This window comes from Ranitomeya imitator, chromosome 3 (genome assembly GCF_032444005.1).
Source record: "Ranitomeya imitator isolate aRanImi1 chromosome 3, aRanImi1.pri, whole genome shotgun sequence".
Lineage (NCBI taxonomy): Eukaryota > Metazoa > Chordata > Amphibia > Anura > Dendrobatidae > Ranitomeya > Ranitomeya imitator.
In genome coordinates, this window is record NC_091284.1 from 229,464,640 (window position 1) to 229,608,818 (window position 144,179).

The window sequence follows — 144,179 nt, forward strand, 5'->3', positions numbered from 1 at the left end:
AGAACCGCTAGGATCCGTTGAAGAGTTCCAGAGTTATTACCTCATAAAGGGACACTGGTCAGAATTGCAAAAAACGGCCAGGTCATTAAGGTCAAAATAGGCTGGGTCATGAAGGGGTTAAGTCTTTTTAACCTGTTCCATACGTGGCTGGGCAATAAAGTACGTGGCTGGGCAATATATTACGTGACTGGGCAGTATACGAGTCTATGCTGTATACGTCGCTGTGCAATGTACTACGTGGCTGGGCAATATACTACGTGACTGGGCAATATACGTGACTGGGCAATATACTAAGTGACTGGGCAATATACTATGTGGCTGGGCAATATACTACGTGGCCTGTGCAATATACTACGTGGACATGCATATTCTAGAATACCCGATGAGTTAGAATCGAGCCACCATCTAGTATAATATAAGCATCATCAATGGAATATCTGTGGAGATTTGAAAGTGATTACAATTGGGAATGCAAGGAGGTTTCACAAAATATTTATGGGACAGTAGAAATACAGTAGATCATTATGTTCGTCGTGATTGGGGAAGGAGAAACATCTATGCTCCAGGTAGAGACAATGTTCAGCATAGTCCTTTAGTTGCTCCAACAAAAATCTTTCTTCGTCCACTACATATAAAATTAGAATTGATTAAAAACTTTGTGAAAGCCATGGCAACGACAAACTCACAAGGGTTCCAGTACATTTCAGAAATTCTCCAGCATTTCACATTTCACCAGCAAAACTGAAGGGGTACAGTGCCTTGCGAAAGTATTCGGCCCCCTGGAACTTTTCAACCTTTTCCCACATAACATGCTTCAAACATAAAGATACCAAATGTACATTTTTGGTTAAGAATCAACAACAAGTGGAACACAATTGTGAAGTTGAACGAAATGTATTGGTTATTTTAAATTTTTGTGGAAATTAAAAAACTGAAAAGTGGGGCGTGCAATATTATTCGGCCCCTTTACCTTAATACTTTGTTGCGCCACCTTTTGCTGCGATTACAGCTGCAAGTCGCTTGGGGTATGTCTCTATCAGTTTTGTACATCGAGAGACTGATATTCTTCAGCTCTTTCCACAGATTCTTGATTAGATTGAGGTCTGGACTTTGACTTGGCCATTCTAACACCTGGATACGTTTATTTGTGAACCATTCCATTGTAGATTTTGCTTTATGTTCGGGATCATTGTCTTTTTGGAAGACAAATCTCTGTCCCAGTCTCAGGTCTTTTGCAGACTCCAACAGGTTTTCTTCAAGAATGGTCCAGTATTTGGCTCCATCCATCTTCCCATCAATTTTAACCATCTTCCCTGTCCCTGCTGAAGAAAAGCAGGCCCAAACCATGATGCTGCCACCACCATGTTTGACAGTGGGGATGGTGTATTCAGGGTGATGTGCTGTGTTGCCTTTACGCCAAACATATTGTTTGGCATTGTTGCCAAAAGGTTCAATTTTGGTTTCATCTGAACAAAGCACCTTCTTCCACATGTTTGGTGTGTCTCCCAGGTAGCTTGTTGCAAACTTTAAATTACACTTTTTATGGATATCTTTGAGAAATGGCTGTCTTCTTGCCACGCTTCCATAAAGGCCAGATTTGTGCAGTGTACAACTGATTGTCCTATGGACAGACTGTCCCACCTCAGCTGTAGATCTCTGCAGTTCATCCAGATCAGTCTTCTCCTTGTTTGACATGAACGTTTAGAGGGACGGCCGGGTCTTGGTAGATTTGCAGTGGTATTATACTCCTTCCATTTTAATATGATCGCTTGCACAGTGCTCCTTGGGATGTTTAAAGCTTTGGAAATCATTTTGCATCCAAACACGGCTTCAAACTTTTCCACAACAGTATCATGCACCTGCCTGATGTGTTCCTTGATCTTCATGATGCTCTCTGTGCTTCAAACAGAACCCTGAGACTGTCATAGAGCAGGTGCATTTATATGGAGACTTGATTATGGATTATAGGTGGATTATATTTATCATCATTAGGCATTTAGGACAACATGGGATCATTCAGAGATCCACAATGAACTACTTGAGTTTGCTGCACTTAAAGTAAAGGGGCCGAATAATATGGCACACACCACTTTTCAGTTTTTAAATTTCCACAAAAATTTAAAATAACCAATACATTTCGTTCAACTTCACAATTGTGTTCCAGTTGTTGTTGATTCTTCACCAAAAATTTACATTTGGTATCTTTATGTTTGAAGCATGATATGTGGGAAAAGGTTGAAAAGTTCCAGGGGCCGAACACTTTCGCAAGGCACTGTATTTGTTGGTCCCCAGATCAGAGAGCTTATTGGAGATTATGTATTTGAAGGAATTCTAAATGATAAGGAATTGAGATCTTGGAAAAGCTACAAGTGGATCTGTGAAAACTTTTTAGGAAAACAAAAATATCTAGAATATGTTGAAGGTGTTGAGGAACTGCTAAATGCATACCAGTGTCTTGGATGTCGCATGTCTCTGAAAATGCACGTTTTGCATTCACACTTAGATTTCTTCCCTCAAAATCTTGGGGATGTAAGTGATGAACAAAGCGAGCGGTTTCACCAAGACATTAAAGTAATGGAACACCACTACCAGGGTTTTTGGAATGACTCAATGATGGCAGATTACTGTTGGATGTTATATAGGGGCAGTCCTGAAAAATCGCATCAACAAAAGTCTGATGTCAAGAACTTTTAGTTCTGTTCATATTTTGGTTTCTATTTTGCATGTGAAATTTGTAATGCAACTGCAAGGCAGATGCACGCAACCTTCAACAGGGGGCGCAGGTAAGGGGAAAAGGCTGCACTCACCGTGTAGCACCACAGTGCAAAGCGCGGAGCGCCACTAGGAGGCGGCAGAGTAGTCAGATAGGCCGGTCAGTAAAAAGCAGGAAAACAAAGTACCAGAGGTCACAGCAATGCACGTGGTCAGAGACAAGCCAGAAATCGGAATGAGAAGGGAGTGCGGGATCCAAACCGTGACACAGGAGATGTAGTCGGAGAACGAGCCAAAGAGTCAAAGCCAGACAGGAAATGTAGTAACAGGGGCGGAAAGCAGGAGGCAGGGTTCAGAATTCAAGCCGAGTCATACACTGTAGGGAACCATCAAACACAAACTAAGTCAGCGATAGGGAACGGGTCAGGCACAAATACGGGTAGTCAGAGGCAGAACAATCCCTAGGGTATACGGGTCAGCTGCTCAAGCCACAGACTGGAACTATCACTGACAAATGCTACCAGAAATGGAACCAAGAAATAGCCACCCATGAACCAAAGAGAAGCAGAAAAGGTTAACCCCACCATAACCAGGGTGGGGAAAGAAAATCAAGAAGCAAACCTCAACCTGGATCATGACACAATTATTTTAGTTCAATAAAAACTGTTTTGTAAGGTGAAGCATTTTTTTTTCTGATATGTAGATTACTATTTTCTTATTGTCGCAATATATTTCCTATAACTTATCATAATGATGATGCTCCATGGAAACTACACGTTACAGAAAAACTATATACACTTTTTAAATCAAAGCAAAAAGATGATTCCGAAAAGTACAAAGTCACCTGCGATCATTGCCAAAAATATTTTTTTTGTAGTCATTGCAGAAACTCCACTCACCAACGGGCTTCGGGACCAAGACAATTGGGCTCGACCAACCACTCTTGGATTCCTCAATGACCCCAAGTTTTAACATAAGCTTCAAATCCTTGGAGATCACTTATCGACGGGCCTCCAGAATCCGATAAGGCTTTATGTTGACGTGCACATATGGCTCCGTCAGAACTTCGTGTTCAACGACCTTCGTGCACCCTGGCAATTCTGAGAACAGGTCCCTGTACCTCTGGAGCAATTCCCGGCACTGCTGCTTCTGGGCCTTCGACAGCATCTCCGCTATGGGGCCTTCTCCAACCTCGCTGTCTGCCTTGCACAGCAAGCAAGGAGTTTTAGCCGGTTCTTAGTCTTGCCATGGCTTCATGAGGTTAACATGGTAGATCTGATATCTTTTCTGTCTTAATGGCTGGTGAATCTTATAGGTTACCTCTCCCAGCTTCTCCACCACTTCTTGCGGCCCTTGCAATTTGGCCAAAAGCTTGCTCTCCACTGTAGGAATTAGCAGAAGAATTCGGTCTCCTGGATGGAACTGCCTCACTCTGGCTGACCAGTTGTAGACCCTGGCCTAAGCTTCTTGTGACAGGAGAAGTCCTTCTATGATGGGCATTACCTTCGCAATCCCCTGTTGCATCAGTGCCACGTGCTCAATGACGCTTCTGTGGGGCGTGACTTTGGCTTCCCAGGTTTTCTTGGCTACATCCAGGAGACCTCACAGATGTCAGCCATACAAAAGTTCAAAGGGCGAGAACCCCGTAGAAGCCTGTGGAACCTCACAGATGGATAACAACAGATACGGTAAGAGACAGTCCCAGTCTCTACCGTCTTTCTCTATAGCTTTCCTCAGCATACTCTTCAGTGTTTTATTAAATCTCTCGACAAGGCCATCTTTATGGGGATGGTGCACTGAAGTCCTCAACTGGGAGACTTGCAGGACGTTGCATAACTCCCTTATCACCTTACTCATGAAAGGTGTTCCCTGGTCGGTCAGGATCTCCTTCGATAAACCTGTTCGGAAAAACACCTGGACCAATTCACGGCTATATTCTTTGCGGAGGAGTTCCTCAGGGGAGTTGCCTCAGTATAGCGGCATAGTCCAGGATGACCAATATATACCGATGAGCTGATTTAACCAGGGGACCTACCAAGTCCATAGCAATTCTCTCGAATGGCACTTCAATAATGGGCAATGGCACGAGGGGACTCCAAAAGTGAGAGGTGGGGGCGGTTAACTGACAGGTGGGGCAGGACCTGCAATAATTTAATATTTCCTAGTGACACCCAGGCCAATAGAATCTCTGCACAATCCGTTCCTGCCTTTCTTTTTAACTCCCAGATATCCACCAAAATGTGTGAAAGGGCCATGTCCAACACGTTCCGTCTATAGGGGCCAGGCACTGTTAACTGCTCCACCAACTCTCTATTTTCGTGACTCGGTACAACTCCCCACTCAGTATAAAATAGGGAAACCTTGTGTCAGCCCCCGGCTCCTGTGGAACCCCATTAATGACAGTGATATTGTTAAAGGCTTCAGAGTTGGGTCACTATGTTGGGCAGTCCCAAAATTCACACTGGTCACCCCTAACTCCGGAATGTCGGACACAGGGGACACTTACTCTTCATCCCTCGCAAAGACACAAAAGGGAAACCCATCTTCCTCTAGGTGTGGTGATACCTTATAAGGATCCACCGCTTCCCTATTAGCGTCAATGAACTCAGAACCCTATCCCCACAGATCCCAAAATAAACAAAAGTCCCGACCTATAATTATAGGGTGCAACAAGTCCCGAACGACGCTGACCTCATGGAACTCAGTACCGTGGGCCGTTTCAATGTCCACTCTGGCCATAGGATAGTCCTTAGCATCACCATGAATACACCGCACACCGATCTTTTTCCTAGGATCAGTTGAAGCGGAAGGGTGGCCGTTAGAAGGGTCTCTAGACTCCCGGAGTCTAGCAGTGTCATTATCTCTCGCCCGTTCACCTTCACAGGACACGCTTGAGGCCCCTCACTGGGTGGACAGTTCAAACTGCAGGCAGGATACATATATGAACATCGGCATCATATGCTGCAATCCATTTGTTCAGGGGACAACGGGCAACTATATGGCCTGGGCCATGGCATCTCCAGCAAACATCACCCGTAGGGACCTTGGGCACCACCTACCCAGCTCCTTTGGACCTTGCGAGCCCCACCCCCTTTTGGGCCTCTGCCCCCTGTAGGGACCCCCATTATGGAGTGTGCTGCTTTTCCATGGAAATTTTCATCCCCTGGTATCTCTCGACCAGTCCATCGTCATTCCGGGGATTACCCTGGGCAACCCAAGTCTGTATTGGCCTCGGCAGGGAGTGCACGAACCGGTCCATCACCAGCCGTTCTACCATTTGAGCAGGCATAGGGGACTCTGGCTGCAGCCACTTCTGTACCAGGTGCAACAGGTCAAACATTTGGGAGCACGGTGGTTTGTCCCAGTGATACTCCCAACGGTGAACCACAAGTGTGCAAGAATCTCGGTTTTTAGCTTGCTATACTCTTTGGCGTCCTGCAAAACTAAATCATAGTAGGCTTTCTGTAGTTCCCCCGTCAAGTACGGCGTCAGTACCTCTGCCCACTGCTCTGGCGGGAGTCTCTCCCTCTTGGCGACCCTTTCAAACACCGACAGGAAGGCCTCAACATAAACCCTGGGAGTCATTTTCTGCGAAGCCCATCTTACCGCCTTCCGGACGAGGGCATCATCAGCCGGACCTGGTGTTGGAGCACTTGTCCTGCCCTGGATGGCGGTTGCCAGAAGCTGCATCTGCTGCCTTTCATCCTGCTGGCTCTGCTGTAACAACAGCCTGTTGGGTTTATTGCTTCATAAACCCAGAAGCAAAAACAGAAAGTAAACAGCCTTAGTTCAGGCAAAAACAAAGCAGTGTCCATAGCAGGGCTCTGCTGCGCCAGGCCTGAGGGCACACAGGCTGGAGTAATGTCCAGCACTCGGTCTGGAGCAACACACACAGGAGGCCTTCTCCCTCTCAACACACAGACCTTGTGCCAAACAGCCTCCATTATATATGTTGTAACTACACCCAGAGGTGAAGTATGTGGGTAGCCTGACCTGCCCATCTCTCATAGCTACCAGCAACCCGGACCCAGTTGCAACAAACGAACCTCTTAGTGCTTTCAGGCACTAGAGAAAATACTCCGGGTTACAGAGACAAGTCATCTTTGTGACACATACCTCCCATCGACTATGCGACCATTAGCCACCCTACAATATACAGTGATCAGATATTCAAATACAATAGTGGTAGGACATAATATATAAGCAGATGGATCATGCCAATTACAGGGTTGATATTCGACCTTGTATGTGTTGAGCTGTGAGGTGTTTGGTCTGTTCCAGAGATCTCAAAAATGTACACGATGCACGCCTATGACGTATAGTATCTCCATAACGTTTTATGCAATTATGTGCAAATCTACCTTTAAATAAAAACAAACAATGTGTAATATATATGATATAATACCCTTTTACAGAAATACCATCATATCTATTTTCTAATTCAGTCCAGAGGGACCCTGCCTCCGTGTGCGCAGAATTCATCTGGACTCTTTTTTACAATAGCTTATGGAGATCGCCCCCTTGTGGAGGCAAATGAACCTGTTCCCACCCTGCAAATGTAAGTAAGTCTGGATTCCCTGCATGCTTTTCCTGCAATGTGTTCAACTAGATGCCTGGAACCTTTATCTGTAATGGATCTGGAATGCTCACGCAACCGAACAAACAACGGGCGGATGGTGTTACCAATGTAAAAGAAACTGCATGGACAAAAGATAACGTACACTACCAAGCAATTCCTGCACAAGATGAAATCCTGGACATAGTAAGGCTAGGTTCACATTGCGTTAAGTACATACCGTTAAACGGATCCGTTAAACGCATGTACAGAAAAGAGCCAAAATTCTTGAAAATTTGGCTTCACGTTAACGCACGTGACTGCGTTTATGTCATTCTGATGTCCGTTCGTGAAGCATCCGTTTTTCTGCGTTTGGCACTGTCAATAAAGTTGTTTTTTTTTTTCCTTTTGTCAGCGTCGGGTGTGGATGCATACACATTCTTCATTTTGAAAGCATTGAGTGAACTTCTGCTAGCAAGACGTTTGTGTCTGAGCTCGTTAGATTTCACTTGATGCAGTTGCGACTTCGGCAGAGAAAGCGTATTTCTCAAAGGAGATATTGGATCCATGAAGTGAATTTCTTATGGAATAAATATGGTGCCTTTCACACCCTGTATGTTCAGCTTCGGGATCATCCCTTCAAATTCCAACGTTATCTACGGATGTCCATTGAGACCTTTGATGTTCTGCTCTCGTATGTGAAGGATGAGATACATCATCAGCGCAGCACTTTCCGTGAAAGCATTTGTGCGGAGCAACGTTTAGTGGTGACTCTGAGGTAATTATTTTTTTGAACATTCTTCTATTGACAAAGACAAGATGTAATGTATCGTGGGGCATAATTATGTACATTTAGGCAATTGTATTATTCCATTTTAACTAGCCTTTTTGTTAGTTGTCCTTTAAAATCCTAATTATAGATATATATATATATATATATATATATATGTATATATATATATATATTTTTTTTTTCTTTGTGATTGCCAACAGATATCTGGCTACCGGAGAATCTTTTGCGTCACTGCATTTTCAATTTAGACTTGGGAAGTCAACCATTTGCCAACTGGTTTGGGAAACTTGTGATACCATTTGGAACAACTTGCAACCACTTGTGCTACCAACCCCGACAACAGAAATGTGGCTAGCGATTTCCCAACATTTCGAGGATGTGGCTAATTTCCCCAACTGCATTGGTGCCGTGGACGGCAAGCACATTCGTATTCAGAAACCAGCACATAGTGGATCCCTATACTACAAGAAATACTTTTCTATTGTATTAATGGCTATTGCGGATGCTAGATATCGTTTTGTTGCTGTGGATATTGGTGCGTATGGCCGGACGAACGATTCCAGAGTCTTCAGAGACTCCAACATGGGGAGATGTTTGTACAGCAACAACTTTAATATACCCTCAGCACGACCTCTTCCGGGGACCGAAGGCCCAAGTTTGCCCTATGTTTTAGTTGGGGATGAGGCGTTCCAACTCGGACAAAATCTCCTAAAGCCGTACTCAAGCCGTACTCTAAACTCCACAAGACGCATTTTTAATTATCGCTTGAGCCGGGCAAGACGTTATTTGGAGTGTGCCTTTGGTATTTTGACCTTAAAATGGCGAATCTTACTAACTTGCATGCAAGTGCAACCTGAAAATGTGGACCGTGTAGTGAAGGCATGCATCTGTCTGCACAATTTTGTTTCCAGACATGAACCCCAGGTGGTTGACCCCGATGACTGTGATGCGAACCTCATCAGCATAGATTCGACTGCTGTTCGGTCTACAATTGAAATTATGAGGATTCGTGATCAATTTGCTAATTACTTCACACATGAAGGCCTTGTTCCATGGCAAGACACACGTGTGAAAATGTTGAAGCCTGATGTTATTGGTGAAATGTGTGGGGCAATTTTTGTTTGTTTGAGTTTCCATAACCTTATTTATCTAGTGTAAAAAGTTAAAGTCATACAAGAATGAAATTTTAACGTAACAGTTTACTATAAATCTTAGAGAATATTCCAACCTCAGTGTTGGTAGACATTTTAAACATATGATATCCCATAGGGATGAACAAAAACATACACAAAAAAATTGGGTGAAATGAAATTAAACACAAAAAATGTAAACGCTGTAATTGCAACAGGTTGGTGACAGTGAACAGTACTTATAGACTGTGATATTGCGCGGGCGTATTGTCTGCCCAACTGTACGATGGACTGCTACATTGCCTCTGCTGTTCCATGCTCGGTTCACCCCGGTCTCTGTATTGTGGGTTGTAGGCCGGCATGTCCATGCTTCTTGTTCTCGAGGAAGTGGGTTCCTGGGGGCCCAAAAATTCCTCAACTAGGTCATTAAGTCTTTGCCTACACATAATGTTTCTGTGTGCTGGGATATTTTGAACTACAGGCACATAGGACAAAAGCAGGAGCTTCCACTCATTGGCTGCATATATAGACTCACGGGATTGCAAGTCCGTAATTTCCCGCCTCAGGTCTCTGTGTTCACTGCGACACATATCCTCTACCCGTTGGAGTCCATCGACAATTATGGCATCAGCTTCATCTTTTTGGGATGCTCGCTTGCGTCCGCGCTGTGCTTGCAAACGGGCACTGACACCAGAAGCCACAGTACTTCTCTCCACAGATCGTGGCTCGCTCATGCCAGACATCTTTAGCGCCCGTCTGCTGGCTTGGTTCCAGTGGAGATGGCTCCGGTTCCTCTGCCTCTCTAGGCGCAGCGGTACTGCATATCGTTCTATAACAAAAAAAAGTTAATTATTTTAATTTAAACTATTTTGTCTCGCACACCTAAATCTTTTTACTTACGAGCGCTGTGACAAAGTTTTTTGTAGAAAGAGCAATTGCTCATAATGCACATAAGGGGTGACCCGTTTGCCACCAGATCCACTGGGTGTGTTTTGGCTGTTGTGGAAGTCACGTACAAAGCGATCCCTAATCGATCTCCAACGGGTATGGACAGCATCGGCTTTAAAGTAAAAAAAAAAATGAGATAAATAGTTGATAGATAGATAGTAGATAGATAGTGGATAGATAGATAGTTGATAGATAGTAGATAAATAGATACATAGTAGATAGATAGTAGATAAATAGTGGATATGTTTGATTAGTAGGTTTTTAGTAGATTTAAAAAAAAAAAAAAATATTACAAAAAATCTTTGACTGTTTGCAATCTTACATTTTGCAAGTTAACTTCAACAATATTTACCAATTTTTTTCTTAGAGGATGCCGACTTCTCCATATATCGTGGGTCAAAATGGCATATGATTTTATCCCACAACTTCCTGTTTTTCACACTGTTGTGGTGGGAGCTGTCGCTTTGGTCCCATATGGATGGATTGGCTTCCACTAGAGTGATCAGCGTCTCGTTATGTATGTCCAAGGGCTCTTCGTCAACCACAATCCTTTTTTTTTGGGTGGGTGGCTGGGACTATGTAAACACAAAACGTTATATTGAAAGGTTAAATTTCATTAGCATTTCACTGGATGGATAGATAGTTGATAGATAGTAGATGTCACGATGCAGAAATAGGAAAACAGGAGATGAGGAATCTGGGCCCTGAACTGCCCCTCAGGCTAGGGGAAGCCCTGTCTTTCCTTAACTTGGGGGTACCCTTGAAGGTAGGGAGGCCCAAGTCGCCGACCTGTCCCTGTCTCCTGTTAAACCCTGAACTAAACCCCCAACCCCCACCCCAGGAGGTGAACAGAGAAAACAGCACCACAAAGCAAATAAACAATATTGAGGGGAACACGAAACCAAAAGGTGAATGCACAAACTACAAAGGGACAAAGAAACAATAACACCACACTTAGTTTTCTCTGCTGCAATGCACCGCACAGCAGAGTAAGGCACCGGGAATGAGTATTTAGCTGAAGAACAACAGCACTCAGCAAGCTCCTTTTCCAGCAAGGTTGGTATCCAAAGGACCTGTATAACCAACAGTCAGCTGAAGCACCAGGTGACCTTATAAAGGATGGTGGGAGTGGTCACAAACATCAGCTGACCCAGCTGCAATGCAATAACACCAGTGGCCACCAGGGGGAGTAAACTGCATTAACCCCCAATGACCAGAAAGGAAAAGTTTATATCTGAGAGAAACCAGATCTGCCACAGATCCAAACATGGATCGTGACAGTAGATAGATAGTTTATAGATATAGTAGATAGATAGTAGATAAATAGTGGATACATAGATAGTAGATAACTAGTGGTAATATAGATAGTAGATAGATAGTGGATAGATAGTAGATAAATAGTGGATATGTTTGATTAGTATGTTTTTAGTAGCTTTATTAGCTTTTTTAATACTAAAAAAAAATAGTAAATTTTTTTAATGCAAAAAAAAAGAAAAAAAAAAGGGGAAACTTTTTTTTGGGTCAAAAAGGAACATTAATAGCGTGATATTTACCGCTGGGAGGTGTGGCGACGACAGGCGGCGTGGCTGTTTTTTTTTTTCTTGTGTCCTGCTTGTTCAACAACCTATGGTGTAGTTAAAAAAAAAAAAAAACAACTATTCTTGTATCAATAAATTTATGCATGAAAAACACAAAATGTGTGTCATGTACCTTTGTCGCTTTAGCCTTTTTCTTGGGGGGGGGGGGCCTATTAGGTTCGTGCTCCGAAGACTCCAATTTGCAATAAAAACATGATTATACACGTGCTTACCTCAATACACTGGAGTGACACACAACATTATTGTGGCTTTTTAAAGTGCAAGCCTACCTTTTGGGAGGAGAACACCGCAGACACGCTGCTGCTTGCCTCACTATCCGACATCTGTGTGCAAACAAAACAATACATTTTTAGTACACACACATCCGACGTGCACTACACACTCCCATGATGTATACAGAGATATATAATATAATAATACATAGAATTGTACTTACATTGCCTCTGGTCTCTTGCAAGACACTCACAATGTGCTGCAGGCATCTTGAAAATGTGTTGTAGTGTCACTCCTCCTAAAAATGGCTGAAATCATATTTCTTGTCACATGACCACCCTCAAACGCAATTCAAACGTATGGTTTTATTTGGAAATTTTGCATGATTTGTGTCTGGCTGCGTTTGCAATAGCCTTCAATGGCAGAATTAACGCTTCCGTTAGTCTTGCGTTAGCTTGACCGGACCCGAAAACGCTGCAAGCCGCGTTCCAAGGTCCGTCATAAAAAAAAAGTAATGTGACACGATGCGTCAGACAATGCAAGTCTATGGGTGCGTAAGGCTGCTTTCACACATCAGGTTTTTGGTTTCAGGCACAATCCGGCAGTTTCAGGCACAATCTGGATCAGTTTTTTTCTTACGCCTGATCCGTTTCGTCCCCATAGAGTTGTATTACTGCCGGATTGTGCCTGAAGGACATGCGTTTCATCCGTTTTGTGCCGGATCCGTCCCTTCAGGCTTTTTTGCCGGACACAAAAAACGTCTCCTGCAATGTTTTTTGTGTCCGGCGAAAAAGCCTGAAGGGACGTTTCCGGCAATAAACGCATGGAACTGATGTGTGAAAGAACATTTCCGGCGACCGAATCCGTTTTTTTACACACTGAGCATAATAATAATAATATTATTATAATTACAGTTTGCACACATTATCATCACTGTCCCTGATGGGGCTCACAATCTAGAATCCCTATCAGTATGTCTTTGGAATGTGGGAGGAAACCGGAGTACCCGGAGGAAACCCACGCAAACACGGAGAGAACATACAAACTCTTTGCAGATGTTGTCCTGGGTGGGATTAGAACCCAGGACCCCAGCGCTGCAATGCTAACCACTGCGCCACCGTGCTGCCCGTGATGCTCAGAAGCTTTCTTTTTGATTCTGGCATGGCTCTCTCTCTGATTCTGGCATGTCTCTCTCTCTCTGATTCTGGCATGGCTCTCTCTCTCTGATTCTGGCATGGCTCTCTCTCTCTGATTCTGGCATGGCTCTCTCTCTCTGATTCTGGCATGGCTCTCTCTCTCTGATTCTGGCATGGCTCTCTCTCTCTCTCTGATTCTGGCATGGCTCTCTCTCTCTGATTCTGGCATGGCTCTCTCTCTGATTCTGGCATAGGTCTCTCTCTCTCTCTGATTCTGGCATGGCTCTCTCGCTCTCTGATTCTGGCATGGCTCTCTCTCGCTCTCTGATTCAGGCATGGCTCTCTCTCTCTGATTCTGGCATGTCTCTCTCTCTTATTCTGGCATGGCTCTCTCTCTGATTTTGGCATGGCTCTCTGTCTCTCTGATTCTGGCATGGCTCTCTCTCGCTCTCTGATTCTGGCATGGCTCTCTGATTCTGGCATGGCTCTCTCTCTCTGATTCTGGCATGGCTCTCTCTCTCTGATTCTGGCATGGCTCTCTCTCTCTCTGATTCTGGCATGGCTCTCTCTCTGATTCTGGCATGGCTCTCTCTCTGATTCTGGCATGGCTCTCTCTCTCTGATTCTGGCATGGCTCTCTCTCTCTCTCTGATTCTGGCATGGCTCTCTCTCTGATTCTGGCATGGCTCTCTCTGATTCTGGCATGGCTCTCTCTCTCTCTGATTCTGGCATGGCTCTCTCTCTCTCTGATTCTGGCATGGCTCTCTCTCTCTGATTCTGGCATGGCTCTCTCTCTGATTCTGGCATGGCTCTCTCTCTCTGATTCTGGCATGGCTCTCTCTCTCTCTCTGATTCTGGCATGGCTCTCTCTCTCTCTCTGATTCTGGCATGGCTCTCTCTCTCTCTCTCATGGCTCTCTCTCTGATTCTGGCATGGCTCTCTCTCTCTGATTCTGGCATGGCTCTCTCTCTCTCTGATTCTGGCATGGCTCTCTCTCTCTCTGATTCTGGCATGGCTCTCTCTCTGATTCTGGCATGGCTCTCTCTCTGATTCTGGCATGGCTCTCTCTCTGATTCTGGCATGGCTCTCTCTCTGATTCTGGCATGGCTCTCTCTCTGATTCTGGCATGTCTCTCTCTCTGATTCTGGCATGGCTCTCTCTCTGATTCTGGCATGGCTCTCTCTCTGATTCTGGCATGGCTCTCTCTCTGATTCTGGCATGGCTCTCTCTCTGATTCTGGCATGGCTCTCTCTGATTCTGGCATGGCTCTCTCTCTGATTCTGGCATGGCTCTCTCTGATTCTGGCATGGCTCTCTGATTCTGGCATGGCTCTCTCTCTCGCTCTCTGATTCTGGCATGTCTCTCTCTCTGATTCTGGCATGGCTCTCTCTCTCTCTGATTCTGGCATGGCTCTCTCTCTGATTCTGGCATGGCTCTCTCTCTCTCTGATTCTGGCATGGCTCTCTCTCTCTCTCTGATTCTGGCATGGCTCTCTCTCTGATTCTGGCATGGCTCTCTCTCTCTGATTCTGGCATGGCTCTCTCTCTCTCTCTCTGATTCTGGCATGGCTCTCTCTCTCTGATTCTGGCATGGCTCTCTCTCTCTCTGATTCTGGCATGGCTCTCTCTCTCTCTGATTCTGGCATGGCTCTCTCTCTCTCTGATTCTGGCATGGCTCTCTCTCTCTCTGATTCTGGCATGGCTCTCTCTCGGATTCTGGCATGGCTCTCTCTCTGATTCTGGCATGGGTCTCTCTCTGATTCTGGCATGGGTCTCTCTCTGATTCTGGCATGGCTCTCTCTCTCTGATTCTGGCATAGGTCTCTCTCTGATTCTGGCATGGCTCTCTCTCTCTCTGATTCTGGCATGGCTCTCTCTCTGATTCTGGCATGGCTCTCTCTCTCTGATTCTGGCATGGCTCTCTCTCTGATTCTGGCATGGCTCTCTCGCTCTCTGATTCTGGCATGGCTCTCTCACTGATTCTGGCATGGGTCTCTCTGATTCTGGCATGGCTCTCTCTCTCTCTCTGATTCTGGCATGGCTCTCTCTCTCTGATTCTGGCATGGCTCTCTCTCTCTCTGATTCTGGCATGGCTCTCTCTGATTCTGGCATGGCTCTCTCTGATTCTGGCATGGCTCTCTCTCTGATTCTGGCATGGCTCTCTCTGATTCTGGCATGGCTCTCTCTCTGATTCTGGCATGGCTCTCTCTCTGATTCTGGCATGGCTCTCTCTCTGATTCTGGCATGGCTCTCTCTCTGATTCTGGCATGGCTCTCTCTCTCTCTGATTCTGGCATGTCTCTCTCTCTCTGATTCTGGCATGGCTCTCTCTCTGATTCTGGCATGGCTCTCTCTCTCTGATTCTGGCATGGCTCTCTCTGATTCTGGCATGGCTCTCTCTCTCTGATTCTGGCATGGCTCTCTCTCTCTCTGATTCTGGCATGGCTCTCTCTCTGATTCTGGCATGGCTCTCGCTCTCGCTCTCTGATTCTGGCATGTCTCTCTCTCTGATTCTGGCATGGCTCTCTCTCTCTCTGATTCTGGCATGTCTCTCTCTTATTCTGGCATGGCTCTCTCTCTCTGATTTTGGCATGGCTCTGTCTCTCTGATTCTGGCATGGGTCTCTCTCTCTGATTCTGGCCTCTCCCTCTCTGATTCTGGCCTCTCTCTCTCTGATTCTGGCCTCTCTCTCTCTCTCTCTCTCCTCACCAGAAGCTCAAAAACCATGCGCAGTACATAGAGCCGGATCCAGCTAAAAAACGGATCCGGTTCATCAGTTTGCATCCGTTTTTTCACTATTTACACCGGATCCATTTTTTAGCAAATTTGCCGGATTGTGCCTGAAACCAAAAACCTGATGTGTGAAAGCAGCCTTACAATGTCCGTTACATTGCGTTTTCACTACTTAAAAACGTGTCCGTTAGACGGACTCACCTAGCGCAATGTGAACCTAGCCATAGTAATGTGCCCGACTTTGAGTATCTTATCGGTTAAATAGAATGGGTAAAAGGAGCACTGACCAGATTTGAAGTTACCTTTTGGTTTGTACCCATCCAGCCAGGTGCTCCGTGTGGAATCTATCCGATTTCGCACTAACTGGTCCTTCAAGTTAGTACTTCTTAGACTAGCAATTAAGCGTCTACAGGACACTATTTCTGTCAAATCTGCGTCTTTACTCAAAATGTGCCAGTTTTTGTTTATAGATGCCCTGATGTGACTGTCCATTGGGCCAAATTGAAAAAAAAAAAACAAACCTTAAGTATCCCTGCTGCAATTTGTCAAAAGGATGCTGTATAATGTGCCCTAAAATGTATTTTTTTTTTAGTAATAGACAATTTATTATGGCACATTCGCATGGTTTCAGTAGACGATATAGCACTGCATTCTCCTAATCAATTAATTTAGTCTTTACGTGTGGCTGATTTAATTTTATTATTATTTCCTTGGCAGTTGTTAAAATTACACATTTCTAAATATACAAAATAAAACTGATTTTCAAATAAATAAAATTAAAATCTTAAAAAAAAATAATTTTTTTCTTATTTTGAGATATCATGGTCACTGTTCATACCTAATAGATCTCTTTGGGGTGAAGCTGCCGCTCTGTTCATTGCCTTATCTAGGGACATAGATGGATACTCCCTTTTTTCTAATTTGCCATTAAGTCTTACAAAAATTCAATATATTATAGGGTATAGAATAACTGCTTACTACTAGAAAAAAACTCTCTAAAATATAACTTTTATTAAATTGACAAAACAAAGAATATAGACGGCACCAGGCTCAAAATGCACCCAATCTTTGACGCAAAGCAGCACAATGTCTGCGCAGGATTCGTGTAGCAAGCACAGATAAAGCAGACTACGGCGGTGCTCCACATAGAAAAATCAAGTCCATTCCATATAGTAAAAAACTTTTATTAAGTTATTAATAAAAAACCTAATTGTCTACTGAATGCAGTGTGCGCAAAGAAAACACGAAAAAGTGTAAAAAAAATAGGGATTTTTGTGTGTACTCACCGTAAAATCCTTTTCTCCGAGCCACTTATTGGGGGACATAGGACCATGGGGTGTTATGCTGCTGTCACTAGGAGGCTGACACTAAGCTGAGACAAAAAAAGGTTAGCTCCTCCCCTGCAGCATACACCCATATGCTGGCTTCCAGAGACCCAGTTCAGTGCAAAAGCAGTAGAATAATAACAAAAATAGCAAGTAACATTAGAGTATAACATGTCCAAAAAACAGTCAAAAACTGAAAAAGGTAACAAGTTGAACAGGCTAACAGCGTGGGTGCTGTGTCCCCCAATGAGTGGCTCGGAGAAAAGGATTTTACGGTGAGTACACACAAAAATCCCTATTTCTCCTTCGCCACATTGGGGGACACAGGACCATGGGACGTCCCAAAGCAGTCCCTGGGAGGGAAACAATACAACCAAATAACTCCGTTATGAATCCGATTTCCTGAAAGGAGCCGTTCTTGAAATGTACCTCCTCAGGGCCCGTACCACGTCCAGGGTGTGAAGGGCTCTTTCGACCCTGTGTTTTAGCTGCGGGCAAAAAGAAGGGAGAATGATGTCCTCATTAAGGTGAAAAGTTGAGACCACCTTAGGAAGAAAGGCCGGAGATGGGCGAAGGACCACCTTGTCCTGGTGGAAGGCAAGAAAAGGAGCCCGGCAGGATAAAGCGGCCAATTCTGATACCCATCGGATGGACGTCACAGCTACAAGGAAGGCAACCTTCCAGGAGAGGACAGAAAGCGGAACGTCCTGAAGAGGCTCAAACGAAGGTTCCTGAAGAACCCCCAGGACCAAGTTGAGATCCCAGGTCTCCAACTGCATTCTGTAGGGGGGTACCACATGGGAAACCCCCTGAATGAAAGTCTTGACTTGAAGGTTGGCAGCGTATTCCTACGTTGGAATAACACGGATAACGCTGAGATCTGACCTTTGAGGGAACTCAGCGCCAAGCCGGAATCCAAACCGGACTGAAGGAAATCCAAGATGCAAGGGATAGAGAAAACGAGCGGAGGGCGACCTCGAAGTCTGCACCACGAGAAGGTTTTCCAGGTGCGGTGGTAGATGGAAGCGGAAGATGCCTTGCGAGCGCTTATCATGGTGGGAATGACCTGCTGAGAGAAACCAGCTCGAGTTAGAATCCAGGTTTCAACAGCCACGTCGTTAAACGTAGGGCCCCTGAGCTCTGGTGGCAGATCGGCCCTTGGCAAAGCAGATCTGGGCGGTCTGGTAACCGCCAGGGGACGTCGGCTACGAGCTGAACTAGCTCCGCGTACCAAGCGCGACGAGGCCAATCCGGAGCGACCAGAATGACCGGAACCCCCTCCGTCTTGATTTTCCGGATCACCTTCGGCAGTAAGGGAAGCGGAGGAAACACGTATGGGAGTTGGAACAGATGCCACGGGGATATCAGCGCGTCCATTCCGATAGCCTGGGGATCCTGAGAACGTGCAATGAAATTGTGAACCTTGGCATTCAATCTGGACGCCATCAGATCCATGTCCGGGGTCCCCCAGCGAAGGCAGATCTGCCGAAAAACCTCTGGATGGAGTTCCCACTCCCCCGAGGCAAGGCCCTGACGGCTCAGAAAGTCCGCCGCCCAGTTTTCGACGCCCGGAATGTGCACCGCGGAAATGGTGGAATGGTTGGCTTCGGCCCAACGAAGAATGTGGGAGACTTCCTGCATCGCCGCCCTGCTGCGGGTACCCCCTTGGTGGTTTATGTATGCCACCGCTGTGACATTATCCGATTGGACTCGGATTGGGTGACCCACGAGCAGGGAGTGAAAGCGTCTCAGGGCAAGTCTGATCGCACAAATCTCCAGGATGTTTATAGGGAGCCTCAACTCCCGCACTGTCCAACGACCCTGGGCAGAGTGGTGAAGAAACACCGCACCCCAGCCGAGGAGACTGGCGTCGGTAGTTACCACTAACCAGCGGATCGGGAGAAAAGACTTCCCCTGGAGGAGAGATGGACCCAGGGTCCACCATACAAGGGATTGTTTGATCCGCGGAGACAAAGGGCAAGGACGATCGAGGGATACCAGTTGTCCAGCAGAGCCTGTTGTAGGGGGCGGAGATGGAGTTGAGCAAAGGGGACCGCTTCTATTGCGGCTACCATTTTGCCCAGGATCCTCATGGCGAACCGAATGGTTCCAGAATGCTGTAGATAAGCCCCTGATGCCAGTGGGCTTAGCTCACCTTCCATTTTGGGGGTGACAGGTTCCCTTTAATAAACCTGGAGGCTCATCTACTACCCACTAGGTCACAATTGAATAGCGCTCCCAGGGCTGAGACCTAAACTTTAAGGGTACTCACAGAGAGGCCAAGCTCTAGCCACTTCTGGAGGAACTCCAGTATAGATGTAACAGGAACCTCCCCCTAGCTGTCCCTGAAAAGGATAGGAACTTTCTCCAAGTCTTCCCGTAGAGCTTAGTGGTCACCGGCTTCCTGCTACTAAGAAGGGTAGAAATTAATTTAGCTGAGAAACCTTTCCCTTCTAAAATCGACCTTTCAAATTCCAGGCTGTTAAATGTAGCCCGGACATCTGAGGATGTAGAAAAGGCCGCAGGGATAGAAGATCCTGATCCTCTGAAAGACCCACGGATCCGACACTGACATTGTCCTCAGCCAGTAGAACCAAGGTCTCGTCCGCCAAAAGAAAGCCATGAGGATAACCTTCAGTCTTCTCGGATCTTTCTCAAAACAGCCAAGATGAGACATACTGGAGGAAAGGTGTAGCGTAGTCCTGAGGTCCATTCCATCCTGAAGGAATCCACCATGTGAGGGTTGCCCCCTGGATTCAGGGAGCAAAACTTTCGGATCTTCCAGTTTTTGGAGGCGAAAAGATCTATGCGGGGCTGACCCCACATGTCCACGATATGATTGAACACGCTCTTCTTCAGGGTCCATTCTCCCTGACTTAGCCGATTGTGACTCAGGAACTCTGCCCTGAGATTTTCTGCCCCTTCGATATGCAGGGCTGACAATGAGAGGAAATACTTTTCTGCACGTGCAAATACCTGTTCTGCCACAGACATTAGCGGACTGGAACAAGTACCTACCTGGTGATTTATATAGGCCACCGTACTCCGGTTGTCAGAGAGTACTCTCACATGGTGGCCCCACAGGAAGACAAGTATGTCCACTGCCAAGAGTTCCCAGTTGTTTGAGGAGAGTAATCTCTCCCCTTGCGAACAGGTCCCCTGTAGCCAGCGGCCGTCCAGGTGGGCTCCCCACCCCCAGGGACTGGAATCCATTGTGATTACCCTGGATACTTCGTTTACCCAAGGAACTCCTCTGGGTGTTGAGTCGATCTTTAGCCACCAGAGGGAATCAACCTCTGTCTCAGGAAGGCTCACTTTCCTTCCAATCGCCCCTGCAGGAGTGTCTCGTTCTCCAAAATGAACCACTGAAGGACTCGTGTGTGGAACTGCGCCCATTTGACTGCCAGTATACAAATGGTCAGGGAACATAAAGACATCGCTTCCCTGAGGGACATTCTTGGATTTGCCATGGGCGATAAGATGAGTTTTGATAGATACTTTCCTTTTCCTCTGGAAGACAGCATTCCTGTTTTATTGAATCTATCACTAGACCCCGAAAGACCAGAGATGTTACCGGTTAGAGCCTGTTTTTTTCTGATTCAGATGCCATCTTTGTGGTCAAACACTTTAGTGACTCTTTGACTCGTTCTTGACACTGGAGAAAGGAAGCCCCCACGATCATGAAGTTGTCCAGGTATGGTATGACCAGAATATCCTTTTTCCGGAGATGAGCGGTCACCTCCGAAATTAGTTTTGTGAATATCCATGGAAGCTATTGCTAGCCCAAAGGGGAGAGCCCTGTATTGGAAGTGTCTGATTCCTGACTATCTGTACCACTACCCTGAGAAACTTCCGATATTGTTTGTTTGTGAATTGGTACACGATAATAGGCATCCTTGGCCAATCTATTGGCCAAGTACCTGAGGAAGTGGACAGGACATCCACGAAATGCGTAGTTTTATAGCCCCGAATAAAGTATGCAACTCTTCTTAACGGATTCCCTTGCCTGATTTGAGGAGCGCGGAATTGTCAGCATCTTGAATATCCTATCCAGAATTTCTTGAAGATCCTTCGCAGCCCTCCTATCATACTTAGTATATGTGTTGTGCATACTCACAACGTATAAGGCCTCATTCACACTTCAGTATTTTGGCGTCAGTTTGAATCCGCCGTTTTCTTTAAATAGCGGATCCGCCATTTTTTTTTTGGCGGATCCACTATTTTCCCATAGACTTGCATTAGCGACGGATTGTGGCGGATGGTCGTCCGTTCCATCCGCCATGTGACGGATCCGTTGAGATTTGGCCGGACGTCATCTAGACATAGACGGACATTATAACTTTTTTTGTCTCCGCCTAAATGGCGGTTCACGACGGATCCGTCGGGTCCGCCATTCCATAGAATGGCCGCCCATGGGCGACGGATCTGTCGCGACCGTCATTTCGGCTGTCAGTCGCCCCAATCCACTTTTTCAATTGGGCATGCTCAAAAAAGTAGATACTTTTCCAAGACAACCCCCAAGTAACGGATCCGTCAAAAAAACGGATCCGTTAGAACCGTTTTCTTAACAATTGTGACGGATCCGTCACTATGTCGGAGCAGACTGACGCCAAACAACTGAAGTGTGAAAGAAGCCTAACAAGTGAGAATTTTACCTTACAGCAAACATTGCTATTTTGGTAACTGCGTTATTGCACCCCTCTCTCTACCATTTCTATATAACCTGGAAATAGAACCTTCACTGCTGTCCTCACTGACCATCTTGAATGAGGGGACGACTGAAAATTTGTTCAACGCCTTCATATTTAAATATATATAAAATATGTTATTCTTCAGAATTTCTATTAGTCTATGCCCGATGAAGAGACCTGAGTAGTTTCGAAAGCTTGCAATTTGTTACCATCTTTTCAGTTAGCCATTAAAAGGTATCAACCCCTGAGGACTCTCAATTCTAAATATTTTTCCCTCTACCTGGGAAGACGAGTCACTGGGGTGGGCTTTCTTGGACTCCTGTGAAGATTATCCGAAAAAGAAACCTCTTTGGCTGCTCTGTCAGCTTGTCCTTGTCTCCGAGTGATCTCCTGCGACCATAGTGACCTCTCCGAAAGGAGCGCCGGGAAACCCTTTTTTATCCCCTGCCTTAAGAATTTCGTCAAGGGCAGGACCAAACCGGAATTTATCACAGGGGAACAAAGCTTGGTCTTTGCCTGTATGTCCCCTGGCCAACAATTCAGCCAGACCGCTCTGGGACCTGCATTTGACAGTGCAGCAGACCTCACTGCCAATCTCACTGAGTTCGCTGAGGCATCCGCTAGAAATGCTGCTGCTCCTTTGATGGTTGGAATTGATGCCAAGATCGTATCTCTAGGTACTTGCTGTTCAAGCTGGTCCTCTAGGTTATCCAGCCAGACCTTCAGAGATCTGGCCACACGTGGCTGCGATTGCCGGCCTTTGAGCCCCCGCCGAGGTCTTCCAGGCAGCGGTCAATCCTGTCCAGCATCTCCTTTAGCGACCCAAAGTCTTCAAATGGCAAAGAAAATTTCCTTGAAATTTTGGATACCACTACGTCCAGTCTTGGGGCTTTATCCCAAGAGGAGGAATCTCCCTCTTCACAGGGATACTTTTGTTTTAAACGAAGCTAGACTTTGCTTTCTATCCGGCTTCTCCCATTCCCTTCTAATGAGATTTGACAACTGCTCATTTATCGGGAAGTTCCTACGCTTCGTCTGCTCAAGGCCTCTGAACTTGACATCCTAAGCAGATTTTAGTTTTATGGTCCACCAGACCCATAGTACAGCTTACAGCCTTCATTAGCTTATCCGTTCCCTCTACGGGGAAGCAGTGATCTTGCATCATATCGACGAGGCAGCAGACTGGTCAGATGCCCACGGGTACTCCTCCAACCAGTACAGAGCTCAGGTGTTGAAGGGGATTCTATGGATCGCCTCTCCCCCGCCCCCCCCCCCCCCCCATCCTCTGCCAGGACCAGAGCACTAAGACTTCTGTAGATTCGCTTTAATTAAGGTCCTCAAGCTGGCAGCAAAACCAGGGGACTTCTGAGATAGTCTGCCCTATACAGGCCTGGCATAATTTTTCATCCATGTCCTCAATAACGGCTGTCCACAGAGGGGGCAAACCCTATGGTTTGTTTTAGTCTTACACTTTCTAGGGACCTCCCATGCCACCCCGCAAGTAGTCAGCGCACAGGCGAGAAAATGAGAGAAAACAGCCAGCTGTACTGAATCAGGAGGCTGTATGATGTCAGAAAGATCTCCCCCGGAGACTACAGACTCTTCTATCATGGTACTGTGACAGCTACTGGCTCCTGCGGTACCCATCTGCTGCCTGAGTAGCCCTCAGTGCTGCTGCACGGATGAGGCTGCTGGGATGTATGCTTGCCATGGGGACATGACAGGCGCCTCTTTTCTGACCTCTGAAGCAACTCCTGCTGAAGCGGTGACTACAGCTGCTGAGCATCCATTGTCAGTATCTGACATGTAGCCATTACCAGCTCTCCGGTGGTCCCTTACATACTCACGTGGGACCACTGGCCGGCGTGCACTGCACTGGTCCACCCCTACCCCCAGAAGCTGTCTGTCAAAGCACAACTTCCAGTAAGCGCTCTGTATACACCTGCCTGGACCCGGTCAGACTGCAGTGTCTTCCTGTCATGCTGCCGACAGACAGGTGAGGACCGCGTCAGCTCTCTGAACCTGACGTGCCAGGGAAGCACCTCCACATCAGTGTTCAGCCCCAGATCAATCAAGGAGGGCACCACTTCAGGACCTCTATGGCCTTACCGGCAATGGCCGCAGCAGCCAAGTGTCTGCCATCCTCTTGTAATCACCTAGAGCGCCAATGAACTCAGGGCTGTGTGGTTTACTGGCAATAGGGCCTTCTAACCAGCTCACGCTCGCTCAGGAAGGGTACCTCAAAGGGACCTCCAAGGTGCTACCAGCACCTGGTGACAGCTGCAGCAGACCCCTGCCTGCTAAACCCAGGCCATTTCAGGCATCTTCTTCATAGATTTCGGGTCTGAATCTTAACTGACGGTTTCCCATCAATTACAGGAAACCAACTGATGCAAAGAGAGGAGCCGCCTTTATATATTGAAGGTTTCCTGTCCTTGAAGAGAGGATCCCCTTACTCATGGTGCTGTCATGGGTGCCCCAAAAAAAAAAATCAGACTACAACTTAAAGCCTTCTAGAAACCGCTTTCTGAATGATAAACAGAGCCAAAAGTAGTGTGATACCAACTGCATGTTCATGATTTATTTTCATTATAACCAGCTTCTTTACAATAAGGAGAAAATTGAGACGCAACAGATCACTTTCAACTTTTATAAGATGGTTTCCAACAATTAAAAATACAAATTGCTTATATTATGTATCCTGACAAATTTTAAATACACATCTTTTGTCAGTACCTTCAAAAAAGTCAATTCATAAAAGGTTAATCATGATTTTAAGATACCTGCATGATCAGGAAGGTGAAACTACCAAGAATCTCAGCAGTATATTTGGGCAACACTGCACACCAGTTTAAACTGGGTTGTCCAGTAGTGGACAACCCATTTAATAAAAGTAATCAATTCAGGATACCAAACAAAGTAGCTGGATACTGAATGCCTGCCGTTTTGACATTTAACCATTGTGACACGCTGTTCCCAGACAATGTGACATTGATGAGTCACATACCAGCCTTTGTTATATTTAATAGTATGTCCACTGGCTAAATATCGATAAGCTGCAGCTGCTCATTGGCTGCATCCGAAACAGCAACGTTACATCACTCTAAGAACAACTGCACCAACATGACTGGAATGGTGCTGCTGAAGAATGGGAGTATTTGCATTTCATATGGTGTATGTAATTGATTTCACTGGTAATGTTTACTAGTGGAAAACTCTTAACACTTGCAGGAGTTTGGTTTCTCCATGAAGGCTTAAATTGTCTGACAAAATAAAATAGCAAAAGAAGGGAACACCCATGTCATTGTATAAAATGGTGGGATGGGAAGCTTCCCATTAGTTAACAGGAGGGAAATATCGATATACAAATGAAACTACTGAACAGCAGAGAATATTTTAATTTCCAGATTACCATTCAGACCACTAAGAATCTAATGAATGTAAAAAACAAAAAAGAAAACAAAATGGCAAAGGGAAAATATATATCAGCAATGCAGACTTATTAAAAATGTGCATGGCTTTATTTCAAACAGGTGATGGGAGCAACCAACTATTAACCCCAAAAATGGCAAAAAGTATCACCTTTTGCTGGATAAAATAGAAAAGCGCATATGTAACTCTTAAACCAGAAATTAAAGACAGAATTGGAGGTGAAAAAGTCAAGCAGTAGCCTAAATTATGTTCTAAACCAAGTCTGTCTTGCTTTATTGTTTTTTTTTTATAACTTGTTTTTTTTTTTTTTTTAATAAAATCTCCCCCAACAATCACCCTTACCCCCCCAACCCAACAATTTAGTCTTCTGTACTCTGCGCTTCTTCATCAGATGCCTCTTCACCAGACTTCTCCTGCTGAGGACTGGCAGGTTTCTTCTCTGGGGGTGGCGTTTCTGGTTCATCATCTTCCTCTTCTTCCTCCTCTGCTTTGGGTGAAGGAGATTTTTCCTTTGATGCCTTTGCCGCAGCTGCAGGGCGGCTCTTTCCTTTGGCCTTTGCTGGACTGGGTGTTACTAAAAAATATATTAGTGAAAAATAAATGCTCTGCAGAAGTTGCTCTAGAAAGGGACAGTAATGGACAGTTAGGAGTGCCATTTCTTCAGAATCTGGGGCCTTTATGAGCTACTTTTAAAAGCATCTGAACCACATTGTAAGAAGTTTGACATAACATTTTGGCCCTACACTGGAAGGACTCGGAGGTCCCAACACAAACATGCCCTCAAAAGATTTGATCTCGTTTACCCACTAGCAACCAGGACAGAATTTTCAAATTTGCAATGTCACTTTATTTGGCAACAACTCTGGAATGTTTCAACATCTGAGTCAAAAGAAATAAAAAAAATTAGTGACACTGTTAGTGGTAAATTTAGGCCAATTGATATTATTACAAAGTAAATTATAATTTGCAATTTGTAAACTTTAAATGCTTCCCTCCCGTCACCCATATGTTAGCACCATTTCTAAAATATAGAAGGCCTACAATTTAAAAACAACTTTGTAAATTTCCCTTGAAAATTAAATATTTAAATATATATATATATATATATATATATATATATATATATATATATATATATATATATATATATATATATATATATATATACATACACAATTTTGGGGAACCTACATAGTAGAAAAATCGCAGAAGTGACAGCACCCCTCAACATATTTAACACAACTGCGCCTGTGCGGCCGCCCTGCCTATGACTCCCAGCCCCGCACTGTGCATAATGCATAACACACTGCGGGGCTGGGATTCCCAAGGTGGGTGGCCGCACAGGCGCAGTCTGCAAGCCTGGCTGTGACGTCAGACGGCCAGAGCTCACTGCGCCTGCACCAGACAGTACTACACAGCGCAGGCGCTGGATTTCATGCGAAAACAGTGCGGAGGGGGCGGCGCCCCTGAAGATTTGAGTGACGGCAGTGTGGCGTTTCAAGCAGGGGGGTGAGGACCTGCCGCCCTGGCTAAAGACAAGTATTTTGGAGAAGCTATAAAACGCTTTATTTTGTGAATAAATGCACCAAAAACTAAAAGAGCCATCTTGTTAGACTGCTGTACAAGGTGGCTCTTTTAGTTTATAACGGCTGGAGGGGGCGACAGTGGCCCTTTAAAACTGCCATCGGGTAGTTGATGAAACCTTCAGGTGCTTTTCAGAAATTAACACAAAGTAGAATGAGAGATTTTTTATGACAAAAACATTGTCAACATCTTAACAGACCACAATAACTTGCAGACCCAAAAGCTATTAGTCTTGGATTGCCATGGTAGCCATCAAGACCACACAAACAAGATCTCAGGATGCCACTGGGGTAAAACAGGGAGCTCCCAAGCTTTGGTAACTATTTAGATGCAGTTATCACTATTGACAGCAGCATCTAATGGGTTAAGTGGCCATGGTTGATGTCAACGCCAATGGTGGCTGATGCAGCAGGGTGTCTGTAGTGCACAGCTGACAGGTGCAGAGTATTCACCCAGTGAAGGGAAGCGGTCACCAGAAAAAACACTAGTCGGCTGTCAGTCATTGCCGTAGTATACAGAGAGCTGGGACTGACTGCAACAGCGCCGTGACAAACCTGAGGCTATGTGCACACGTTCAGGATTTCTTGCAGAAATTTCCTGAGAAAAACCTGAAATTTTCTGCAAGAAATCTGCATGCGTTTTTACCGTGTTTTTTTTGCGGATTTTTCCCAATACATTATATAGTGGGAAATCCGCAAAATTAATGAACATGCTGCGTTTACCGCGATGCATTTTTTTAGCGGAAAAAAAACGCAACATGTGCACAAAAGTTGCGGAATTCATTCTAAATGATGGGATGCATAATGTATGCTGTTTTATAGCATTTTTATAGCGAAAAAACAGCAAAAAATCAGCAACGTGTGCACACAGCCTGAACGTTGCATGGAGGTCTAAAATTAATTTCCGACCGGGAGTGGAAGTCAAAGCACAGGCTAGATTCAGAATGCCGTCAACCTACAGAATAACCCCATATATGCAGATTAAACTATGGTGTCACGTGACAGCTTGGAAGTACTATGACTTATGAGTGAACGCATTGTGAAAATTTAGAGTAACTGTCGTTTTAATTTTTATTTCATAAAATCAATAGTACACATGAAAATAAGCAGCTTTGTAATATCTCAGATTTGCTTTGTTAAAATTGATCATTTATCATCATGAAGACAGACTTTCCCCATTTCCAAGATATGAGATGGCAGTTGCAGATAGAATTTTATGTGGACGGAGACTCTAGAGGCAAAGCTGGTCCCTTCAAGCTACATGTAGCAGCTGCCATCTAGCTCAGTAACGAGAAAGTCTGTCTATATCAAATACAGATTTTACATCAATTGAGAATTTTGATAACCAATGTCAGATTTGCTTCCTTCTCTACCAAAATTGTTACAACATTGCTCATCTTCTCATGTACTAGTAAATGATGAATTAAAATGAGGTCTACTCTAAGCTTCACACCATATCCAGCAGTAGCAACAATTCACTGCATATAGCTAAAAGGAAATCTGTTAGGATTTCCTAAACAACTATATTTGCATGGAGCTTGTCAAAGTAAAGTCCAGCAATAGCTTTACATCACAAACACGCTCCTGAGAAATCAGTATTTGAATATGCAAATAACTATGGAAGATCTGAACCCTCTCCGTCATCACCCACCCAGCACCATCTTCTACTGCTTGACTGACAGCTCCATTGCCTTAAGTCACATAGCATGGATGCTGTAGCAGCACTGGGCAAGGAATACAGCTGTAGTGACAGGCTTCAGACTTACTGTCGCAATTTGCATATCAATTCAATCATTTATTTCTCAGGACTGGCTATGTAATGTTGTTGGACTTGTTTTTTGGAAGTGATATATGCAAATATAAATAGTTTGGGGTGTAAAGTCCTACTAAATAAAGTCGATTACAATTCAAAAGAAAACAAAAACTAACACCTATCTTGGCTACCCATTAACAAGTTACTAATGCAGGAAAATCTGCTGTGCCTATTGGGGAAAGTACAGCTGGGCAAAATTTTGTTCTGACTAAGGAATGTGTGGGGAAAACATTAATGACATCCAAGATCAAACTCAATTGCATTACTTTCCTTTTTTGCACAGCAATCATCTGCTGTTTAACCAAGCTGCTTCGACCCCACCAACTATATTTTTATGGTGCCGTCCTGGTTGATATTATACCAACAGTAATTTCTTACCTGTAGCCTTTAGCCTAGGCTTCGGTACCTTCTTCTCCCTCTTTTCAGGCTTAGATTTTTTCACAACTTTTTTCTTCTTCTTTGATCGTCCATAATCGCTGTCATCATCATCTTCCACCATGAAGTCTTCATCACTGCCAGAATCCTCTGAAAATGAAATTAAGTAGTTGTAAAAAATTGTGTTCCATATTAAACAGGTTGTCCACTACTGAACAACCTTTTAAGAAAAGGTGTTCTAAGTTTGGACATTTTCCCCTATCCAGTGAGGTGCGTCTTGTGGTATAGTGCGTCTTATAGTCCGAAAAATACAATACACCCCCATAAGGCATCTTTCTACCTATGCACAGTGTACACTGAAAGCTGTCAAGGGGTGAAGGGATTCTACAGGGCTCTGCAGAGAACAGAAGTGCAGCAGATCAAGAGATTATCAAATCTGCAGAAAGCAGTCCAGTAAGGGACACCATTGGAATTAAGAGTCTATATCCTTATTATACAGCTCTCAGATGAGGTAGCAAAAACCTGGTGACCCTTTACAATGCAATGCAGTTTATTGCCTGCGTGGATGGCTCAGCATCATGTTTTTAACATATATAACCCAGTTTTAAACAAAGATGTTGCGTGTCAAGAACAGTTCTTGTTTTAAAATAACTAGACATTTTAGTTTTGCGTTGTAAAACTCACTTTCCAAAAACTGTGCTTCATCTTCATCTTCCGGTTCCTCCTCCTCACTCCCAGCATCTCCCATTATCATCTCCCTTTGCTTAGAGACTGCCTTAGGCCTGTCCCACGCGTCCAGATAATTCCGATACCGGAAAAATCGGTACCGGAATTATCCGTGTCCGTGTGCTCACGTGGCACATCAGTGTGGCACACGTGCGGCATCCATGTGCCGCCCGTGTGCCAACTGGGTACCACACGCACCGTGCAGGAGACAGGGCTACAGTTAAGCGCTGTCCCCTGCATCTGGTGCTGAAGCCGCCATTCATTTCTTATGGGAGGTGGAGCCGCATATTCATCACTGTAACGGGCGGCACCACGTGACCGCTCATACAGGAGAAGCTGCGGCGAGGAGAGGAAGCAGCAAGGGAGCCGGGTAAGTATTTTATTAACAGCGGGGGGGCGCACAGGGGGTGGGAGGGGGTTGGGGACAGGGATCTTTTTTTTTTTAAACACCAAAAAACAAAAAGATTTTTCATATCTTCTCTCCAGCGAACGCTGCTGGAGAGAAGAAATGAATGGCGGCTTCAGCACCACGCTGGGCGGACAGCGCTTACTGTAGCGCTGTCTCCTGCACGGCACACAGACTGCACACGGACAGCATCCGTGTGCGGTACGTGTTTTACACGGACCCATTGACTTTAATGGGTCTGTGTAATACGTGCGCTCCCACGAACACTGACATGTCTCCGCGTTTTTCAAACGGACACACGGTCCGTGAAAACACGCTGACATGTGCAGAGACACATTGATTTTAATGTGTCTACGTGAGTCAGTGTCTCCGGTACGTGAGGAAACTGTCACCTCACGTACAGGAGCCACTGAGGTGTGAAACCGGCCTTAGATGCAGCTTGTCTTTGTTGACACACATTTTTACGCTGTTCCTTTTCATCATCACTGTCAGCTGAAACTGAAGAGAAAGAATGAAACGGTGAGCAGGAAGAATTTTTCTTCCCAGGAGAAATGGAAAATTAGTCTCATGAAAGTTTATGCCTTCCAAAGGAAAGCCAAGTTTCACCTCACTGGGTGTGCTATTGGGAGACATGGCAGGAATGGACTGAATAGATGCCTTTTCGACCAGTCTATAAGTTTGAACATACAGAAAAATAAATTATATATATATATATATATATATATATATATATATATATATATATATATATATATATATATATATATATATATATATATATATATATATATATATATATATGTATATAGTCATAAAATTAGGATTATTGAGTACTATAAACATGTTCCTCACAGAGTTTTTAACCCCTTAGTGACAGCCAAATTTTTGAACTCTGACCAATGTCACTTTATGTGGTAATAACTCTGGAACACTTCAAGAAATCCCAGTGGTTTTTCGTGACACATACTTTATGATAATGGTAAATGTAGGTCGATGTTTTGTGTTTATTTATAAAATATATCAGAAGTTTAAGAAAAATATAAAAAAAATTTCAGCAATTTTCAAACTTTGAATGAGCCCTTTAATCCAGATAGTCATATCACAGCAAAACATTAGTAAATAACATTTTCCTATGTCTGCTTTATATCATTTGTAAAATGGTATTTTACTAGCATTTTAGGAGGTTTAAACGTAGCAGTAATTTTTCATTTTTTAAAGCAAATTTACAAAAAAAAAATTTTAGGGACTTATCCATGTTTGAAGTGACTTTAGGGGTCCCATATACTGAAAACCCCCCAAAAGATAGCATTTTAAAAACAGCACTCCCTGACATATTGAAAACTGCTGTCAGGTAGTTTATTAACCCTTCAAGTGATTTTCAGGAATTAATGCAAAGTGGCATGACAAATGAAAAAGTATATTTTTATCACTTAAATGCCTCTAACTTCTGAACAGGTTACAACAGCCGTCAGACTAAGGCTGCTATTTGGTCGTGAATGGCAATGGCAAACATCAGGACCACACAATCATGATCTGAGGGCACCAATTAGGATAAGGAGGAGGACCCCCACACTTAAGTATTTACAATAATGTAGTCACTATTGATAGCAGCATCTAAGGGGTTAAACAGATTTGGATGGTGCAAACACTGATCGTGGCTGATGCAGCAAGTTATCAGCTATAGTGTACAGCCGACAGCTGTTGGATTGTCACATGTAAGGGGAGGCTAGACTCATGTCAGTTAAAAGACATTGGCGGTCATTAAGGAGTTAAACACAAATACAGCTATGTACACAGATCAACCCTGGCCATTTTTTGCAATTCTGACCAGTGTCCCTTTATGAGGTAATAACTCAGGAACGCTTCAATGGATCCTAGCGGTTCTGAGATTGTTTTTTCGTGACATATTGGGCTTCATGTTAGTGGTAAATTTAGGTCAATAAATTCTGTGTTTATTTGTGATAAAAACGGAAATTTGGCGAAAATTTTGAAAATTTCGCAATTTTCACATTTTGAATTTTTATTCTGTTAAACCAGAGAGTTATGTGACACAAAATAGTTAATAAATAACATTTCCCACATGTCTACATCAGCACAATTTTGGAAACCAAATTATTTTTCGCTAGGAAGTTATAAGGGTTAAAATTTGACCAGCGATTTCTCATTTTTACAACGAAATTTACAAAACCATTTTTTTTTAGGGACCACCTCACATTTGAAGTCAGTTTGAGGGGTCTATATGGCTAAAAATACCCAAAAGTGACACCATTCTAAAAACTGCACCCCTCAAGGTGCACAAAACCACATTCAAGAAGTTTATTAACCCTTCAGGTGCTTCACAGCAGCAGAAGCAACATGGAAGGAAAAAATGAACATTTAACTTTTTAGTCACAAAAATGATCTTTTAGCAACAATTTTTTTATTTTCCCAATGGTAAAAGGAGAAACTGAACCACATAAGTTGTTGTCCAATTTGTCCTGAGTACGCTGATACCTCATATGTGGGGGTAAACCACTGTTTGGGCACACGGCAGGGCTTGGAAGGGAAGGAGCGCCATTTGACTTTTTGAATGAAAATTGGCTGCACTCTTTAGCAGACACCATGTCACGTTTGGAGAGCCCCCGTGTGCCTAAAAATTGGAGCTCCCCCACAATTGACCCTATTTTGGAAACTAGACGCCCCAAGGAACTTATCTAGATGCATTGTAAGCACTTTAAACCCCTAGGTGCTTCACAAATTGATCCGTAAAAATGAAAAAGTACTTTTTTTCACAAAAAAATTCTTTTAGCCTCAATTTTTTCATTTTCACATGGGCAACAGGATAAAATGGATCCTAAAATTTGTTGGGCAATTTCTCCTGAGTACACCGATATCTCACATGTGGGGGTAAACCACTGTTTGGGCACATGGTAAGGCTCGGAAGGGAAGGAGCGCCATTTGACTTTTTGAATGAAAAATTATCTCCATCGTTAGCGGACACCATGTCGCGTTTGGAGAGCCCCTGTGTGCCTAAGCATTGGAGCTCCCCCACAAGTGACCCCATTTTGGAAACTAGACCCCCCCAAAGAACTTATCTAGATGCATACTGAGCACTTTAAACCCCCAGGTGCTTCACAGAAGTTTATAACGCGGAGCCATGAAAATAAAAAATAATTTTTCTTTCCTCAAAAATAATTTTTTAGCCTGGAATTTCCTATTTTGCCAAGGGTAATAGGAGAAATTGGACCACAAATGTTGTTGTCCAGTTTGTCCTGAGTACGCAGATACCCCATATGTGGGGGTAAACCACTGTTTGGGCGCACGGCAGGGCTCGGAAGGGAAGGCACGCCATTTGGCTTTTTAAATGGAAAATTAGCTCCAATCATTAGCGGACACCATGTCGCGTTTGGAGAGCCCATGTGTGCATAAACATTGGAGATCCCCCACAAATGACCCCATTTTGGAAACTAGACCCCCAAAGGAACTAATCTAGATCTGTGGTGAGCACTTTGAACCCTCAAGTGCTTCACAGAAGTTTATAACGCAGAGCCATGAAAATAAAAAAAAATATTTTTTCAAAAATGATTTTTTTGCCCGCAATTTTTTATTTTCCCAAGGGTAACAGGAGAAATTTGACCCCAAAAGTTGTTGTCCAGTTTCTCCTGAGTACGCTGATACCCCATATGTGGGAGTACACCACTGTTTGGGCACATGCCGGGGCTCGGAAGTGAAGTAGTGACGTTTTGAAATGCAGACTTTGATGGAATGTTCTGCGGGCGTCACGTTACGTTTGCAGAGCCCCTGATGTGGCTAAACAGTAGAAACCCCCCACAAGTGACCCCATTTTGGAAACTAGACCCCGAAAGGAACTAATCTAGATATGTGGTGAGCACTTTCAACCCCCAAGTGCTTCACAGAAGTTTATAATGCAGAGCCGTGAAAATAATAAATACGTTTTCTTTCCTCAAAAATAATTTTTTAGCCCAGAATTTTTTATTTTCCCAAGGGTTACAGGAGAAATTGGACCCCATAAGTTGTTGTCCAGTTTCTCCTGAGTACGCTGATACCCCATGTGTGGGGGTAAACCACTGTTTGGGCACACGTCGGGGCTCAGAACTCACAGAAGTTTATAACGCAGAGCCGTGAAAATAAAAAAAATCATTTTTCTTTCCTCAAAAATGATGTTTTAGCAAGCAATTTTTTATTTTCTCAAGGGTAACAGGAGAAATTGGACCCCAATAATTGTTGCGCAGTTTGTCCTGAGTATGCTGGTACCCCATATGTGGGGGTAAACCACTGTTTGGGCGCACGTCAGGGCTCGGAAGTGAGGGAGGACCATTTGACTTTTTGAATACAAGATTGGCTGGTATCAATGGTGGCGCGATGTTGCTTTTGGAGACCCCCTGATGTACCTAAACAGTGGAAACCCCTCAATTCTACCTCCAACACTAACCCCAACACACCCCTAACCCTAATCCCAACTGTAGCCATAACCCTAACCACAACCCTAACCCCAACACACCCCTAACCCCGACACACCCCTAACCCTAACCACAACCCTAATTCCAACCCAACCCTAACCCTAAGGCTATGTGCCCATGTTGCGGATTCGTGTGAGATTTTTCAGCACCATTTTTGAAAAATCCGCGGGTAAAAGGCACTGCGTTTTACCTGCGGATTTACCACGGATTTCCAGTGTTTTTTGTGCGGATTTCACCTGCGGATTCCTACTGAGGAACAGGTGTAAAACGCTGAGGAATCCGCACAAAGAATTGACATGCTGCGGAAAATACAACGCAGCGTTTCCGCGTGGTATTTTCCGCACCATGGGCACAGCGGATTTGGTTTTCCATATGTTTACATGGTACTGTAAACCTGATGGAACACTGCTGCGGATCCGCAGCCAAATCCACACCGTGTGCACATAGCCTAATTCTAAAGGTATGTGCACACGCTGCGGAAAACGCTGCGGATCCGCAGCAGTTTCCCATGATTTTACAGTTCAATGTAAACCTATGGGAAACAAAAATCGCTGTACACATGCTGCAGAAAAACTGCATGGAAACGCAGCGGATTACATTCCGCAGCATGTCACTTCTTTCTGCGGATTCCGCAGCGGTTTTACAACTGCTCCAATAGAAAATCGCAGTGAAATGCGCAGAAAAGCCGCGGTAAATCCGCGATAAATCCACAGCGGTTTAGCACTGCGGATTTATCAAATCCGCTGCGGAAAAATCACCAGAAGACCAGAATACGTGTGCACATACCGTACCCTAACCCTAACTCCAACCTTAGTGGGGAAAAAAAAATTCTTTATTTTATTATTGTCCCTACCTATGGGGGTGACAAAGGAGGGGGGGGGGGGTCATTTTGCTGTTTTTTTTTTTATTTTGATCACTGAGGTTTTATCACAGTTATCAAAATTCACATTGGAACGAATCTGCCGGTCGGCAGATTAGGCGGGTGCACTGCGCATGCGCCCGCCATTTTGGAAGATGGCGGCGCCCAGGAAAGAAGACGGATGGACCACGGGAGGCTCGGTAAGTATGATGGCGGGGGGGATAGCACGGGGGGGTGGATCGGAGCATGGGGGGGTGGATCGGAACACGGGGGGGTGGATTGGACTACAGGGGGGGTGGATTGGAGCACGGGGGGTGGATCGGAGCGCGGGGGGGGGGGGGGGGGGGGGGGGGGGAATCGGAGCACGGGGGAGCGGAGCACATGATATTGCAGCATCAGCCATGGCTGGATTGTAATATTTCACCAGTTTTTTAGGTGAAATATTACAAATCGCTCTGATTGGCAGTTTCACTTTAAAAAGCCAACCAGAGCGATCGGAACCCGGGGAAGGGGGGGGGGGGTGATTGGGTTGGTGGTGAAGCCACCCCCCCTGGGCTAAAGTACAACTCCTCCTGTCCCTGCAGGCCGGGTGAAATTACAGTTAACCCTTTCACCCGGCCTGCAGGAGCCCAATCCGACCATGACGCATATGCTGCGTCACAGGTCGGAATGGCACAGGTTTTCATGACGCATACGGTGCGTCAAAGGTCGGGAAGGGGTTAATGTTTATTTTCAGTTCTGTGTTAATGAAATGCTTGTGTTTTAAGGCGGGGGTTCATGTATGTGGCGCTCTGATTAGATATTCATAATGCAGACTGCTGACTTGTCACTGCTCTCTGTGATCTGCACCCTAGTTTGCATAATGAATACCATCACGTACTTGACCAAAAAAAAAAAAGTGCTTCTGCAGGCAGGTGCTGGCCGTGACACCTGCGCTGCAGCATAATCGCTTACTGTTACTGTGCATTTATTCCCTTTTGCAGATTTACTTGAGCGAGGCAAAAGAGAGAGAAAAAAAAAAGTTTTGAAAATAACGCCCACCACACCGTAGCAGACACCGCCATCTTGTGGAGAAGGAAAAAAAAAAAGAAGAAGAAGTTTTCCACCAAGATGGCGCCGCCCACGCATGTGCATTAGAAGCTGTCGGCGATCGCTCAGAGCTGCTACTGCGCAGGTGGTGCCATCTTGGTGGAGGACTTTTCTATTCTCCAGCAAGATGGCGCCGCTGGCACCTGCGCAACAGCAGCTATCGGACCTATATAGAAATCAATAGCTGTAAAAGCGCAGGCAACATTTTCAAAATGACTTTACCTAGCTCAAGTAAATCTGTAAAAGGGAATATGTGCACAGTACACATGCAATTATGTTGCAGTGCCGGTGCCACAGCCAGCACAAGCCTTTTTTTTATTCAGTATGTGATGGTATTCATTATGCAAACTAGGGGGCAGGTCAGAAAGGGATCAGTGGCCTGTCAGAGGTGCATTATCAGAGCACCACATACATGAACCCTCTGCCTTAGTACACAAGCATATCATTAACACAAAGCTAAAAATAAAGATTAAGAAACAGCCACAAGACCGATGTCATCAACCAAGGTAACATCCTGCAAGAAACAAGCCCTCGCATGGCCATTTTGATTGAAAAATAGTGATGAGTATACTCTTTGCTTGGGTTTCCCCAACCATGCTCGGGTAATCTCCGAGTATTTGTTAGTGCTCTGAGATTTTGTCGCCTCAGCTGCATGATTTACGGCTGCTGGACAGCCTGAATACATGTGGGAATTCCCTATCAAAAAGGCATTCCTCACATGTATTCAGCATGTCTAGCAGCCGTAAATCATGCAGCTGCAGTGAGGAAAACTAAATCTCCGATCACTAAAATACTCAGAGACCACACACAACGAGTATACTCGCTCATTACTAAAAAATAACAAAGTTAAGGCTGGGAAGACAAGGAGCAAAAAAAAAAAAAAGAAAAAAAAGAAAGAAAACTGGAAATACTCCTGGTCTTTAAGGGGTGAAAGGTACCCGACAGCAGGATATATATACACCTAGAAGAAATTTTTTTTTATAAATCAAGAAAAATTACCTTTACCTGATCGCTTCCTTCCTTTGGAAGCATGTCTCTTTTCAGGTGTTGCTTTTTTACTCTTTTTAGGACTCTCATAATCACTATCTGCTTTTCCATCCCCTGCTGCCAAGTCATCATCACTGCCAAAGTCTTCCTCTGGAACACAAATATATCAGGTAAGTAGGGCTGTTTATTCAGAAGCCAAACCACCGACTCTTCAATTTCCCTGACTCCAGGACTCAAGCACTGCCTCACGACAAAGCGCAGCCCAGATTGATCTCAACTAAAAGCCTAGATCCTTAAATCAGGAATAGAACATTTCATAACTTTCCCAAATTCTTATGAAAACATTTACAGCACACAATTCATTAAACTACTGTCCCCAATTATATATGTTACGTTTAGGAGTGTCCATTTTAACATGACTCAACCAACATGGAGACCCACGCCACAGCGATGCAAGCATGCAGGATGATTCCACTGGTCCATTAACTACTACTAAATTGGGCCAATTTACCAAATCGCGAGCCCCACACATCTACCATTAATGTTGGACGAAATGGGGGGTAAAGAGGGAAATCCATAATCCCAGCAATTCTCATTTGTCTAGAAACAAAAAAGCCAACTTACATTTTATCACCTTAAAGTGACAAAAATATTTCACATTTGGTGAAGTTCCCATATTACAGGTAATCATACAGCAGAATAGTTATTATCCATGTTTAATTTACATCAGCATCTCAGAGGTCATAAGTATGGTTTAATTAAGATTAAAGGAGTGTCTTTCTTTCAATTAAAGGACTTTTTCTGGGTGTCTTTTGGTTTTAGCCGGAGGGCAGGGGTGTCCGTATTCATGGCCCCTTCCTAGGCTATTAATATCAGCCCGAAGCTGTCTGCATAGTATTTGCTGGTTATTAGTTATGAAGGGAACTCACGTCATTTTTTTGGGGGGTCCCCCATTTTAATAGCCAGTAAAGGCCAAGTATACAGTTATGAGCCGATATTAACAGCCTGGGAAAATCCATGGGTATTACCCCCTTCCCAGGCTATAGACATCTGCCCCCAGTTGTCTGCTTTCCCTATGCTGGTTACTACACAGTGCGGCCTCTCTCCCTCCTACACATCTACGGGTGAGCTTCATTCAGCAATGTTAGGAATTTTGTTATCAGGTACAGGTGGACTTTCCATGTGATATACCTATGACCATCAGCTGGGAATGTCCCCTATGTATTGACTGGGAGCTAATGCTCATGTCCCTAGGTACCATTTGATATGTGCATGGGATTCACACCAAGATGTGTTTGGGCTCATGGGAGGTGGGGGTTCATCCAATCTGCATTGGATTGGCACTCTTGTCATGATAGATTGTACCATGGATTTTTACTTTTACATTTTTGACTAAAAATTGGCTAGTGTTTTTATGGTATAACATTATGCACTCCTTGTTTTTTCTTGGTTACAAAAATTGCCCACGCCATTTCCCCGAAAAATAATCTTATTAATTACATTTACAGTAATTTGCACACTGTACTAATTGTATTTGTCACTGACAAACCTATTCGATATGCATTTACTCTATGTAATCCATCTCTATCCTGTCGGCTCCTGCAGTGATTTTACAGAACATGGCAGATTTACTGGCTTTTCATATACATATGTTTTGATGAATATTTCCTTTGAAAACTGTGTGTAAATGACAGAATTACTGTATGTAAAAGCTCATGCTTAAATCGCATTGCGGTTGCTATCCGATTGCACTGCTTTCAGATGTAAATCGGATGCTAGGTGGCAGGCGGGGGGTGGGGGTGGGGGACAAAAAACAAACCACACACTAATTGTACTTGCATAAACTCATGACGCTCATCCGACTCTCCTGCATCAAAATTTAACTGATTTTAAAATCGCTATTGTGTCTCCAGCCTATAGGTACCGTCACACTAAGCGACGCTGCAGCGATACCGACAACGATCCGGATCGCTGCAGCGTCGCTGTTTGGTCGCTGGAGAGCTGTCACACAGACAGCTCTCCAGCGACCAACGATGCCGGTAACCAGGGTAAACATCGGGTTACTAAGCGCAGGGCTGCGCTTAGTTACCCGATGTTTACCCTGGTTACCAGCGAAGACATCGCTGAATCGGTGTCACACACGCCGATTCAGCGATGTCTGCGGGAGTCCAGCGACGAAACAAAGTTCTGGACTTTCTTCCCTGACCAGCGACAGCACAGCAGGGGCCTGATCGCTGCTGCCTGTCACACTGGACGATATCTCTAGCCAGGACGCTGCAACGTCACGGATCGCTAGCGATATCGTCTAGTGTGACGGCACCTTAATAGTGTTCTTCAGGGTTTCAACTACCACCAGCAGGTGAAATTCTGATGCGTGCGTGATAACCTTATTTCCGATTGCAGTTTTAAAAATGGCAATGAGTGAATAGTGATACTTAACAGCTGCTTTTTTTTTTTTTTTAAATAGGGTAGTATCCGCTTTTGTTGAGGGGGTAAAAAAAAAGAAGAAGAAGAAAAAAAAAAAAGAAAAGCCACAAGACAAAAAACCCCTCCGGTTGCACTTATTTTCTCATGGCAGCGATCCTGACAATTACAGCAGGGTGTAAGTTATGATTTGCAGTCCATGACTTCGCACTGTGTTGTACAAGCATGGTGGACATCAGGTAGCAGGGATCCTTTATAAAATATTTTATGCAATTCTCAGATCATCATAAGACCTTATTTCTTGAAATTTTAGAAAAGCTCACTAACACTTCAATATCAATCAAACTTGCAGATTTAGGGGAACCTATCTGATTCTCCAATGTCCGCCATTTTTTATTTATTGCCCAATTCCCTCCTAAACCTTGTTCATCTAAACAAGTGTTTAAAAAATTATATTCTCAGTCTCTTAGGCAAATTAGACCTTTGATTAGTCGATCGGGCGCTAGTTTCCCCAGTCCAGTTGTCCCTCTGCATGTTATCAAGTCCCTGTGGGCATGATATGACTTGCAAAAGCCAGTGTACAATTCCTGCCTTCAGAGGCACACTGCACATGACTGAAAGTACAGAAGACTACTCATGTACAGGATTCACAAGCCTGCAGTCCCTAAGGTCAGACCACCCCTTTAAACACCATTTGCCTGCAGATTAACGTTTTTGTTTTTTTTTTTTTGTTTTTTACACCACACAAGGTTTGCTTTAAAAAGGAGTGAGAAAATGGTTTTCAGATCATTCAATTAAACCTAAAATTTGTTGAGCATGTTTTATAGGGAAAAAAAACCCAAGCTATTAACCTTCAGGTTAACAGTAACTAACCAGCCCAGCCCCCACACTTAGTCACCACCACCCATTACTTTCAATGGGTGAAAACCGCTGAAAAAAAAAAAAAGTGACATGCTCTATTCTGTAAAAGCTTTGCACAAAATACTGAAAAAAAAAAAAAAAAAGCTGTGTGCATGAGATTTCTGAAATCTCAGACAAAGGCCTGTCCCACGCGTCCAGATAATTCCGGTACCGGACAAATCGGTACCGGAATTATCCGTGTCCGTGTGCTTACGTAGCACATCAGTGTGGCACAAGTGCGACTGAGGACCACACGGAGGTATTCATCCCTTCTTCCCAGCAGCGTTCGCTGGAGACAAGGAATGAATAATCTTTTTTTTTACTTTCCCCTTAAAAATAAAGTTTGTGCGTCCCCTCCCGCCTCCCATCCCCTGTGCGCTTTCCCCCCCGCTTGCCAGGAAATACTCACCGACACCCAGCTCCAGCGATGTCTCCTCTCAGCGGCTGCAGCCTGTGCTGTGTGAGCGGTCACGTGGTTCCACTCATTAAAGTGAGGAATATGCGCATATTCCTCACTTTAATGAGCGGGACCACATGACCGCTCACACAGCACAGGCTGCAGCCGCTGAGAGGAGACATCGCTGGAGCTGGGTGTCGGTGAGTATTTCCTGGCAAGCGGGGGGGGGGAAGCGCACAGGGGATGGGAGGCAAAAGGGGACGCACAAACCTTATTTTTAAGGGGAAAGAAAAAAAAAAAAAAAGATTATTCATTCCTTCTCTCCAGCAAACGCTGCTGGGAAGATGGGATGAATTCCGGCTTCAGCACCACAAGCGGGGGAGGGACAGCGCTTACAGTAGCGCTGTCTCCTGCACGGCACACGGACTGCACACGGACAGCATCCGTGTGCGGTACGTGTTTTACACGGACCCATTGACTTTAATGGGTCCGTGTGATTCGTGCGTTCCCACAAACACTGACATGTCTCCGTGTTTTTCAAACGGACACACGGTCCGTGAAAACACGCTGACATGTGCAGAGACACATTGATTTTAATGTGTCGACGTGAGTCAGTGTCTCCGATAGGTGAGGAAATGGTTACCGTGTGAAACCGGCCATAGATGGTACTGCAAAACGCAGCCAAGTTAGCATAAAAACACTGGGGAAAAAAAATGCACTAAAACACCTGTGAACATACCCTGAGGGTATGTGCACACGTAAGAATTTCTTGCTAAAAATTCCTGAAGAAAACCGGACATTTTCTGCAAGAAATCCGCATGCGTTTTTTTTTTTTTTGGAGCTTTCCCAATGCATTATATAGCGGGAAAAATGTGAAAAAAAACCCCGCAAAATTAATGAACATAATGCGTTTTTTACCACGATGCGTTTTTTTGCAGAAAAAAAAAAAACCCGCATCATGTGCACAAAAATTGCAGAATGCATTCTAAATGATAGGATGCACATGTATGCGTTTATGGGTTTTTATAGCGAAAAAAAACCGCAACGTGTGCACACAGCCTTACAGTGATTAGTCCAGTGCATCTTTAGTTCAGTGATCAATATGAAACATTTTTATTTTCCTTGCATCAGAAATTAAAGAAAGAAATTACCTGCAGAGTCGGCCTCATCTTTTTTTGTTTTCTTGACCTTCACCTTCACCTCTTTTTCATCAGATTCTTCACTGTTTAGAATGAGAATCATTTTTTTTTTTAATCTTAACTTGCACAAGAAAAAAAAAAAAAAACACGCTGGAGTTGTGCTTTAACCAGTTAATACAGTTTATTGGGACTAGGATATGTACAGTTAGAGACATCTCATTGAAGGGCAGCAAAAATATTTATATAGTTTACAATATAGAAAATTCCAAGCACTAATGCACATATAAACACCACCTGCTTTAGATTTGTTACTTAGGGACATTCTTACTAATAAATGTGCGCATTTACCTATCATCCTGTGAGTTTTTGGCAGGCTTCTTCTCCTTCACCTCTTTAGGAGATGACCGAGATTTCTTTGCAGGAGGAGCCGATTCTCTTCCATATTCCTCATCTATTAAATAACACAAAATTTGTTTTCCAAAGTTTGGAAAAGGATTAAAGCATATACAAACAAAACTAGGAAACAAAATAAAAATCACTGCAAAGCACGGTGGCGCAGTGGTTAGCACTGCAGCCTTGCAGCGCTGGAGTCCTGGGTTCTAATCCCACCCAGGACAACATCTGCAAAGAGTTTGTATGTTCTCTCCGTGTTTGCGTGGGTTTCCTCCGGGTACTCCAGTTTCCTCCCACATTCCAAAGACATACTGATAGGAAATTTAGATTGTGAGCCCCATTGGGGACAGTGATGATAATGTGTGCAAAACAGTAAAGCGCTGCGGAATATGTTAGCGCTATATAAAGATTATTATTATTCTCTCCCTCATGACTGTTGGATGGGTGTTGCATTTGAAGTGTCGGTAGTGTTATCAGAGAAACTGTAGAATTACTGGGTTATCACAGAAATATAGTAAATGTTCAGGACTAGGGTTGAGCGACTTACTCAAAACCCGACTATCTCAAAAGTCGAGTGAAATCGGCCGATTGCAAATCACTACAGCGAGAAGATGGCGATAAGCATCCACGCCCCTAAGACCTATGTCATCACTCTGCCCACGCTCCTTCATTGGCTGAAAAAATGGCGCCAAACGCGGCATACGAAAAGCGACTTTGGTGCGAAGATCGCCGACTGCATGGCCGATCCCACACTAGGATCGGGTCGGGTTTCATGAAACCCGACTTTGCCAAAAGTCGGCGACTTTTGAAATTTGTCTGATCCGTTTCGCTCAAGCCTATTCAGGACAACTCTGATGGCAATTCTCCACCACAGATAAAATGTAATAATACATTTCTAAAGTATAACCACCATAACGCATACCCCCACCCCCCCTTCTGATGCCAATGGATCAGTTTATCAGGTCAGTACTTTACTTTTTTTAATCCTCAAAATGGTCACAACAGCCTAGTGAACTGTTGCAAGTCGGAATCACACCACCTCCTGCCGCCGAATGAGAATAACATTGTAAAAAATCATGACTGGTCAATCCCACTCCAGTATAGAGGGCAGGGGAAATATTGTTCAAAATTATCTCAGATATTGCAGCAGCCAGTTTGAAGATTAAGAAAATGGAAAACAGACCCGACAGAAGATATTAAAATATTGTGTGTATTTTATACAAAAATTAGTCTACGCAGTTAACTCTTCTCTTTGCTTTATTTAGAAACAGGAAGTCTCTTTTTCATGCATAAATCATTCCTCTAAGGGTAGGTTCATATTGCGTTGGGGCAATCCGTTTAGCGCCTAGCGCTAGCAGATTGCGCTAACGCAATGTTGTTTTATGGGGTCGCGTTAAACGTCCCCGCTCTCGCAGATCTTCGATCTGCGAGAGCCGGGAACGGACCTCGGGCGCACCGCGGACGCTGCAAGCAGCGTCCGCGGCGCGCCACAAAACACCGGCACATCGCCAGTGCGTGCCGAAAATGGCACGCGCTAGTGATGCGCGTCCCCATTGCTGTTAATGGGTGCGCTAACGGACGCGTTGCACGGCGTTAATTTTGCCGTGCAACGCTGTCCGTTAGCGCGGTCACATTAACGCAATATGAACCAAGCCTAACTCCTGCCTAGATTTTCCAGTCCTCGGTTATAGGATGTTTCGCCCCCAGCAGATCACCCCCTGGGTACATCCTGTTCGTGACGCCAAGTTGAGTCGCCTGCCAGGGCAGTGAGGTACTCTGTACCGGGTCGTCACGGTGGCTGCGACCCGGTCTGTGGCCCTGGACACTCAAAAGGGAGAATTCTTTTAAGGGTTTGGTGAATAAAGTTTGTGTTCGTGATGCCACTTGTGGTATTCGATCAGTAAGGATCAACGCTGCTTAAAGGGGTCCTCTGGGGTGATGGTATGGCAGCTGGATGGTATAACTTCCCACAGGTGAAGTAAATGTACCCGGGGGCGAACTGCTAGGGGCAAATCATCAAAATCCCCCAGTCCTCCCCCTACCAGGTACTTTTGCAATAACTTATGACTCGCATAAGGAAAATGGACTTCCGGTATGTTTCTACATAGAGCTTAGAACTACTTTTAACACCCTTCACAACCTATGACTTATAGATACGTCAAAGGAAGTATCTCTCCCTATCATGTGGGCTCCGACGCTGAGCCCGCATCTTTTCCAGAACATGACAGCGATACACCAGTGGCTGTTAACAAGGCATATCCTGCTGCCATACTTGTACAACGGCATTTAACATTATTGTTCTGGAGGTGCGTCACAAACCCCACCCATCACGGGGCGACGATGGGTTGGCATAAAAAAAAAATTTTAAAAAATTCAGTCACAGGAACACTGAAATAAAATGCAGTAACAGTGATAAAAACAATCGTTATCTACCCCAAAATGGTATCCATAAAAAAAAAAAATAAAAAAAAAGCCTTCACTGAGCCCAAGATCCCGAAAAATGGAGACGCTGCAGGTCTCTGAAAAGAGTTTGTGTATATAAACACAAAAAATAAAGACAAAACAACAAGGTACACACATTTGTGGAATTGCACTTTTTTTTCCCCCAATTTTACAGCACTTGATTTTTTTTCTTGTTTTCCAGTACATTATATATGGTAAAATCAATGGTGTCGTTCAAAAAGGACAACTCGTCCAGCAAAAAACAAGCCCTCACATGGCCATATTGACAAAAATAAAAAAGCTATGGCTCTGGGAAGCAGCAACAAAACGAAACCACAAAATCCAAAGGTCGTTAAGAGGTTGAGTACACAGTGCTGCTATATAATTGTAATACATAAAGACTACAAATTTTGATGGGAGTACTTATTTAATGTGAGTAATGAATAGCTGCTATAACCATTTCCTGACGGGAGGTATTTTCATTTTTTGCTCCCCTTCTTCCCAGAGGTATAACGTTTTTATTTTCCGGTCAATATGGCCATGTGAGGGCTTGTTTGTTGCAGGACGAGTTGTACTTTTGAACAGCACCATTGGTTTTAACATTGGTAGAAAACAATTCCAAGTATGGTGAAATTGCAAAAAAAAAAAGAAGAAAAAAAAAAGCATCAATTTTTTTTTTTTTTTTTTAACCTTGTTCACTAAATTCTAAAATGGTCATTATGATTCTCCAGGTCATTACAAGATCATAGACACCAAACATGTCTAGGTTCTTTTTTATCCAAGCGGTGAAAAAAAAAATTCCATACTTTGTTAAAAAAAAAAGAAAAAAGAAAGATTGCTCCACGTTCTGATACTCGTAGTGTCTCCATTTTTTGCGATCTGGGAATTGTTACCATCCACCTCTCGTGTCTCCCCTTTTTCCTCAGTGTAAGCTTTGGAGCAGGGCCCTCATTCCTATTGGTATCTGTTTTGATCTGTGCTTATCGTTATGCTGTAAAGTCTATTATATGTACAAGTCCCCTCTATAATGTAAAGTGCTGCGGAATATGTTGGCGCTATATAAATAAAAAAATTATTAATTACCTGGGGCTGTGTGAGTACTTATTTTTGGGGCGCAGAGCTGAGGTTTTTAACGATACCATTTTGGTGCAGATACGATCTTTTGATCACCTGTTATTGCATTTTATGGCAATGTCGATGCGGCCAAAAAACCTAAATCTAGTGTTGACTTTCTCGCTATGCCATTTAGCAATCAGGTTTATCTTTTTATTGATCAGGCGATTCTAAATGCGGCGATACCAAATGTGTGTACGTTTGATTTTTATTATTGTTTTATTCTGGGGCAAAAGTGAGGGGGGTGATTTGAACCTTTAAATTTGTTTTTGTTTTTCACTTTCGGCATGCTTCAATAATCTCCATGGGAAACTAGAAGCTGCCATAACCCGATCGGCTCTGCTACATACAGGCAATGATCAGATCGCCTGTATATGGCAGAATTAAATCACTTGCTATGAGCGCCAACCACTGGGTGGCGCTCACAGCAATCTGGCAGTGACAACCATAGAGGTCTGCAGGAGACCTCCACTTGTTATGCCAACCCATCGGTGACCAGTGATCACGTTTCGGGGGTTACCGATAGGCGGATTTCCGGCATGGTTACAGGAAGCGCATGGTAAATGCCACTGTCAGGCTATGTGCACACGCTGTGGATTACTCTGCAGATTTTTCCGGACTGATTTTGGTAAATCAGCACTGCGGATTTCCTGTGGAATTACCGCGTTCGAGGATTTCACCTGCGGATTCCTATTATGGAGCAGGTGTAAACCGCTGCGGAATCCGCACAAAGAATTGAGATGCTGCGTAATGCACTGCGGATTTTGTTTTCCATAGGTTTATACGTTACTGTAAATGCATGGAAAAAACTGTTGCGAATCCGCAGCGGCCAATCCGCAGCATGTGCACATACCCTCAGAGTTTGTCAGTGGCGTTTAACGGGTTACGAGCCAAAGAGTCAAAGCCAGATGGGAAATGTAGTAACAGGGGCGGAAAGCAGGAGGCAGGGTTCAGAATTTTCAAGCCGAGTCATACACTGTAGGGAACCATCAAACACAAACTAAGTCAGGGATAGGGAACGGGTCAGGCACAAATACGGGTAGTCAGAGGCAGAACAATCCCTAGGGTATACGGGTCAGCTGCTCAAGCCACAGACTCGAACTATCACTGACAAATGCTACCAGAAATGGAACCAAGAAATAGCCACCCATGAACCAAAGAGAGGCAGAAAAGGTTAACCCCACCATAACCAGGGTGGGGAAAGAAAATCAAGAAGCAAACCTCAACCTGGATCATGACAAAATTATTTTAGTTCAATAAAAACTGTTTTGTAAGGTGAAGCATTTTTTTCTGATATGTAGATTTCTATTTTCTTATTGTCGCAACATATTTCCCAAAAACTTATCATAATGATGATGCTCCATGGAAACTATACATGTTACAGAAAACCTATATACATTTTTTAAATCAAAGCAAAAAGATGATTCAGAAAAGTACAAAGTCACCTGCGATGATTACCAAAAATGTTTTTTTTGTAGTCATTGCAGAAACTCCATTCACCATCGGGCTTCGGGACCAGGACCATCGGGCTCGACCAACCACTCTTGGATTCCTCAATGACCCCAAGTTTTAACATAAGCTCCAACTCCTTGGAGATCACTTCTCGACGGGCCTCCAGAATCCGATAAGGCTTTATGTTGACGTGCACATGTGGCTCCGTCAGAACTTCGTGTTCTACGACCTTCGTGCACCCTGGCAATTCTGAGAACAGGTCCCTGTACCTCTGGAGCAATTCCCGGCATTGCTGCATCTGGGCCTTCGACAGCATTTCCGCTATGGGGCCGTCTCCAACCTCGCTGTCTGCCTTGCACAGCAAGCAAGGAGTTTTAGCCGGCTCTTAGTCTTGCCATGGCTTGATGAGGTTGACATGGTAGATCTGATATGGTTTCTGTCTTAATGGCTGGTGAATCTTATAGGTTACCTCTCCCAGCTTCTCCACCACTTCATGCGGCCCTTGCAATTTGGCCAATAGCTTGCTCTCCACTGTAGGAATTAGCAGAATAACTCGGTCTCCTGGATGGAACGGCCTCACTCTGGCTGACCAGTTGTAGACCCTGGCCTAAGCTTCTTGTGACAGATGTCCTTCTATGATGGGCATTACCTTCGCAATCCCCTGCTGCATCAGTGCCACGTGCTCAATGACGCTTCTGTGGGGCGTGACTTTGGCTTCCCAGGTTTTCTTGGCTACATCCAGGAGACCTCACAGATGTCAGCCATACAAAGGTTCAAAGGGCGAGAACCCCGTAGAAGCCTGTGGAACCTCACAGATGGATAACAACAGATACGGTAAGAGACAGTCCCAGTCTCTACCGTCTTTCTCTATGGCTTTCCTCAGCATACTCTTCAGTGTTTTATTAAATCTCTCGACAAGGCCATCTCTCGACAAGGCCATCTTTATGGGGATGGTACACTGGAGTCCTCAAATGAGAGACTTGCAGGACATTGCATAACTCCCTTATCACCTTACTCATGAAAGGTGTTCCCTGGTCGGTCAGGATCTCCTTCGATAAACCTGTCCGGAAAAACACCTGGACCAATTCACGGCTATATTCTTTGCGGAGGAGTTCCTCAGGGGAGTTGCCTCAGTATAGCGGCATAGTCCAGGATGACCAATATATCGATGAGCTGATTTAACCAGGGGACCTACCAAGTCCATAGCAATTCTCTCGAATGGCACTTCAATAATGGGCAATGGCACGAGGGGACTCCGAAAGTGAGAGGTGGGGGCGGTTAACTGACAGGTGGGGCAGGACCTGCAATAATTTAATATTTCCTAGTGACACCCAGGCCAATAGAATCTCTGCACAATCCGTTCCTGCCTTTTTCTTTTACTCCCAGATATCCAACAAAATGTGTGAAAGGGCCATGTCCAACACGTTCCGTCTATAGGGGCCCGGCACTTAACTGCTCCACCAACTCCTCTATTTTCGTGACCCGGTACAACAACTCTCCACTCAGTATAAAATAGGGAAACCTTGTGTCAGCCCCCGAATCCTGTGGAACCCCATTAATGACAGTGACATTGTTAAAGTCTTCTTTCAGAGTTGGGTCACTATGTTGAGCAGTCCCAAAATTCACACTGGTCACCCCTAACTCCGGAATGTCAAGACACAGGGGACACTTAGGCTACTTTCACACTAGCGTTAACTGCAAACCGTCACAAAAACGTCTTTTTGCCAAAAAAAACGGATGCGTCAAAAAAGTGCAAAATGTATGCAACGCATACAGCATTTCGACGGATCCGTCTATTTGGGGATGTCTGGCCAATTAGCTAAAAAAATCCTGTTTCTGAGCATGCTCAGTAGAAAAAAACGTATTGCAGCGCTGCATTGCGTCGTACAACGTGTCTCGACGCATCCGTCGCTCATAGACTTTCATTGTAGCCAAAGACGCATGCCGATGGATGCGCCGAGACACGTTTTTTTGTCGGAGCCAAAAAACGTTGCAATCTACGTTTTTCCAGACGACGTGTCGCCTAATTTCGACGCATCCGTCGAAAGACGTATACCGACGTATGCAAATCCGTCGCAATGCGTCGCCAATACAAGTCTATGGGGAAAAACGCATCCAGCAAAATATTTTGCTGGATGCGTTTTTTCTGCAAAACGACGCATTTTAACGTATTGCAGTTAACGCTAGTGTGAAAGTAGCCTTACTCTTCATCCCTCGCAAAGACACAAAAGGGAAACCCATCTGCCTCTAGGTGTGGTGATACCTTATAAGGATCTACTGGTTCCCTATTAGCGTCAATGAACTCAGAACCCTATCCCCACAGATCCCAAAATAAATAAAAGTCCCGACCTATAATTATAGGGTGCAACAAGTCCCGAACGATGCTGACCTCATGGAACTCAGTACCGTGTGCCGTTTCAATGTCCACTCTGGCCATAGGATAGTCCTTAGCATCACCATGAAAGCACCGCACACCGATATTTTACCTAGGATCAGTTGAAGCGGAAGGGTGGCCATTAGAAGGGTCACTAGACTTCCGGAGTCTAGCAGTGTAATTATCTCTCGCCCGTTCACCTTCACAGGACACGCTTGAGGCCCCTCACTGGGTGGACAGTTCAAACTGCGGGCAGGATACATATATGAACATCGGCGTCATATGCTGCAATCCATTTGTTCAGGGAACAACGGGCCACTATATGGCCGCACCTCCAGCAAACATTATCACCCGTAGGGACCTTGGACACCACCTACCCCGCCCCTTTGGACCTTGCGAGCCCCACCCCCTTTTGGGCCTCTGCCCCCTGTAGGGACCCCCAGTATGGAGTGTGCTGCTTTCCCATGGAACCTTTCATCCCCTGGTATCTCTCGACCAGTCCATCTTCATTCTTGGGATTACCCTGGGCAACCCAAGTCTGTATTGGCCTCGGCAGGGAGTGCACGAACCGGTCCATCACCTACCATCTGAGCAGGCATAGGGGACTCTGGCTGCAGCCACTTCTGTACCAGGTGCAACAGGTCAAACATTTGGGAGCACGGTGGTTTGTCCCAGTGATACTCCAAACGGTGAACCAGCTGTGCCGAGAGTCATTGTTATCAACAAGTGTGCAAGAATCTCGGTTTTCAGCTTGCTATACTCTTTGGCGTCCTGCAAAACTAAATCATAGTAGGCTTTCTGTAGTTCCCCCGTCAAGTACGGCGTCAGTACCTCTGCCCACTGCTCTGGCGGGAGTCTCTCCCTCTTGGCGACCCTTTCAAACACCGACAGGAAGGCCTCAACACAAACCCTGGGAATCATTTTCGGCGAAGCCCATCTTACCGCCTTCCGGACAAGGGCATCATCAGCCAGACCTGGTGTTGGAGCACTCGTCCTGCCCTGGATGGCGGTTGCCAGAAGCTGCATCTGCTGCCCTTCATCCTGCTGGCTCTGCTGTAACAACAGCCTGTTGGGTTTATTGCTTCGTAAACCCAGAAGCAAAAACAGAAAGTAAACAGCCTTAGTTCAGGCAAAAACAAAGCACAGTGTCCATAGCAGGGCTCTGCTGCGCCAGGCCTGTGGGCACACAGGCTGGAGTAATGTCCAGCACTCGGTCTGGAGCCACACACACAGAAGGCCTTCTCCCTCTCAACACACAGACCTTGTGCCAAACAGCCTCCATTATATATGTTGTAACTACACCCAGAGGTGAAGTATGTGGGTAGCCTGACCTGCCCATCTCTCATAGCTACCAGCAACCCGGACCCAGTTGCAACAAACGAACCTCTTAGTGCTTTCAGGCACTAGAGAAAATACTCCGGGTTACAGAGACAAGTCATCTTTGTGACACATACCTCCCATCGACTATGCGACCATTAGCCACCCTACAATATACAGTGATCAGATATTCAAATACAATAGTGGTAGGACATAATATATAAGCAGATGGATCATGCCAGTTACAGGGTTGATATTCGACCTTGTATGTGTTGGGCTGCAGGGGGGCATGGGCTGTCAGCTGGCTCCTAGGTCCTTTACAGCATGTTACTCAATGTGACCCCCCTTTCGAAGTGGAGCGCGTGTGTAACAGAGCGAGGGACCATAAGGCCTTTCACTAGCCTTTATCTCCTTTGGGTCAGTCCTCTCCTGCCTTCTATGCTGAACCCAAATCCCTTCCCCGTGCCTCTAGCAGCTAAAAACTCCAACAACCAAGATGAGTCATAACTCTGTAAATGGACGGTTCCAGGGAGGCGGTTTTGGCGCCATCGGTTCCAGTAGGAACCATGCTACGCGTTGAGACTAAACACATCTTTGCTATCTGGTTTCTACTGACCATTTTATGTATCTCCCTGCCCTGGGGTGTTAGAACATATCTATACCCTGTGAGGCATTTGGTCTGTTCCAGAGATCTCACAACTGTACACGATGCACGCCTATGACGTATAGTATCTCCATAACGTTTTATGCAATTATGTGCAAATCTACCTATTTTTTTATTTATTTAAAAACAAACAATGTGTATTATATAATATAATACCCTTTTACAGAAATACCATCATATCAAGTTTTTAATTCAGTCCAGAGGGACCCTGCCTCCACGTGTGCAGAATTCATCTGGACTCTTTTTTACAATAGCTTATGGAGATCGCCCCTTTGTGGAGGCAAATGAACCTGATCCCATCCTGCAAATGTAAGCAAGTCTGGATTCCCTGCATGCTTTTCCTGCAATGTGCTCAACTAGATGCCTGGAACCTTTACCTGTAAGGCCTCTTTCACACTTCAGTTGTTTGGCGTCAGTCACTACCGACATAGTGACGGATTGACGGACCCGTCACAATTGTTGAGAAAACTGTTCTAACGGATCCGTTTTTTTTTTGACGGATCCGTTACTTGGGGGTTGTCTGTGAAAAGTATCTACTTTTTGGAGAATGCGCAATTGATAAAACGGATTGGGGCGACGGATCCGCCGAAAAAACGGTTGCGGCGGATCCGTCGCCCATAGGCGGCCATTCTATGGAATGGCGGACGCGACGAATCCGTCGCGATCCGCCATTTCGGCGTTGACAAAAAACATTTCAATGTCCGTCTATTTTTAAAAAACGTCCGCGAAATTTCGACGGATCCATCACATGGCGGATGGAACGGACGACCATCCGTCACAATCCGTCGCTAATACAAGTCTATGGAAAAATAACGGATCCGTTATTTGAGGAAAATGGCGGCTTTAGACTGACGCCAAACAACTGAAGCGTGAAAGAGGCCTAATGGATCTGGAATGCTCACGCAACCGAACAAACAACGGGCGGATGGTCTTACCAATGTAAAAGAAACAGCATGGACAAAACATAGCGTACACTACCAAGCAATTCCTGCACAAGATGAAATCCTGGACATAGTAAGTAATGTGCCTGACTGAGTATCTTATCGGTTAAATAGAATGGGTAAAAGGAGCACTGACCACATTTGAAGTTACCTTTTGGTTTGTACCCATCCAGCCAGGTGCTCCGTGTGGAATCTATCCGATTTTGCACTAACTGGTGCTACAAGTTAGTACTTCTTGTACTAGCAATTAAGGGTCTACAGGACACTATTTCTGTCAAATCTGCGTCATTACTCAAAATTTTCCAGTTTTTGTTTATAGATGCCCTGATGTGACTGTCCATTGGGCCAAATTGAAAACAAAAAAACAAATCTTAAGTATTCCTGCTGCAATTTGTCAAAAGGATGCTGTATAATGTGCCCTAAAATGTATTGTTTTTTACTAATAGACAATTTATTATGGCACATTTGCATGGTTTCAGTAGACGATATAGCACTGCATTCTCCTAATCAATTAATTTAGTCTTCACGTGTGGCTGATTTAATTTTATTATTATTTCTTTCCTTGGCAGTTCTTAAAATTATACATTTCTAAATATACAAAATAAAACTGATTTTCAAATAAATAAAATTAAAATCTTAAAAAAGAATATTTTTTTTCTTATTTGGAGATATCATGGTCACTGTTCATACCTAAGGCTACGTTCACATTAGCGTTGCGCGCCGGTGCGTCGGCGACGCAACGCACGACGCACCAAAAATGCGCGCAAAAACGCTGCGTTTTGCGACGCGTGCGTCGTTTTTTGACGAAAATCGGACGCACGAAAAATGCAACTTGTTGCATTTTCTTGCGTCCGACGCTAGCGTCGGAAACGACGCACGTGTCGAAAAACGCTACCAAAAAAACGCACGCGTCCCCTATGTTAAACATAGGGGCGCGTCGCCGCTGCGTCGCCGACGCAACAGCGACGCACATTAGCGGAACGCTAATGTGAACGCAGCCTAATAGATCTCTTTGGGGTGAAGCTGCCGCTCTGGTCATTGCCTTATCTAGGGACATAGATGGATACTCCCTTTTTTCTAATTTACCATTAAGTCTTACAAAAATTCAATATATTATAGGGTATAGAATAACTGCTTACTACTAGAAAAACACTCTAAAATATAACTTTTATTAACTTATTAATAAAAAAAACCTAATTGTCTACTGAATGAAGGTGACAGTGTGCGCAAAGAAAACACGAAAAAGTGTAAAAAATATAAATACAGACTGTACAGGGCTAACTACCACCCAAGGAAGTCTTTAATAGTGATAGACCTATAACCTCAGGATTAGAAGAATACTTCTAAGATACTTTTGTAACTAATACAACAATCTCTGCTAAGGTAGTAAAATGCAGAGTATAGCCCCTGAGATGGCGCCCCCGCTCGTACGTCGGCTGTCCCTTTACTCCTATCTGACCTTAAGATGTATAGCTAGAAAAAGAGGGCCAAATGGCCTGTATCCAATACAAATTTCCCTGATCTTAAGGTACTACAATGTGTATGGGGGTATTTATTTCTGGCATTGAGTGTGATTGAATTGCACATGTTTGAACTATCTCCATTTACTATATAAGGCTGGGTTCACATTGCAATAGTGGGTGTCCGCTGACGGAATCCGTGACATGGCGCAATTAACGCTATGCAACGGATCCGTTAGCGCACCCATTGACCGCAATGTATCGAACGCATCGCAAACGTATGCCATTTTTGGCATGCGTTAGTGATGTCCCGTTATTTTCTGACGGACCTCAAACGCTGCTTGCAGCGTTCGAGGTCCGTTTCTCGCTAGCGCAGATAGGGCATCTGCGCTAGCGGGATCGCTAAATGCAATCCCTTTTTGCACATTGCGTTAGCGCGTTCTGTTAGCGTATGCGCTACACGGATTGCACTAACGCAATGTGAACCTAGCCTAATAGCTTTTTCTATTTTTTGTACCATTGTATATACATATTGGATACAGGACATCTAGCCCTCTTTTTCTAACTATACATCTTCTTAGGGTCAGACAGGAGTAAAGGGACAGCCGACATACGAGCGGGGACATAGTCTCTCGTCATCTTAGGGTGCCAACCTCCGCATCTAGGTAGGTGTTCATTTGTTAAAATATCCAATACAATTTAGGTATATTTGTATCTATTTTAACAGTCTATTCAGTGTACCCACCAGACTTCTGCACAACTGGTGGTCCTAACCCCATTCATAAGGCAACAAATCCCACTTATTAAACCTGACAGGGCACACCTGTGAAAACCATTCCCGGTGACTACCTCTTGAAGCTCATCAAGAGAATGCCAATAGGTTCACATTGCGTTAGTGCAATCCGTTTAGCGCATACGCCAACAGAATGCGCTAACGCAATGTGCAAAAAGGGAACCATTCCCGGTGACTACCTCTTGAAGCTCATCAAGAGAATGCCAATAGTGTGCAAAGCCATCATCAAAGCAAAAGGTGGCTACTTTGAAGAACCTAGAATTTTTAGACAATTTCAGTTGTTTCACACTTTTTTGTTAAGTATATAATTCCACATGTGTTAATTCATAGTTTTAACGCCTTCAATGTGAATGTATAATTTTCATAATCTTGAAAATACAGAAAAATCTTTAAATGAGGCGTGTCCAAACTTTTGGTCTGTACTGTATTTTGTCCGTCCATGTCTGTATGCCTGGGTGAATGTGGACACCTCTGTCAGCAAGGCCTACATATGGGTTGGCCGGAACCAAGTGTGATTAGATGTAATTAAAAACCACATGGTGACGGGAGGAGTGCTCAGTCAGTAAGCTAAATAGAAATGACAGAAAAACGACTGGCACATCCAAACTAGTGTAAATAGGTGCATACCAGGAGCAGCTACCTCCATACACAATATACAAAAAAGGTTGCGCTCTATCGTACCAAAGCATGTCTAATATGAAATACATGAAATATGAATAGCAAAATGGCTTTTGAACATTAGGAAAATATTTGAGAGACGCTCTGCACAAAATTTGATCAAATAGTGTGAGCTCATCAACCATCGTCAAGGTGGTCTCATTAAAACTGATGGGTCCCTGACCTCCCTGTCCAAATGTGAACACTTACCGAAGGCCAATGTCCGTACTCCGATCACCATGTGGTTTCTAATTACATCTAATCACACTTGGTTCCAGGCAACGAATATGTAGGCCTTGCTGATAGAGGTGTCCACATTCACCCAGGCATACAGACATTGGCCTTCGGTAAGTGTTCACATTTGGACAGGGAGGTCAGGGACCCATCAGTTTTAATGAGACCACCTTGCCGATGGTTGATGGGCTCACACTATTTGATCAAATTTTGTGCAAAGCGTCTCAAATATTTTCCTAATGTTCAAAAGCCATTTTGCTATTAATATTTCATGTATTTCATATTAGACATGCTTTGGCACGATAGAGTGCAACCTTTTTTGTATAATTTAGTTGACAGGCCCATGTATGGTACACATTGATTTATATGGTGTATAGTCTGATTTAAATTAAGTCATTTATGAATTGCCCTCTTTCCCTGGGGATTGAACCAGTACTAGTACTGATAGTGACGATTCCATACATAGTACATAATTGGGCCTGATATATCCACAGGCGTGTTTAGGGACACTGACATTGAGCGGGGCCACCATTACCTTAAACATTAGGGTGCCAACCTCCGCTGCCATTTAGAGTGAAAAGAAAGGGACAACTAGGGAGTGGAAAGGTCTGTCATCCCTGTCCCTGTCTGGCATAATGTGATCAACCCTACTGTATTCTAAAAATACCCTTTGAGTATTTTTTGTTTTTTTGAGTATTATATGTGCAAATTGTCCTCTTCAGAGAGGAAGAGGACTAGAACTCTTGTGCCACCTATCGGAAGTATCAATTTTAGAAGTCAATGTCGATATTGACTTCTAGAGTTCTAGTCCTCTTCCTCTCTGAAGAGATAATTTGCATATTTCCCAGAAGAGCATTGCGGCTTTAAGTCTCCTCATCTCGGCATGCTTAACATATCACCCTACGCAAGGAGAAACGTTACTTCTTGGATCCCGAGTATTATATGTGTAATACTTATGAATCCATTATTTAAGAATATAAGATTAAAAGGTAATTTTTAGGGGTCTAACGTTTAGTCTGGTTGTCAAAATTATGAGGCCCTGCTTCTCTACTTATGAATTGGTTGTCTTTTAGTGCAAATTGCATAGGTTTGACATACATGAGTAGTGTAGAGTGCATCAGATTGGCATATGTGAGTAGTGCAGAGTGCATGAGGTTGGCAAATGAAAGTTGCGTTGAGTGCATCAATTTGGCATATGTAAGTTCTGTAGAGTGCATGAGGTTGGCATATGTGAGTTGTGTAGAGTTCATCAGATTGGGATATGTGAGTAATGTAGAGTGCATCAAGTTGGCATACGTGAGTAGTATCGATTGCATCAGGTTGGCCTACGTAAGATGTGTAGAGTGCATCAGGTTGGCATACATGATTTTTGTAGTGAACGTCAGGTTGGCATAAGTAAGTCGTGTAGTGTAAGTCAGGATGGCATACGCGAGTTGAGTAGTGTACATCAGGTTGGCATATGTGAGTTGTATAGCGTGCATCAAGTTGGCATATGTGAGGTGTGCAAGTCAAATGAATTTAGTAGTCCATGGATTTGTGGTGCCGTTTAAAGCATTTTTTTATACACAAGCCAGGCATGTAGGCAGGGGCGGGCAGACAGACAGCTTGGGGCCCCTGTGCAGGAAATGTGTCCGGGCCCCCCTCCTTTTAAGGAGACAAAGATATATATATATATATATATATATTTGTGAGTGTGTGTGTGTGTGTGTGTGTGTGTGTGTGTGTGTATACACACGCAGTGCTCAAAAAAATAAAAGGGAACAGTTAAACAGAATATAACTGAGTAAATCGAGCTTCTGTGAAGTCAAAACTGTCCACTTAGCAAGCAACACTATTTGACAATCAGTTTCACATGCTGTTGTGCAAATGGAATAGACAACAGATGGAAATTATTGGCAATTATCAAGACACTCAATAAAAGAGTGGTTCTGCAGGTGGGGACCACAGACCACATCTCAGTACCAATGCTTTCTGGCTGATGTTTCGGTCACTTTTGAATGTTGGTTGTGCTTTCACACTCGTGGTAGCATGAGAAAGACTCTACAACCCACACAAGTGGCTCAGGTAGTGCAGCTCATCCATGATGGCACATCAGTGCGAGCTGTGGTAAGGTTTGCTGTGTCTGTCAGCGTAGTGTCCAGAGGCTGGAGGCGCTACCAGGAGACAGGCCAGTACACCAGGAGACGTGGAGGGGGCCGAAGGAGGGCAACAACCCAGCAGCAGGACCACTACTTCAGGTCAAAGAAGGAACAGGATGAGCACTGCAAAATGAACTCCAGCAGGCCACAAATGTGCATGTGTTTGCACAAATGGTTAGAAACCATGAGGATGATGAGTGCCCGACGTCCACAGATGGGAGTTGTGCTCACAGCCCAACAGCGTGCAGGACACTTGGCATTTGCCACAGAACACTAGGATTGGCAAATTCGCCACTGGCACCCTGTGCTCTTCACAGATGAAAGCAGGTTCACACTGAGCACGTGACAGACGTGACAGAGTCTGGAGACGCCGTGGAGAGTGATCTGCTGCCTGCAACATCCTTCAGCATGACCGGTTTGGCACTGGGTCAGTAATGATGTGGGGTGGCATTTCTTTGGAGGGCCGCACAGCCCTCCATGTGCTCACCAGAGGTAGCCTGACTGCCAATAGGTACCAAGAGGAGATCCTCAGACCCCTTGTGAGACCATATGCCTGTGTGGTTGGCTCTGGGTTCCTCCTAATGCAGGACAATGCCAGACCTCATGTGTGCGCAGTTTTAATGTGACTACCAATATATCTGTCTGCAGAAAGATGGTGACGGTCTGATTTACTGTACCTGCGCAAATTCCAAGCAGGTGCAGTGAATCATTCGGCTGATCCCGGTGGCAGATACGCAACGTGTCTACAGGCAGAGGAAGCCGGTCACATTAAACGGGTTTTCTCACAAACAAAAGTTCATTTTAAAAATTGACTGTGTCTGACCATGCACAGAGCATACCACATCTCCTGGGCAGGGGAGGAAGCAAAAGACAATACTGACATTACAGCAGGGGATCACAGTGGATTCATTTTGTGAGGTAAAATATTTCACTGACTGTTTTTAAATAATATTTTACCTCACAAAATGTATCCTCTGCGATCTCCTGCGGTTCTGTCAGTATTGTCTTTTGCTTCCCCCCCTGACCAGCTGTGGTATGTTCTGTACGCGGTCAGGGCTGAAGTTAGCAGCAGGGACATCTTTAGCGAGATTATTTTCTCTGAGACCGAATACAACAGCTCAAAAGGGCTTTCTGTCAGCGCACTAAATTCAAATCCTAAGGAGGGGGTTCTGCACGTAGGGACCAACTTCGCTCTACCACAGGCCTTAAAGGGAACCGGTCACCTCAAAAATGGAAGGTGAGCTAAGCCCACCGGCATCAGAGGCTTATCTACAGCATTCTGGAATGCTGTAGCTAAGCCCCCGATGTATCCTAAAATATGAGAAAAAGAAGTTAGATTATACTCACCCAGGGGTGTTCCCGGTACGATGGGCGTCGCGGTCCGGGACCTCCCATCTTCTTACAATGACGTCCTGTTCTTGTATTCACACTGTGGCTCTGGCACAGGCGTACCCGGTCTGCCCTGTTGAGGGCAGAGCAAAGTACTGCAGTGCGCAGGCGTCGGGAAAGGTCAGAGAGGCCCGGCGCCTGCGCACTGCAGTACTTTGCTCTGCCCTCAACAGGGCAGACAAAGTACGCCTGCGCCGGAGCGTGAAGACAAGAGGACATCATCTGATGAAGATAGGAGGCGCTGGAACGGACCACGACGCCCATCGGACCGGACCGCAGCGGGGAACGCCCCTGGCTGAGTATAATATCTAACCTCTTTTTCTCATCTTTTAGGATACATCGGGGGCTTATCTACAGCATTCCAGAATGCTGTAGATAAGCCCCTGATGCCGGTGGGCTTAGCTCACCTTCCATTTTGGGGGTGACAGGTTCCCTTTAATAAACCTGGAGGCTCATCTACTACCCACTAGGTCACAATTGTATAGCGCTCCCAGGGCCGAGACCTAAACTTTAAAGGGAAGCGGTCACCCCGTTTTTTTCAGTATGAGATAAAAATACCGTTAAATAGGGCCTGAGATGTGCATTACAATAGTGTATTTTGTGTCTTCTGATTCCCCACCAATGCTGCCGAAATACCCTACCAAAGTCGCCGTTTTCGCCTGTCAATCACTCTGGTCTGGTCAAAAGGGCGTGGTAAAATGCCTGTTTCTCCCCCACCTCTTGCTTATCTTCCCGGCGTTGGCGTAGTGGTTCTCGCATGCGCAATAGCCGAAAAATAGCGCGATCTGTGCTATTCCCCTGGTTATCGTGGGGACGGCCATCTTCCTGAGGCCGCGCGTGCGCAGATGGAGTATTTTGCTGCCCGGGGCTTCAGGAAAATGGCCACAGGATGCCGCACGTGTGCAGATGGAGATCGCGGTGGCCATTTTCCTGAAGCCCCATGCAGCAGAATACTCCATCTGCGCACGCGCGGCCTCAGGAAGATGGCCGCCCCCACGATAACCAGGTGAATATCACAGATCTTGCTATTTTTTGGCTATTGCGCATGCGAGAACCACTACGCCAACGCCGGGAAGATAAGCAAGAGGTGGGGGAGAAACAGCCATTTCACCACACCCTTTTGACCAGACCAGCGTGATTGACAGGCGAAAACGGCGACTTTGGTAAGGTATTTCGGCAGCATAGGTGGGGAATCAGGGGACACAAAATACACTATTGTAACGCACAGCTCAGGCCCTATTTAACGGTATTTTTATCTCATACTGAGAAAACGGGGTGACCGGTTCCCTTTAAGGGTACTCACAGAGGCCAAGCTCTAGCCCCTTCTGGAGGAACTCCAGTATAGATGTAACAGGAACCTCCCCCTAGCTGTCCCTGAAAAGGATAGGAACTTTCTCCAAGTCCTCCTGTAGAGCTTAGTGGTCACCGGCTTCCTGCTACTAAGAAGGGTAGAAATTAATTTAGCTGAGAAACCTTTCCCTTCTAAAATCGACCTTTCAAATTCCAGGCTGTTAAATGTAGCCCGGACATCTGAGGATGTAGAAAGGGCCGCAGGGACAGAAGATCCTGATCCTCTGAAAGACCCACGGATCCGACACGGACATTGTCCTCAGCCAGTAGAACCAAGGTCTCGTCCGCCAAAAGAAAGCCATGAGGATAACCTTCAGTCTTCTCGGATCTTTCTCAAAACAGCCAAGATGAGACATACTGGAGGAAAGGTGTAGCGTAGTCCTGAGGTCCATTCCATCCTGAAGGAATCCACCATGTGAGGGTTGCCCCCTGGATTCAGCGAGCAAAACTTTCGGATCTTCCAGTTTTTGGAGGCGAAAAGATCTATGCGGGGCTGACCCCACATGTCCACGATATGATTGAACACGCTCTTCTTCAGGGTCCATTCTCCCTGACTTAGCCGATTGTGACTCAGAAAGTCTGCCCTGACATTTTCTGCCCCTTTGATATGCAGGGCTGACAATGAGAGAATACTTTTCTGCACGTGCAAATACCTGTTCTGCCACAGACAATAGCGGACTGGAACAAGTACCTACCTGGTGATTTATATAGGCCACCGTACTCCGGTTGTCAGAGAGTACTCTCACATGGTGGCCCCACAGGAAGACAAGTATGTCCACTGCCAAGAGTTCCCAGTTGTTTGAGGAGAGTAACCTCTCCCCTTGCGAACAGGTCCTCTGTAGCCAGCGGCCGTCCAGGTGGGCTCCCCACCCCCAGGGACTGGAATCCATTGTGATTACCCTGGATACTTCGTTTACCCAAGGAACTCCTCTGGGTGTTGAGTCGATCTTTAGCCACCAGAGGGAATCAACCTCTGTCTCAGGAAGGCTCACTTTCCTTCCAATCGCCCCTGCAGGAGTGTCTCGTTCTCCAAAATGAACCACTCGTGTGTGGAACTGCGCCCATTTGACTGCCAGTATACAAATGGTCAGGGAACATAAAGACATCGCTTCCCTGAGGGACATTCTTGGATTTGCCATGGGCGATAAGATGAGTTTTGATAGATACTTTCCTTTTCCTCTGGAAGACAGCATTCCTGTTTTATTGAATCTATCACTAGACCCCGAAAGACCAGAGATGTTACCGGTTAGGGCCTGTTTTTTTCTGATTCAGATGCCATCTTTGTGGTCAAACACTTTAGTGACTCTTTGACTCGTTCTTGACACTGGAGAAAGGAAGCCCCCACGATCATGAAGTTGTCCAGGTATGGTATGACCAGAATATCCTTTTTCCGGAGGTGAGCGGTCACCTCCGAAATTAGTTTTGTGAATATCCATGGAAGCTATTGCTAGCCCAAAGGGGAGAGCCCTGTATTGGAAGTGTCTGATTCCTGACTATCTGTACCACTACCCTGAGAAACTTCCGATATTGTTTGTTTGTGAATTGGTACACAATAATAGGCATCCTTGGCCAATCTATTGGCCAAGTACCTGAGGAAGTGGACAGGACATCCACGAAATGCGTAGTTTTATAGCCCCGAATAAAGTATGCAACTCTTCTTAACGGATTCCCTTGCCTGATTTGAGGAACGCGGAATTGTCAGCATCTTGAATATCCTATCCAGAATTTCTTGAAGATCCTTCGTAGCCCTCCTATCATACTTAGTATATGTGTTGTGCATACTCAACGTGTAACAGGTAAGAATTTTACCTTACAGCAAACATTGTTATTTTGGCAACTGCGTTATTGCACCTCTCTCTACCGTTTCTATATAACCTGGAAATAGAACCTTCACTGCTGTCCTCACTGACCATCTTGAATGAGGGGACGACTGAAAATTTGTTCAACGCCTTAATATTTATAATGGTCCTGAAGGATGTGGCCGTTTGTGTGTTTTTTTTTTTTAACCAGAAATTGGGGGGTGTGGGGGGGGGGGGGGGGTTCTGAGTAGAACCCCTTCTATATCTCCCTTGGGGGAATCTCTTCCAATACTCCCTTCTCTGAGACAGGATGGAATTTTAACTTCAGACCTGACGCTATGATTTGAAGGATCCAGGCACTTGAAGAAATCCTCTCCCAGGCTGGTAGGAAGACCGAAAGTCTCCCTCCATCTGATACAGGAAAGCTATATATCTTGGCACCGTGTTAGCCAGTGGATAGAAAAATAATTAGAATTGAGAGTCATCAGGGGGTTTGATACCTTTTAATGGCTAACTGAAAAGATGGAAACAAATTGCAAGCTTTCGAGACTACTCAGGTCTCTTCATCGGGCATAGACTAATAGAAAATTCTGAAGAATAACATTTATGCACAACACAGCACAGAAAATTGCGACAGATAAGACAGGTGACTTAAGCAGAATAACCATTATGTGAGTGATAAACAGTTATCTCCATAAATATTGGAACATTTCATAGATAAGGAGTGAATCTTTTATTGTCCTCTGATTGGGGTCTGGTTCTATGTTATGATGACCCCACATGGTCTGACTAGCAAATTCCTTAGTTGATGTAAAGACAAATCCATGCAACCATGGTAATTCTGCTTAACGTCACCTGACTTATCTATGGTATTTTTCTGTGCTGTGTTGTGCATAAATATGTGATTCTTCAGAATTTCTATTAGTCTATGCCTGATGAAGGGACCTGAGTAGTCTTGAAAGCTTGCAATTTGTTACCATCTTTTCAGTTAGCCATTAAAAAGGTATCAACCCCTGAGGACTCAATTCTAAATATTTTTCCCTCCACCTGGGAAGACGAGTCACTGGGGTGGGCTTTCTTGGACTCCTGGGAAGATTATCCGAAAAAGAAACCTCTTTGGCTGCTCTGTCAGCTTGTCCTTGTCTCCGAGTGGTCTCCTGCGACCATAGGGACCTCTACGAAAGGAGCGCTGGGAAACCCTTTTTATCCCCTGCCTTAAGAATTTCGTCAAGGGCAGGACCAAACCGGAATTTATCACAGGGGAACAAAGCTTGGTCTTTGCCTGTATGTCCCCTGGCCAACAATTCAGCCAGACCGCTCTGGGACCTGCATTTGACAGTGCAGCAGACCTCACTGCCAATCTCACTGAGTCCGCTGAGGCATCCGCTAGAAATGCTGCTGCTCCTTTGATGGTTGGAATTGATGCCAAGATCGTATCTCTAGGTACTTGCTGTTCAAGCTGGTCCTCTAGGTTATCCAGCCAGACCTTCAGAGATCTGACCACACGTGGCTGCGATTTCCGGGCTTTGAGCCCCCGCCGAGGTCTTCCAGGCAGCGGTCAGTCCTGTCCAGCAACTCCTTTAGTCTACGTTCACATTGGCGTTCCGCCAATGTGCGTCGCTGTTGCGCCGGCGACGCGCCCCTATGTTTAACATAGGGAACGCGTGCGTTTTTTGTGTGGCGTTTTTCGACACTTGCGTCGGACGCAAGAAAATGCAACAAGTTGCATTTTCTGTGCGTCCGATTTTGGTCAAAAAACGACGCACACGTCGCAAAACGCGTGCGTTTTTGCGCGCGTTTTTCCGTGCGTCACGCGTTGCGTCGCTGACGCAGGGCGGCGCAACGCTAGTGTGAACGTAGCCTAAGCGATCCAAAGTCTTCAAATGGCAAAGAAAACTTCCTTGAAATTTTGGATACCACTACGTCCAGTCTTGGGGCTTTATCCCAAGAGGAGGAATCTCCCTCTTCACAGGGATACAGTTTTAAACGAAGCTAGACTTTGCTTTCTATTCGGCTTCTCCCATTCCCTTCTAATGAGATTTGACAACTGCTCATTTATCGGGAAGTTCCTAAGCTTCCTCTGCTCAAGGCCTCTGAACTTGACATCCTGAGCAGATCTTTTAGTTTTTTGGTCCACCAGACCCATAGTACAGCTTATAGCCTTCATTAGCTTATCCGTTCTCTCTACGGGGAAGCAGTGATGATCTTGCATCATACTGACGAGGCAGCAGACTGGTCAGATGCCCACGGGTACTCCAACCAGTACAAGGCTCGGGTGTTGAAGGGGATTCTATGGATCTCCTCTCCGCCTTCCCTCCCCCCACCCGCTTTAATTGAGGTCCTCAAGCTGGCAGCAAAACCAGGGGACTTCTGAGATAGTCTGCCCTATACAGGCCTGGCATAATTTTTCGTCCATGTCCTCAATAACTGCTGTCCACAGAGGGGGCAAACCCTATGGTTTGTTTTAGTCTTACACTTTCTAGGGACCTCCCATGCCACCCCGCAAGTAGTCAGCGCACAGGCGAGAAGACGAGAGAAAACAGCCAGCTGTACTTTCTCGCAGATCATTCACCACTCAGACGCTTACACGGGTACTGAATCAGGAGGCTGTATGATGTCAGAAAGATCTCCACTGGAGACGGCAGACTCTTCTATCCTGGTACTGTGACAGCTACTGGCTCCTGCGGTACCCATCTGCTGCCCGAGTTGCACCCAGTGCTGCTGCACGGATGAGGCTGCTGGGATGTATGCTTGCCATGGGGACATGACAGGCGCCTCTTTTCTGGCCTCTGAAGCAACTCCTGCTGAAGCGGTGACTACAGCTGCTGAGCATCCATTGTCAGTATCTGACATGTAGCCATTACCAGCTCTCCGTTGGTCCCTTACATACTCACGTGGGACCACTGGCCGGAGTGCAGTGGTCCACCCCTATCCCCAGAACCTGTCTATCAAAGCGCAACTTTCAGTAAGCGCTCTGTATACACCTGCCTGGACCCGGTCAGACTGCAGTGTCTTCCGGTCATGCTGCCGACAGACAGGTGAGGACCGCGTCAGCTCTCTGCACCCGACGTGCCAGGGAAGCACCTCCACATCAGTGTTCAGCCCCAGATCAATCAGGGAGGGCACCACTTCAGGACCTCTATGGCCTTACCAGCAATGGCCGCAGCAGCCAAGTGTCTGCCATCCTCTTGTAATCACCTAGAGCGCCAATGCACTCAGGGCTGCGTGGTTTACCAGCAATATGGCCTTCTTACCAGCTCACGAAGGGCACCTCAAAGGGACCTCCAAGGTGCTACCAGCACCTGGTGACAGCCGCAGCAGACCCCTGCCTGCTAAACCCAGGCCATTTCAGGCATCTTCTTCATAGATTTCAGGTCTGAATCTTAACTGACGGTTTCCCATCAATTACAGGAAACCAACTGATGCAAAGAGATGAGCCGCCTTTTTATATTGAAGGTTTCCTGTCCTTGAAGATAGGATCCCCTTACTCATGGTGCTGTCATGGGTGTCAAAAAAAAAACTACAAAAAAACAGACTACAACTTAAAGCCTTCTAGAAACCGCTTTCTGAATGATAAACAGAGCCAAAAGTAGTGTGATACCAACTGCATGTTCATGATTTATTTTCATTATAACCAGCTTCTTTACAATAAGGAGAAAATTGAGACGCAACAGATCACTTTCAACTTTTATAAGATGGTTTCCAACAATTAAAAATACAAATTGCTTATATTATGTATCCTGACAAATTTTAAATACACATCTTTTGTCAGTACCTTAAAAAAAAAAGTCAATTCATAAAAGGTTAATCATGATTTTAAGATACCTGCATGATCAGGAAGGTGAAACTACCAAGAATCTCAGCAGTATATTTGGGCAACACTGCACACCAGTTTAAACTGGGTTGTCCAGTAGTGGACAAACCCATTTAATAAAAGTAATCAATTCAGGATACCAAACAAAGTAGCTGGATACTAAACGCCTGCCGTTTTGACATTTAACCATTGTGAGCCTCTGTTCCTAGACAATGTGACATTGATGAGTCACGTACCAGCCTTTGTTATATTTAATAGTATGTCCACTGGCTAAATATCGATAAGCTGCAGCTGCTCATTGGCTGCACCCGAAACCGCAACGTTACATCACTCTAAGAACAACTGCACCAACATGACTGGAATGGTGCTGCTGAAGAATGGGAGTATTTGCATTTCATATGGTGTATGTAATTGATTTCACTGGTAATGTTTACTAGTGGAAAACTCTTAACACTTGCAGGAGTTTGGTTTCTCCATGAAGGCTTAAATTGTCTGACAAAATAAAATAGCAAAAGAAGGGAACACCCATGTCATTGTATAAAAATGGTGGGATGGGAAGCTTCCCATTAGTTAACAGGAGGGAAATATCCATATACAAATGAAACGTTTGAACAGCAGAGAATATTTCAATTTCCAGATTACCATTCAGACCACTAAGAATCTAATGAATGTAAAAAACAAAAAAGAAAACAAAATGGCAAAGGGAAAATATATATCAGCAATGCAGACTTATTAAAAATGTGCATGGCTTTATTTTAAACAGGTGATGGGAGCAACCAACTATTAACCCCAAAAATGGCAAAAAGTATCACCTTTTGCTGGATAAAAATAGAAAAGCGCATATGTAACTCTTAAAACAGAAATTAAAGACAGAATTGGAGGTGAAAAAGTCAAGCAGCAGCCTAAATTATGTTCTAAACCAAGTCTGTCTGCTTTATTGTTTTTTTATAACTTGTTTTGTTTTTTTTAATAAAATCTCCCCCAACAATCACCCTCACACCCTTACCCCCCCCCAACCCAACAATTTAGTCTTCTGTACCCTGCGCTTCTTCATCAGATGCCTCTTCACCAGACTTCTCCTGCTGAGGACTAGCAGGTTTCTTCTCTGGGGGTGGCGTCTCTGGTTCATCATCTTCCTCTTCCTCCTCTGCTTTGGGTGAAGGAGATTTTTCCTTTGATGCTTTTGCCGCAGCTGCAGGGCGGCTCTTTCCTTTGGCCTTTGCTGGACTGGGTGTTACTAAAAAATATATTAGTGAAAAATAAATGCTCTGCAGAAGTTGCTCTAGAAAGGGACAGTAATGGACAGTTAGGAGTGCCATTTCTTCAGAATCTGGGGCCTTTATGAGCTACTTTTAAAAGCATCTGAACCACATAGTAAGAAGTTTGACATAACATTTTGGCCCTACACTGGAAGGACTCGGAGGTCCCAACACAAACATGCCCTCAAAAGATTTGATCTTGTTTACCCACTAGCAACCAGGACAGAATTTTCAAATTTGCCATGTCACTTTATTTGGCAACAACTCTGGAATGTTTCAACATCTGAGTCAAAAGAAATAAAAAAAAAAATTAGTGACACTGTTCGTGGTAAATTTAGGCCAATTGATATTATTACAAAGTAAATTATAATTTGTAAACTTTAAATGCTTCCCTCCCGTCTCCCATATGTTCGCACCATTTTTAAAACATAGAAAGCCTACAATTTAAAAACAACTTTGTAAATTTCCCTTGAAAATTAAAAATATATACACACACAATTTTGGGGAACCTACATAGTAGAAAAATCGCAGAAGTGACAGCACTCCTCAACATATTTAAGGGGCCATTGTCACCCCCTCCAGCCATTATAAACTAAAAGAGCCACCTTGTGCAGCAGTAATGCTGCATTCTAACAAGGTGGCTCTTTTAGTTTTTGGTGCATTTATTCCCAAAATAAAGCATTTTATAACTTCTCCAAAATACCTGTTCTTAGCCAGAGAGGCAGGTCCTCACCCCCCTGCTTTAAACGCCACGCTGCCGTCACTCAAATCTTCAGGGGCGCCGCCCCCTCCGCGATGTTTTTGCATGAAATTCGGCGCCTGCGCTGTGTAGTACTCTCTGGTGCAGGCGCAGTGAGCTCTGGCCGTCTGACGTCACAGCCAGGCTTGCAGACTGCGCCTGTGCGGCCGCCCTGCCTATAAATCCCAGCCCTGCACTGTGCATAATGCATAACACACTGCGGGGCTGGGATTCCCAAGGTGGGTGGCTGCACAGGCGCAGTCTGCAAGCCTGGCTGTGACGTCAGACGGCCAGAGCTCACTGCGCCTGCACCAGACAGTACTACACAGCGCAGGCGCCGGCTTTCATGCGAAAACATCGCGGAGGGGGCGGCGCCCCTGAAGATTTGAATGACGGCAGTGTGGCGTTTCAAGCAGGGGGGGTGAGGACCTGCCTCCCTGGCTAAAGACAGGTATTTTGGAGAAGTTATAAAACGCTTTATTTTGGGAATAAATGCACCAAAAACTAAAAGAGCCACCTTGTTAGACTGCTGCACAAGGCGGCTCTTTTAGTTTATAACGGCTGGAGGGGGTGACAGTGGCCCTTTAAAACTGCCATCGGGTAGTTGATGAAACCTTCAGGTGCTTTTCAGAAATTAACACAAAGTAGAATGAGAGATTTTTTTATGACAAAAACATTGTCAACATCTTAACAGACCACAATAACTTGCAGACCCAAAAGCTATTAGTCTTGGATTGCCATGGTAGCCATCAAGACCACACAAACAAGATCTCAGGATGCCACTGGGGTAAAACAGGGAGCTCCCAAGCTTTGGTAACTATCTAGATGCAGTTATCACTATTGACAGCAGCATCTAATGGGTTAAGTGGCCATGGTTGATGTCAACGCCAATGGTGGCTGATGCAGCAGGGTGTCTGTAGTGCACAGCTGACAGGTGCAGAGTATTCACCCAGTGAAGGGAAGCGGTCACCAGAAAAAACACTAGTCGGCTGTCAGTCATTGCCATAGTATACAGAGAGCTGGGACTGACTGCAACAGCGCCGTGACAAACCTGAGGCTATGTGCACACGTTCAGGATTTCTTGCAGAAATTTCCTGAGAAAAACCTGAAATTTTCTGCAAGAAATCTGCATGCGTTTTTACCGCTTTTTTTTTGCGGATTTTTCCCAATGCATTATATAGTGGGAAATCCCAAAATTTATGAACATGCTGCGTTTACCGCGATGCATTTTTTTAGCGGAAAAAAAACGCAACATGTGCACAAAAGTTGCGGAATTCATTCTAAATGATGGGATGCATAATGTATGCTGTTTTATAGCATTTTTATAGCGAAAAAACAGCAAAAAATCAGCAACGTGTGCACACAGCCTGAACGTTGCATGGAGGTCTAAAATTAATTTCCGACCGGGAGTGGAAGTCAAAGCACAGGCTAGATTCAGAATGCCGTCAACCTACAGAATAACCCCATATATGCAGATTAAACTACGGTGTCACGTGACAGCTTGGAAGTACTATGACTTATGAGTGAACGCATTGTGAAAATTTAGAGTAACTGTCGTTTTAATTTTTATTTCATAAAATCAATAGTACACATGAAAATAAGCAGCTTTGTAATATCTCAGATTTGCTTTGTTAAAATTGATCATTTATCATCATGAAGACAGACTTTCCCCATTTCCAAGATATGAGATGGCAGTTGCAGATAGAATTTTATGTGGACGGAGACTCTAGAGGCAAAGCTGGTCCCTTCAAGCTACATGTAGCAGCTGCCATCTAGCTCAGTAACGAGAAAGTCTGTCTATATCAAATACAGATTTTACATCAATTGAGAATTTTGATAACCAATGTCAGATTTGCTTCCTTCTCTACCAAAATTGTTACAACATTGCTCATCTTCTCATGTACTAGTAAATGATGAATTAAAATGAGGTCTACTCTAAGCTTCACACCATATCCAGCAGTAGCAACAATTCACTGCATATAGCTAAAAGGAAATCTGTTAGGATTTCCTAAACAACTATATTTGCATGGAGCTTGTCAAAGTAAAGTCCAGCAATAGCTTTACATCACAAACACGCTCCTGAGAAATCAGTATTTGAATATGCAAATAACTATGGAAGATCTGAACCCTCTCCGTCATCACCCACCCAGCACCATCTTCTACTGCTTGACTGACAGCTCCATTGCCTTAAGTCACATAGCATGGATGCTGTAGCAGCACTGGGCAAGGAATACAGCTGTAGTGACAGGCTTCAGACTTACTGTCGCAATTTGCATATCAATTCAATCATTTATTTCTCAGGACTGGCTATGTAATGTTGTTGGACTTGTTTTTTGGAAGTGATATATGCAAATATAAATAGTTTGGGGTGTAAAGTCCTACTAAATAAAGTCGATTACAATTCAAAAGAAAACAAAAACTAACACCTATCTTGGCTACCCATTAACAAGTTACTAATGCAGGAAAATCTGCTGTGCCTATTGGGGAAAGTACAGCTGGGCAAAATTTTGTTCTGACTAAGGAATGTGTGGGGAAAACATTAATGACATCCAAGATCAAACTCAATTGCATTACTTTCCTTTTTTGCACAGCAATCATCTGCTGTTTAACCAAGCTGCTTCGACCCCACCAACTATATTTTTATGGTGCCGTCCTGGTTGATATTATACCAACAGTAATTTCTTACCTGTAGCCTTTAGCCTAGGCTTCGGTACCTTCTTCTCCCTCTTTTCAGGCTTAGATTTTTTCACAACTTTTTTCTTCTTCTTTGATCGTCCATAATCGCTGTCATCATCATCTTCCACCATGAAGTCTTCATCACTGCCAGAATCCTCTGAAAATGAAATTAAGTAGTTGTAAAAAATTGTGTTCCATATTAAACAGGTTGTCCACTACTGAACAACCTTTTAAGAAAAGGTGTTCTAAGTTTGGACATTTTCCCCTATCCAGTGAGGTGCGTCTTGTGGTATAGTGCGTCTTATAGTCCGAAAAATACAATACACCCCCATAAGGCATCTTTCTACCTATGCACAGTGTACACTGAAAGCTGTCAAGGGGTGAAGGGATTCTACAGGCTCTGCAGAGAACAGAAGTGCAGCAGATCAAGAGATTATCAAATCTGCAGAAAGCAGTCCAGTAAGGGACACCATTGGAATTAAGAGTCTATATCCTTATTATACAGCTCTCAGATGAGGTAGCAAAAACCTGGTGACCGTTTACAATGCAATGCAGTTTATTGACTGCGTGGATGGCTCAGCATCATGTTTTTAACATATATAACCCAGTTTTAAACAAAGATGTTGCGTGTCAAGAACAGTTCTTGTTTTAAAATAACTAGTCCACACTAGACATTTTAGTTTTGCGTTGTAAAACTCACTTTCCAAAAACTGTGCTTCATCTTCATCTTCCGGTTCCTCCTCCTCACTCCCAGCATCTCCCATTATCATCTCCCTTTGCTTAGAGACTGCCTTAGATGCAGCTTGTCTTTGTTGACGCACATTTTTACGCTGTTCCTTTTCATCATCACTGTCAGCTGAAACCGAAGAGAAAGAATGAAACGGTGAGCAGGAAGAATTTTTCTTCCCAGAAGAAATGGAAAATTAGTCTCATGAGAGTTTATGCCTTCCAAAGGAAAGCCAAGTTACACCTCACTGGGTGTGCTGTCAGGAGACATGGCAGGAATGGACTGAATAGATGCCTTTTCGACCAGTCTGTAAGTTTGAACATTCAGAAAAAAAAAAAATATATATATATATATATATATATATATATATATATATATATATATATATATATATATATATATATATATATATATATATATATATATATATCATAAAATGAGGATTATTGAGTACTATAAACATGTTCCTCACAGTAGAGTTTAACCCCTTAGTGACAGCCAAATTTTTGAAGTCTGACCAATGTCACTTTATGTGGTATAACTCTGGAACACCAAGAAATCCCAGTGGTTTTTCGTGACACATACTTTATGATAATGGTAAATGTAGGTCGAGGTTTTGTGTTTATTTATAAAGGATATCAGATGTTTGAGAAAAATGTAAAAAAAATTAGCAATTTTCAAACTTTGAATGATTATCCCTTTAATCCAGATAGTCATATCACAGCAAAACATTAATAAATAACATTTTCCTATGTCTGCTTTATATCATTTGTAAAATGGTATTTTATTAGCATTTTAGGAGGAGGTTTAAACGTAGCAGTAATTTTTCATTTTTTAAAGCAAATTTACAAAAAAAAATTTAGGGACTTATCCATGTTTGAAGTGACTTTGGGGGTTTCCCAGTATATGGGACCCCTAAAAGATAGCATTTTAAAAACAGCACTCCCTGACATTGAAAACTGCTGTCAGGTAGTTTATTAACCCTTCAAGTGATTTTCAGGAATTAATGCAAAGTGGCATGACAAAGTATATTTTTATCACTTAAATGCCTCTAACTTCTGAACAGGTTACAACAGCCGTCAGACTAAGGCCGCTATTTGGTTGTGAATGGCCATGGCAAACATCAGGACCACACAATCATGATCTGAGGGCACCAATTAGGATAAGGAGGAGGACCCCCACACTTAAGTATTTACAATAATGTAGTCACTATTGATAGCAGCATCTAAGGGGTTAAACAGATTTGGAGCAAACACTGATCGTGGCTGATGCAGCAAGTTGTCAGCTATAGTGTACAGCCGTCAGCTGTTGGATTGTCACATGTATGGGGAGGCTAGACTCATGTCAGTTAAAAAAGACATTGGCGGTCATTAAGGGGTTAAACACAAATACAGCTATGTACACAGATCAACCCTTAAAGAGAACCTGTCAGCAGGGTTGTGCATAGTAACCTACAGTGTCAGGTCGGCGCCGTTATATAAAATGATACCTTAATGTTTATTTTCAGTTCTGTGTTAATGAAATGCTTGTGCTTTAAGGCGGGGGTTCATGTATGTGGCGCTCTGATTAGATATTCATAATGCAGACTGCCGACTGGTCACTGCTCTGTGATCTGCACCCTAATTTGCATAATGAATACCATCACATACTTGACAAAAAAAAAAAAAAAAAGTGCTTCTGCAGGCAGGTGCTGGCCGTGACACCTGCGCTGCAGCATAATCGCTTACGGTTACTGTGCATTTATTCCCTTTTGCAGATTTACTTGAGTGAGGAAAAAGAGAAAAAAATAAAGTTTTGAAAATAACGCCCACCACACCGTAGCAGACACCGCCATCTTGTGGAGAGGAAAAAAAAAAGAAGAAGAAGTTTTCCACCAAGATTGCGCCGCCCACGCATGTGTAATAGAAGCTGTCGGCGATCGCTCAGAGCTGCTACTGCGCAGGTGGTGCCATCATGGTGAAGGACTTTTCTCCAGCAAGATGGCGCCGCTGGCACCTGCGCAACAGCAGCTATCGGACCTCTATAGAAATCAATAGCTGTAAAAGCGCAAGTAACATTTTCAAAATGACTTAGCTAGCTCAAGTAAATCTGTAAAAGGGAATATGTGCACAGTACACATGCAATTATGTTGCAGTGCCGGTGCCACAGCCAGCACAAGCCTTTTTTTATTCAGTATGTGATGGTATTCATTATGCAAACTAGGGGGCAGGTCAGAAAGGGATCAGTGACCTGTCAGCAGTCTGCATTATCAGAGCACCACATACATGAACCCTCTGCCTTAGTGTACTGTCACACTAAGCGACGCTGCAGCGATACCCACAACGATGTTGATCGCTGCAGCGTCGCTGTGTGGTCGCTGGAGAGCTGTCACACAGACAGCTATCCAGCGACCAACGATCCCGAGGTCCCCGGTAACCAGGGTAAACATTGGGTTACTAAGCGCAGGGCCGTGCTTAGTAACCCGATGTTTACCCTGGTTACCAGCGTAAACGTTAAAAAAACAAACACTACATACTTACATTCCGGTCTCTGTCCTCCGGCGCTCTGCTTTCCTTTGCACTGTCAGCGCCGGTCAGCCGGAAAGCAGAGCGGTGACGTCACCCCTCTGCTTTCCGGCTGGCCGGCGCTGACACAGGATGCAGGAGGAGTGCTGAGAAGCAGAGCGCCGGGGACAGACAGCTGAAGGTAAGTATGTAGTGTTTGTTTTTTTAATGTTTACGCTGGTAACCAGGGTAAACATCTGGTTACTAAGCGCGGCCCTGCGCTTAGTAAACCGATGTTTACCCTGGTTACCAGTGAAGACATCGTTGAATCGGCGTCTCACACGCCGATTCAGCGATGTCCGCGGGAGATCCAGCGACGAAAGAAAGTTTCAAACGATCTGCTACGACGTACGATTCTCAGTGGGGTCCCTGATCGCAGTAGCGTGTCAGACACAGCGAGATCGTAACGATATCGCTGGAACGTCACGGATCGTGCCGTACTAGCGATCAAAGTGCCACTGTGTGACGGTACCTTAAGTACAAGAGCATATCATTAACACAAAGCTAAAATAAAGATTAAGAAACAGCCACAAGACCGATGTCATCAACCAAGGTAACATCCTGCAAGAAACAAGCCCTCGCATGGCCATTTTGATTGAAAAATAGTGATGAGTATACTCTTTGCTTGGGCTTCCCCGACCATGCTCGGGTAATCTCCGAGTATTTGTTAGTGCTCTGAGATTTCGTCGCCTCAGCTGCATGATTTACGTCTGCTGGACAGCCTGAATACATGTGGGAATTCCCTATCAAAAAGGCATTCCTCACATGTATTCAGCATGTCTAGCAACCGTAAATCATGCAGCTGCAGTGAGGAAAACTAAATCTCCGATCACTAACAAATACTCAGAGACCACACACAACGAGTATACTCGCTCATTACTAAAAAAAATAACAAAGTTAAGGCTGGGAAGACAAGGAGCAAAAAAAAAAAAAAGAAAAAGAAAGAAAACTGGAAATACTCCTGGTCTTTAAGGGGTGAAAGGTACCCGACAGCAGGATATACACCTAGAAGAAAAAATTTTTATAAATCAAGAAAAATTACCTTTACCTGATCGCTTCCTTCCTTTGGAAGCACGTCTCTTTTCAGGTGTTGCTTTTTTACTCTTCTTAGGACTCTCATAATCACTATCTGCTTTTCCATCCCCTGCTGCCAAGTCATCATCACTGCCAAAGTCTTCCTCTGGAACACAAATATATCAGGTAAGTAGGGCTGTTTATTCAGAAGCCAAACCACCGACTCTTCAATTTCCCTGACTCCAGGACTCAAGCACTGCCTCACGACAAAGCGCAGCCCAGATTGATCTCAACTAAAAGCATAGATCCTTAGATCAGGAATAGAACATTTCATAACTTTCCCAAACTCTTATGAAAACATTTACAGCACACAATTCATCAAACTACTGTCCCCAATTATATATATGTCACGTTTAGGAGTGTCCATTTTAACCTGACTCAACCAACATGGAGACCCACGCCACAGCGATGCAAGCATGCAGGATGATTCCACTGGACCATTAACTACTACTAAATTGGGCCAATTTACCAAATCGCGAGCCCCACACATCTACCATTAATGTTGGACGAAATGGGGGGGGGGGGGTGAAGAGGGAAATCCATAATCCCAGCAATTCTCATTTGTCTAAAAACAAAAAAGCCAACTTACATTTTATCACCTTAAAGTGACAAAAATATTTCACATTTGGTGAAGTTCCCATATTACAGGTAATCATACAGCAGAATAGTTATTATCCATGTTTAATTTACATCAGCATCTCAGAGGTCATAAGTATGGTTTAATTAAGATTAAAGGAGTGTCTTTCTTTCAATTAAAGGACTTTTTCTGGGTGTCTTTTGGTTTTAGCCGGAGGGCAGGGGTGTCCGTATTCATGGCCCCTTCCTAGGCTATTAATATCAGCCCGAAGCTGTCTGCATAGTATTTGCTGGTTATTAGTTATGAGGGGAACTCACGTCATTTTTTGGGGGGGTCCCCCATTTTAATAGCCAGTAAAGGCCAAGTATACAGTTATGAGCCGATATTAACAGCCTGGGAAGATCCATGGGTATTACCCAGTTCCCAGGCTATAGACATCTGCCCCCAGTTGTCTGCTTTCCCTATGCTGGTTACTACACAGTGCGGCCTCTCTCCCTCCTACACATCTACGGGTGAGCTTCATTCAGCAATGTTAGGAATTTTGTTATCAGGTACAGGTGGACTTTCCATGTGATATACCTATGACCATCAGCTGGGAATGTCCCCTATGTATTGACTGGGAGCTAATGCTCATCTCCTAGGTACTATTTGATATGAGCATGGGATTCACACCAAGATGTGTTTGGGCTCATGGGAGGTGGGGGTTCATCCAATCTGCATTGGATTGGCACTCTTGTCATGATAGATTGTACCATGGATTTTTACATTTTTGACTAAAAATTGGCTATTGTTTTTATGGTATAACATCATGCACTCCTTGTTTTTTTCTTGGTTACAAAAATTGCTCACGCCATTTCCTCGAAAAATAATCTAATTACATTTACAGTAATTTGCACTGTACTGATTGTATTTGTTACTGCTGCACAAGGTGGCTCTTTTAGTTTATAACGGCTGGAGGGGGGTGACAGTGGCCCTTTAACAGCTGTTTTTTTTTTGTTTATTTGCTTGTTTGTTTTTAAATCGGGGAGCATCTGCTTTTGTTGAGGGGGAAGGGGGGGGGGGGGGGGGGGTGCTGGGGGGGGGAAAGGCCACAAGACAAAAAACCCCTCCGGTTGCACTTATTTTCTCATGGCAGCGATCCTGACAATTACAGCAGTGTGTAAGTTATGATTTGCAGTTCCTGACTTCGCATTGTGTTGTACAAGCATGGTGGACATCAGGTAGCAGGGATCCTTTATAAAATATTTTATGCAATTCTCCGATCATCATAAGACCTTATTTCTTGAAATTTTAGAAAAACTCAGTGACACTTCAATATCAATCAAACTTGCAGATTTAAGGGGAACCTATCTGATTCTCCAATGCCCGCCACTTTTTATTTATTGCCCAATTCCCTCCTAAATCTTGTTCATTAAATAAGTGTTAAATATATATTCTCAGTTTCTTATGCAAATTAGCCCTTTGATTAGTCAATCGGGCGCTAGTTTCCCCAGTCCAGTTGTCCCTCTGCATGTTATCAAGTCCCTGTGGGCATGATATGACTTGCAAAAGCCAGTGTACAATTCCTGCCTTCAGAGGCACACTGCACATGACTGAAAGTACAGAAGACTACTCATGTACAGGATTCACAAGCCTGCAGTCCCTAAGGTCAGACCACCCCTTTAAACACCATTTGCCTGCAGATTAACGTTTTTGTTTTTTTTACACCACACAAGGTTTGCTTTAAAAAGAGTGAGAAAATGCTTTTCAGATCATTCCATTAAACCTAAAATTTGTTGAGCATGTTTTATAGGGAACTCCCCCCCTCCCCCCCCCCAAGCTATTAACCTTCAGGTTAACAGTAACTAACCAGCCCAGCCCCCACACTTAGTCACCACCACCCATTACTTTCAATGGGTGAAAACCGCTGAAAAAAAAAAAAAGTGACATGCTCTATTCTGTAAAAGCTTTGCACAAAGTACTGAAAAAAAAAACAGGATTTTTGGTTGCTTACCGTAAAATCTGTTTCTCGGAGCCTTCATTGGGGGACACAGGAAACCATGGGTGTATGCTGCTGCCACTAGGAGACTGACACTATGCAAATAAAAAAGTTAGCTCCTCCTCTGCAGTGTACACCCTACCGACAGGAAGTAGGATATTCAGTTAGTGAGAAAGCAGTAGGAGAAGCAACGTGTAAAAGAGAAAGAATAATAATAATATAATAATAATACTCTAAATTCATCTAGCGCCAGCAAATTCTGCAGCGCTGTACAGATTAACAGTTTCAAACACTCAAAGAGTGTTCAAAGAACTCAAACGTTAACAGTATAACACAATAAACAGAGCTGTTCAACTTGGGAGGGTGCTGTGTCCCCCAATGAAGGCTCCGAGAAACAGATTTTACGGTAAGCAACCAAAAATCCTGTTTTCTCTATCGCCTCATTGGGGGACACAGGAAACCATGGGACGTCCCAAAGCAGTCCCTGGGGCGGGAACAGCAGTCAACTCCAATCTAGGTCAGAGGAACTCACCACCGTCGCCTGCAAGGTCTTCCTACCTAAGCCGGCATACGCCTAAGCTAGGCATGGAAGATTCGCGAACATGTGGAGGACCGATCATCGGTCTGTAGATGTGCAAGGCAGAGGCCCTATATGTGCACGGCCGGGAGGCGCCCGCTGCCCGGGTAGAGTGCGCCTTAAAAACTGGAAAGAGGAGCACTGCTCTGACCTGGTAAATCTAAACATTGCTGACCGGATTTTGCGGGCATACGTCGATTTGGAGGCCGGAGGGCCTCTCTACGCCGAGCCCTATACTGAAAACGGGGCCTTAGCTGAGTAGACGTACCTCGCCCTGACCGGTAGTGTGATGAGAGAACGCTACAAAGGATGAGTCCGAGCAGGACGAAGGGAAGGGAATCAAGAATGATGAACAGAACCATGGAGAACCTCGGCAAGGTAAGGGCAGAGTACTGAACCTGTGATCCACAGAATGTACAAAACTGCTGCTACAGACTCTGGAAGTGGTTGAGAGCCTAAAAAGAAGGTATAAAACGAAAAAGGACTCGCCCCTCGCAAAAATGCAGGAGTGTCCGATGTCTTGAAGAAAAAAGGAAGACCTGGATAAAGGCTTCCATAAAATAAAGGAAAGCACACGCGGTCCAAGGAGGACCCTGTCCCTCCGATGACCCCCTTAATTATTGGTTCAAGTTGGAGACAAACTGACGGAAACCCTCGGAAGGCAAGCTGTGAGGGACTTCCTAGAGGATAAGTCCTGTCACGCCTTAAGCAAAAAGATCCTTCGGAAGGGCACCCTATAGCTAGAGGTCCAAGCAGCACCTGCATCCGCGGGGACGGATACCATGTACTTCCTGCAGGAATAAATTAGTCCACAAGGACAGCGATTTTCTCCGATCGGACTCCATGAAGGGTGCCCTGATGGAGCAGCTTAGCCCATGCATCTATAAACCTTGCTGTCTAGGTGGAGACAAAGGTAGGGTACAATGTAGCGGCGGACACTTCAATGGTCGACCTTGCCATGGACTATTAGTCCGTCGTTGGTATCCTTGAGGGATGTTCTCTGTTGGAGAGGAGGACTGTATCGGTGGAAAAGCTGGAAACTGAAAGGTCCAGAGACGGAGAAGAGGTCCAGTTCGCAGTAAGTTCAGGAGAGAGGGAATATAGGAAAACCGAGACGCTTCCCTCTTTGGAACTGTTGAACTAAGGATTCCAAGAGAAAACCCAGAAAAGACCATTACATTGAAATGACAAGAAAAGACTTGAGAGTAGGGTACTGGGAACCTGCTAGAAAGCATGACAAGATGGGCATTGATAGGCACAATCGGACATGAGCAGTCAAGGGAGGAGAGTCCATGGAAAACCTGGAGTATGTCAATTCCATGGCAGGTTGGCCCTAGAAGGAGTACATAGGCCCCAGAAAAAAAAACAAAACAAAACTTGACTGCCAAAAGGAAGATCCTTACCTACGACGACATGAGTGACCCTATCCGTCCCGGACCCTCTGGAACGGGGAGAGGATGGAAGTGTGTGGATCTACTTACGTAAGTATAAGATACACACAAACGAGGAGAACAGTGAAAGGGATACGAATCCTGCTGAAGGAAGGCACGTATTATCACAAAAACCCATCATTGGATCCAGGCGTATAGCAGACTTGTACACTGGACGATGCTTGCATGGAGTAAGATCCAATTCCTATCCGAGGTGGAAGAACCTGTTCCTGCCACAGTCGGAAATAAAATCCTGGAGCTGCTCGGGGTTGAATCCAGTGTCTGTAAGAAAAAAGAGTTAAGTACAGACACATAAATAGGAAGCTCTGTATTGAGGTAGTTCAAAGGCCCCTAGGATAGTGCCGTTAACAATCCTGGGTCAAGGTATTATATGGGCTCTGACTCCATAAAAGACATCCAGAACGTATAATACTGTAAATCCTATATGATAGGAGTAACGCACTGGATAGTGCAGATAGATCTAGGACAGCACTGTAAACTGACCTACTGGATAGTTGGTGGTAGGCCCGAATAACCGAATGGAGAGAAAAGGTCCCTGGGGAGCAACACGCAATTAAGGCCCAGTGCGTGGCTGAAGAAAAACTGCAACCAGTCGGTACCCGACACCGGCGAGTCCGACCTACCTGAAAGTGGACTGGCCACTTATGCTGCCACTGAGGTCCATCCTGTGGCACCGAGATCCGCCTTGAGGTACGTGGTAGATGTTCTGTTTAGCTGCTAATAGACCACAGACGTTATTGAACGTGAAGCACACGATAAAAGTTGCGCCTCTGACTCACCTGAATGCGGATTGTAACTGCGGCGGCACCCAACCAGAAGTGATAAATACCGGGCACCTCTCTCTGAGTGGTGACTAAAGGGGAGCCTAGGCAGATGCTGCAAAAGACCCTTAAGAGAGTGATAGAGGGCGTTTCTGACATACCTGACTCTAGATCAAAAGAGCAGGACCAATGCAGCAATCGATCTCGGGCACGTCTAATCCACTGGGACGACGGCAGGTATTGACAATGTGTCTGGAAGATGACATCTAAAACCTGGATAGCGGATAGCACTGCTGCAATCGACGGGAGGAGTAGGGGAGTGCACCTGACTTACCTGAATACAGTACAGAACGCCGGAACCACTGCGGTGGTTAATCCAAGACACGACTGATCCGTTTCAAATAACATACTCTACCTGGAAGGTGGTGCGTGTGAAACCTGGATGGCGGATAAAGTACTGCTGCGATCGGCTCCCGGTATCCTGCGACTATGGCAGATAGCGTACGGCTGCGATCGGCTCTCGGTATTCTGCGACTATGGCAGATAGAGTACTGCTGCGATTGGCTCAGTATCCTGCGACTATGGCAGAGGAAGTACTGCTGCGATCGGCTCCTGGTATCCTGCGACTATGGCAGATAGAGTACGGGAGAACCCTGGAGAAGGGTATAGGCGAGAGTTGATTCTGTGTTGCGGTCTAGGTCATGATACCTGACGGCCTTATGCAGAATAACAGCTTCCGTGTAGTAAGCCGCAGCACGGAGTCTGTCTTGAAGTATGTCCTGCCATGCTCATTCTCCTGAAGGTAGAATAGTAGGCTTGTCAACAGAGAGCCAAAACACTACTCTCTGTTGTGCACCTGAGTTCAAACCTTTGCGCCTGCGATCTGTGGTCAGATTCTTTATCCACTGAGCCACAGCAGACGTTGCTGGGAAATACGGACTCTTAACCAGCTGGAAGTCAGGTCTGAACACTGCAGTCGTGCAGTGGGTAGGAGCAGCTCCTCTCTCTGCTTAGAGCAGTGTAATGGTTGCATCCGGAGGGGGCTGCAGGAAGATGGAGGGCGGGTGCCTGTGAGCAGGAGAAATGGAAGCGTTTGATATGCCAGGGCTCTAGCATCGCTGTGTGTAGAGAAATAGCTGAGGCTCCCACCGTTGAAAATCAAGGCACAGGTCCGCAATAGCAGAAATCACAACAGCAGAGACTCCAAGGAGAAATGTGCAACTGAAACCTCTATGAAGAGAACGCCATATGGCAGGCTTTATAATGGTCCATCTCCCTGTGGAGGGTGAGGGGCGGACCGTGGCACAGATGACGGCAGCGTGGGGCATACTACCAAACCCCGCTGGTAACTGCACGGCTCTAGGGCACTTATTACACCAGAGACTGCACGGCTTTAGTACTACTATGCCAGTGACGGCTCTAGAGAGCTACTACGCCAATGATTGCGCGGCTCCAGAGGACTATTACACATTACGCCGGTGACTGCATGGGTCTAGAGTACTGATATACCATTGACTGCTTTAGAGTACTATTACATATTACACCAGTGACTGCATTACGCCAGTGGCTGCACGGGTCTGCACGGTTATAGAATATAATTACACCAGTGACCGGCTTGCATGAAAGGAGGAGGAGAACACCCTCCTATAGGATTAGGCATGGTAAGCATACCTACTAAGGAATGCCAGAAGGTTAGGGGAACAGGAGAGATGCAGAGAGGAGGGCCAAACAGCTAAGCAGCGCTACTCACAGCAGGTGTAGTATCCTGTAGTCTGCTCCAAGGTTGTTAACTGTGACAAGTATTAGGACACAGGTCCAGGGCACCAGCATGAAGATGGAGGCGGGGAACCCGGCCGGTGCAGAACACACTGGTTGGAAAGGACCAGCACGTAGATCAAAAGGGGGAGGAGGGGGGGGGCCTTGGCGCGAACAGCCACCGGGTCCGGAGGAGAACGCTCCCCAGCACAATAGCTGTGATCCCTGGCCGAATGGGGCGGCTGGGAGTAGTGGGCGGAGCTAGCCGCTCTGTATAGAAATGGGGACAGAGCAAACCGCCTGTAGTGGGAGCACCAAGATGGCGCCGGTGGGCGGAGAATGCGGGGAGAAGGTTGTCGGGCGGGAGAAAAGCCCGCCCGAACAAACCGGAAGTGGCAGAGTCGCGGCACCGGATGTAGGCCCCGGCCGAAGCCGGGACCTAAATTAGGGGCCGGCGCCGCCGGAAAAGAGAACCGCGGCGCCGGAGCAGTGAGCCGCAGGGACTAAGCAGCGCGGCAGCCTGCCAAGGCCGCCGCGCAGACACAGGACGCACTGCAGCCGCCGAGTGGTGTGGGCGCAGGGGAAGTGGCGCGGCAGCCTGTCAGGCTGTCGCGCCGTATGAGAAGACCTCGCGGCTGCCGAGCAGTGCGGCTGCAGGGAGAGCACTGCGGCCGCCGAAGGAGGAGACAGATCCAGCATCCCTAGCCTTCTGCAGCTAGGAGGGAGCGTGGCCTGAAAGGCCGCCGTGCGAAGAGATTCTGCCCGTGTGGCTGGCACTGGGACCCCTCATAAAAATAAAGGTAAAAATCGTGCATTTCCAAAGGGACATCTTCTCCCCCACACTGCGAGTGATCTGGGAATGGGAGGGGAAAATACTCACCTAAACATCCCACGCAGTTACTAACCTGAGGGGAATGAGACGTCCATGGAGCCGATGGTGGACGTCCTCGTCACCTCCAACCGACAGGCTCTGGTGGGCGAGTGGGTGGGGGACGGAGCCAGGACCGGACTTCTGAGCACGCTTGTGTGCTAGGCTCTTGGTCCTGGAGAGGGATCTATGAGGATACGGGGTGGCAGTACACGCCGTACTCATAGTCCGCTTTGTGGGACTACAGGTGTGACTGTTCACCCTGTATCCCTTCCGGAAAACCTGAAAGAAAACGACGCACATTGAGGTAGATAAGGGTCTAATGAAAGACCCGTGTCCACCTCCTACTGACACTAAGCTAAACTGAATATCCTACTTCCTGTCGGTAGGGTGTACACTGCAGAGGAGGAGCTAACTTTTTTATTTGCATAGTGTCAGCCTCCTAGTGGCAGCAGCATACACCCATGGTTTCCTGTGTCCCCCAATGAGGCGATAGAGAAAAAACTGTGTGCATGAGATTTCTGAAATCTCAGACATAGATGGTACTGCAAAACGCAGCCAAGTTAGCATAAAAACACTGGGGAAAAAAATGCACCAAAACACGTGTGCACATACCCTGAGAGTGTGCACACGTAAGAATTTCTTGCTGAAAATTCCTGAAGAAAACCGGACATTTTCTGCAAGAGATCCGCATGAGTTATTTTTTGGAGCTTTCTTAATGCATTATATAGCGGGAAAAATGTGAAAAAAACCCGCCAAAATAATGAACATAATGAGTTTACCGCGATGCGTTTTTTCGCAGGAAAAAAAAACGCATCATGTGCACAAAAATTGCAGAATGCATTCTAAATTATATGATGCACATGTATGCATTTATGGGTTTTTATAGCGAAAAAAAGAGGGATTTTTGGTACTCACCGTAAAATCTCTTTCTTGGAGCCTTCATTGGGGGACACAGGTAACCATGGGTGTATGCTGCTGTCGCTAGGAGGCTGACACTATGCAAAAAAAGGAAAATAGCTCCTCCTCTGCAGTATACACCCACCGACAGTCAGGAAGTACCTCAGTTAGTGTAAAAGCAGTAGGAGAAGCAACCAAAACTCAACATATGTACCAATACAACAATGGAGGCACATAGACCAAATAATGGTACCACATATGTGCCAATGCAACAATGAAGGCACATTAATGATACAAACAGTTAGGGAGGGTGCTGTGTCCCCCAATGAAGGCTCCAAGAAAGATATTTTACGGTGAGTACCAAAAATCCCTCTTTCTTTATCGCTTCATTGGGGGACACAGGTAACCATGGGACATCCCAAAGCAGTCCCAAAGGTGGGAAACAGGAAGATTCAAGGAATAATGGGCTCAGGTCGGTCGGTGCAAAACCGCCACCTGCAGCACCTTCCTTCCCAGGCCTGCATTAAACGAGGCATGGTATGAACCCTGTAAAGACTAACAAAAGAGGGTAAAGATGACCAGGTTGCGGCCTTAAGGTACCGTTACACTAAACGATTTACCAACGATACGACCTGGCTGTGATCGTTGGTAAGTCGTTGTGTGGTCGCTGGGGAGCTGTCACACAGACAGCTCTCTCCAGCGACCAACGATCAGGGGAACAACTTCGGCATCGTTGAAACTGTCTTTAACGACGCCGAAGTATACGGGTAACCAGGGTAAACATCGGGTTACTAAGTGCAGGGCCGCGCTTAGTAACCTGATATTTACCCTGGTTACCATTGTAAAAAAAAAAAAAAAAAAAACACTACATACTCGCATTCCGATGTCTGTCACGTCCCCCAGCGTCAGCTTCCCTGCACTGTGTGAGCGCCGGCCGTAAAGCAGAGCCGTTACGTCACCGCTGTGCTCTGCTTTATAACCGGCCGGCGCTGACTGCAGGGAAGCTGACGGCGAGGGACGTGACACATCGGAATGTGAGTGTAGTTTTTTGGGGGCTTTTTACTTTTACAATGGTAACCAGGGTAAATATCGGGTTACTAAGTGCAGCCCTGCACTTGGTAACCCGATGTTTACCCTGGTTACAGGTGAACACATCGCTAGATCGGCGTCACACACGCCGATCTAGCAATGACAGTGGGTGATCAGCGACCAACGATCTCCCAGCAGGGGCCTGATCGTTGGTCGCTGTCACACAAAGATATCGTTAGCGAGATCGTTGCTACGTCACAAAAAGCGTGACGTTGCAACGATATTGTTATGTGTGAAGGTACCTTTACAGTCTGGAAAGCCAAATCCTGGTAACGAACAGCCTAGGAGGCCCCCACCGCAGGGCGGAGTGAGCCTTCAGCCCCAGAGGAGACTGCACTGTCGGAAGAGTCAGTTTGTCCTGGAAGCGGACTGCCTCACGGCAATAGAGAAACTAGAAGCCAGGAGCCCTTTAAACAACCTTCAGAGGTGATGAGCAGGGAATCAGATTGACGAAAGGGAGCAGTCCTTGAAAGGTAGACTCGGATAGCTGTGACGGAATCCAGCTTGTAGAGGGACTTCTCCAGGGGATGGACTGGAGAGACACAGAAGGAAGGACAATGACTTGTTTAATGAGAAAGGAAAAGACCACCTCGGGAAGAAAGGAAGGGCCAGGCCCGAGAACCACCTTGTCCTGACATAGGATCAGGAGCAGGGAACGGCAGGACAATGCCACTAACTTGGAAACTCTCCTGATGAACATAATTGAACAAAGAGAAATGTCATGTGTTGAATGGGCTAAAACAGGAGCGCGCTGCGGCACGCCCAAGACCAGATTAAAATCCCATGGATTTATCGGAGGACAATAAGGATGAGCCAGGTGGGCGACTCCTTGAAGAAAACCAAGAATGAAAGGAAAATGGACATAGGGACAAGACCCTTGTCCATACTCCACCAAAAAGAAGGCCTTTCAATATTTGTAGTAGATATGCAAGGATGCTGGTTTCCCGGTCCAAATCATGGTCTGAATGACCAGACGTGGGAAAAAAAAAAAAAAGCCACCCCAGGATTATGGCCTCAAAGGCCATGCTGTTAAAGACAGAGACTATGAACTCTGGTGGAAGAGGGAACCTTGAGAGAGAGGATCTGGACAGCCTGGAAGCTTCCAAGAGGCATCTATGAACATATTCACCGAGCCATTCTTGGCCAAACCGAAGATAACTGAAATATAGGGATCCCTTCTTCCTTTATCCTTTTTACCACTCTCGGGCCGAGGGGAGAGACGGAAAAAGAGAGCAGATGGAATTGTGACCACGATATTACTAGAGCATAGCAACAGGTGGCTAGCAGGTCCTGGGATCTGGCTACGAACCAAGGAACCTTATGGTTTATCCAAGACGCCACGAGGACAACGTCTGGAGAGCTCCATTTCAGCATATATGGATGAAGACAGCGGGGCTGAGCCATTGGCTGCCCGAAGCGAGACCCAGATGGCTCAGAAAATCGATTGCCCGGTTTCCTACCCTCGGAATGTGCACGGCTGATTTGGCGGAAACATTAAGCTGTGGCTCTCGCAGAATCCTTGTTGACTCTGACTTTACTTGTTTGATGCGAGTACCGTCTTAACGGTTTATGTAAACCTCGGCCGTGGCATTGTCTCTTGGGCGTTCCAGTGGCCCTGCACTGTGACGAAGAAAAAACGGCTCCGCAAAAGATGAGACTGGCGTTATTGGTGAAATATGCCACTAGAGAGGAAAGAGAAACTTCCTTTATAGGACTGATGCCGACAGTGTCACCAGATGAGGGACTGCCTCACAGAGGAAGAAGCACAGGATTGTCTGTGGAGACAACCAGAGAGCCCGCTGAAGGGGGCGGGCATGGAACTGGGCAAAAGGAACGGTTTCCGAGGCGACAATCTATTTCCCCTAGAACTCCTATGCAGGACATAGGAGAAGAGAAGCTGATCGCTTTAGAGTACAGAAACACCTGGCAGAAGGATGAAAAACCTTCCTTGGAAGGAAGAGACGGGCTTGGGTCATGTTGAACCCATACCTAGACCAAGTACTGAGCAAAGGTGAGGGAGGACTTTTCTCTATTTATAATCTAGCTGAGATGGACCCGGATATGTAGAGTAAACTGAGGACTCTTGTTGCAGTCTCAGAGAGACTGCTCATTGATCAGAAGATCATTTAGGTAGGAAAATATGAAAAAAAAAAATCCCTTGGATAGAAGAATGACCTGACCGCTGCCATGACGTAAATAGTCTGGGAGCAGAGGCTAGGATGAAGGGGAGGGCCGTGAACTGATAAGGACCCTCCTGGATCGCACAATATATTGAGCCTCTGAAGCTAAATACAAACAAGAATGTGAGGAAAATTCTCCCGAGTCCATGAAAGTGATTACCGAACTTAGTTACATCGTCCTGACAAGACAGGACCGAACGTGACCGGTAAACCGCTTGAGGACTAAAAACAGAGGAGCGTGCCGCCTTTCTTCGTGACTAAGAAAGAATAAAATAGAATCCCGAGAACAGTACGTTCCTGGAGACTGGTACGATCACTTCTGTGAATGGAAGGTAAAGACATGGATTGGCTTGAATCCAAAAGATCTAGAGACTTGGAAGGCAAAACCAGTGAGGCCAGAGAATGTGACGTATGGCAACAATGCTGCCGGTAGTCATGACTGAACAACCAGCAGCGTAAAAAGGAGAGTAGACACGAGATATTTGCCGGCATGGGCAATCTGATCAGTCAGATCTGGCCTCCCATCTGGAGGAACGGCCGCTAGAATACCTTGACGAAGTATTCTTGCCCCGACAGACATAGAATTTAACACACAGGTGTAGGCAAACGTGGGACAGAGAGAGGGAAGCGCCAGCTGCCTCCAAGGCAGACTTAACCAAGGATTCAATCTGTAGAATCCTTAAGGGATGCACTGATAGTAGAGACAAGGCTATCTAGGAAGACAGGCAAGAAGCAGGCGGATCCACCTTAGGGATTCTGCCCATTTATCAAGAAGGCCTGGTCTAAAGGGGTAGAGGATGAGAAGCTTCCTCCTGCCTGGGAGGCGCTTTTAAGAGTGTTTCCAGTGTTTAGACATAGTCATGACAAGTTCCCTGTGATCAGGGAAAATTCTGGGAAAAAACATTTTTTACCCATTTGAAAGTAACGGAGTGCTCGTGAGCAGGAGCCTCATCCTCCCGTAGGTTCAGAAATTTGGTATTTTGCCAAGATGAGGTTAATGAGCATATCTTGCATCGTTCAGGTCTGGTCCGTATGGGACTCAGACTGGGAATCCATATCCGACCCAAAAACCACCTCCGAGGAGGGGCATGGGATGAGGAATGGGATGAGGAATGCGTCCAGGAAAAAGAGGGATCAGTCGCTTCTTTTGCTTTGTACGCGATCTGTCCCTGTGAAGGTCATGGTCAGGTGCGTGCGAATCACCGTGAGAGGTGTTAGGAGCACTGGTGGCAGAAGACAAACGTGAAGGACGCTCCAGGACCTGGACCAGGGACTGAGAGTTTGGTCAGATCTGAGACAGACTGTGACCCGGCAACAGCCCACTCTGGAAGGAGGGGAGTGCTCTCATCCTGGGAGTTAGAGGGTTTATCTGAATGCCACTGCTTTTATACGGATCGCACGAGCATCGCGGATTATAGGGACAGGATTGGGCATAAGTAGTAGGCTAGGGCTACAGCTGGGAGAGCGGAGCCCTTGTGAAGAGAGAAAATAACCAGTCTGAGCTGGTCCTACCTGATAACAGAGACGGCTATCAATGTTCAGGCTGCAGTGTCCCCAGAACCAGTAGGTTAATGACGGACACCCTTTTGTGCCCTTCGGAAGGCGATGGTGGCTGCACGATTCTTCATACAGCTTCGAATCTTCACTCAACCTGCAGGAAGAGATACACTATGTCCCCCCAATGGGGGGGGCGGGGGAGTGGGGGGGGTGGGGAGCGTGTATCGGGAGAGAGGGACAGAGAAAAAAAAACTCATTAGGCCAGGAGAAGGGGCCTCAGCGTACCCTAATGAGCAGAGTCCCGTAAGAGGGCGTGGCTAAGCAGAAGGCGACCGCGGCTACACAGTCGGGGGGGGGGGGGGGGAAGGTCCCGACGCCGCTAAATTAACGGGTACATATAATTATGCGAAGCCTCCGCACTGACAATGACAGGAAAGGAAATTGGCATTAAAGAAGGTCCTAGTCCGGTATGAAAATTGGCCACTTCTGACAGTGTCAGGAAGTGGGGGCCCCAAAGTTGGGGACTAAATTAGCAAAGGACATGGAATTATGTGCAGTCTCGGCACCCGCAGTGGTAGGGCCGGTAAACGAAGGTCCTAGTCTGAGTCTGGTGGGAGTAGGGGCCCTTCCCTTGACTGTGCCGCCAGAGGAGTGCACTGGGTAGGGGAAGTGGGGGGGTGGGGGGTTTGGGGGGGAAGGCCCCTTGATAGGGAGAAAAGTGCGCCATAAATACGCGCGCTTAATGCAGAGGGCATTGAAGCATTAGCTGAGGAAAAGATGGCCGTTTAGTGACTTAATAAGCCAAGGCTCCTGATAGGGCTGCACCGAAAGGGAAGGGCATGCCCGAGATGTAAGAGCCCTCCTGAGTGGGGGAGGAAAAGAGCGCTGAAAAAGCGTGCCCGAGGAGGGCGTGGCCGGCAGCAGTGGTGAGCGGTGAAAGTAAAACGGCTGGGATTCTTGCTGTACATCTAGTCAGTGGGAGAGGAGATACTGCTGCGGTGGAGCTGGTATCTGTATGTCCGGTTCCACAGGCAGAGTGGGGAGAGAGGATCGTCCAGGGGCCCAATGAGAGAGGGGTCGCTGGATACGGAATCCTTCGTCCAGAAGACGGCCTCGACCCCAAAGACGAGGGGGAGGGTCACCGCTGGTGACCACCGTCTTCCTCTCATCCCTCTCCGAGGAGAGGGGTGAGGGGGACTGTTTGGCAAGGACCGCCACCATAAAGACCCTGGAGCACCTGGGAGGGTGACAGGGGATAATGTCCTGCCGGCGGTCTGAGAGCTGCGATGCAGACGACACCACACTGCTTGCTCAGCCGCCCTCCTGGGGAGGCAGGGTGGAAGATTGCACCCTGAATCCCTGAATGCTGTGATCTGAAAAAGAAAGCCAAAACGTTAATAAAAACAACAAAACCTGTAAAGGAATCAAGGTTAGCAGCGGATCTGAAGTTCCAGGTCCGCCTCCTACAGACACTAAGCACAAACTGAGGTACTTCCTGCCTGTCGGTGGGTGTATACTGCAGAGGATGAGCTATTTTCCTTTTTTTGCATAGTGTCAGCCTCCTAGCGAAAGCAGCATACACCCATGGTTACCTGTGTCCCCCAATGAAGCGATAAAGAAAAACGCAACGTGTGCACACAGCCTTACAGTGATTAGTCCAGTGCATCTTTAGTTCAGTGATCAATATGAAACATTTTTATTTTCCTTGCATCAGAAATTAAAGAAAGAAATTACCTGCAGAGTCGGCCTCATCTTTTTTTGTTTTCTTGACCTTCACCTTCACCTCTTTTTCATCAGATTCTTCACTGTTTAGAATGAGAATCATTTTTTTTTTTTAATCTTAACTTAAACAAGAAAAAAAAAAAAAAAACACGCTGGAGTTGTGCTTTAACCAGTTAATACAGTTTATTGGGACTAGGATATGTACAGTTAGAGGCATCTTATTGAAGGGCAGCAAAAACATTTATATAGTTTACAATATAGAAGATTCCAAGCACTAATGCACATATAAAAACCACTTGCTTTAGATTTGTTATTTAGGGACATTCTTACTAATAAATGTGCACATTTACCTATCATCCTGTGAGTTTTTGGCAGGCTTCTTCCCCTTCACCTCTCTAGGAGATGACCGAGATTTCTTTGCAGGAGGAGCCGATTCTCTTCCATATTCCTCATCTATTAAATAACACAAAATTTGTTTTCCCAAGTTTGGAAAAGGATTAAAGCATATACAAACAAAACTAGGAGGAAAAAAAAATCACTGCAAAGCACGGTGGCGCAGTGGTTAGCACTGCAGCCTTGCAGCGCTGGGGTCATGGGTTCTAATCCCATCCAGGACAACATCTGCAAAGAGTTTGTATGTTCTCTCCGTGTTTAGTTGGGTTTCCTCCAGGTACTCCGGTTTCCTCACACATTCCAAAGACATACTGATAGGGAATTTAGATTGTGAGCCCCATTGGGGACAGTGATGATAATGTGTGCAAAACAGTAAAGCGCTGCAGAATATGTTAGCGCTATATAAAAATAAAGATTATTATTCTCTCCCTCATGACTGTTGGATGGGTGTTGCATTTGAAGTGTCGGTAGTGTTATAAGAGAAACTGTAGAATTACTGGTTTATCACAGAAATATAATAAATGTTCAGGGCAATTCTCCACCACAGATAAAATGTAACAATACATTTCTAAAGTATAACCACCATAACTCATACCCCCACCCCCTTCTGATGCCAATTGATCAGTTTATCAGGTCAGTACTTTACTTTTTTTAATCCTCAAAATGGTCACCACAACAGCCTAGTGAACTGTTGCAAGTCGGAATCACACCACCTCCTGCCGCTGAATGAGAATAACATTGTAAAAAATCATGACTGGTCAATCCCACTCCAGTATAAAGGGCAGGGGAAATATTGTTCAAAATTCTCAGATATTGCAGCAGCCAGTTTGAAGATTAAGAAAATGGAAAACAGACCTGACAGAAGATATTAAAATATTGTGTGTATTTTATACAAAAATTAGTCTGCGCAGTTAGGGTATGTGCACACGATGCAGATTTAGTGCAGAACTGCAGCAGATTTTTCTGCAGCAGAAACGCTGCAGAACTGCACTGTGATTTACAGTACAATGTAAATCAATGTGAAAAAAAAAAAGCTGTGCACATGGTGCAGAAAAATCTGCGCAGAAACGCTGCAGATTTCAAAGAAGTGCATGTCACTTTTGTGCAGTTCTGCAGCGTTTCTGCCCCCCTCCCATAATAGAAAAAAAAACATGCATAAAAAACGGCATAAAAAGGCACCTGCGGATTCTGCCAGGAGATGCAGATTTAGTGCAGATTTTATGCAGAACATTCTGCGCCAAATCTGCATCATGTGCACACAGCCTTAACTCTTCTCTTTGCTTTATTTAGAAACAGGAAGTCTCTTTTCCATGCATAAATTATTCCTCTAACTCCTGCCTAGATTTTCCAGTCCTCGGTTATAGGATGTTTTGCCCCCAGCAGATCAACCCCGGGTACATCCTGTTCGTGACGCCAAGTTGAGCCGCCCGCCAGGGCAGTGAGGTACTCTGTACAGGGTCGTCACGGTGGCTGCGACCCGGTCCGTGGCCCTGGACACTCAAAAGGGAGAATTCTTTTAAGGGTTTGGTGAATAAAGTTTGTGTTCGTGATGCCACTTGTGGTATTCGGTCAGTAGGGATCAACGCTGCTTAAATGGGTCCTCTGGGGTGATGGTATGGCAGCTGGATGGTATAACTTCCCACAGGTGAAGTAAATGTACCCGGGGGTGAACTGCTAGGGGCAAATCATCAAAATCCCCCAGTCCTCCCCCTGCCAGGTACTTTTGCAATAACTTATGACTCGCATAAGTTCCTGTATGAACAGGGCTCAGAGAGAAAATATCCACGTTGAACATGCGAGATGGAACAGCTACAATGCAGGTGGCCCATGTGTTTTTGGTTTTATAATTGTTCTCTTGTTTCTTCAAGACTGGGGAGTTCACCACTCCTTTGTGGGTCATTTGCATTATAGCTGTTCCATCTCGCATGTTCAACGTGGATATTTTCTCTCTGAGCTCTGTTCATACAGGTACTGTACAGATGATCAGGTTTTTAAATACATCAGATAGGGATTATATGCACTAGACAGGACTGCTCTATTATGGGTATACCTTGGCGATTGGTGGAGCAGCTTAACATACTTTTTTGCAAAAAAAAAAAACCATATTAACTAAATACCCTGTATTTTTTCATTTTTTTGACTAGCACTTGCTTATTTAGGCTAATAGCGTCCTGTCCCTGCGGGTTCTCCCGCAGCGGATTTGATAAATCTGCAGGGCAAACCCGCTGCGGTTATCTCTGCAGATTTATCGCGGTTTGTCCTGCGGGTTCCGCTGCGGGATTTACTCCTACTATTGATGCCGCATATGCAGCATCAATAGTAATGTTAAAAATAATAAAATAATGATATACTCACCCTCTGGCGTCCCGATCTCCTCGGCGCTGCAGGTGGCGGTCCGGTTCCAAAGATGCTGTGCGAGAAGGACCTTTGTGACGTCACGGTCATGTGACCGCGACGTCACCGCAGGTCCTGGTCGCATAGCAAACCTGAGACCGGATGGCGGCGTGCAGCGCTGAGACTTCAGAGGTGAGTACCGTATATCATGATTTTTTATTTTAATTCTTTTTTTTTTTTACTCAAATATGGTTCCCGGGGCCTGGAGGAGAGTCTCCTCTCCTCCACCCCGGGTACCACCCGCACATTAGCCACTTACTTCCCGCATCCGTAAGCGGATCAATGCATTTCTATGGGTGCAGAATCCCTGCGATTCTCCACAAAGAAGTGACATGCTGCGGGTTGTAAACCGCTGCGGGTTGTAAACCGCTGCGTTCCCGCGCGGTTTTTCCAGCAGCATGTGCACAGCAGTTTGCTGTTTCCATAGGGTTTACAGGTTACTGTAAACGCTATGGAAACTGCTGCGGACCCACAGCTGCAAAATCGCCGCAGTTCCGCATGTGTGAACATAGCCTGACTTTTTTACAACAGTATTTTTTTACCTCTGTGCGCTTTTGTGTTTTCAAGTTCTTTGGTGGTGTGAACAGGTTCCTACAGACTTGTTCGCTATGCAGGTGGCCCATGTGTTTTTGGTTTTAATGTGAGTAATGAATAGCTGCTATAACCATTTCCTGACGGGAGGTACCGTATATACTCGAGTATAAGCCGACCCGAGTATAAGCCGACCCCCCTAATTTTGCCACAAAAAACTGGGAAAACTTATTGACTCGAGTATAAGCCTAGGGTGGAAATGCAGCAGCTACCGGTGAATTTCAAAAATAAAAATAGATCATTATTTCCCCATAGCTGTGCCATACAGTGCTCTGCACCGTTCATATTTCCCCATAGCTGTGCCCCATATACAGTGCTCTGCACCGTTCATTGTGCCCCATAGCTGTGCCATATACGGTGCTCTGCACCGTTCATTGTGCCCCATAGCTGTGCCCCATATACGGTGCTCTGCACCGTTCACTGTGCCCCATAGATGTGCCATATACGGTGCTCTGCACCGTTCATTGTGCCCCATAGCTGTGCCCCATATACGGTGCTCTGCACCGTTCACTGTGCCCCATAGATGTGCCATATACGGTGCTCTGCACCGTTCACTGTGCCCCATAGAGTGCTCTGCACCGTTCACTGTGCCCCATAGATGTGCCATATACGGTGCTCTGCACCGTTCACTGTGCCCCATAGATGTGCCATATACGGTGCTCTGCACCGTTCACTGTGCCCCATAGATGTGCCATATATGGTGCTCTGCACAGTTCACTGTGCCCCATAGATGCTCCACATACGGTGCTCTGCACCGTTCACGGTGCCCCATAGATGCTCCACATAAATCTCTGCCACCGCTGCTGCTGCAATAAAAAAAAAAAACACATACTCACCTCCCTTGATTGCAGCTCCCGGCGTCTCGTTCCGGCGCCTCCATCTTCCCGGCGTCTCTGCTCTGACTGATCAGGCAGAGGGCGCCGCGCACACTATATGCGTCATCGCGCCCCCTGCCTGAACAGTCAGAGCGCAGATGCCGGGAAGATGGAGGCGCCGGCCGGGAAGATGGAGCGACGCTCGGCGGCTGGAACGAGGACAGGTGAATATGCTATACTTACCTAGTCCTGGCGATCCTCGCGCTGTCCCTCTGCCTGGTCTTCGGTGCCGCAGCTTCTTTCTCTATCAGCGGTCTCCGGCACCGCTGATTAGAGGAATGAATAGGCGGCTCCACCCCTATGGGAGGTGGAGCCGCTTATTCATTTCTGTAATGAGAGGTCCCACGTGACCGCTGAAGAGGGGAAGAACTGCAGCACAGAAGACCGTGGGACGGCAGGGACAGCGCGAGGATCGCTGGGACTAGGTAAGTATACCTCAGCGCCCTCACCCGCCGACCCTGCCACCCACCTTGACTCAAGTATAAGCTGAGAGGGGCACTTTCAGCCCAAAATTTTGGGCTGAAAATCTCGGCTTATACTCGAGTATATACGGTATTTTCATTTTTTGCTCCCCTTCTTCCCAGAGGTATAACATTTTTATTTTCTGGTCAATATGGCCATGTGAGGGCTTGTTTGTTGCAGGACGAGTTGTACTTTTGAACAACACCATTGGTTTTAACATATGTACTAGGAAACAATTCCAAGTATGGTGAAATTGCAAAAAAAAAAAGAAAAAAAAATCTTTTTTTACCATGTTCACTAAATTCTAAAATAGTCATTATGATTCTCCAGGTCATTACGAGATCATAGACACCAAACATGTCTAGGTTCTTTTTTTATCCAAGCGGTAAAAAAAAAAAAAAAAAAAAAAAAAAAAAAAAAAAGATTGCTCCACGTTCTGATACTCGTAGTGTCTTCATTTTTTGCGATCTGGGGATTGCTACCATCCACCTCTCGCGTCTCCCCTTTTTCCTTAGTGTAAGCTTTGGAGCAGGGCCCTCATTCCTATTGGTATCTGTTTTGATCTGTGCTTATCGTTATGCTGTAAAGTCTATTATATGTACAAGTCCCCTCTATAATGTAAAGTGCTGCGGAATATGTTGGCGCTATATAAATAAAAAAAATTATTAATTACCTGGGGCTGTGTGAGTACTTATTTTTGGGGCGCAGAGCTGAGGTTTTTAACGATACCATTTTGGTGCAGATACGATCTTTTGATCACCTGTTATTGCATTTTATGGCAATGTCGTTGCGGCCAAAAAAACTAAATCTAGTGTTGACTTTCTCGCTATGCCATTTAGCAATCAGGTTTATCGTTTTATTCTGGGGCAAAAATGTGGGGGGTGATTTGAACCTTTATATTTGTTTAACCCCTTCATGACCCAGCCTATTTTGACCTTAAAGACCTTGCCGTTTTTTGCAATTCTGACCAGTGTCCCTTTATGAGGTAATAACTCAGGAACGCTTCAACGGATCCTAGCGGTTCTGAGATTGTTTTTTCGTGACATATTGGGCTTCATGTTAGTGGTAAATTTAGGTCAATAAATTCTGCGTTTATTTGTGATAAAAACGGAAATTTGGCGAAAATTTTGAAAATTTCGCAATTTTCACATTTTGAATTTTTATTCTGTTAAACCAGAGAGATATGTGACACAAAATAGTTAATAAATAACATTTCCCACATGTTTACTTTACATCAGCACAATTTTGGAAACAAAATTTTTTTTTGTTAGGAAGTTATAAGGGTTAAAATTTGACCAGCGATTTGTCATTTTTACAACGAAATTTACAAAACCATTTTTTTTATGGACCACCTCACATTTGAAGTCAGTTTGAGGGGTCTATATGGCTGAAAATACCCAAAAGTGACACCATTCTAAAAACTGCACCCCTCAAGGTACTCAAAACCACATTCAAGAAGTTTATTAACCCTTCAGGTGCTTCACAGCAGCAGAAGCAACAAGGAAGGAAAAAATGAACATTTAACTTTTTAGTCACAAAAATTATCTTTTAGCAACAATTTTTTTATTTTCCCAATGGTAAAAGGAGAAACTGAACCACGAAAGTTGTTGTCCAATTTGTCCTGAGTACACTGATACCTCATATGTGGGGGTAAACCACTGTTTGGGCGCACGGCAGGGCTTGGAAGGGAAGGAGCGCCATTTGACTTTTTGAATCAAAAATTGGCTCCACTCTTTAGCGGACACCATGTCACGTTTGGAGAGCACCCGTGTGCCTAAACATTGGCGCTCCCCCACAAGTGACCCCATTTTGGAAACTAGACGCCCCAAGGAACTTATCTAGATGCATATTGAGCACTTTAAACCCCCAGGTGCTTCACAGAAGTTTATAACGCAGAGCCATGAAAATAAAAAATAATTTTTCTTTCCTCAAAAATGATTTTTTAGCCTGGAATTTCCTATTTTGCCAAGGATAATAGGAGAAATTGGACCCCAAATATTGTTGTCCAGTTTGTCCTGAGTACGCTGATACCCCATATGTGGGGGTAAACCACTGTTTGGGCGCACGGCAGGGCTCGGAAGGGATGGCATGCCATTTGGCTTTTTAAATGGAAAATTAGCTCCAATCATTAGCGGACACCATGTCACGTTTGGAGAGCCCCTGTGTGCCTAAACATTGGAGATCCCCCAGAAATGACCCAATTTTAGAAACTAGACCCCCAAAGGAACTAATCTAGATGTGTGGTGAGGACTTTGAACCCCCAAGTGCTTCACAGAAGTTTATAACGCAGAGCCATGAAAAAAAAAAAAAAAAAAATATTTTCTCAAAAATTATCTTTTAGCCTGCAATTTTTTATTTTCCCAAGGGTAACAGGAGAAATTTGACCCCAAAAGTTGTTGTCCAGTTTCTCCTGAGTACGCTGATACCCCATATGTGGGGGTAAATCACTGTTTGGGCACATGCCGGGGCTCGGAAGTGAAGTAGTGACGTTTTGAAATGCAGACTTTGATGGAATGCTCTGTGGGCGTCACGTTGCGTTTGCAGAGCCCCTGATGTGGCTTAACAGTAGAAACCCCCCACAAGTGACCCCATTTTGGAAACTAGACCCCCAAAGGAACTTATCTAGATGTGTGGTGAGCACTTTGAACCCCCAAGTGCTTCACAGACGTTTACAACGCAGAGCCGTGAAAATAAAAAATCATTTTTCTTTCCTCAAAAATGATGTTTTAGCAAGCATTTTTTTAGATTCACAAGGGTAACAGGAGAAATTGGACCCCAGTAATTGTTGCGCAGTTTATCCTGAGTACACTGATACCCCATATGTGGGGGTAAACCACTGTTTGGGCACACTTCAGGGCTCGGAAGTGAGGGAGCACCATTTGACTTTTTGAATACGAGATTGGCTGGAATCAATGGTGGCGCCATGTTGCGTTTGGAGACCCCTGATGTGCCTAAACAGTGGTAACCCCTCAATTCTACCTCCAACACTAACCCCCCCACACCCCTAACCCTAATCCCAACTGTAGCCATAACCCTAATCACAACCCTAAGGCTATGTGCCCACGTTGCGGATTCGTGTGAGATATTTCCGCACCATTTTTGAAAAATCCGCGGGTAAAAGGCACTGCGTTTTACCTGCGGATTTTCCGCAGATTTCCAGTGTTTTTTGTGTGGATTTCACCTGCGGATTCCTATTGAGGAACAGGTGTAAAAAGCCGCGGAATCCGCACAAAGAATTGACATGCTGCGGAAAATACAACGCAGCGTTTCCGCGCGGTATTTTCTGCACCATGGGCACAGCGGATTTAGTTTTTCATATGTTTACATGGTACTGTAAACCTGATGGAATACTGCTGCGAATCCGCAGCCAAATCCGCACCGTGTGAACATAGCCTAATTCTAAAGGTATGCGCACACGCTGCGGAAAACGCTGCAGATCCGCAGCAGTTTCCCATGAGTTTACAGTTCAATGTAAACCTACGGGAAACAAAAATCGCTGTACACATGCACTTTGTGCGGATTCCGCAGCGGTTTTACAACTGCTCAAATAGAAAATCGTAATTGTAAAACCGCAGTGAAATGCGCAGAAAAAAACGCGGTAAATCCGCCATAAATCCGCAGCGGTTTAGCACTGCGGATTTATCAAATCCGCAGCGGAAAAATCCGCAGAGGACCAGAATACGTGTGCACATACCGAAACCCTAGCCCTAACCCTACCCCTATTCTAACATTAGTGGGAAAAAAATTTTTCTTTATTTTTTTATTGTCCCTACCTATGGGGGTGACAAAGGGGGGGGGGGGGGTCATGTATTTTTTTCATTTTGATCACTGAGATATAATCTCAGTGATCAAAATGCACTTTGGAACGAATCTGCCGGCCGGCAGATTCGGCGGGCGCACTGCGCATGCGCCCGCCATTTTGGAAGATGGCGGCGCCCAGGGAGAAGACGGACGGGACCCCGGCTGGATCGGTAAGTATGATGGGGTGGGGGAAATCTGAGCGCGGCAGGCGTGGAACGGAGCACGGGGGGGGGGGGGGGGGGGTGATTGGAGCACGGGGGGAGCGGAGCACTGGATGGAGGGGAGCCGGAGCAGTGTACCGGCCAGATCGGGGGGCTGGGGGGGGCGATCGGTGGGGTGGGGGCACACTAGTATTTCCAGCCATGGCCGATGATATTGCAGCATCGGCCATGGCTGGATTGTAATATTTCACCCGTTATAATGGGTGAAATATTACAAATCGCTCTGATTGGCTGTTGAAAGTGAAACTGCCAATCAGAGCGATCGTAGCCACGAGGGGGTGAAGCCACCCCCCCTGGGCTAAACTACCACTCCCCCTGTCCCTGCAGATCGGGTGAAATGGGAGTTAACCCTTTCACCCGATCTGCAGGGACGCGATCTTTCTGTGACACAGCATATGCGTCACAGGTCGGATTGGCACCGACTTTCATGACGCATACGCTGTGTCACAGGTCGGGAAGGGGTTAAAAAATTTTTATTTTTTTATTTTATTTTTTTGGCATGCTTCAATAATCTCCATGGGAGACTAGAAGCTGCCATAACCCGATCGGCTCTGCTACATACAGGCAATCTTGCCTTGCACAGGCGTGTCCTATGGAGGACAGAGAATGAACTTCAATCCAATATTGCAGCCAGCGGGTAAGGGAAGGGTGAATCAAACACCCAAAAACCCCGCCTCCATGGCTGAAGATTGTTCCCTCCAAATTCAGGTGACAGTGTCCCTTTAAACCTGAGACTACACTTCATTTGCATCTGTTTCATTTTTAAGTGGCATAAAGAGCCCAAAATCAAAGATTTGGTTACTGTCCAAATATTTCTGGGCCTACAGGTTCTGGACATACTTTATATGGGGAGAACCTGGTGACAGGTTTCATTTAATGAGGTTAATCAGATGCTACATTTTCTATACCTTTCTATTGATTTTTTTTTAAACTCCAAAATTTATACAGGTGCTTCTCACAAAATTAGAATATCAAATAGTTATTCAGTTCAATACAAAGAGTGAAACTCATTACAAATAGAGTGATTATTTCAAGTGTTTATTTCTGTTAATGTTGAGGATTATGGCTTAAAGCCAATGAAAACCCAAAAGTCCATCTGATGTTCCAGATTTGTGGTATAGCGGTGAATCTTAATGCACAGCAGGCGTTACTCGCTATTGATTTGGACTCGTTTCCTTATGAGTGCCGTACAGTGATTGTACATATTATTGTAGCAACAAGAATCAAAATTGCTAGTTACTGGAAAAACTCCAAATGCCCCTCACTGCCCGAGGTCGTATCACTGATCAACGAAAATTGCCTATCAGAAAAAAAATAATCGCTACATCTAATAATATAGCTCAATTTCATAAAAAAATGGAACAATTGGTTATCTTTCCGTTTAAATACCGTTCTTAAATAACTTTGCAGATTCGCATATAGAGAATGTGATTGGATAGTTATTGTAATGTCACCATATCCCCTATCCTCTTCCCTTCCCTAATCCCCATAACGTTGTGTTAATTATTAAGAATTTAATGTCAATAAGATGTAATGCTCGACACAATTTGTAAATAAATAAAAATTTATGTTTCAAAAAAAAGAAAACCCAAAAGTCTTTACCTCAGTAAATTAAAATACTTTATTAACACCAGCTTGAAAAAAAAAAAAAATGTTAACATCTGAAATGTATGTTCAGTAAATGCACTCAGTACTTGGTCGGGGCTCCTTTTGGATCAATTACTGCATCAATGCGGCGTGGCATGGAGGCAATCAGCCTGTGGCACTGCTGAGGTGTTTTGGAAACCCAGGTCGCTAACAATCGCCATAATCATCAACACTTGAAATACATCACTATTTGTAATGACGCTATACAATACGAGTTTCACTTTTTGTATTGAAGAACTGAAATAAATTAACTTTTTGATGATCTTCTAATTTTGTGAGATGCACCTGTATATCCCTGATGTCTGCTCCCTGCCTCTTGTACTATACTTACCAGCCTCAGTCTTCTGTTCTTTCTGGTTATGTTCCTCCATCTTGTAGCTGCAACTACCAACTGACCAGTCAAAGCTCTCAATGTAATCCTATGAGATCTTTGTTCTGGTTTTCATACTTACATTGATCAACCCCATCAAACATGCATTCAAATTATAAAATGGACTTTCCCCATGAACAAAGCTAATTTAAATCAATAGATCTTTGAATAATAAGTTCCACAATTGAATGTGTAATAAAACAAAAAGGGCCGTAATGATCAGTCCATGGTCAAACTGGCCCAGGTCACACGGACAGATCATTACATCCGATGTCAGAAAGAGGTTAAAGAAGGACGACGAGCATCATCATAAGATTAACAAACTGCCGTCTCAGTAATATAAAAATCTGTATTCTCTGAAGACAGATTTTACCTGGGAACGGAGATTTCTGCCCAGGAGGAAAAGTAGATTTCTCAGATAAGATATATCTACACACACACACACACACTGAGAAACGCACTAATTAATACAAAAAATTTAGCTATGTAACATGCTAAAAATCACACTGAAAATGAGGCCAGTTTACATACCATCAGAATCCTGAAACTGCGAATAATCAACCACTTTTCTGTTCCTGAAAAATAGAAGCATTTCCCATCAAAACATTAAGTGGAAGTGTCATTACTACATTAATTTGCTAGCGTCTATGTAAGAAAGAAAAAAATAAATTGTGGCTGGAGATTTTACTTTGGCTCTTAGTGATCCCAGCAGAATCCCTAGTGGAGGTTTGTATAAACACAACCTATCCAGTTTGGCTTTAAATCCTAGTGGGGCCATAGAAAGGCTTTCCAAGATAAAGATAGATTAGATGTCAACACTACAATATGCAACATAACACGCAAACATTTAAAGGGACACAGTCACCTGAATTTGGAGGGAACAATCTTCAGCCATGGAGGCGGGGTTTTTGATTCACCCTTTCCTTACCCGCTGGCTGCAATATTGGATTGAAGTTCATTCTCTGTCCTCCATAGTACACGCCTGCACAAGGCAAGATTACCTTGTGCAGGCATGTACTACGGAGGACAGAGAATGAACTTCAATCCAATATTGCAGCCAGCATGCAGCTAGCGGGTAAGGATAGGGTGAATCAAAAACCCCGCCTCCAAGGCTGAAGATTGTTCCCTCCAAATTCAGGTGACAGTGTCCCTTTAAGGTACCGTCACAGTTAGCGACTCTGCAGCGATTTAGACAACGATCCTGATCGCTGCAGCGTTGCTGTTTGGTCACTGGAGAACTGTCACAGACAGCTCAAGTCCCCGGGTAACCATCGGGTTACTAAGCTCAGGGCCGCGCTTAGTAACCCGATGTTTACCCTGGTTACCATTGTAAATGTAAAAAAAACACTACATACTTACATTCCGGTGTCTGGTCACGTCCCTCGCCTTCAGCTTCCCGCACTGACTGAGCGCCGGCCGCCGTAAAGCAGAGCACAGCGGTGTCGTCACCGCTGTGCTTTACGGCCGGCGCTCAGTCAGTGCGGGAAGCTGAAGGCGAGGGACGTGACCAGACACCGGAATGTAAGTTTGTAGTGTGTTTTTTTTTACATTTACAATGGTAACCAGGGTAAACATCGGGTTACTAAGCGCGGCCCTGCGCTTAGTAACCTGATGTTTACCCTGGTTACCAGTGAAGACATCGCTGAATCAGCGTCACACACGCCGATTCAGCGGTGTCACCAGGTGATCCAGCGACGAAATAAAGTTCTGGACTTTCCCCAGCGACCAACAATCTCCCAGCAGGGGCCTGATCGTTGGTCGCCGTCACACATAACGATTTTGTTAACAATATCGTTGCTACGTCACAAAAAGCAACTATATCGTTAACGATATCGTTATGTGTGACGGTACCTTTATAGCCCATGTAGATTTTCAAATGCAGGAGTCAACTGCGCAATTCAATAGGTCTTCTACAATTTAAAGTGTACCTACTAGTGATGTGAGAACATGCTCTGATAAGGTTTTATCAGCGCATGCTTGTGTGCTAACCGAGTGTCTTCGGCGTGCTTGAAAAATTCTGTTCAAGTCCCCACAGCTGTTAGGCTAGGGTCACATTGCATTAGGGCAGTCCGTTTAGCGCTACGGGCTGCGCTAACGCAATACCTCAAAAGGGATCGTGTTAGCCGAGCCCGCAGATCCCCGATCTGCGCTAGCGAGGAACGGACCGCGAACGCTGCATGCAGCGTTCGGTTCGCCACTCAAATGACGGCACATCGCTAGAGTACGCCCAATGTGGGCATGTGATAGCGATGCGTTCGCCATTACAATCAATGGCGGCGTTAACGGACTACGTTACACCGCATTATAACGTAGTCCGTTAAACGGAGTCACATAACGCAATGTGACCCTAGCCTTAGACAGCCGTAGCACATGCGGGGATTGCCTAACAGCAGCAAGACATGCAGCCACATGGACTAGAACATTTTTCAAGCACGCCCAAGGCACTCTTAGCACACAAGCATGATTGGATAATACCTTATCCAAGAATGTTCGCTCATCACTTACCTACACTTTCACAAAAAAAAAAAATTAAAATTATAGTGCAGAATTCTGCATTTATATTTCTTTTTCTATATCACTCTTTGGGATCTCCTAACCCGAGTGTGACAGCCGCATAGAAATACATGCCATCTTGCTTGGCTCAGGAGAGCCAACGGCTAGTCCGAGCAATACGTCACGAACATTGTCTTGAGTTAGGCCTCTTTCACACTTCCGTCTTTCATTTTCCATCATAATGCGTCGTTTTGTGAGAAAAACGGATCCTGCGAATTTGCCTGCAGGATGTGTGGTTCTCATAGAAAAAATTATTATTATGTATTAGCAACGGATCGCGACACATGGCCACACGTTTCATCCGTCGTGCACTGGATCCGTCGTGCACTGGATCCGTCGGACTTTGTCAACACGTCATCTGGAAAAGAACGTACAATGAAACGCTTTTTGTCTGTCAGAAAAACGTGCCACGACGGATCCTGCGGCATACGTTGTTGGCTAGAATGGAAGTCTATGGACGCAGGATCCGTCGTGGTACGTCACATGATGGAATCCGTGTAGCAGAAAGTCCGCAAAAATTACCAATAGAGCGATTTAGAAGATTCCTATACTGAGGAGTCCAACACTTAAGATCTTGAGTGAAACAGGAAAAAAAAAAAAACAAACCCATGCATATCTCACATTTCACAGACCTTTTCTGAAATTTGGCTATTACTAAGGGTAAGGTATCAGCAAAAAAATTTACATGCGAAAGTAGTATTGTTGTGGAGGCACTTTTACCATAAAATATGGTGCGGTGGTCATGCATTTGTAGAGCATATTTTAAGTGCATGGACTTCCCTAACAAGTTATCTTGACAGTCTCCTAGAAAACAATATTTCACAGTGGACATCATCTTAAAGGGGGTTTTGAGTATACATTTTGTGACAAATGTAAATGCAGTTTGTCTTGTGCTAAATGTACATTTTAGTGGACATTCTGTTCCTGGTACTCTTCCATTTAGTCCTTAAAGGAACTCCCATCAATAGAATAAACCCTTCTAAGCAGGGTGGATAAAAATCAATGTTTTTATTAAAAAAAAAAAAAAAAAAAAAAAAAAAAAATCGGATTTTTTCATTTAAATCGGATTTCTTTCAATAAACTGCTTTTTGAGGAAAATATTTTACAATCCAAAGGTTCTTCCATCATGAGATAAAGCCGAGTTGTTTAACTCAGTAGAATAAAGGCTGTATGTGTGTAACATTCACAATGCCATGCTCTTCCAGAGGTTTCTGTAGGATTAGTGGGCAGTTTCTCCTATATTATCACAGACGCTCGCTTTACTAAGGCTGGTTTCACATTTGCGTTTTTTTGGGTGCGTTTTTGCGGTAAAAAACGCATGGTGAAAAACGCATGTAGTGTGCAAACTCTGCGTTTTTTTGACGCATGCGTTTTTGCATGTGGTGAAAAAAATGCGCCGTTTTGATGCGTTTACATGCGTTTTTTCATGCGTTTGCGTTTTTTAAACGCATGCTGAGAAATGTGTGACAGCTGCCAATCATCAAAATAATGTAAAAAACCCACTATAAACAGAAATGGTTAGGGATCATAACCCTAACCCTACCTCTAACCCTAAGGGATCCTAACCCTACCCCTAAAGGGGTTAGGGTTAGGATCCCTTAGGGGTAGGGGTAGGATCCCTTTATCACCTTTATGTTGGGGGGTGGCATATCAGTGTGTTTTCTGGTTTTATAATATAAAAAAAACGCATGCACAAAAAAAAAACGCATGCGTCCCCATTGACTCCAATGTATTTTTTGACCCAAAAAAAAGCATGAAAACGCATGCGTTTTTTTGGTCCAAAAAACGCCTCTCAAAAATACTACAAGTTGCATTTCTGAAAATGAACGCATGCAGAAAAAAAACGCATGCGTTTCAAAACACAACCAAACGCGTACAAACAAAAACGCATGCGTTTTCAATGTTAAATATAGGAAAAAAAACGCTGCAGACAAAAACGCAAGTGTGAAACCACCCTTAAGGTACCTTCACACATAACGATATCGTTAACGATATCGTTGCTTTTTGTGACGTAGCAACGATATCGTTAATGAAATCGTTATGTGTGACAGCGACCAACGATCAGGCCCCTGCTGGGAGATCGTTGGTCGCTGAATAAAGTCCAGAACTTTATTTCGTCGCTGGACTCCTGCTGACATCGCTGGATCGGCGTGTGTGACACCGATCCAGCGATGTCTTCACTGGTAACCAGGGTAAACATCGGGTAACTAAGCGCAGGGCCGCGCTTAGTAACCCGATGTTTACCATCCTAAAAGTAAAAAAAAAAAACAAACACTACATACTTACCTACAGCCGTCTGTCCTCCAGCACTGGCTGTGAGCGTCGGTCAGCCGAAAGCAGAGCGGTGACGTCACTGCTCTGCTTTCCGGCCGCTGTGCTCACACAGCCAGTACAGGAGGAGTGCAGAGCACAGCACTGCAGGACAGACGGCTGTAGGTAAGTATGTACTGTTTGTTTTTTTTTTTACTTTTAGGATGGTAACCAGGGTAAACATCGGGTTACTAAGCGCAGCCCTGCGCTTAGTTACCCGATGTTTACCCTGGTTACCGGCATCGTTGGTCGCTGGAGAGCGGTCTGTGTGACAGCTCTCCAGCGACGCTGCAGCGATCCGGATCGTTGTCGGTATCGCTGCAGCGTCGCTTAATGTGAAGGGGCCTTTACGCAGTTCTCAAAACTGAATCCTCAAAGGTCCCAGCCTCTTCTTCATGGCAAAAATGTTACAACATGAGCAGAGTTGAGAAAAAGACCTTAATCCTATTGTTCTACAAACCTATGAATACAGAATCAACCCCTTCAGTGCCAAGTCCAAGAAGTTAGACAATATGTTTCTGATTGTTTGGAGTGGAATAGATCTGCACAACACAAGAAGAATGTGAATCTAAGTGTGAGGAGGAGGAAGGGCAAGCAGACAAGAAAATGAAAGTGAAACTTTGAGCACATTACTACAGCATAGCCACAGACAGACAAGTCTGGATCTGTTTGTGTGTACGATCTGAGGTTTATTACATTCTTTCCTTATAATGGCAGCAGGCCGTAAAAGAGACCCAGTTTGGGAATATTTTAATGAAGCTCCTTCGCCTATCGGTAAGGCAGGCATGCGTGCAAAATGCAAACGATGCAACAGAGATGCAAAGGCCTGGTGGCGCGAATGAGGCATCATGAGAAGTGCGGTGATGGAGATGAGTCATCTTCATCACCGCACTTCTCATGTTGCCTCATTCGCGCCACCAGGCCTTGCATCTCTTTGTTGCATCGTTTGCATTTTGCACTCATGCCTGCCTTACCGATAGGCGAAGGAGCTTCATTAAATTATTCCCAAACTGGGTCTCTTTTACGGCCTGCTGCCATTATAAGGAAAGAATGTAATAAACCTCAGATCGTACACACAAACAGATCCAGACTTGTCTGTCTGTGGCTATGCTGCAGTATTGTGCTCAAAGTTTCACTTTCATTTTCTTGTCTGCTTGCCCTTCTTCCTCCTCACACTTAGATTCACATTCTTCTTGTGTTGTGCAGATCTATTCCACTCCAAACAATCAGAAACATATTGTCTAACTTCTTGGACTTGGCACTGAAGGGGTTGATTCTGTATTCATAGGTTTGTAGAACAATAGGATTAAAGGGAACCTGTCATCCCGAAAATCGCAGGTGAGGTAAGCCCACTGGCATCAGGGGCTTATCTGCAGCATTCTGTAATGCTGTAGATAAGCCCCCGATGTTACCTGAAAGAGGAGAAAAAGACGTTATATTATACTCACCCAGGGGCGGTCCCGCTGCTTGTCAGGTCAGATGGGCGTCTCTGGTCCGCTGCGGCGCCTCCCATCTTCATTACAAGACGTTCTCTTCTGATCTTCAGCCACAGCTCCGGCGCAGGCGTACTTTGCTCTGCCCTGTTGAGGGCAGACAAAGTACTGCAGTGCGCAGGCGCCGGGCCTCTGACCTTTCCGGAACCTGCGCACTGCAGTACTATCCTCTGCCCTCAAGAGGGCAGAGCAAAATATGCCTGCGCCGGAGCTGAAGATCAGAAGAGGACGTCTTGTAATGAAGATGGGAGGCGCCGCAGCAGACCAGAGACACCCATCCGACCTGACCAGCAGCGGGACCGCCCCTGAGTATAATCTAACGTCTTTTTCTCCTCTTTCAGGTAACATCGGGGGCTAATCTACAGCATTACCGAATGCTGCAGATAAGCCGATGGTGCCGGTGGGCTTACCTCACCCGCGATTTTTGGGGTGACAGGTTCCCTTTAAGGTCTTTTTCTCAACTCTGTTCATGTTGTAACATTTTTGCCGTGAAGAAGAGGCTGGGACCTCTGCGGAGTCAAATTCAGTTAGGTAGAAACTTTGATTTAAATCACTGATTTAAATCAAGCCTTACTGACTAGTGATTTAAATCGTGATTTAAATCAGTTAGATTTAAATCAAATCCACCATGCTTCTAAGCCATCTATATGAGCATGCAAGTCATAGAAAGGTGAATAAAATGATACCTTGTTATCTGCAAGTCAATATCTTATTGTACAGAAATCCACATTTTTCTGAATGTAAAGATCTATGGGCCAGACCTAGATCTCCCCGAGAATCTGCCTCCAGAGATTATTTTGAATGAGTGGGCGTTACCAGGTAGAGACATGTAATGACTGAGTCTTCTCACTACAGAGCTGTGCGTTTACAACCAACACAGTAGCCATGTCCCATTAAACACTTGCAGCTTTCTCCTCTTAGTGCTTCAGATTCAATCTCAAGCCCTTTGGGTCAGCAGAGCTGACATGACTGTGAAGAGAGCTGCAAAAATGTAATGAGAAATTCAGGAAGACTTGGATTTTTTCTGGAATGAAACATTGGATCACATGACAAGGTATTGTTTTATCCAGCTATGAACTGCATGCCCATATGGATGGTTTACGATAGTGGATCCTTCTGACAGATGCATTTTCAAGGGGTACCGTATTTTTCGGACTACAAGACGCACTTATCCCCCCAAAAAAATGTGAGGAAAATGGGGGGTGCGTCTTATAGTCGTAATGCAGGCTTACCGGCAGTGGTGTGGTGGCGGCGGCAGAGGTGCGGGGATGATGAGTGGTATGGCGTGAGCAGGGTCCCTTCCACAGGTGAGGTGACGCAGCGGCCTGGGATCCAATGTGAACAGCAGAGCAGGGTTAATCACCGATGTCTCTGTGGCCGCGGCCATCTTCCTGAGGCCGCGCGTGCGCAGATGGAGTGCTCTGCTTCCCAGGGCTTCAGGAAAATGGCCGTGGGAGGCCACGCGTGTGCAGATGGAGATCGCGGCGGCCATTTTCCTAAAGCCGATCTCGGCTTCAGGAAAATGGCTGCCGCGATCTCCATCTGCGCACGCGCAGCCTCTTTCCTGAAGCCCTAGGAAGCAGAGCACTTCATCTGTGCACGCGTGGCCTCAGGAAGATGGCCGCCGCCACCGAGAAACCGGTAATTAATCCGGCTCTGCTGCTCACATTGGATACCGGGCCGCTGCATCACCTCACCTGTGGAAGGGACCCTGTTCACGCCATACTGTTCATTATCCCCGCACCTCTGCCGTCGCCACACCACTGCTGCAAACCGCCCCCCCCCCCCCCCCCCCATGGACACCAGGCCGTGGCGTCGCCAATTTAAGCAGGAAGGGACCCTGCTCAGATGCACGCCGTACCGCATCACCCCACCTCTGCCGCCACCATCCCTCCTGTGACCCTGCTCTGCCACCGTCAGCCCTCAGGTAAGATACTGTAAATTCGGACAATAAGACGGACCCCATCTTATAAAAAAAAAATTTTCTGCAATTTTCACCAAAAATTTGGGGTGCGTCTTGTGGTACGGTACATCTTATAGTCCGAAAAATACGGTATTCTAGTTACTACAAGTTACCACTACTGGATCAGTGTTTGACCACACAGACCCTCACCTAAGGCAGGAACAAGGAACTAGAATTTGGAAGGGTTACACATAAAGGCAGAAATTTGAGAATGAAGGTTACAGAATAGTAGCACATATGCATCCACAGTTCTATTCATCAAATCACCTGTTGGGTTAGAGTCTCAGAGGTTGTACCCCTACAGATCTAGTAGTTAAACCTGCTTGTTGTGCTGAAATATCACTGTTTTACCACAATAACCAAGAACTAAAATTTTATGTGAAATCTCAAACGTGCATGCCCAATCCTTTAGTATAGGCAACATGCAGCTTACACATAAGTAGACGTACAAATTGAGTAAAGGATATACATGCACAACAGTCCAAAGAAAGAAAAAAAAAAAGAACCATTAATAGCCCATGTGGCATGGTGACATGTCAGTTATACAGAACCCCCCCCCCCCCCCCCAAGGTTCTTTGTAACCAAAAAGTTGCCCCACGGGCATTAAAGATCCTTATTTTCTTTGCTAATTTTGGAGTACTGCCTATTTTTTATCTATTGTACAATTGAATAATTGTGTGGGAGGCTTTGCACGCTAATGTCTCTTTTCTTCTTCAATTATTGGTGCTTTTTTAATAATTTTTTTAATCAAATTCTCAGGCAAATTTTTGCTCTCAAAATTACCCTCCATTGCCATCTAGCTTTCACGGAAGCCTGACTGACAACTCCTCAGACTAATGTTTCTCCCATGCCGGAGTGTGGAAAAGCTGGGTGACAACCCATATAGATTGAGCCGCCAAAGGCATGGTCCTCTCCTCTTGTACCAGTCAGTGACTTGTTTTGTTCAAGATTATTGCACTTTTTTATTATGCGTACTCCTTTTCACATGTAAAGCACCATGGAATAAATGGCGCTATAATAAAGCAGCTGCCGTCTTTCATTGAATAAGCCAAAAAATAAAGACAGGCATCCTAAAATGATAACTAAAAGGACTTATTAGACGTGGCTTCAAAAAGGAATCCCCAATTATGTATGCATCTTACTTCCCCAACATGGTAACATTAAAGATCCATGTCATTTGTCGCTTTACTGGATACATGTAAGTTCAGGAATAACCACCTTTAGGCCCCTCAGAAGATGTGATCTTTAGGCCATATTCACTCAAAATTTCCATAACAAATACACGTTACTTGAGGATGTCATTATTCATTACACAAGCATTGAATATGGTGAAATCCAAAATGAAAAACAGGACAAGCATGCTGCAGATTGGAAATTGCTTTCATTTTCATGTGGATTTTTTTCTGTAACGCGTGAATGAGATTTTCAAAAGCGCAATTTACTTGTGTTGTAGATTTTTTTAAATGTGGAATCAGCAACGTGTGAACTTGTCCTTAGTTCTCAGGAATTATATTTTTTGCCCAAATGTGACATCAACAAAACTTTTTCTATGAATTTATAGATCAGTGAGATGAGCTCATCAGGTGTACCAGGGAATGTGCTTGGTGGTCGGATCGTGGGTCTTGTATTCCCCACAGCCTTTGTTCAGGCACAGCAATGTGTATACTTTTTGCCCTTCCCCCCAAAACAGCTGCTAGCCCAACCCTCTGGAACCCACTCTACAAGCCTCCATGTATAAGGACTTGTAAAGACTACAACGTAGAAATATCATACGAGTTATGGCAGATTTACCCCGCTCCCGATATAACACAAGCCCCTCAGTGTAGTGCACAGCAGGCAGGACGTACATCTACAGCACCCGGCGTCAGCAGCCGGGACGTACATCTACAGCTCCCGGTTTCAGCAGCCCTGCTTGGACTCCTTGAGACCACAGCAGCCTCATCCCGCCCTCCTCAGCTCGCATCACGGCGAAGGCCAGCGGGCAGAAGCCATAGTGCGCTCCTACAATGGAGGGCAGCACACCTGTGCACGCATCACACAGCGCGGGCTGTGCAGGCGCCATGGCTGCCTCCTCAGCTTCACACGATCCCCCCATACATACGACACAATGAGACTTCGAATATCCCCCCACACGTGTGCGCACACGGCCTGCTCTCCGGGGCCTTCTACTCACCTCACCGGCCTGGACATGGCTCCTGCGGACACTAACCAGCGACAACAGTCGAAAGAGGTGGGAGATGAGGGGGGCGAGCGGCTTCCTTTGTATGAGACCCCCGGGAGGCCGCTTTATGGAGGGTGGGGGTTGCTAAAAGGAGGGGGGTGGGAGATAGGAGGCCTAAGCCTATGTGTTCTCCTACTAAAGAAGGGGGGAGAAAAATCCCAGCTATCCCTTCTTCCCCGGGAAAACCTTACATTAATGGCCGTCTGAGCAAGGAGTGAAAAGAGGCGGGAAAACCGGTGGAGGCGGGGCTGAGCAGCTACTCTACCACCAGGCGACGTAGTGTGCGCACGAGTATCGCTCGCCAGTCACGCCCACCCCCTATACAGACACCTACACAAGCCTTAATCCGAATTAAAATGCAAAATTTATCGCTGCCTCAGTCTGCGAATCCCCCCCTCCCCAACCGCCGCCTCGCGCCCCTAAGCCAAGGCAGCAGCCTAACCCGCTGGGTGCACGCCTCGGAATGCCATTGGCTCGGTCACGACACACAGCCCTCTGATTGGATTATTCAAAACATCACTCTTGCAAATTATTTGCTACAAGGAGGTCTGTGGAGGTGGTGCGGCGGCCTAGAATAGCGGGTGTGGTTGAGAGGACACTCCTCACACGAAAATGGAAGATGGTTTCTACCTCAGAGTGTAAAGACGGCAGATTCGCGACAGCGCCATGTCGCCTGTTACACACTGCCATGCCGTTGGCGCGGGACACTTACCATTGTGCCTCGAGGGGATGAAGGGGGGCGTTTATTTAGTTTCTTAAGGTACAACGAATTGATTTATGCAGATCGTCAATAAACGAGTGTACATGCACGTGAGGTAAAGCAGGACTCGTGGGGGGAGACATGTTTCTCTGAACTTCCTGTCAGAAATCACTGCCCCAATGTGTGTTCAATGCCAGAGCACACAGCAAATGGAGGACATCACAAATGGATGTTCTGTGAGATGGAGGGATTAGCTTCTTTCTACCAGACGTTAGGAGCCATAACACAGTCCCACAACCCTGAAGTGGTAATTCTGTATAGTTAATTCCACTTCACACAACCGCATATAAAATAATCCAATTTTCATGCAAAAAAAGATGACTTCTCATCTGCACTGTCACCTATGCAGCATTCAGTTTTATGCAGCAACAGGGAAAACATTTACAAGACTTGGCTTTTGATTAGCCAGGGTTAGCACAACTTCATCTGTACGTCCTGCTTATCACTAGTTGAGAGCTGTGGATTTATTTTTCGTTCCTTCATTCACATTCGGAGCCGCCAGAACTTTCTCGTCGTTAGGTAGCTTCACTATATGACATCTAGCTTTTCTTTGGTCTGTAAGGCCTCTTTCACACGTTAGGCTTCTTTCACATTTCTGACGGTACGCGGCCGTCGCTAAGCGTCGGCGCGACGGACGTTGTTAAAATTCGGCACAACGTGGGCAGCGGATGCAGTTTTTCAACGCATCCGCTGTCCATTCTAAAGTCCCAGGGAGGAGCTAGAGATCTCCGCCCGGGCATGCGCACTCCAAAGTGCAGGATGCGACGTACGAAAAAACGTTCCCTTGAACGTTTTTTTGTGACGGTCCGGCAAAAAAAAACGCATCCACTGCACGACGGACGCGACGTATAGTCATATGGGAAAAAAACGCATCCTGCGGGCACATTTGCAGGATGCGTTTTTTTCCAAAAATGACGCATTGCGACGTACAGTGTGTCCGGTACATGTGGTGACAGTTTTCACACGTACCGGAGACATGTTCACACGTAGATTTGAATGGGTCTGTTGTGCACATATCAGTGTGTTTCCATGGACCGTGTGCCCCAAATGTAGACATGTCCGTTTTTTACTGTCAGCTCGGACGGCAAAACGTCCTGCACACGAAGAACACATTGATGTCCTCCGTGTGACACATCGGCATCGGGGAAGAAACGCTGCAGTAAGCTCTGTTCCCTGGCGGCAGATGCTGAAGCCGGCTCTCATCAGTCTTCCCTGCTCTGCCGGCATTCGGCGCAAGCAGAGGAGAATGATAAGAGTTATAATAAAGTCCGAACGATGACAGCAGATGGGGGCTTTTGGGACTCTTACGCCCATCATCCCACACCTGCTGCCGCTAATAACAGTGACAGCAAGAGCGGATGAACGATGTATCCCTCAACCGCTGCCTGCGATCTAACAAAATAAATGAATGAAAAACCCAACATGGGTTCCCCCTATTTTCTTGAACCAACCAGGCAAAATGCACAGCTGGGGGCTGCAACCCTCACCTGTCAGCTTCAGCAAGGTTGGTTATCAAGAATAGAGGGGTCCCCACGCTGTTTTTTAAATTATTTAAATAATTTTAAAAAACGGCGTATGGTCCCCTCCATTTTTGACAGCCAGCATTGCTAAAGCTCACAGCTGGGGACTGGTATTCTCGGGCTGGTAAGGGGCCATGGATATTGCCCCCCCAACCTAAAAGCAGCAGCCCGCAGCTGCCCAGAAAAGGTGCATCTAATAGATGCGCCAATTCAGGCGCTTTGCCCGGCTCTTCCCACTTGCCCTGTAGCGGTGGCAAGTGGGGTTAAGGCAACGTTCACATTTGCGATGCGTCGGGCGCAACCGCGGCAACGCATGCGCCCCTATATTTAACATGGGGGGCGCATTTGTCAGGTGACATCAAGCCCACAGCTTAGTAATGGAGAGGTGTCTATAAGACACCTCTCCATTACTAATCCTATAGTTATTTGTTAAATAAAGACAGTCAGAATAAAATCCTTTATTTGAAAAAATGACAAAGACTCCTTCAATATTCTAAATTAAACCATACTTACTACAGCGCCTAATTCCCCGTAGCTCACGATCTCCTGTAATAAAAATAAAATAAAAAAACAACAATATACCATACCTGTCCGTCGTCCTGTCCCATGCTGTAATCCATGTCTGGGGACTAAATAGTTTTCAACCTGGACAGTGCCAAGATGCGACTGTCCCGGCTGAAAAACACTGGTGAATAAGCTGCTGAGAGCGCAGCATCATTCACCAGCGGTGACATCGAGGCTGGGCTAAACTGCGGTGACCTCAGGACCATGGGAAAATGCCAGTGATTATGTCACCGCTGGTGAATGATACTGTACTGTGGATTTGGAGCTTTTTTTCTCTATAGCCTTCTATGTGGAGTATGGTAAAAAAATGCTGTTGCATTTTTAAGCGCCGAATAGAAGCTTTTCTGTATGTGACATGGCGTCACATCTGCACTAGTGATGAGCGAGTGTACTCGTTCCTTGGGTTTTCCTCAGCAGGCTCGGGTGACCTCCGAGTATTTATGACTGCTCGGAGATTTAGTTTTCATTGCGGCAGCTGAATGATTTACAGCTACTAGCCAGGCTGAGTACATGTGGTGGTTGCCTGGTTGATAAGGAATCCCGACATGTAATCAAACAGGCTAGTAGCTGTAGATCATTCAGCTGCCGCGATGAAAACTAAATATCCGAGCAGTCATAAATACTCGGAGGTCACCCGAGCGTGCTCGGGAAAACCCGAGCAACGAGTACACTCGCTCATCACTAATCTGCACCCAAAACGCAGCAGATACGGGGGAACACGCATTAAGCTATGTGCACACATTGCGGATTAGGCTTAGGAATTTCTGGTGCGGATTCTGCCTCTCCTGGCAGAAAACGCACCTGCGGATTTGTTGCGTTTTTTGTGAATTTCCGCAGCGTTTTTTGTGCGTTTTTGCTGCAGTTTTCTTGCGGATTTGCTGCGTTTTTTACCCCTGCAGTTTTCTATAATGGAATGGGTACAAAAACGCTGCAGATTCACAAAAAAGAAGTGACATGCTACTTCTTTTAAACCGCAGCGTTTCCGCAGCGGATTTTCCGCAAAGTGTGCACAGCATTTTTCTTCTCATTGATTTACATTGTACTGTAAATCAATTGCGGATCTGCAGCGTTTCTGCACCTCAAAAAAACGCTGCGGATCCGCAGAGAATCCACAACGTGTGCACATACCCTAAAAGAAACACAGCAAACACACAATAATCAGGTGCTGACACCTGCAGAAAACATGCAGAAAAAGCAGTAGAAAGAATGCAGCATTTACGCTACATGTGAACACGGCCTCAACGTTACATTGTTACATTTTTTTATGGGTTTAATATGTAAGAAATATAAATCACACTATTTTTATGCCATTTACCGATTCCCGTAAATAATCTGATCGCTGTGTTGTGTGGGTTGTTACGATTACAAGGACACCAAATATGTCCATGCTATTTGCCGATTTGTGATTATTATTTAGAAAAAAAACACATTAAAAATTACATTTTAAGTGTGTGTGGGTTTTTTTTTTTAGTAATTTTATAGGTTGAAATTCTCCCTCTAGAATAGAGACCTAAAAATCCACTGCTCTGAACAATGTATTTCTATGTAATTTGGCTGTGGAGTCAGAGCCTTGTAATCTTTATTTTCAGTTAATGAGATTCTCGTGCTCTGGGGCAGACCTGTGGGGGGGTGGTCTTTATGTGGTGCTCTGCTTACAGATGCATCTGTATGGCTTATGACAGGTCATTGATCTCCCAGTGACCTGCCCCTTATTTTACATACTGTATATCTTACTGTCTAAAAAATACTTAAGCAGTAGCATCTATTGTTCTCAAGCAATTTATATAACTAAATAAAATAAAAATATGGATATTATAGATCCAATCATGCTACAGAGCAGGTGCCAGCGCTTGCATGATAAATGTATTTTTTTTTCTCCCAAACCATAACATATACAGTATGTAAAACAGGGGGCAGGTCAGTGAGGGATCAGTGACCTGTCATAAGCCATACAAATGAATATGTAAGCAGAGCACCACATAAAGGCCCCCCCCCCCCCCAAACAGGCCCACTCCGAAGCACGAGAATCTAATAAACTGAATAAAAGTATATACAACAACCAAAAGATGTATTTCATCAACCAAGGTATCATGTTAATCAGTATAATGGCGCCAATCCAACAGTGTCTGTAGGTTACTGAGCACAATTTTGCTAACAGGTTGACTTCAACAGGAACAGTAAATGTCAAAATAAGGTCTGGAAGACCAAGCAAAATTTCAGTGACAGCTGCTCGTGGGATTGCTAGAGAGGCAAATCAAGACTCCCACTTGACCTTCAGAAAGATTTAGCTGACTCTGGAGTTGTGGTACATTGTTTTACTGTTCAGATACAGTAGCACAAATATGGCCTTCATGGAAGAGTCATCAGAAGAAAACCTCTCCTGTATCTTCACCATAAAATTCAGTGTCAGAAGTATGAAAAAGAACATCTAAACAAGCCTGATGCATTTTGGAAACAAGTCGTGTAGACCGATGAGGTTAAAATAAAACTCTTTGGCCACCATGATCAAAGGTACAGTGAGGAAAATAAGTATTTGTTATACTGCTGATTATGCAGGTTTTCCCACCTATAAAGAATGGAGACTTCTGTAATTTTTATCGTCGGTACACTTCAACTGTGAGAGACAGAATCTTTAAAAAATCCAGAAAATCACATTATATGATTTTTACATAATTAATTTTCATTTTATTGCAAGAAATAAGTATTTGATACAATAAAAAACAGAACTTAATATTTGGTACAGAAACCTTTGTTTGCAATTACAGAGGTCAGACAACAGGGATGTTGGCCCACTCCTCCATACAGATCTTCTTCAGATCTTTCAGGTTTTGGGGCTGTCACAGGGCAACATTGAGTTTCAGCTGCCTCCAAAGATTTTCTATTGGACTCAGGTCTAGACATTTGCTATAGCGGGAGCAGGGGGGCCTTGCGTGCCCTGCAGGATCTTAATCCATGACGGCGTAGTGTGTTACTAACGGTATTGTTTGAGACTGTCGTCCCAGCTCTCTTCAGGTCATTTACAAGGTCCTCCCATGTAGTTCTGGGTTGATTCCTGACCTATCTCAGAATCATCCTTACCCCATGAGGTGAGATCTTGCATGGAGACCCAGACCAAGGAAGATTGACAGTCATGTGTTTCTTCCATTTTCCAATAATTATGCCAACAGTTGTTCCCTTGTCACCAAGCTGCTTGCCTATAGTCCTGTAGCCCATCCCAACCTTGTGCAGGTCTACAATTTTGTCCCTGGTGTCCTCAGACAGCTCTTTGGTCTCGGCCATAGTGGAGAGGTTGGAGTGATTGGGTGTGTGGACAGGTATCTTTTATACAGGCAACAAGTTCAAACAGGTACAATTAATACAGTTAATGAGTAAATGGTAGGAGGGCTTCTTAAAGAAAAATTAAGAGAGACAGAATTCTTGCTGGTTGGTAGGTGCTCAAATACTTATTTCATGCAATAAAATGCTATTTAATTATTTAAAAATCATACAATGTGATTTTCTGTTTTTTATTTTTAGATTCTGTCTCTCACAGTTGAAGTGTACCTACGATAAAAATTACTGTCCTCTCCATTCTTTGTAGGTGGTAAAACAGAATTTTAGGAATAATATTAATAACTTTATTTATATAGCGCCAGCATATTTTGCAGCACTTTACATTATAGAGGGGATTTGTACAGACAATAGACATTACAGCATAACAATAAACATATAAAAACAGATACCAAGAGGAATGAGGGCCCTACTCGTAAGCTTACAATCTATGAGGAAAAGGGGAGACACGAAAGGTGGATGGTAACAATTGCTTTCCTTGTTCGGACCAGCCATAGTGTAAGAAACGGTTGTTCATATGAAGCTGCATGAACCAGTTAACAGCCTACATATGTAACAGTACAGACACAGAGGGCTATTAACTGCATAAAGCGTATGAAAACATGATGCGAGGAACCTGATTATGGTTTAAGTTATTTGAATGGGCCACACAGGGATAGTTAGGTTAATGCGTTGAGGCGGTAGGCCAGTCTGAACAAATGTGTTTTTAGGGCAGGCTTAAAACTGTGGGGATTGGGGATTAACCTGGGTAGTGCATTCCAAAGAATTGACACAGCACGTAAAAAGTCTTGGAAACGGGAGTGGGAGGTTCTGATTATTGAGGATGTTAAAGGGAATATGTCACCTACTTTTTCGTATATAAGCTTCGGCCACCGCCATTAGGGGCTTATCTACAGCATTTTGTAATTCTGTAGATAAGCCCCTGATGTAACCTGAAAGGTAAGAAAAACAAGTTAGATTGTACTCACCTGGGCGGTCCGGTGTGGTCTGGTCCGATGGCCGGGAAAAGTCAGAGAAGCTCATCGCCTGCACACTGCAGTACTTTGCGCTGCCCACAACAGGGCAGATAAAGTACGCCTGCGCAGAAGCCGCGACAGGAAGCAAGGAAGAGGACGTCATCGCATGAAGATGGGAGGACCCGGACCACAACACCCATCGGACCGGACCGCCCCCCCCCCCCCCCCCCCCCCCAGGTGAGAATAATTTAACTTGGTTTTTTTTACCTTTCAGGTTACATCGGGGGTTTATGTACAGCATTACAATGCTGTAGATAAGCCCCTAATGCCGGTGGCCGCACTTAAGGTACCTTCACACTAAGCGACGCTGCAGCGATACCGACAACGATGTCGATCGCTGCAGCGTCGCTGTTTGGTCGCTGGAGAGCTGTCACACAGACAGCTCTCCAGCGACCAACGATCCGAAGCCCCCGGGTAACCAGGGTAAACATCGGGTTACTAAGTGCAGGGCCGCGCGTGTTTACTCTGGTTACCATCCTAAAAGTAAAAAAAACAAACGCTTCATACTTACCTTCCGCTGTCTGTCCCCGGCGCTCTGCTTTTCTGTACTGGCTGTGAGCACAGCGGCCGGAAAGCAGAGCAGTGACGTCACCGCTCTGCTTTCCGGCCGCTGTGCTCACAGTGAGTGCAGGAAAGCACAGCGCCGGAGGACAGACAGCGGAAGGTAAGTATGAAGCGTTTGTTTTTTCACTTTTAGGATGGTAACCAGGGTAGACATCGGGTTACTAAGCGCGGCCCTGCGCTTAGTAACCCGATGTTTACCCTGGTTACCAGCGAAGACATCGCTGAATCGGCGTCACTCACGCCGATTCAGCGATGTCAGCGGGAGAGCCAGCGACCAAATAAAGTTCTGGCCTTCTAGCCCCGACCAACGACATCACAGCAAGATTCTGATCGCTGCTGCGTGTCAAACTGAACGATATCGCTAGCCAGGATGCTGCAACGTCACAGATCGCTAGCGATATCGTTTAGTGTGAAGGTACCTTTATATAGGAAAAAGTAGGTGACAGATTCCATTTAATCTCAGGTCATTAGCAGAACGGAGAGAGCACAGGTAGGGTGGTAGGCTGAGACCAGGGAGGAGATGTAGGGTGGTGCTGAGCCATGGAGTGCTTTGTGGATGAGGGTAATAAGCTTGTACTGGATTCTGGACTGGCACAAGATAGAGGCATCGGTATAACGATTGGTGAGGAATATGATCCTGGCTGCAGCATTCAGGACAGATTGGAGAGGGGAGAGTTTGGTAAAAGGGAGGCCGATTAGTAGAGAATTACAATAGTCCAGACAAGAATGAATAAGAGAAACAGTAAGAGTTTTTGCAGCGTCGAAAGTCAAAAAAGGTCGAATTCTAGATGTTTTTTTAGGTGCAGATAACATGAGCGAGCCAGTGATCGGATGTGGGGGGTGAATGAAAGCTCGGAATAAAGTATGACCCCAAGGCAGCGGGTATGTTGCTGGGGAGTAATGGTAGAACCACACACGGAGATGGCAATGTCAGGCAAAGGTAGGTTAATAGAGGGAGAAAACACGAGGAGTTCAGTTTTTGAACAGGTTCAGTTTCAGATAGAGGGAGGACATGATGTTAGAGACAGCGGTAAGACAATTAGGGTATGTGCACACGTCCGGATTTTTAGCGTTTTTTTGTGGAATTTCGCTATAAAAACGCTATAAATCCGCTAAAAAAACGCTAACATTATGCATCCTATCTTTTAGAATGCATTCGGCATTTTTTGTGCATATGTTAGCGTTTTTTTCTGCAAAAAAAACGCATTCCGCAAAAAGAACAGGCATGCTCATTCTTTTTGCGGATTTTTTGTGGATTGCATAGCAAAATTGACATTCAGGAAAAAAAAAAAAACGCAAAAAATACGCAAAAAATCCGCGCCAAAAAACGCGCAAATTCCGCGAGAAATCCGCACGAAAAAAAACGCGAATTTCTGGCAGAATTCTCAGGATTTTGTCAGGAAAAAATCCTGACGTGTGCACATACCCTTACTGGTGCTTTCTAAAAAGGCAGGCGTGATGTCAGGAGAAGTGTATAATTGGGTGACACCTGCATAGAGATGGTACTGGAACCCAAATCTACTGATTGTTTCTCCAATAGGGGCGGTGTACAAAGAGAAGAGGAGGAGGCCTAGGAATGATCCTTGAGGAACCCCAACCTTAAGGGCAAGATGAGAGGAGGAGAAACCAGCAAAGGATACAGTGAAGGATCGGTCAGAGAGATAGGAGGAGAACCAGGAGAGAACGGTGTCCTTGAGGCCGATAGAGAGGAGCATAGTGAGGAGGAGTTGATGATCCAGAGTGTCGAATGCTGCAGAGAGATCCAAGAGAATTAGCATGGTGTACTGACCATTAGATTTAGCTGTTAGTAGATCATTAGAGACTTTAGTGAGGGCAGTTTCAGTAGAGTGTAAAGAGTGGAAGCCAGATTGAAGAGGGTCGAGAAGAGAGTTATCTGAGAGATAGCGGATAAGACGGGAGTGGACCAGGCGTTCGAGGAGTTTAGAGATGAAGGGAAGATTAGAGACAGGTCTATAGTTAGTGGCACAGTTTTGGTTGAGGGATGGTTTTTTTAAGTAATGGATGTATGATGGCATGCTTAAATGAGGGAAAGATATCGGAAGAGAGAAAGAGGTTGAATATATTTGTTAGGTGAGTGGTGACAGCAGGGGAAAGGGATATGTGACAGAAGGAGATGTGACGGAATGGGATCACTGGTGCAAGTGGTCAGGAAAAGAATATCTCACCAACCACTAAGCATGGGGGTGGATAAAACATGCTTTGGGGTTGTGTTGCAGCCATTAGGACGGGGAACATTTCACAGGTAGAGGGAAGAATAGATTCAATGAAATTTTAACAAATTATTTATGCAAACATTACTTCATCAGTAAAAAAGCTGAAATTGAAAAGAGGATGGCTTCTACAAATGGATAATGATCCTAAACACATGTTAAATCCCACAATAGATTACCTCAAAAGGAGCAAGCTGAAGGTTTTACAATTGCTCTCACAGTCCCCTGATCTGAACATCATTGAAAATCTGTGGCTAAATCTTAAAATAGCAGTGCATGCACTACAACCCATGAATCTCACAGAACTGAAAGAATTTTCCAAGGAAGAATGGATGAAAATTGAAAATCCCTAAATAAAAACCGACAGACATTTGGAGAACCCAGGGTGGAATTATACTATATGTGGTTGCCAACTGGAGCTTGATACACGTGCTACAGTTGTGATATCCATCTTCTGGATGTGAGGAATTATCTGAAGAACTGTTGTTGCCAGCTGGAGCAGGAGACATGTGCTACGGTCATATGGAGCATGAACTGTGTCTATAGGCTATACTGGTGGAAGAGCTGTGGGCCAACCAAAAGTTGGGAGACAATGGGTATCGTCTGGTACAGGGGCAATGGTAGTATCAGCCCCAGAATGGGATCTTTTGGACTGGGGACATTGCATTGTGACCATCTACCCGGAATTGCTGTAATACCATGGTTGTAAGGAATATAAAATAGTTGCATTGTTAACCTGCTTAGGTGATTACTAAAGCCTATAACCTCAGAACTTCACAGGTATCTTGAGTTACTCGCTGTTAAATTAGCCTTTGAGGAATAGAGGCATTTTTGGAGGGGGCAGTTCATCAAGCCACTGTGGTCACTGACCATAACAATTTAGTTTACATTGAAGTAGCTAAAAGGCTAACTCCTAGGCAGACCAGATGGTCCTTATTTTTCTCTAGATTAAATTTTTTTATCACATTCAGGCTGGGGTCCAAGAATGTGAAAGCTGACAGTGACACATTATCACACAGTCATAATTCGGTTTTTCTTCCAGAACCTCCATTCTCTCTCAGAGCAATGTGGTGTCTGTTCTATCCTAGAAGAATTCCAAAAAGACCATGGACTCATCTGTCCATGAATTTCATCACATATTTGTCTCTGGTGGGAAAACTGTTATTTGGGTGGTGGTTGACCCCAGTTGGTTGGTGGGTTGGTGGGGTGGTTGACCCCACCACCAGTAAACAGGCTCATTTTATTCCTTTGCCAGGCTTACCTAATGCAGAGTCACTCTCCAGGTTATTTGTCATGTTGTGAGATTGTGTGGAACTCCTCTTAACATTGTGTCTAATAGGGGAGTGCAATTTGTCTCCAAATTCTGAAAATCTATTTCAGAATATGATGTGGATTGACTTGTCATTTTCCTCTGCCTACCACCATGGTACCAACAGACAGGCAGAAAGAAATCAATCTTTGGAACAAATTTTAATATGTTTTGTCGCAGCTCAGCAGAAGGACTAGTCTTCATTCCTACCTTTTGCCGAGTTCGCCTTCAATAGTCGCGTCAATCGGTTCACTGGAATCTCGCCTTTTTTTGTAATTATGGTTTTCATCCCCATTTTGAGGAATTCTCTGGGGTAAGTTCTGTGTGTCCTGGGAGTCGCCATATAGAAACTCAGGGAAGTCTGAAGGGAGCGTCAAAAGATTTTAGGGGCTGCTCAGATTCACCAAAAACAGAAGGCCAATAGAAAACGTTTGATGGTTCCTGTATTAAAAGTTGGTGATAAGGCTTGGTTGTCATCCAAAAATATTAAAGTTAAGGTACTGTCGGCAAAGTTAGGTCCTAAATTCATTGGTCCTTATGAGATTCTAGAAGTAATCCGGTGGCTGTGAGACTGAAACCTCCTCAGTCTCTTGGGATCCCTAATCTTTTCCATAAATCCCTATTAAAGGAGTTTATTCCTTCAGTATTATCTCCATTATCTCCTCGCCTCCTCCGGTTTCTTTCAATGGAGGTTTGGAGTACGAGGTACAGAGGATCATGGATTCTCGGAGGGTCTTAAATTCCCACCAATAAGTTATCCATTGGAAAGGATATGGGCCTGAGGAAAGATCCTGGGTCCCTCCTTGACCTGTGAAGGCCAATCGTTTGGTCAGGACCTTCCATTTTCAATTTAATGGGAAACCTGGGGGTCCAGTGGCACCACAAGAAGATGGGTTACTGTAACAATTCCACCACTCACAGTGTCCTAGGGACGCTGTGAGTGACAGCTCTATAGAATCAGGGGCATGCCGAGCTGTCAGTACAGTATTGTGAGTGACAGCCCAGCCGGCCAATCAGAGGCAGTGGCGTTCTGGACTGTTAGTATTGTGAGTGACAACCCAATCGCCTAATCTGACCAGGCTTGCTGAGTTTTCTCCAAATATCACCTGTTCTGGGTGATTATCAGGCTATTTAGCTGGCTTACAATGGTCAGACCATTGCTATTCATAGCTTTGCTTGGTGGTATGTATACCTTGTGCTCTGTACTTAGCTATTCAGATCTTTGTTGCCTGACCTCAGACTTTGTCTTTTGATCATTCTTTTGTATTGTCCCTTTGCCTTTGAAGTACTCTGATCTTTGCTACCTGACTTCAGACTTGGCCTTTTAACCATTCTTTTGCCTTGCCCTTTTGTCTTTGACATGCTCTCCTGGTATCTGACCCCGGACTCCTTGACTTCCTTACCTCATGGCTTGTCCGTGAGAAGTGACTCAACATCACAGTTATTGCTTTTACCTTGTGCCATGGTTCTGCATCTTGTTGGAAAAAAAATGTTCATCAGCTAATTGCTCCTGGATCATTGGAGGAAGTTGCTCTTAGGTAAAATTGTGACTGAGCGCACTCTCTTGCATTAAAAGCAACCCAACAAATGAATGGTCTCAAGATGTTGATGACTGCTGTCCCCACACAGGACTCACGGTGGCACTTACCTTTTCTTCTCTGGACAAGCATTCTTCCAGATGTCTCCTGAAGGGGGCTTCATCAGGAAAAATAACTTCACCCCAGTAATCTGTACTGCAATCTGTATATTTCCAGCACTTTTTTTCTCTGGTGAAGCCCAATTCAGACTGTCCAATACATGAATTTGATGTATTTGTCAAGAAAAGTGTAACTGTCACGGGGTTATCCCAACAGTGTGGAGCCAAAATACCGTAGAGTCTCATTGCTCCTACTCTGGCGCTGAGAAGAAGCACTTCTCCTTCATTTTAATGGTGTTTATTCCTTCTGGCAGTATAGGGGTTAATCGGCCATGTTTGAAATCTCTGAGCTCATATCTGAACTCAGTTAGCCATTCCTTTCCCCTTTATAATCTGGGCTCTGATGCAAATTCTTGTCAGAGCTAGCATTCTATGCATGGCTTCAGGATGGAGAGGTGTTCATATGAGGAGAGTTGGAGGAGTTATCTGTGACTGTTGCTTGGTTTGTAAGCGTGGGAATTCCCTATCCTTATCTATTTTGGTTTATTCCCCTACCTCCACTCCCCAATGCATTCCTCTGTTATATGTGAGTGAATATTTTGTATGCCTGGACTTTTCCGTTAACCCTTATTTGTTTTGCCTTGTTTGTTGGGTTGGTATAATATGGTGCACAGTAACGCCCCTCTTTCCTGTGTGGGGGAGGAGAACAGACGGAGACCTGGCTCAGGAGATAAGGCAAGGGAGAAGGCTCCAGCATCTTCACCTTCAGAAGTATCCCGAGGAATAGGGCGATCTAGGGTGCCCCCTAAAGCTAGGGACAGGGAAGGAGCCCCTGGTCCCGGGTCACTCGACAGATGAGTTGTGACAGTAACATTCAAAAAACAACAAAGTCTGAAAAATTTTGGCAACGACTTTAAGGCCGGGTGCCTACGATCTGGAACTAGCAGCACTTTGGATGCAGCGTATCTTCGCTGCATCCAAAGTGCTGCCTTCTATTGAACGCAGGTATGTGTTCACTCAACCATGAGGATTTACCGCATTCAATACATTTGATTGATGTAATTTCTGTTGCGGAGACTAGACTACTGTCATTTTGATAGACACTCCGCATGTCAGTCTCTGCGGGTGATTCACAGGTGACTATGGACATACAGTCGATATGGGATGTCTAGAAATCTCATCCACTATGCTGCCACAGCTGGCTGCTGTGGGTTTGACGCTGCATAAATATGCAGCGTCAAACCTGCAGCAAGTACTGATTGTGGACGCATACCCTTAGGCCGGCGTCACACCAGCGAGTTTTACAGACGTATGAGAGGCGCAAATCTACGCATTGCACACCGACCAATGATTCTCTATGGGGCAGCTCCTATCTGCCATATATTCATCGGCCGTATTTTACGGGCGTAGAAAATCGCTGCATGTTTGTCAGCGTATTGCGTAAAGAATCAGCCAATGAAAGTCATAGGGGGTGAGAAAAATACGGATTACACACGGACCATGCATGTGACTTGCGAGAAATACGCACCGGTGTTCTATAGAAAAGCTGGCAATTCAGTGCGGTGTACAGTAAAATCACACTGACAGGTTTTATTAGAAGAGATAGAATAAAAGTCTACACATAGTATAGGGATATATACCGTATATACTCGAGTATAAGCCGAGATTTTCAGCCCAAATTTTTGGGCTGAAAGTGCCCCTCTCGGCTTATACTCGAGTCAAGGTGGGTGGCAGGGTCGGCGGGTGAGGGCGCTGAGGCATACTTACCTAGTCCCAGCGATCCTAGCGCTCCCCCTGCCGTCCCACGGTCTTCTGTGCTGCAGCGTCTTCCCCTCTTCAGCGGTCACGTGGGACTGCTCATTAAAAAAATGAATAGGCGGCTCCACCTCCCATAGGGGTGGAGCCGCCTATTAATTTCTCTAATCAGCGGTAACGGTGACCGCTGATAGAGAAAGAGGCTGCGGCACCGAAGACCAGGCAGAGGGAGCGTCAGGATCGCTGGGACCAGGTAAGTATGTAATATTCACCTGTCTGCGTTCCAGCCGCCGGGCGTCGCTCCATCTTCCCGGCGCCTCCATCTTCCCGGCGTCTGCGCTCTGACTGTTCAGGTCAGAGGACGCGATGACGCATATAGTGTGCGCGGCGCCCTCTGCCTGATCAGTCAGAGCAGAGACGCCGGGAAGATGGAGGCGCCGGGACCGGACGCTGGGAGCTGCAAGCAAGAGAGGTGAGTATGTGTTTTGTTTTTTTTTATTGCAGCAGCAGCAGCACAGATTTATGTGGAGCATCTATGGGGCACAATGAACGGTGCAGAGCACTGTATATGGGGCACAGCTATGGGGCACAATGAACGGTGCAGAGCACTGTATATGGGGCACAGCTATGGGGCACAATGAACGGTGCAGAGCACTGTATATGGGGCACAGCTATGGGGCACAATGAACGGTGCAGAGCACTGTATATGGGGCACAGCTATGGGGCACAATGAACGGTGCAGAGCACTGTATATGGGGCACAGCTATGGGGCACAATGAACGGTGCAGAGCACTGTATATGGGGCACAGCTATGGGGCACAATGAACGGTGCAGAGCACTGTATATGGGGCACAGCTATGGGGCACAATGAACGATGCAGAGCACTGTATATGGGGCACAGATATGGGGTACAATGAACGGTGCAGAGCACTATATGGGGCACAGATATGGGGCACAATGAACGGTGCAGAGCACTGTATGGGGCACAGCTATGGGACAAAATGAACGGTGCAGAGCATTGTATATGGGGCACAGATATGGGGCAATAATGAACGGTGCCGAGCACAGTATTGGGCACAGCTATGGGACAAAATGAACGGTGCAGAGCATTGTATATGGGGCACAGATATGGGGCAATAATGAACAGTGCCGAGCACAGTATGGGGCACAGATATGGGACAAAATGAACGGTGCCGAGCACAGTATGGGGCACAGCTATGGGACAATAATGAACGGTGCAGAGCATTGTATATGGGGCACAGATATGGGGCAATAATGAACGGTGCCGTGCACAGTATGGGGCACAGCTATGGGACAAAATGAACGGTGCAGAGCACTATATGGCACAGCTATGGGACAAAATGAACGGTGCAGAGCACTATATGGGGCACAGCTATGGGGAAATATGAACGTTGCAGAGCACTATATGGCACAGCTATGGGGAAATAATGATCTATTTTTATTTTTGAAATTCACCGGTAAATGCTGCATTTCCACCCTAGGCTTATACTCGAGTCAATAAGTTTTCCCAGTTTTTTGTGGCAAAATTAGGGGGTCGGCTTATACTCGGGTCGGCTTATACTCGAGTATATACGGTATATATACATATATATATATATATACAGTGGGGCAAAAAAGTATTTAGTCAGTCAGCAATAGTGCAAGTTCCACCACTTAAAAAGATGAGAGGCATCTGTAATTTACATCATAGGTAGACCTCAACTATGGGAGACAAACTGAGAAAAAAAAATCCAGAAAATCACGTTGTCTGTTTTTTTAACATTTTATTTGCATATTATGGTGGAAAATAAGTATTTGGCCAGAAACAAAATTTCATCTCAATACTTTGTAATATATCCTTTGTTGGCAATGACAGAGGTCAAACATTTTCTGTAAGTCTTCACAAGGTTGCCACACACTGTTGTTGGTATGTTGGCCCATTCCTCCATGCAGATCTCCTCTAGAGCAGTGATGTTTTTGGCTTTTCGCTTGGCAACACGGACTTTCAACTCCCTCCATAGGTTTTCTATAGGGTTGAGATCTGGAGACTGGCTAGGCCACTCCAGGACCTTGAAATGCTTCTTACGAAGCCACTCCTTCATTGCCCTGGCGGTGTGCTTTGGATCATTGTCATGTTGAAAGACCCAGCCACGTTTCATCTTCAATGCCCTTGCTGATGGAAGGAGGTTTGCACTCAAAATCTCACGATACATGGCCCCATTCATTCTTTCATGTACCCGGATCAGTCGTCCTGGCCCCTTTGCAGAGAAACAGCCCCAAAGCATGATGTTTCCACCACCATGCTTTACAGTAGGTATGGTGTTTTATGGATGCAACTCAGTATTCTTTTTCCTCCAAACACGACAAGTTGTGTTTCTACCAAACAGTTCCAGTTTGGTTTCATCAGACCATAGGACATTCTCCCAAAACTCCTCTGGATCATCCAAATGCTCTCTAGCAAACTTCAGACGGGCCCGGACATGTACTTGCTTAAGCAGTGGGACACGTCTGGCACTGCAGGATCTGAGTCCATGGTGGCGTAGTGTGTTACTTATGGTAGGCCTTGTTACATTGGTCCCAGCTCTCTGCAGTTCATTCACTAGGTCCCTACGCGTGGTTCTGGGATTTTTGCTCACCGTTCTTGTGATCATTCTGACCCCACGGGGTGGGATTTTGCGTGGAGCCCCAGATCGAGGGAGATTATCAGTGGTCTTGTATGTCTTCCATTTTCTAATTATTGCTCCCACTGTTGATTTCTTCACTCCAAGCTGGTTGGCTATTGCAGATTCAGTCTTCCCAGCCTGGTGCAGGGCTACAATTTTGTTTCTGGTGTCCTTTGACAGCTCTTTGGTCTTCACCATAGTGGAGTTTGGAGTCAGACTGTTTGAGGGTGTGCACAGGTGTCTTTTTATACTGATAACAAGTTTAAACAGGTGCCATTACTACAGGTAATGAGTGGAGGAAAGAGGAGACTCTTAAAGAAGAAGTTACAGGTCTGTGAGAGCCAGAAATCTTGATTGTTTGTTTCTGACCAAATACTTATTTTCCACCATAATATGCAAATAAATAGTTAAAAAAACAGACAATGTGATTTTCTGGATTTTTTTTTCTCAGTTTGTCTCCCATAGTTGAGGTCTACCTATGATGTAAATTACAGACGCCTCTCATCTTTTTAAGTGGTGGAACTTGCACTATTGCTGACTGACTAAATACTTTTTTGCCCCACTGTATATATATATATATATATATATATATATATATATATATATAGTACAGACCAAAAGTTTGGACACACCTTCTCATTTAAAGATTTTTCTGTATTTTCATGACTTAAGAAAATTGTAAATTCACACTGAAGGCATCAAAACTATGAATTAACACATGTGGAATTATATTCTTAACAAAAAAATGTGAAACAACTGAAATTATGTCTTATATTCTAGGTTCTTCAAAGTAGCCACCTTTTGCTTTAATGACTGCTTTGCACACTCTTGGCATTCTCTTGATGAGCTTCAAGAGGTAGTCACCGGGAATGGTTTTCACTTCACAGGTGTGCCCTGTCAGGTTTAATAAGTGGGATTTCTTGCCTTAAAAATGGGGTTGGGACCATCAGTTGTGTTCTGCAAAAGTCTGGTGGATGCACAGCTGACAGTCCTACTGAATAGACTGTTAGAATTTGTATTATGGCAAGAAAAAAGCAGCTAAGTAAAGAAAAACGAGTGGCCATCATTACTTTAAGAAATGAAGGTCAGTCAGTCCGAAAAATTGGGAAAACTTTGAAAGTGTCCCCAAGTGCAGTGGCAAAAACCATCAAGCGCTACAAAGAAACTGGCTCACATGAGGACCGCCTCAGGAAAGGAAGACCAAGAGTCACATCTGCTTCTGAGGATAAGTTTATCCGAGTCACCAGCCTCAGAAATTGCAGGTTAACAGCAGCTCAGATTAGACACCAGGTCAATGCCACACAGAGTTCTAGCAGCAGACACATCTCTACAACAACTGTTAAGAGGAGACTTTGCGCAGCAGGCCTTCATGGTAAAATAGCTGCTAGGAAACCACTGCTAAGGACAGGCAACAAGCAGAAGAGACTTGTTGGGGATTTATTCAAAATTGAAGGCATACTGAACCAGCATGGCTACCACAGCATCTTGCACCGGCATGCTATTCCATCCGGTTTCCGTTTAGTTTGACCGTCATTTATTTTTCAACAGGACAATGACCCCAAATACATCTCCAGACTGTGTTAGGGCTATTTGACCAAGAAGGAGAGTGATGGGGTGCTGGTGAGATGGTTTGGGGTGAGCTGGACCACAGAGTGAAGGCAAAAGGGCCAGAAGTGCTAAGCATCTCTGGGTACTCTGTTATGATCTGGTGGTTAGAACTAATAGTGTACCTGGCAGTTAGAGCACCAGAAAAGACCTGATAACACATTAATACAGGACCAGCTCTGGGAAGTGGAACCTCTGCTGACCGCAATCCCTAATCCTATCACGTACACTAGAAATAGCCGTGGAGCGCTCCTATCATGACCTAGGCGCCTCGTCACAGCCTCAGAACCAGCTAGCCCTAGAGATAGGAAAAATAAGCCTATCTTGCCTCAGAGAAAATTCCCCAAAGGAAAAGGCAGCCCCCCACATATATTGACTGTGAGTAAGATGAAATCACAAACACAGAGATGAAATAGATTTAGCAAAGAGAGGCCCGACTTACTAAACAGACAGAGGATAGGAAAGGTCACTTTGCAGTCAGCACAAAACCCTACAAAAGCCACACAGAGAGTGCAGGGAAAAATACCATCCGCACCGACTAACGGAGCGGAGGCGCCCCTCTGCGTCCCAGAGCTTCCAGCAAGCAAGGCAAAATTCACATAAGCATGCTGGACAGAAAAAATAGCAAACAAGAAAAAAGCAAAGCGAAACTTAGCTTCTGCTGGAGAAAACAGGAAACCAGGAAGATCCAGGAGCGAACTAGACCAATGCTACAACATTGACAGCTGGCATCGGACAAGGATCCAAGTGGAGTAAAATAGAGCAGCCCACTAACGAATTAGCCTCGTCACCTGTGGAAGGAAACTCAGAAACACCCACAGGCATCAGAGAAAGTCCATGGACAGAACCAGCCGAAGTACCATTCACGACCACAGGAGGGAGCCCGAAAACAGAATCCACAACAGAACTCCTTCAAGATTGTTGGAAGACCATTCCCGGTGACTACCTCTTGAAGCTCATCAATAGAATGCCAAGAGTGTGCAAAGCAGTCATCAAAGCAAAAGGTGGCTACTTTGAAGAACCTAGAATATAAGACATAATTTCAGTTGTTTCACACTTTTTTGTTAGGTATATAATTCAACATGTGTTAATTCATAGTTTTGATGCCTTCAGTTTGAATTTACAATTATCTTAGTCATGAAAATACAGAAAAATCTTGAAATGAGAAGGTGTGTCCAAACTTTTGGTCTGTACTGTATGTATATATATATATATATATATATATATATATTTATATTTCATACAGTGATAGATAGCAGAAAAGCCGGTAATCCAATTGCCAGCTTTTGCTATCTCCTTCCCAAACCCGACAGGATATGAAACATGGTTTACATACAGTAAACCATTTCATGTCCCTTATGTTTGTACATATTCCTTACTAATAATGTTCCAAGTGTCTGTGTGCAAAATTTTGGAGCTCTAGCTGTTAAAATAAAGGGTTAAATCACGGAAAAAATTGGCGTGGGCTCCTGCGCAATTTTCTCCGCCAGAGTGGGAAAGCCAGTGACTGAGGGCAGATATTAATAGCCTAGAGAGGGACCATGGTTATAGGACCCCCCTGGCTAAAAACATCTGCCCCCAGCCACCCCAAAAAAGGCACATCTGGAAGATGCGCCTATTCTGGCACTTAGCCTCTCTATTCCCACTCCCCTGTAGCGGTGGGATATGGGGTAATAAAGGGTTAATGTCACCTTGCTATTGTAAGGTGACATTAAGCCAGGTTAATAATGGAGAGGCGTCAATAAGACACCTATCCATTATTAATCCAATAGTAGTAAATGGTTAATAAAACACACACACATTAGGAAAAAAGTATTTTATTGAAATAAAGACACAGGGTGTTGTAATAGTTTATTATACTCTCAATCAAATTGAAGACCCTTGTGACCTGAAACAAAGTTAAAATAAAAAAACAACAATATCCCATACTTCTCCGATGCTCAGTCATGTCCCACGATGTAAATCCATCTGAAGGTGTTAAATAATTTTACAAGCAGGCGCCTGCTAATGCAGCCGCCCCTGCCCGTAAAACCTGGGGAATGAATGGGAAGAAGGGGAACGTAGCTACCTAGACTTGCGGTGCTGCACCCCCTGCTGGTATAAACTCAGATGAACTCGAGTGTGAGAAAATATTCAGAAAAATTCCCATGCTCGAGTTCATCTGAGGTTATGCTGGGCAATATACTACGTGGCTCTGTGCTGTATACTACTTCGCTGTGCAATATACTACGTGGCTCTTTGCTGTATACTACGTCACTGGGCAATATACTACGTGGCTCTGTGCTGTATACTACGTCACTGGGCAATATTCTACGTCACTGGGCAATATACTACGTGGCTGCGCAATATACTACGTAGCTCAGCAATATACTACATAACTGGGCAATATACTACGTGGCTGCGCAATGTACTACGTCACTAGGCAATATACTACGTAACTGGCCAATATACTGTGTGGCTGGGCAATATACTACGTCACTGGTCAATAAACTACGTGGCTCGGCAATATATTACGTCACTGGGCAATATACGTGGCTGGGCAATATACTACGTAGCTGGGCAATATACGTCACTGGGCAATATACTACGTGGCTGGGCAATATACTACGTGGCTCGGCAATATACTACGTGACTGGGCAATATACTACGTGGGCTGTGCAATATACTACGTTGACATGCATATTCTAGAATACCCGATGCGTTAGAATTGGGCCACCATCTAGTATATATACAGTGGGGCAAAAAAGTATTTAGTCAGTCAGCAATAGTGCAAGTTCCACCACTTAAAAAGATGAGAGGCGTCTGTAATTTACATCATAGGTAGACCTCAACTATGGGAGACAAACTGAGAAAAAAAAATCCAGAAAATCACATTGTCTGTTTTTTTAACATTTTTTTTGCATATTATGGTGGAAAATAAGTATTTGGTCAGAAACAAACAATCAAGATTTCTGGCTCTCACAGACCTGTAACTTCTTCTTTAAGAGTCTCCTCTTTCCTCCACTCATTACCTGTAGTAATGGCACCTGTTTAAACTTGTTATCAGAATAAAAAGACACCTGTGCACACCCTCAAACAGTCTGACTCCAAACTCCACTATGGTGAAGACCAAAGAGCTGTCAAAGGACACCAGAAACAAAATTGTAGCCCTGCACCAGGCTGGGAAGACTGAATCTGCAATAGCCAACCAGCTTGGAGTGAAGAAATCAACAGTGGGAGCAATAATTAGAAAATGGGAGACATACAAGACCACTGATAATCTCCCTCGATCTGGGGCTCCACGCAAAATCCCACCCCGTGGGGTCAGAATGATCACAAGAACGGTGAGCAAAAATCCCAGAACCACGCGGGGGGACCTAGTGAATGAACTGCAGAGAGCTGGGACCAATGTAACAAGGCCTACCATAAGTAACACACTACGCCACCATGGACTCAGATCCTGCAGTGCCAGACGTGTCCCACTGCTTAAGCCAGTACATGTCCGGGCCCGTCTGAAGTTTGCTAGAGAGCATTTGGATGATCCAGAGGAGTTTTGGGAGAATGTCCTATGGTCTGATGAAACCAAACTGGAACTGTTTGGTAGAAACACAACTTGTCGTGTTTGGAGGAAAAAGAATACTGAGTTGCATCCATCAAACACCATACCTACTGTAAAGCATGGTGGTGGAAACATCATGCTTTGGGGCTGTTTCTCTGCAAAGGGGCCAGGACGACTGATCCGGGTACATGAAAGAATGAATGGGGCCATGTATCGTGAGATTTTGAGTGCAAACCTCCTTCCATCAGCAAGGGCATTGAAGATGAAACGTGGCTGGGTCTTTCAACATGACAATGATCCAAAGCACACCGCCAGGGCAACGAAGGAGTGGCTTCGTAAGAAGCATTTCAAGGTCCTGGAGTGGCCTAGCCAGTCTCCAGATCTCAACCCTATAGAAAACCTGTGGAGGGAGTTGAAAGTCCGTGTTGCCAAGCGAAAAGCCAAAAACATCACTGCGCTAGAGGAGATCTGCATGGAGGAATGGGCCAACATACCAACAACAGTGTGTGGCAACCTTGTGAAGACTTACAGAAAACGTTTGACCTCTGTCATTGCCAACAAAGGATATATTACAAAGTATTGAGATGAAATTTTGTTTCTGACCAAATACTTATTTTCCACCATAATATGCAAATAAATTGTTGAAAAAACAGACAATGTGATTTTCTGGATTTTTTTTTCTCAGTTTGTCTCCCATAGTTGAGGTCTACCTATGATGTAAATTACAGACGCCTCTCATCTTTTTAAGTGGTGGAACTTGCACTATTGCTGACTGACTAAATACTTTTTTGCCCCACTGTATATATATATATATATATAGACTGTATATATGTTTTCATGAATATTTGAGCCCATGGTTCGTTCTGCAAGCCGGCGAGAAAATATCGCTGTACGGTTGCCGTACGGATTACATACTGAGGATGACATGCGTAAAATACGCTGCCACACCCTGCCTACGGATGACATACGGATCACTGTTTTGGGATAATTTCTGCATATTACGCATGTAAAATACCGTATTTCGCTACGCTGAGTGTGACTCCAGCCTAAGAGATTAACAAGAAAACCTGACTCACTTACTGTGGCAGACCGTCACAGAGGACTGCTTATCCTCGGGATGTTATACAGCCACTGCGTATACCCCTAACTTATGGACTTTTTAGTGGACTTTACTTATGGACTTTTGAGCTTACATCTGGGCCTTTTGGCCATTGGAAACTCCCCTGATGAATCTCCGCGATTGGAGAAGAAACGCGTAGGGAGGCGTTAACCATATTATACACGGTGGGGGGCGTCCATAATAGGGCTCATTTGGGCCTGTCTTTGTGAGGACAGGAGTCATTGCTGGGGCACGACAGGGGTTTAGGAAAAAGGTCCCCGTCCCCTCTTTCTTACCCTACAACTATTGGACCCTCCCTGGGACCTCTTTTCATTGGCATGGGTACCCTTCGTCCGTAATTGGTGAGATCAAACCAGTTTTTTATTAGAGCACAGTTTTCGGCGTGAGCACTTTATTTTGATATGTGTTGTGTATTGTTTGTCCATTTTTTAATATTATTAGTAAAGGTTACGTTTTAATTTTATTGGGCTATACTCTTCTAGCTGCTATTCATCGTTTAACTGTGGATCGGAAATAGCAAAACAACCAGATGTTGATGTGGTATTTCCTGAAGAAGGAGTCATATAGACTCTGAAACGCGTTGAGTAAACCACCATAATTCCTTCACTACGTCTGGCTTCGATTTGGTTAGCAGCGTGGACATAATCTACAAATCTTCCTTTATAACATAAGTGATTAATTTGAATCATAAACAGTACATATGACCATTTTCAGCAAAGCCCAGTAAGGAATCATCCCTCGTTAGACTTCCTAAAGGCCATATCCCCTTTAGGCTACAACTAAGACCGGTTTCACATTTGCGGTTGTGTCAGCAGCGTTTCTTCAGCAATTATCCGCATGCGTTGTGTTTTCCTATATTTAACATTAGGGACGCATGTGTCTGCGATCGGTTGCGTTTTGCCGCGTTTGACGACGCATGCGTCGTTTCGTCGTCTGCGGTTTGGCGCTGTAAATGCAACATGTAGTAATTTTAGAGGCGTCAATTTGCCGCCTAGAAACGTATGCAGTTGTTAGCGGAAGGAATGCTGCAAAAAAACACATTACTGTCTATGTGAACACATGCGTACATATGTCTTTGCGTACGCATGCGTTTGATGCGCTTGCGTACTTCGGACTGCGCATGTCCAGGAACTGATTAGACATGCCCATTAAAGACACACCCTCCTGCAAATATCAAATGCATGCGCATAAAAAGCGCAAACACATGTAAAAATGCATGCATACGCTGCGTTTTTTTTACCATTATGTGTAAGCTGATGCAGATAAAAAACGCTGCGTTACCAGACGTTTGCATGCGTTTTTGCATGCGTTTGCGGACTATACGCTGCGGACTTAACCGCAAATGTGAAAGTAGCCTAAGAAATCCATGTGACATGGCAACCCATGATAAAGAGATAATCCTGCAGAAAGGAAGAGGAGGATGCCCCTGTTGTATAACAATAACAAATTGATGTTCTGTATGGATTGTGCAATGGAGATACTGAACAGAGAATCAGTTTTGTGGCGTTTACAAAGACTCAGGGTGGTGGGAATGCATATACTCTGTTGTATCCAGTGCAGTTGAGGGTGATTGCTAATGGGACCACTGTTTTTTTTCTTTTAGAGTCCAGTTATTTATTTTTAAAGCACCATTAATTCTATGGTGCTTTACGTATGAAGTTGTAGAGGATCCAATGGGTGGATGTTAATATTCAAGGTTAGCAGCATTATCTAGCATAAGTTGGAAAGGAATTGATAATAGAGATGAGCAAATTTGCTCAGGTTCCCTCTTATTCGGCAAGCTGCAGAGGGAACCTGGCTGCCTGGATCATGCTGGCTGATCAGTTGATCAGCACCGCAGCTGCATGTGTCGGGCTGTGTCACAGTCACAACACATGCATGGAGAGCCTGTTTGTTGGGCTGTCCCGATCAGAGTTACCTTGTCGTGGTGGGATGGCTTTTATGCTATTTTTGATCACAAACAGTATTGCTAAAAACTGTGTTATTTAAAAGCACTTTTTGCTTTTTACTTAGATACAGCAGGGTTTTTGCTCATTTTTTCTCTTGTAGGTTTTATATGGTTTATGGCCAATGTGAACATGCGTTTATGTGCTGCATGTGTATCAACTCAAGTCAAGCTCAATTTTTGTGTTTTTTCTTTGTATTATTGCATTCTGTGCAAGCCGGGGTGTAGCCTCCCTTTTCTGAGCTGGAGATTGTATATAAGTCTCACCCAGACTGATGTTCCACTGGTTGGGCCCAGTCCTTTTGTCTGCCCTTATTGATACACTGAGGTCAATATTGACACATAGTAAGGTTTTTAAGATGAGACAGTGTAGGACTGTCCCGATCAGAGTTACCTTGTCATGGTGGGATGGCTTTTATGCTATTTTTGATCAACAACAGTATTACTAAAAACTCTGTGTTCTTTAGATGCACTTTTTGCTTTTTACTTAGTTACAGCAGGGTTTTTGCTCATTTTTTCTCTTGTAGGTTTTATATGGTTTATGGCCAATGTGAACATGCGTTTATGTAGGTTTACGGAACTGCAACACAGAACTAGAATACAATGGGGGAAAACTGACCCTGCACTGAGACTAGGCTGATACCCTACGATGGAGTGGGCGACCCATTCCTTGTGAATAGACCCACCGACGATCCTAGGTTAAACTCCAGCAAAAACCTAAAGACAGGGGGAAGGAGGTCCCTGAAAGATCTAAGGACTGGGTATAAAAACAGGTCACCTCCTAATAGAAAACACAGACGGTTGCAGAAACCAACTGAAAACAAAAACTAAGGATAGCAGAATGAGAGGTCCCAGAACTGCACAATATCAAACACCGAAAGCTATCAAAGCACCTAGCCAGAACTCTAGCGGATTAACACTGCTGTCCAGCAAGGAATGGGAGGCAGGTGCTGGGTAATAAAGGGTGACACAATCACCTGACCTAAGACAACCCAGCACCAGGGGAAAAAGACCAGCAGCCAGAAAACCACAACAAGGTGGCGGACGGTCAACAAACAAAACAGATTCTAACAGTTATAAGGATTAAAATTTGAGCGGTGATTTTGCATTCTTACAACAAAATTTTTTAGGGACCACCTCACATTTGAAGTGACTTTGAGGGACCAATATCACAGAAAATACCCAAAATGACACCATGAATTTTTGGAATGTGGATTGAAAAAATAAACATTTACTTTTCTTTCACAAAAATTTTCCTTTAGACTTTTTTTTTTTTATTTAACTTTGGCAAGGGTAACCAGAGAAAATGGACCATACAATTTGTTGTGCAATTTCTCCTGAGCATGCCGATACCCCGTATGTGGGGGGAAACAACTGTTTGGGCACAGTGCAGGGCTCAGGAGGGAAGAAGCGCCATTTCACTTTTTGAATGTAAAATTTGCTGGCATAATTAGTGGATGCCATGTCATTTTTGGAGAGCCCCTGATGTGACTAAGGCTGCAAAACACATGCTGTCTTTTATGTGGCCCGTCTTTGCAGGCCGTATTTTTTGCGGTCTCCAACAAAAACGGACCGCAAAAAACCTTCTTGGATCGCCGTTTTTCTCTGTTGTAACAAATTGCAGTGAAAAAATGCGATCCACAAATACACGGTGTACAGCAAAAACAAGCTACCGTTCTTCTTGCGGTACCATTGTTTTAAATGGATGCTGTGTCCATGTCCATGAGCCGTGAAAACTATCGAGCAAGCTCGATATTTTTTCACAGCCGTATATACGGCCCTCACGGCCATATGGGACACGGCACTCCGATGTAGTAATGCAGGCCATTTTGCGGTCCCATAGAAATCTATTGGGGCCGCAAAAACAGCCCGCAAATACACGGCAAGTGTAAAAGCAGCCTAAACAGTGGAAACCCCCAACAAGTGACACCATTTTGGAAACTAGACATCTTAGGGCTCGTACTGACTTGTGCGAGACTCGGATGAGACTTGCACGGCAATACCCGGCAATGCACCCGGCACACAGGAGCGGAGCGTGCAGCTGCATGTATTCCTATGCGGCCGCATGCTCCGATCTGAGTGCCGGGTGCAGAGCCAGGTTTTAAATATGCGAGACTCATCCGAGTTGCTCGCAAGTGAGTAGGAGCCCTTAGGGAACTTATCTAGATGTGTATTGTGCACCTTGAGACCCCAGGTGCTTCACAGAAGTTTATAATATTGAACTGTGAAAATTTAAAAAAAAATAATAATCATATTTTTCACAGATAAATCTTTTTTAGCTCCAAATTTTGTATTTTCATAAGGGTAACTGGAGAAATTGATCCATATAATTTGTTGTGCAATTTTTCTCGAGTAGGCAGATACCCAATATGTGGAAGAATACAACTGTTTAGGCCGGCGTCACACACAGCGTATGAAAATACGGTCCGTATATTACGGCCGTAATATGCTGAAAAGTCCCGAAAATAGTGGTCCGTAGCTCCTGCGTAGGCAGGGTGTTTCAGCGTTTTTTGCGCATGGCATCCTCCGTATGTAATCCGTATGTCATCCGTACTGCGTGTTTTTATTGCAGGCTTGCAAAACCGACATACGGCTATACAAGGGATCCATGTGTAAAAAAAAAAAAAAAAACATATATACTGTCTATATATATATATATATATATATATATATATATATATATGTCAGTAGACACATATATGTATATATATTAATATTTCATCCAGCGCGAAATAGCAGAAAGCCGGTAATTCAATTGCCGGCTTTTGCTTTCTCCTTCCTAAACCCGACATGATATGAGACTTGGTTTACATAAGGTAAACCATCTCATATCCCCATTTTTTTTGCATATTCCACACTACTAATGTCAATAGTGTGTATATGCAAAATTTGGCCGTTCTAGCTAGTAAATTAAAGGGTTAAATGGCGGAAAAAATTGGCGTGGGCTCCCGCACAATTTTCTCCCCCAGAGTAGTAAAGCCAGTGACTGGGGGCAGATATTAATAGCCTGGAGAGGGTCCATGGTTATTGGCCCCCCCCCCGGCTAAAAACACCTGCCCCCAGCCACCCCAGAAAAGGCACATCTGGAAGATGCGCCTATTCTGGCACTTGGCCACTCTCTTCCCATTCCCGTGTAGCGGTGGGATATGGGGTAATGAAGGGTTAATGCCACCTTGCTATTGTAAGGTGACATTAAGCCAAATAAATAATGGAGAGGCGTCAATTATGACACCTATCCATTATTAATCCAATACTAGTAAAGGGTTAAAAAAAACACACACATTATTAAAAATTAATTTAATGAAAAAATCACCAAGGTTGTTGTATTAATTTATTCTACTCTCAATCCACTCACTGAAGACCCTCGATCTGTAAATAAAAAAAAAAATAAACCAACAATATACATAACTTCCAAGGATCTGTCACGTCCATCGATGTAAATCCATCTGAAGGGGTTAAAATATTTTGCAGCCACGAGCTTTGCTAATGCAACGTTGCTCATGTCTGCAAAACCCCGGAGAATGTAGGTAAAGTAGGTCATTGACCTATATTTACCTGCATTTGCGGTGAGGCGCCCTCTGCTGGCTGTTCCTAGATCGTGGGAACTTTCCTAGAAAGCTCCCTGGCTCGAGATCATATGAGGACAACCAGCAGAGGGCGCCCTCTTATGATCTCGAGCAGTGACCCATATAAAGTTCAAATAAAGTCTTGTTTATTCCACAGCATGCTCAAAAACCGAAAACATAAGCAACAAGTCCTTCAGTATGCAGCCGGGAAAAATAACAACAGTCCACAATCCGCTGCTGTGAGTGTATTACACCCCCCGTATACGCTGGGGTGTCAGGCTTTTCAGACTCTGCCAGGCCCGTGTTGCTCCACAGGGAAAGAGCTCCTCATAAGCCTCCTGCTAGGTCTGACTCCCAGACCAACACGGACACACCCAAACTCTCTTGCAGGGTTTTTTTTTCTATCCTCCAGATTCTATGGCCATGGGCCACTATAAGATCTGGGCTGGAGGAAACGGACCGGCCCCACTACCTTCCTGCAGTCCGTTTCAAAATAAAAGCCCATACCAGGTTTTCCTGAATAATTTCTGGGTCAAATAACTTGATCCAGTTCACACTCACTTTTATTCTTCCCTGTGTCTCACAGGCAAACCTGCTGTGAGCACAGGGCACTCCAGCGGATCTAATATGCTTCTAAGCACATCCTGGGGGATACATAGCGACCCTCGCATATGACACCGGTCACTGCCTTACATACCCCCCCCTCTGTTTAGACTTGTGGGGTTGAACATTTGTCAGCATACATGGTGCCCGTTACAGGGCATCGGCATTTCCCTGTGACTTCCCAGCCCGATGTTCCACAGAGAAGCTGAAGTTTTGTAAGGACAAGAACCATCTGGTGACTCGGGCATTCCTCTCTTTTGCATTTCTCATCCAGACAAGGGGTGAATGGTCCGTTACCAACCGAAACTGACGCCCGAGCAAATAGTAGCGTAGAGACTCCAAGGCCCATTTAATCGCCAAGCACTCCTTCTCCACTACGCTATAATTTTTCTCTGCTGGGGTCAGTTTCCTGCTTAAATAGGTGACTGGATGCTCATCCCCGTTCACCTCTTGCGACAGCACCGCTCCTAAGCCTACCTCTGAAGCATCGGTTTGCACAACAAAGGTTTTCTTGAAGTCAGGGCTGATGAGGACCGGCTGTCCACACAACGCCGACTTCAGGGACTGGAAAGCTTCCTCTGCTTGAAGATTCCACTTGACCATCACCGTTTTCTTCCCTTTTAACAGGTCCGTTAGGGAAGCCGATTTACCAGCAAAATTGGGTATAAATCGACGGTAATACCCAATGATGCCAAGGAATGCCCTCACTTGTTTGGAACTTAAGGGCTTGGGCCAGTTTTGAATGGCCTCAATTTTGTTAACTTGAGGTTTGATAACCCCCCGGCCGATCACGTATCCCAAGTACCGGGCTTCCGTGAGACCTATCGCGCATTTCTTTGGGTTTGCTGTTAACCCTGCGGTCTAAGAGACTCCAGCACTGCTTGTACCTGGGTCAGATGGGTATCCCAGTCGGTACTAAAGATGACTATGTCATCCAAATAGGCCGATGCGTAATCTCTATGTGGCGCTAACACAATGTCCATCAGCCTCTGGAATGTGGCCGGAGCCCCATGTAACCCAAAAGGTAAGACAACGTATTGATAGAGACCCTCTGGGGTTATAAAAGCAGTCTTTTCTTTAGCTGACTCTGTTAAGGGAACCTGCCAGTAACCTTTCGTGAGATCCAGCGTGGTGAAGTACTGGGCCTTCCCCAGTCTCTCAATTAGCTCGTCCACCCGTGGCATGGGGTACAGGTCAAATTTTGACACTTCATTTAACTTCCTAAAGTCATTACAGAAGCGTAATGACCCATCAGGTTTTGGTATTAGTACAATGGGGCTAGCCCACTCACTTCGGGACTCCTCAATGACTCCCAACTGAAGCATTTGCTTTACCTCGGCCGCGATGGGTTGCCTTCGGGCTTCTGGCACTCTGTACGGTTTCATCCGCACCTTTACCCGGGGCTCAGTGACAATGTCATGCTGAATCACTGAGGTTCGCCCCGGCAGCTCTGAGAATACATCCATATTCTGCTGTACCAAAGCTCAAGCCTCCCGCCGCTGCTGTTTTGTGAGGGCATCATTGACTTTTACCTCACACCTGGCTGTGTCCTTGGCCAGGGCCAGAGGGACCTCCAATTGTATGACCGTAGTTGCATCTGTGACCAAACATTCTCGGTCCTTCCAGGCCTTTAGCAGGTTTACATGGTACAACTGCTCGGGTTTTCTTTTCCCGGGTTGGTAGACTTTGTAATTCACATCCTCCACCTTCCCCCGTATCTCATAAGGCCCTTGCCACTTGGCCATGAGTTTACTCTCTGGGGTGGGTACTAGTACCAACACCCGGTCTCCTTCTTTAAAGGTCCTGACCGTGGCCCTTATATTATATGTACGGCTCTGAGCGGCCTGGGCATCCAACAGATGCTCCTTTACTATGGGTTGCACGACTGCAATCCGATCCTGCATACTTGCCACATACCGTATATACTCGAGTATAAGCCGAGATTTTCAGCCCATTTTTTTGGGCTGAAAGTCCCCCTCTCGGCTTATACTCGAGTCATATACCCGGGTGTCGGCAGGTGAGGGGGAGCGGGGCTGT

The 144,179-nt window shown here is 45.0% G+C and overlaps 1 protein-coding gene and 1 long non-coding RNA gene across 11 annotated transcripts; both read right to left on the bottom strand.

Moving 5' to 3' along the window:
- Positions 1 to 9,721: 9,721 nt before the first annotated feature.
- Positions 9,722 to 11,866, bottom strand: LOC138669613 (uncharacterized). Its single transcript, XR_011319204.1, has 4 exons — positions 11,692 to 11,866; positions 10,491 to 10,713; positions 10,091 to 10,250; positions 9,722 to 10,019 (listed from the first exon to the last, which is right to left on the bottom strand). It is a non-coding gene; the product is annotated as an uncharacterized lncRNA (long non-coding RNA).
- Positions 11,867 to 24,381: 12,515 nt separating this feature from the next.
- Positions 24,382 to 112,859, bottom strand: NUCKS1 (nuclear casein kinase and cyclin dependent kinase substrate 1). Of its 10 annotated transcripts, none has more exons than XM_069756235.1 (15): positions 112,370 to 112,859; positions 102,409 to 102,452; positions 91,474 to 91,576; positions 91,136 to 91,206; positions 75,743 to 75,874; positions 72,125 to 72,280; positions 71,435 to 71,581; positions 67,790 to 67,987; positions 42,769 to 42,871; positions 42,433 to 42,503; positions 37,573 to 37,710; positions 30,589 to 30,657; positions 29,718 to 29,804; positions 29,037 to 29,183; positions 24,382 to 25,836 (listed from the first exon to the last, which is right to left on the bottom strand). In XM_069756235.1, the coding sequence occupies exons 1-15, from the start codon at positions 112,384 to 112,386 to the stop codon at positions 25,622 to 25,624; spliced, it is 1,698 nt and encodes a 565-aa protein (XP_069612336.1). In that variant the 5' UTR covers positions 112,387 to 112,859; the 3' UTR covers positions 24,382 to 25,621. The 10 variants fall into 10 exon arrangements, with proteins under 10 accessions (XP_069612336.1, XP_069612337.1, XP_069612335.1 ...); XM_069756236.1 differs by having other exon boundaries at positions 37,579 to 37,710; positions 75,737 to 75,874; positions 112,370 to 112,858; XM_069756234.1 differs by having other exon boundaries at positions 75,737 to 75,874; positions 112,370 to 112,858.
- Between the last annotated feature and the right edge of the window lie 31,320 nt (positions 112,860 to 144,179).

Bases quoted from the DNA above. Each gene is read 5' to 3' on its own strand.
- NUCKS1 (XM_069756234.1), bottom strand. The intron at 75,875-91,135 runs GTAATTTCTTTC...TTTGTGTTCCAG, and splicing joins AGATGAGGCCGACTCTGCAG to AGGAAGACTTTGGCAGTGAT. The intron at 30,658-37,572 runs GTAATTTTTCTT...CTTCAGTTTCAG, and splicing joins AAGGAAGCGATCAGGTAAAG to CTGACAGTGATGATGAAAAG.